The sequence below is a fragment of the Puntigrus tetrazona genome, chromosome 4 (genome assembly GCF_018831695.1).
Source record: "Puntigrus tetrazona isolate hp1 chromosome 4, ASM1883169v1, whole genome shotgun sequence".
NCBI lineage: Eukaryota > Metazoa > Chordata > Actinopteri > Cypriniformes > Cyprinidae > Puntigrus > Puntigrus tetrazona.
The window spans coordinates 12,249,600-12,382,610 of NC_056702.1; the positions used below are offsets into that span (position 1 = coordinate 12,249,600).

A 133,011-nucleotide genomic window follows, 5' to 3' on the forward strand; every position below is an offset into this window, starting at 1 on the left:
TTACCCCCATGTCGTACCAAACTCATAAAAGCTGTGCTTAAACTGAGAGGCTTGTGACTGTCCCAATAAAAACACTTGTCAAAATTATGAATCGTCTGAATCAGTGGTTCAACTTTATTTAACAATTCGTCACTGTAATTACATCACCGTCACCATTTTTTAAAATTATCTAGTCATTCTGATTTAGGACAAAATGGGCTTTAGACAAAATCAAAGATCATGAGTATTATTTCATTGTTTTTTTGGTGGGGTGTTAAACGATTAATGAACTTGATTCACAGTAACATCAAAACGTGATCCTTTTTTTCAGTATTTATTTATTTAATTTTTACAGTAAATTATAGTGTTAGCAGCAGTATGTGTTAAGTTTGAGATCTTAAGTTCAGTGAAAGCAATTAACAGTTGCCATTCACAGCTTGCTGTCATTACTGCGATCAACGGCTATTTGTCCTGACACACTTCGTTCTGAACTTCCATAAAAAACGCTGATCTGTTTCTGATGTTAGCATCGTCAGCAGGTTGTTGCCATAGAGGCAGAAAGTTTGTTTGTGGCGCTTGTAAAACATCACAACTCCTGTCAACAATTCTGTCGTTTCTCACACAACGGCGAGAAGGAATGGCGCATTTTCGACTTTTTCACATTCTTTTCCTTTGACACAATATTTTTTATGCGCATAGTGAGATCTCATTCGACTCGGAGTCTCGGTGATGGAGCTTCTTAATAAGCCCGTTTGAAATGCTCTGCTAAAGCTCTGACTAAATGAGCTACAATTACAGGCCAATTTAGAAAGTCAATGATTTATTTAGGAGACTGTTATGTTGCTCTTTATATACTCATGAATTAAAAATCCATTTGAATTTGAGAGTTTCTTTCGATTCTCCAATGGTCGCCGACGTTCGTGTTGCCAGGCGTCACTCGCCCTCGTTGCAAATGAATGATGTCAGGCAATTTTAAAGAGCCACACACTCTTATTTTCACCTGGCTGTTCTTCTAGAGTGCTATTATCAATGATAAATAGCCTTCATGTAATGCGACACGTGTTTCTCTGAGCTTGTGTGTGTGTACTGGCACGTTCCTGAAGCGCAAAAGTGATCAACTCATTCATTACTGTGCTCACTAACAGCAGGGAAACTTCAATGCTTCATGACAGTTTTATGGTAATGTTGCGTTTATATTTAATGAACATTTTTCCTCCGACCCTCTACAAGAAAGCTGAATAATTCAAAAATACAAGCAAGAAAGGAAAGTTTTATGAAAGGGAGGAACTAAATCTATCTATCTATCTATCTATCTATCTATCTATCTATCTATCTATCTATCTATCTATCTATCTATCTATCTATATATCTATCTATGTGTTACTGCGTCTTTAAATGCTGAAGAGTAACACAACATAATTAAAGCACAATGATTAAGCTATTGGCTCGGTGTGAAAACGGCATCCTTCATGTCTTGTGTACACATCAGTCAAGAGGATATACATTGAATATTTCCTTGTAATCAGTGTGAAGGAATGACAGCGCTTCGAGTGCATCATTACAGGCTGATTAATTGTTTATTTTAATACAGTTATTGCTCATCAGACCACAGTTTAACGCTTTATTCCGTCTGGCTGACACAATGGTTTTGATTTATTATCTGTAACTGCGCAGCTGTCGCTGTTGACCCGGTTTCTACACAAAGTGCGTAATAAATGCCGCATATAAGCGATTTACACATGCTTTAGTCAAAAAAACGCTAAAAACATTTGGCGATAAACACGCGTACATGCGGTAATCGCAGTAAACGTAGAATTATCGACTAAAAGCTGTTGAATTATTGAAAATTAATACATGCCCGAGGTGCAAAAGCCACTGCTTTGGGTTCGCATTAACTGCAAATAATTTAACAGTCTGGAGTCGATTGCTCCTAACATTCATAAATCTGTTAGACTGACATAAAGGATAGTGTCCGTCAAGCAAAGCATTTCTGAGTATTTTTAAATACAATTGAGCAATACTTTTCCATTAGCATGTATAATAGGAAAATTTGACTGCATATTAAAACTTTAAGGACCATTAATCCCTGAACTTCAGATATTAAAGGCAATTTGAAAACTCTCCATGCCTTTTCTAATATAATGACAGGCTGTTTAAAAGAAGAAGAACATGGCAACCTCTACATGCCTTGAGATAAAACTCTTCTTAGTTTACATGGCATATATTCACCTTTTTTGATGCTACGAGCACTTTTGGAATTTGAATGTTGAAACCGTTTTTAGCTCTTCCTTTTACATCCTCAAATGTCTCCTGCTAATGCGAATGCAAATCACTTTCTCCGGAAATGTTAAAAACCTCGTCGGTTAACAGTGGGTGTCTGTGAGTAACTGTGATTAATGTCCCAATTAAATGTGTGTTGGGTGAATCTGTCCTCCAGAATTTAATGAGTCCGTTTTCAAGTCTGATCACTTCCTTTTTCGCCTGACCTCAGATTCAGAGCGCTTATGTGTCCTGCATGAAATTGAGAAACTGAAACGGACAACCCGAGGCTCACTATACATACTGCGGTTCACTGCGGTTTTCAGCCGAAATGAACGATTAGTTAACAATTCACGCTATTAGCAAACCATTAAGTATAGCTTTTGTCTCAATAAACTCCTAATTTGCTGTTATTCATATTTAGTAAGCAGCAAATTAGTTTTTATATCAGTTTTGCATTTGTTAACACTGTTGGGTAGGTTTAAGATTGGATTTGATGTAGAGCATATTGCCATCTTGATAGAGCAAAGGTCCACGAATATTACCACTGCAATACAACAACGTAATAAAAGTGTGCCAGGGTTAACGTACTGAACCTGTGTTTTAGCGCCACTCAGTGGACATTTCTCTTTGAACGTCTGGCAAGGCACGTAAAAGCGGCGTTGCACAAAAAGTACTCATAGGTACATATTTTTATAAGATCAGGTTTCAGCGCTACCCAACTTTTACTGCTTTTCACACAGATTTCACTGGAAAGTGTCATGCGCGAGAAGCAAAATACTATTATTTTGCCTTATGATTGCATCAGTAATGTTTTTCCAAAGAGCCTGGGTTGGAACGCAACTGCGGCGCACAAATTAGGACTGCTCACGTGAAGTGCACTTAGACACAACTGACAAGCTAACAGCAAAGCACTCTAATAAGCATAAAATAACACGGCGCACACAAATTATATACTTGAAAACAATGTTAGCGACGATGCTGGCCTTGCTGCGGTGTTCTAAGTGGCTGCATAATGCAGTAGTGACACTGTGCTTGCTAGCAAACATTCTTTATGTTCAAAGACTTGTGGAAAGTCTCGTCTTTCTTGTTTTTGGACTAAGGATATTGGCCACCTCTCTGTTTTTCTGCTCTCATGAGAGCATTGTAGGCGTTTCTAAAAAGGCCGAGGGGAAAAGGGAGAAGACATTTGAAGCTTTTAGAAGAGATCTTATGTTTTATGGATTTATGCAAATTGTACACGACTGTAGCCGTACAGGAGAGGCTCTTTTTTTTTTTGTTTGTTTCTTACAGCACATTATGACTCCCCACGCAAGGCACAATGCCTGGCAGTTATTCTAAACGAATAATGATGAACAAAATGAACTGTTTGTAATCAAATGTTAACGATGTGTTTTCCGAAGGGGGAATATGTGTAAAAATGAGCTGCTAGTGTCTGATCCTTAAGCTTTCCTTCTTTTTTCTAGAGCGGGGTATTTGCCCCAAAACGTCCCCCTGCAGATGATCTCATATTTATCTCAGGAGACTGAGTTTCTGCCGTGGCACGCTGCTAGTCGAGCTCTTTACCAGCTGGATAAACTCCTGGACCGCACAGAAGACCACAGCCTGTTTAGCGTGAGTCTGATCTCTGTTGTATTTTAACCTTGACTAGTGCAATAAGAAAGACACGGCTGATATCTAGCAGCGTGTCTCAGGTGACTCGACTGAGCACCAGACAGATCGAACTCAAAAATTCCTCTGATCGTCATCCAAAACAGCAGTCCAAAATCTTTCCAGACACAGCGCCTGTTTGCTGCAGCAATTTATAAACTCTTACAAACTAAAAACAGAGTGAAAGCTCCACCATTGTAAATGTTCAAAATAGCATACTAGTATACTTTTGACGCTATTTATATATTTATAACATACATATACAGTATGTTATGTGAAATATGAAGTTTTTCTGCACGTGTGTTTAATTTTGGTGAAAATTGAATGCAAAACAGTACTATGTACATTTGTATGTTTTTAAATACACTAGGCAGTATTCAGTGTATACTATGCAGTGTGCCATTATTTTATTCTAAACACAACCTAATGTGACAGTGTCAGACACTTTATCTGTTCTCTCTGTGTTACCTGTCCACCTGCTTTCATATTCATTTATTGCTTTGTTATGCAAAATATCACTCAAACGCCTACCCACAATCCCTCATATGAGTCATTTCTGCCCCTCCTCTGTAATGGACGACCCTTTAGTGTCGGCAGCGAGAGTGAGATGAATTTAATAGCTTCTTCTTTCTATTTCTCTCCATCAATGTGTTTACTGTGAGACAGAGCAGATGTTTGGGATGTAATGCAAGACAGGAAACAGCTGGAGCAGATTAGTCAGAACCCTTTAGTCATGTGACCAGGTGTTTCAACCTGCCGGACCAAACCCCTCTGTGTGTGTGTGTGTGTGTGTGTGTGTGTGTGTGTGTGTGTGTGTGTGTGTGTGTGTGTGTGTGTGTTAGCCAGTGCATTCTAGCCAGTTCTCACACAAAGACAGCATCACTAATTATCAAACCGAGATCAATTTGCTGAGAGTATGGGAATACATCACTCAGTTTCTCTAGTAACAGCTTGACAAACGCACCCGATCAGCTGTAGGTCCACCACAGTATGGAAAACAATGTCCTCTACAAGCGTTTATGTGCTTTTATCCGTGTAAGGGTGTGTTAAGAATTGAATTGCGGCGTAGCGGGGTCTAATTGTGATCATTCACTCGTCTCAGTAAGAGGGCATGAAGGAGAGCAGTCATGCTAAATTAGCCATGACATTACCTGCTGCGACATTTCCCTCAACCGTATGGCGAAAAACACACACACACACACACACACACACACACACACACACACACTACATACTTGTACTATATACACAATACAAAACAAAACAATTTAAAAGCTGTAATAATTTTTGCAACCACACTGACTGTTTTGTTTTGTTCTGTTAGGACTATGTTCTAAGACAGGTGGAACCGAAGTATCACAAGCTGGGCTGGCCTGCCTCTTCCCCTGACGGCTCCTTCATGCAGGCGGCTTATCAGGCCGAGTGAGTCTTGAATTTCATATTTCCTGAATTATATATTACAGTTATAAACTTATATGTAGTCTAAGTAAAGACACTGAATTGCAAAGTGCGAGTCAGACATTTTCCACCTCAGAGATGGGAATGACCTCAGTATTTAATTTTTAATTTCCCCCTTCCTCCATCTTTAACTTCCTGCTGATGTACTTCCTTCTTTCCTCCTCAGAGAGCTACAGAGAGAGGTGATGATGCTGGCCTGCAGTTTTGGAAACAAACACTGTCACCGACAGGCTGTTTCTCTCATTTCAGACTGGATTTCCAGCAACAAGAACAGGTGAGGAAACCAAACACTGTACCAGATTGTATCAGCTTTATTATTTATTAACCATAGCTTTTACTCAATCGCAGTTTTTTTTCCCTCACTGGCTGGACACAAAAACAAACATATAGCAAAGTGCCGTGACGACGTTTGAGGTTTCAGTTAATTGCAGGCAGTTAAGGCAGTTCTTTTAATCGAATTGGTTAAACCCACAATTTAGTTTGTCTAAATCATGGATTAAATCAGACAGCTCTAAGTTAACACTTAACTCAGATTAGACTGCTATTAACACAATGTTTGTTTAGTGATGTGTAGTTTTTTGTTTAAACACACCGCTTTAATATGAAAACCTTGCAAAAATAGAACATTAACACATAGTTTGGCCTTTTGTGACTTTGTGCACTGCTGTATGAATACAGGTTTGCTCTTCAACATAAAACATCTGAAAAAAAAAAAAGAAAATATAGCAGTGACAGCCAGAGTTGTATTTTGAGGATAATATTGAGGCACGGCGCTGGACGGAGTGTGGAGCTTGTATGTGTTGACACTTTGAGGTCTGATCAATATGTTCTGCTCATCAACTCTGCCAAGATTCATACAGTAGGAGCTTTATTCCAAGTGTCCATGGCAACACACATTTATTCGTCTAATTCGTTTTCCCTGCTTCCCACAGCAATGTTCACATTCATGTATGCAGCATCACACTGTCAAACACACCATGCCACCGGCAAGAACTAATGACCATAATGGAGAATAAACAGGATCGTGGGTGTGTGTTTGTGCATCTGAAGAAATGGTTTTACCCTGCACAAGATATTGTGTTTGCCCACTTTTTAGGAAATAATTTTTTGTGCTTAAGCCAGATAGTTGGCTGCATGCCTACAAACACATGAAAGACTACACACACACTAAATTGCATATTGGCAACCTCAAATGCGCTGGAAATTTGCTTGGTGGCTTCTTTATTATCATGCCCTGAAATCGACAGATAAGACCTTAAATACACACACAGATGCTTTATTACGCATAAAATGTGCTACATATTGAACTTGGCTTCACATAATGTGCATGTAATGACTTTTGAGGCCTCTAACATGACTCTAATAAAAGCGGGCTGCTCAATTTCAAAGCTTTGTGGCCTAATAGTCCAGCTTTCGACATGTAAAATACACAGTCAGTTGGATCTGGCCAGTATTTGACCTTCGCAGCCAAAGATTTTCCACTCTTTTGCCCTGAAACTGCTCAATTGCTCTGGCAGTGGCTCTGTAATTATTACCCCGTGGAGTCCAGTGTGAGGTTTCTGTTCATGTCAGAACAGACAGGAAGTCTCTGTACTGAACACAATGTCTCCTGCTAGACATATCACCGTGTGAACATGTTAGTCTAATCCACTGGCAGAGAGTTGGAGCTCGTGAAGGCGCTCATATTTTAGATATTTTTTTACATTTAAGGAATGTAGCTGATACTTTTATCCAGAAGGACTGATTAAAACTGCTTTAGTTTCTCTTGTACGACTGAAAGTCAACAGATGGCAAGAAATTCTGAAATTCATCCTTTGGAAATTTCTGTTTTATATTATTATTATATTATCCTGTTGTTTCTCATTGTTGTGTATTAGGACATACCTGTTTGTAATCATGCCTCTTACCTGGCAGCAGAAGTCTGGATCCGCCAGATGTGTCCTTCACTGTCCTTTTCTTCAAAAATGACCTCCAGTCCTACCGGGACAATAAAAAGAATCTGTTCAGTTTGATATTCAGGGATGATCACACCATAAAAGAGGAATGTGTTTGACCTTTATGTCTTTTTATGGTTTAGGTGATGATAATGTCACAGGAATGACCCAGCAGCGTTTATGAGCTGCAAAGACAAGCTTCAGATCACTGTACAAAACGCTGATGAATCCATATCATGTCTTCCTCATTTATTAATTGAAAACAAGATACCACAGGCTAAAAAAAAAAAAATGAAACTGAAATCAGACACCTCTTTTAAAAAGAGTGCTGTTTAAAAAAAAAAAAAAGTAAACCGATGTAATATACACAAAGAACTTTGTACATAGTTTCGAAACAAAAATATCGAATTTTTACAAAATCTCATAACAGCCATTTATTATAAGTGTTGCCTCCACACAGCCAAATATTAGGGCAAATCAAGCGCTTAAAATCAGGTTAAAATATCAGAAATAAAACAATAGATTTATGGCTCATGTCATCTCCCATCTTCTTTCTGAAAATACCTGAAAGTAATATATTCCAGAATCATGGCAGCAAACGGAATGTCACAAATATTATTCTTTAACTATGTTTTGGAATCCACTTTTTTTTCCTGTCAGTGGCAGTCATAAACAAGACATCACTTTCACAGGTGTGGAAATTTCAGTCTATACGCTCCGATTGGTTGTGACATGATTTCATATCTTACTGGAGGTGCCGTTTTCTCTATTGCTACACTGAAAACTCCCCGAGGCTCCGACAGCTCATCCAGAATCAGCAGGTCTTTATTGCGCTTTGTTTGAGCAAATCAAAAGTTCAGTCACTGTATCGCCACTGCTCCTCCAGAGGTTTAATGTTATTTCTTCTTCCTGTACGAATATTACATGCATCGCCTCACAGACAGAGAGCGCTTCTCTCTGTGCAGCTCTACTGTTATTCTTGTCTGAGATTTATAACCAGAAGATATCAAGGGTCCTCAGAGGTCTCTTATGACCGATATATTGCTGGACTATATATACTGCACTGTAACTCACTTTGGGAGGCCTACAGTAATGATTTGGGTCAAATTTTCACCACTTATCATCGAATCTGATCTGCTGGAATTATTATGGACACTTTTCGCTGTGACAGAAGTCATGTGATTCTAAGTGATTGCCGACATCAGAAGACCACTTAAACCAAAGTGGTCCATTTTGAATGTAAGAGTGTCTTGTTATTTAAAAGGATATTTCGCACATAGACATTTTGAGTGAAAAGAAGAAACACAAATGTCATGCAGAAAAAGGCATTAATTTGTGCTTTATAAGTACTAGAAAAACAGCAGCATGCTAGTAATATGAATGCTAATAAGTAACCATTATCTAAAGCGTTACCAAAGAAAGATCAACTTCTTACAGAAGCATAAAAATAAAAAGACCTATAAATACACTGTTTTTCACTCGTTCTTCTGGAGGTGGAAGGTTGGCTTGTGATTTGCTATCTTTGAACTACCCTGAAGACTTAACAAATTTCTGCTGTGAAGCATTCTCTCTTCAGAAAAATACTCAGAAATCCAAACAAGAATTATGTGTGAACACAGTGTAATCTAACCACATGCGAATCTGATGTAACCATCAGCAAACATTATTTGGCCACAGAGAGGAATGCTAATCACCTGCTCTATTCAGTGCGCAGATATGCTAATCAGTGTATCGGCATTTTCACTATTTTCCCTGGACTCCAAGTCCATCTTTGCATTTAGGTAAAAAGAAATATAGTAAATAGCAAAAAAAAAAATGTCTCAGTCAAAACAGTTGTTAATGTTAAATGTGAGTAGCTGTGAGTACTTATCCTGCCTAATAACATTATCCCTGAATATTTATCTTGTGTCTTCACTCTATCCCACAGGATTCCACCCAACGTGAGGGACATTGTGTACTGCACGGGTGTTTCTCTGATGGATGAGGACGTGTGGGAGTTCATCTGGATGAAGTTTCACTCATCGACAGCCATCTCTGAGAAGAAGGTTCTTTTGGAGGCCTTGACCTGCAGTGACAACATCTTCCTGCTCAACAGGTCAGTCGATATTAATACCTCATTAACAACAACAACAAGACAAAGCAAAGAAATTCAAATAGCAAGCCACCGTAGCGTAACGCATCGATCAATCAGTCTTAGATGAAAGTTATAGCTTCTTTTTGGCTTGGAATCTCAGCACCATCCATTAACCATCACTCACTTTCTCCAGATTTTTAGGTGCTTTGAGCCATTTTTTGAGCTAGGCCTGACTATAACCCACTAGTTAGTTTGCAGTCTACTGTACCTCATGAATCCCATTCAATCCGTTCCTCCACATCACGTCACTCACTCCTCTGATGGGGCAATAAAGACAATGGCTGCCGTAGGAGCTTTTCCCACAAGTCTCCATGGTGTCTTAAATCCTCTCCCGACTCAATAGCAGGATGAGGACGGTGACGGATTACACCCCGTCCAGGATAGACGAGGATCTGAAAGCCCACACATACTCTAAAGCAGAATTACTGCGGGTTCGACATCTCCATTTATTCTGTTGCATTTGGTCGTTGTTTTATGGATGCAGTGAGAGAAAGAAACATTCCCATATAAAGAGACCCAGCGTGACCCCTCTCTGCAGCGAGTGTTCAGCACTCAACAGGCTGATTCCTGTGGGAAGGCTTCAGTGAGAGTCTGTTGAGAGGATGTGGTTCGCCTCACTAGAGGAAGAAGATAAATAGCACCGCACTTAGTAAGCACACGTCTCAGTGCTCTACATCCATGCATTTTCATCTTCTTGTTAAGCTACCATTCATCATATTACAGTCAACAAGAAAGTTATAAATTTTTTTCTAGAGTGGTAGTTGCCTTCTTTAAAGGTAAAATCAATGAGTCTTACATTCTCTTAGCGATCCATGGCAAACTAAGTACACCTAGATACAACATCTGATAGTCATGTGGCTGAACTTTGAAAACAAAATCCGTCATTCTCCTACAATAACATGTTTTGGAAGGCCATCTTGCTTATGGTATTGGATTGTCCAGTAATATTGTGTGTTTCTGAATCAGCATTCACTTCAACCAATCAGATTCTGTTTAGATGGGCTTAAAGGTGTCGTTGAAGCTTAAAATGTTATGAACCCTTGCTTTTTTAGCAGTAGTGATTGGCAGTGTTTAAGAGTTGTGACCAGCACCAAATTCCATTTGGAATCCAAATATGGTTTTGACAAACTCAAACTTGATTATCAAGATCAATAATATATGGTATTGGCCCATTGAGTCTTGAGTCCATTTTGTCATCTTGTCATTTGGATTAGATTAATTTGGTTTCTAAATTATTATTATTTATTACCATTAGTTTGTGCAAGCTTGTTTAGGTGCTTGATCCGCTGGACAAGAAGCTAGACCAGGGATTCTCCACTGTTCTTCCACTGTAAGGTCCATGTTCCTATATAATTTAGGTTCAGCCTTGATCTCACCTACCTCTCTATAGACCTTGATTAACTTTGTTCTGAGTGTCTGTGATTAGAATTGCAGCTAAACTCAAGAAAGGAAGGTAGACATCAAGGGTAAGAGCTGAAAACCTCTAGAGGTTGGAGAAAGTCAAACATATTGAAGTCTCAATCACGTCTCAAGTCACAGGACAAACAAATCAAGCAAGGTCAAGCCAAGTCAGTGACTCACCTCAAGCAATTCAAATCAAATCACAGTATCAAAATATTTTTGCCACATCACCTTATTTATTTTCCCTCAGAAATTAACTTTAAATGAACATTTTAAATAATATTTTAAATATAACATTGAATATAGGCAAATAATAATACTACTTTCTATACATATAAGTCTGTAACTGAGAAAATATTGATAAAATTACAGGATGAATAATAAATATGTATGTTATGGGGAGTTCATCCATTCTGGGAGATAATATTTAACAGATGTTTGAAAATTATTTTGCACTACTACTATTACAATACTGGGATTCATTCTGGATTTTCACGGTTTCTTCGCATGATTGCCTACAACTTAATTGAACAAATATTGTTAATGTTTGTGTATCTTTCCCTGTAACTTCTTCAAATTCTTTGATTTTTTACTAATAAGGACTAAATTGACACCTGTGCATTTAAGGTCTGTTTTTGTTTTCAGTTTTTTTTTCTGTTGGAACTTAATATTATATGGAATTATAAAGACTATAGAAATATTAAATTAAATGATAGGCCTACTTACGACATTAATGCCGCCAATAATGGTGGCAAATCATTACTTTATAACAAAAGTGTTAATTGAATGAATTAATTCAGAACTGATTCCTTCATAAACAAGCAAAACTCACTAATCAATGAAACACTTTCTGTGGTACAATTACTGATTTACAAAGAAGGATACTTGAAACTATAGTAATGCTTTGAGATGCAAATGCCAGCAAATTTAAAGTTTGGCGTCAAAGTTTCGCCTCACAAGTCCAAATCAAGTCATTTTCTTTATTCAAGTGAAGCCATGTCCCCCACCTCTGAAAACCCCTGTGAAGGATCATCAGGTAGTTAAGATCTGGCTAAAATGGACAACAATTTTCCAAAACATAAACTACCTTGAGCAAAGAAAAAAGCAAAGAATATACCTCCCCCCCACAAAACAAAACTGTTATTTCCGTAAATCTGAATTATAGGAAATGATGTGGTGTGCAGAAGTGATGAGGCGGTGTTGAAAGTGCCAGACATCATTGTTAGAAAAACACAGGAGTTAGCAACGCTCTCGTGATAATTAGAAACTGGCACTGCATGGCATTAGTGTAATGTGATAGCCACATCGATGTGTGAAAACCTGTAACTGAATTTTCATCAGCTCAAAAAAAAACTGTAGCTGTTGACTGTCCTGGGAGAGTTATTAATGCTATTAATATCTGGAGTTCTGCAGTTCTATATATTCCCTTTTATTAATTCCCTTCAAATAAAGGTATACGTCACTATTAAGTGTGCAGGTAGTGCCATATGGGTCACTGGAATTGGTGTTGCTTTATATCCCTGATATATCTTCATAACTGAGATTTGCTTTAGAGTCACAGAGGATATCTGAAATATCTGCAGCATTCAGGCGTCCACCTTTGCTCTAGTGTCAGACTTAAAAGAGCGGAGAAGACCTCGAGCAGCGGCTCATTGATTTCAGCCGCACTTGAATTTCACACAGCATGCGCAAGCAAAGCCCACCGTCCCAGATGCGTGAGCTGCGTGTGTGTGTAAGTGTGTGTGTTTGTGATATTTAATCTACCACAGAGAACACCGCTCTGTGTTTGGAGTGAGCCAGTAAATGCGCTTCAATCACCGAGTCTAAAGAATGAGGTGTATGGGGTCCGTGTTTAGTATTGATTTCTATGGCATGAAGTAAATTGTATCTCCCTCCTCTATGTTTGTACTTCTTTCGATGATGTATGTTGTGATCCGGCGGGCCGAAAATAATTTCTCTCCACTACTGGAATGTGTGTGCGTTTTAGCTGATTGAGCTTCCGCTCTGACTGCTTACCTACTGCTTACCTCAGAGACTGAAATCACCACTGTAGACACAAAAAAATCACCACTGTAATCACTTCCTGGTCATTCACCGCACTGGAAACTGTTCAGGTCGAGTGTACATTCTGTATACTTAAAACTGCAATATGCTAGTATGCTAATCTAAAGATGCTAATTTTTTATGTTCGCTTTATCGATCATGAAATAAAAGCCATGCCATATTAACAGTATCACAATTACACTCTTGCTAGAAATCAATTACATAAGTCTGAAATCTAAGTGTGAACTTTTAAAAAAAGGGATTCGAGAATAAGCACCCCCGTTGAAAAAATCAGCATGTGCTAGTTAGGTATGTTTCGATAATGCTGGTTTAAGTTGGTCCTTTGCTGGTCTTAAGCAAGTCGGACCAGTTTAAACCAGCATGTGACCAGCTAAGGACCGTCTTAAACGAGCAAAGGACCGGCATAAACCAGCAAAACATACGTAACTGGCATATGCAGATTTTTTCAACAGGGAAAGCAAAAGAACTCCTCTGAAAGATTGTTCGCACTTGTCCTCGGAGGAAGTACGAGATCTCACGTTTGCGAGCTGTGAAGCTGCCGTCCGCACACAGATGTGAGCTTTGTCACAGTGGCAATAATCTCCAGGGCGTTCGTCAGAAAAAAGTGCTACAAGTGACTCAGCGACGCATGAAGTCAAAAGCCCAGAAGAGCGGTTGAACTAAAATAAGAGACAGAAAAACAGCGAAGCAATTACCCCACATGTTTTTGCAAATTGAATCTTGTGTTCCGTGGCGGCGTCTTTACGCGAAACATCTCATTTCGTATTTCTTCCTTTTTCATCTACTTGACATTTCGCACCAATTTGAAGCGAATGGGTCTATCTGCATTTGATTTGGGCTTTTCAGGTTAATTACTTTTTGAAGATGCTGACTCACAGTCTTGAAAACGTTTGAATAATTGTGTTTGCCGGGACTGTCAGCGGCTGTCTTTGCTGAAAACGGCGAAGAATAATGTGTTTTGTGTTTCTGATTTACTGAAGCTTAAAACTAGCACAGAAAAAATTTATTAAAAAGGCTTAATTACAACAGACACAATCATGTTTATGATAATAGCCATATTAGTCAAATAGCCATTAATAAGCCAAGTTTTGTATTTATACCAAGTTCCTCCAAGCATGAGAGCCACTAAGAAGTATATCATTTATTTTCAGTTCTTTAAAGCTGTTTCAGCTAAGCTCCACCCGCTTTGTTTGCTTAACATTCCATAGGAATGAGTGTTCGTAAAGTGCTAAATATTTTATTATTTAGAATAAGATCTTAAAGAAAGACCACCACTTGGTTTTGAATAATTGACGGACCCCTTATGGTTTATTTCACATTTATATCTGTTGTCCACAGGCTCCTGAACCTGTCCCTCACCTCTGACCTGGTGCCCGATCAGGACGTGATCGATGTCATCATTCACGTGGGCCGCAATCCGCTCGGAAGACATTTAGCGTGGAGATATTTCCGCGAGAAGTGGGACATATTGAATTCCAGGTGAACGTGGCTTCATTCATCTCTGTTTATCAGTGATTTCAACCTTCCTCTCTCAGTCCCCGATACGAATTTCACGAGCGCACTTTCATAAGATATTTATTGGTGAATGTTATTTTCTGTCTTGTTTGCGTTTGGAGAACCAGAGAGCATTATGGGAAATATCTTTTTGTGTTTGTTTGCTTCTGGCCTCATTAGAGCGCTGCTCCAGTGTTTTTAATAACAGCGTCTCTCATTGGCAGGTACGGAGAGGCCTTATTTATGAACTCAAAATTAATCAGCGGCGTGACGGAGTTTCTCAACACCGAGGCCGAGTTGAATGAGGTGAGGCTGAACTTTTACCTCCGATCTAACTAAAACGGTAATGAATTATTGACCGATCTTCATGGAACATTAATACTTACAAGCAAACTTTGGCCAGCGAGTTATTGAGACGGACAAAATGAACGAAAGCAAACTCCGAAGACCGCGGGATTTAGCTCTGGACGGTTTTGTTGGGTTATTTCCTCATTGTAACTGCTTAACCTTATTACAGGAAATGGAACGTATATTCACTTATTCAAATTCATTCAGCTTCAGTCCCAGAGGACACAGACTGCTGATGCTTCTCACTGCAGCGCAGCACTTTCTCATCCAGCTGACTTCGCCTTCCACAATTTATCATTCATACAGAGATAATACGAACCCCCTCGGTGTTTTCTTAAACAGAGCATTAGCATACTGTCGTTGACAATCAGCTGCTGCCAGAGCACTTCATCCACAGATTCATGAACAATCAGTGCTATGTTTAACGCTTAAACGCATACCTCAAGTCTTTAGCAACCCAAGACGTAATTCACTACCTTATCCCTTCATCCTTTTTTTTTTTTACTCATTTACATTTTTTAAGTGTTCCTCAATCTATTAATCATGCAAAATGTAAACAAGACAAATAGACTTTGATAGTCCACTTTAGACATTACTACATAACTACATAGCAATATGTCAGCTAATTCTCATAAATTTGCAACTACCTCTCAGAGTAGACTGTTAGGGTATGTTTATGGTTAGTAGAAAAAAAGGTTCAAAAGGTAACGAAAATATGCCTTATTTTATTCTCCTGTAATTGTTCTTAAAATATTAAAAGAGAGTTTTGAGATTGCAGCGGTTAGAGATCCGTCTGCGCTGGATATATGGGTCTGGGTCACTAAAGACCCGGAGATGCAGCAATGATTGGCAAATCATTACGAAACGGAATGTTTTTTTCTATTTTCTTTTAAAATAGTCTATGAACGAACAGCAATTTTGAAATAGTTTAGGAGCAGCTTTAATCCCGAATCCCCGGGGGCACGTTCGTTCATGCAGTTCTTGTGACCTCAGGAACAGTGAATCGGTTTTATAACATGTTATTTAGCAAAGTGAGATTTCCATGCCCTTAAGCGATGTTGGAATTTGTTTCTGACAGACGTCCAAGTGGCCTTTTCTTCCAGTAAAACAACAACACCGATAACTCTGTTTACTTCGAATGCATTCCCGCACCTCATTATCATAAACATCACTGTTATCTGCTAAATTACACATCAGGAATTTGCATGTAAATGCATCGTACATTCTGACGCCCTTTAACTGTCAGAGATGAAGGTGCCACTTACACGCACGAGCTCTGATACATCGCCGCACAATGCAACGATAATGTTAATAAAAAAACTGTTTGTTTTCTTCTCAGCTGAAAGAGTTCATCCTGACCAGCGGGGGAGAGTCGGCGCCCGCGTTCGCCCGAGCCGTCGAGATCGTTCAAGCTAATGTAAAATGGCACGTCCTGTTCCAGCAACAGTTTTACCGATGGCTGCGGAAAGCTCCTGACGGTTAACGCAACATCAAGCATGGAGCGTTCTATTAGCATGGAAACTCATGGCCAGTGGCGTGGGGAGATACGAGTGAAATAAAAAAAAAAAAAGTGTAAAAAACTATTCTTGACTACGAGAATCAGCAAAATTGAGCTTTTATTTCCCTGCTGTTTTCGAAACGACCGGGCCCTCGCAGACCAGGACGAAACGAACGGTTGGAAACACCGAAGGAATCAACGTCGGAAATTGCATGATGGCAGTAGAGACAGACGATTTACATTCCATTTCCCCTCGTATTTTGCATGAAAGTCATTTCCTTCTTGCCATCATTCTGTTTGCTGGAGTTTGACCTTTTCTGAGCCCTGAGAAGAAGACCGGGTGACGGTACAAAGAGATCGCTTCTTGGGTATATATATATATATATATATATACACACAAACACAATTTAGATTAAGCACAAAGATGTGACAATCAGTGTTTTGATCGGAACGGTACGAGGACGACAAAGAGGAGGAGCATTCATGTAGCCTTTTCTCTCTCCAAAGCCATAAAGAAGAGCAGACTGAATTTCATCTCTCGTACGGATGACGTTTATTGTTTGACGGTCAACCGAAGAAGGCATCTTTTGGAGGTTTTTCTGCTGGCGATGGTTGAACCCGCAGGTGTCTTGGATCATTTGCATTCTCATAGTGTTACTCTTCGCTCTCCAGTTTTGGAGGGTTCGTCCTTGAATATGTTTGTTTGAGTGGAAAAATAATCAGTGTGTCGATATTTTCATGGATGATTTATTGATAAGCTGGAAGGAGGTCAATGCAGCGCTGAGATGTTATCTTGTTGTGGATAATGTGAGCTTTTGAAACGGATGGTTGTCATGGAGACCAATTATAAAGGTTTTCATAGTTTTATCGTTCTTCTTTTTTTTCCATTATTATTATTATTATTATTATTATTATTATTACTATATTTTTTTTTTTACATGGACATGAATGGTTAAAATGTGCAGTGTTGAAAGTGATGTAGTGGTTGACCAATATGCAGGTTTCTGTACGTCTGACTTGTTTTAAAGAATGTTAAAAAATATCAGTTAAGCAAGACAACTTTACGTTTGAAGCAAAATTGTGTAATATAGCGCTTTTCAGAGGATATATCTTGAATTGTATTTATTTTTCTTACTCAGATGGTTTCCTTAGTTTTTTAAGCATTTGTCTGTGCAGTTTTGCTTCTGAGGTAAACCGATCTTGATTTAATGACGCCTGATAAACATCAACGTAATGACGGCAAAAACAGATCGAAATTTGCTCAAATGTGACACAATATATACACAAGATATCTATCGGCAACCGTAATTTAATTGGCCGATCAAATCAGCGAATCTAATAATGATCATGATCAGCCGGTTGGTCATCCTGGTCCATATATTGGTCCATCACTACTATATATGACTCTCAGGCTTGGGCAAAATTCAGAATTGAAGCACTTGTAGAATTTCAAGACATTAGAGAAGTTTTATTAGTCCGACAACAGGTTAGCGACAAAATATGAATCATAACACAATCCATTTGAACTACTCATCCCTGCGCATTCCCTCATTTACTCAATTGATTAGCATGACTTATTTTTCTAAATTAAGCTCAGTGCTTTCGTAACAATTAGCACGGCTAACATCCAAACGTTAGCGTGTTCTTTTATTGTATATTAATCTAATTTCAAAAAACCTCCGGTTTGAATTGCGTTAAATCTGTGAATATTTTTTTTTTTCTGCACCGGAATATGCGAAATATATCATTAGCTACAGAATTTTAATATAGTATAATATAATTAGAGCTGTCGATCAATTAACCGCATCCAAGATTAAAGCTTTTGTTTGCATAATACATGTGTATGTATTGTATATATTTATTTTGTAGATAGAGATATACACACATAGACATATATTTAGAAATGAAAAAAGTTGAATTTATTACATGTATATATTTATATAATTTATATCATATTTGAATATATTTAATATATAAAGGTCCATTTGTTCTTTTATATATATATATATATATATATATATATATATATATATATATATATATATATATATATATATATATATACACAGTACATACATATTATGTCAACAAATTTGATGCAGTTAATTAAACAGTGCTAACTATAATATAATATAATATACGGGGAAGCCATACTTCTAATTTCTAACATTTTTCATCCTCCACAGTTACCGTTGTCTGGAAGTACCTCCTTATTTCGGTTACGACGTAAGAGCTCTCGTATTTGTAATTCTTCATCCTCTTTGCTACCTCAATTCAGACACTGCAGTTTGCAAGGCGTTCTCGATTCAGTTCTGAATGGTGCACAACCCTCTTGACTTCGGAGCCCGTTAACAGTTGGCGGCGTGGATCTCTCGAGGAATAAAACATGGGGAACATAGGCCACTTTTCAAACGACTGGCTGGGTGTTTAATGAAATCCCCAGGCAAGACCCTTTAGCCGGATACTATAAAGTTGTAAGTTGCCTGTGTAATATCAACATGATCCGATGTACGTTTCCAGCCTTTTTACTTTTCTCCCTTCATGTTGTGTTTGACGTAAAGCTCTCTTTTGTTTCTAAATTAGAGATAATATCCTCTGTGTTTTGAGCAGAGCTGCTTAGAGATTTTAATGCTTACAATAAACTCTTTTGTACAGTAACGCATCCTGGTCTAACCGTGCCTGTTATTGAGAGCCACCTCTATCCAGAGCTCATGCTGCTTCAGCGATGACGCTGTTAAAAAGACTTTTCTGTCTACGGGGGCCCCGAGCATCAAACGTATTTGTTCAGTTCGATTTCCACGCACTTATCTGCTTTCTACGGAAGCAGTTTCCGCCACTGAAAAAAAAACGCTTATTGCCAAAACGCTTTTTGAGTTATGAAACCAGAAAATTGCGCGATATAAACTCGTTATTGTGCGTTTATATATGTTTTGGATGTTTTTTTTGAGGAATCTGAATAAATAGATGGACATTACACAGCTTGTATAGAGCTTATTAGTGTGGTATAAATGTACAGCGTATTTAAAAGTAAACTAATAAATGCGCTTTTTTTTTAAAGAGACGAACAACTTGTGCGGTATACGCTGAATGTCAGGGCAATATGTCACATTACAATGCAAATGATGATACAATGCAAAGTATAATGATGTGTCACAGGGATTACTTTCAAGATACGTCTTTGCATATCTTGTAATCTCACAAACCTTTGTTTCCTGAAGAGAGTCTAACCCTTGCGAATCTGAAGGAAGCCAGTTTGCCTGTGTATCTGCCAATTCCCGCCAAGCAATCAGATTTTGATATTTTATTCATTCGTTTTTTTTGGCCTGAAACTAATGCTTGAGGGGGAAGGAGAAAGAAGAGATAGAAAAAAAGAAAGCATTTATTTAATTGTGTGTACCTACTCACCTTGGATATTCTATAGAAATCTGATATCCCTGTTAAACTGTTTGAAACTACCATTTTGATTATTAATATAACTGCAATACCCTGACTTTTCCTAAATATGTGTGTATTTTATTCTAATGTTGTAATTTTATGAAAATGCATAGTCTTTTTATAAGTCATGCACATTCGGGGGCGGTCTAATAGCTTATATATTACAAAAAGTATCATAAAATATTACGACAGACATTCAAAGCTTCGTTGTACAACCTGGATATTAAAGAGTTAAATGTAAATATAATATGACGAATATGGCATTCGGTTCAGTCTATGCTGTTAGTGCTAATGCACCCTTATTGCGTTCATATGAATGTGAGTATGCCCAAAAGGGAAAATACTACATGAGCGTCTTATGATGATTCTCCCTGTGGAAGCTCACGGCATATAATTCATCTCAGCTAAGTTGACATAACTTACCGCCGCAGACATGTTTTTGCTCCACAGCTGGATTCTCAGTCCACGGGCGTCACTTCATCCGCCGGCTCGTCCATCACCAAGAGGCCCTACATTTACATTTATTCATTCAGCGTGTATTTTCACGCAAAGCGACTTACAAATGAGGAACATCGCAAGTATCGCTGCCATTTGACCTCCCGCTCCGAGCGGCTGCTTGTTTTAATCTCAGGAGCTTCTCTATCAGTCTCTGTCTTTATCAGTTTTTGAGGGGGAAAACTATCAATCCGACTGTAAACGGTTGCAGAAGGAAGAATCCCCTGCCGGATTGCAACATCTTTTTAATAGACGAAGTGCGGCTGTTAATCCGTTGTAGTGCAAAAGCATGGCCCTTTAAAAAATCTTCACACAGCCCTGTTTGTAGGTACACATGTATATCCGTTTATCGTTCAATAAGAGCGTCGACTCGTTCGTCTATGTCTCACCTCTCAGAGACATAATAAAGCCTGTGATCCGTAAAACTTCAAAAAGCCTCAGAATATAAATAAATAATTATAACACACTCCCGAGAACGGCAAACTTTCCGATTGTGCTGACATTTCAGAACAAAGCGCTACAAGAGACCATAAATCCTTTTTGTGCCGCGAATGCAAATTAATATTTTGCCATTTCCACAATACCTACAATCAGAGCGCTTTTTACATTTAAATCAATGGGCGAAAAAGTCGGAATGGATTCCGTCTTATCAAGGGGCTTTGTTTCCTGTAGCGTTAGAGAAGAAGAGAAAAAGATGAGAGCGCGTGGAAAATAAACATCTTAGAGCCACTCCAGCTTCCTTACAGCAATACAAATCACAGAAAATCACAGCTTTCGTGGGTATCATCCAATTTGTCTTAAATATTCTTACAAAGACAACACCCTCAACGACGTCGGAGAACGCAAATAAATAAATAACTGGCATATCATTAAGCTTCTGAAAGAACAGCGAATGTTTTTTTGTTTTTTTTCGCTGTTGACTTTTCCATTGTTTTAAGCATTATGTTTTTTTATGTGAGAAAATAATTATTTTTAGAATATTTTAAAATATTTTTTTTTTTTACCTATATTTGGGTCAAAGATGATAAAGGGTATAACCATGAAAATAAAAGTGTAATGCTGCTTTAAATTGTAAAAAAATATATATATATATATATACATACATATGTGTATGTGTGTCATAAAATATGTGTTATTCCTTATTATTTTAAGAATAAACATGTTATTTTTATATTGTAACATAAATATTCTGTTACACTGAACACTGAACTTAACATTATTTCAACCAAATTGTGACATTTTATTCTCCAGTGACTTATTTGAACCCTTAAAAGTGTACACTTCACTCACGTGTCGTGATGAACCCCAATAAGAATGGTTTACGAACGATTGTGGGTTTTGCATTGTTTCCTAAATAAGGTCCAGAAACAGAGCAATTGCGGGCAAACAGAAAGACAGTGCTTGTACTGAATCGATATCTTTCAAACGGAAATGAATCTCTTAAGTCTCACAAGCGCGCACTCTCCAGTCGACTCTCTAGTGGTGACGCCACCAAAATGCAGCAAATGTTTTGCCTTGTTCAAAGAAATATACAGTGCGCTGGGGAAGCTTGTACAAGACTTGCAGACTCCACAGAGGACAAGACAGAGGCAAAGGCTGGCAAAGGAAGCGGTTGCGTTTGCTGCGGGGCAGGATGTGAGGGCATATGTTTGATCTTTAAAGGCCAAACCCCTTGTGGCGCGGGAATCAATAGCAATCTGCCAACGGTAACAGCAGCACCAGCGACCACCGTTTCCCTTTGTACAGTACATCTAATAGTGTCCCAGACCAGCTTGTTCGGTTCGTTTTGATGGTTTTTTCTGTCCAAAACTGCACCATCACACCACACCGCACATTCGCCCCTTTACCCTTCATTTTTGTTTGCTGTCAGATTATGTGTTCCCAATGTTTGTGTTCTGGTTTATGGAGTTCTTCTGTACCGTTAAGCCCTGTACTTGTCGCTAGAGTATTTACTGCTGATTCGTTGTGGATTTGCAGTGTTTACAGTCAGTCAAGGTCGTTTTTTACGTTTAATTAGTGTTTAAAGCAAGCATAGCATTCATAGCAAATGCTGTTCCACTGCGTTTACTTGACAGCTTCTGTCATTGAAGCCGAAGCACGAGAAGTAAAATGATGATGCAGTATGAACGCTCCCAGATCTGGTAAGCTGCCTTTGGTAAACTGTCTACATAGGACTCGTGGATTTTCGAAAATCCGTGAGTTTAGGAATGCATTGATTTATGATTCATTGTGTTGACGAACAGAATGTTGCTTGGCTTTTTTATCTGAGCTATTGAAAATAGGCAATGGACCTTTTTGCCACCAATAATAATTAACGCGAGAGCGCCTCAAAAGGGTAGTTCACCGAAAATGATGTTTATCTAAGCTTTGAGAGTAAAACCCCCCCCCAAAAACTGGCACATATATACATAGATCCTTATATACTATGGCCCTTAGAAACAGTAGCTAATGAGGCATCTATGCAGCGAGGGATACTTTTGGAAAAAAAAATTCTCTGATAAATTATGATAAATGACGAGATGATAAAAACATCTTAGGCAAGTAAGCGTCATGTCACTTGAAATGTTTTTAATACGGCAGCAAAATTGATCAAGTTGCGTCGCAAAAATGATTCGAAGCGCTCCAATCAGAGCACGTATTGTTCATCATTTCATTCAGAACAGGACTACAAAACGCGTTTCGAGAATCATTTGATTTAAAACGTGACTTCAAAATGCATTTAGCGGATTATTTGATTCATAGCACATTTCGGGAATCATTTTATCCCCACCGTGGGTAAAAATGCGACTAACCCAACCCCCCATAAATCGCAGCCTACCTCTTTGTATATATAATAATATATAATATATATACACAACAACATAAACTGCACAAGCATTGTTTTGTGGCACTAACTTAACTTCCGCTAGACATACCAAAAGAATCAATAACAGCAGCTAAGTAGATTTTTTTTGATAACAAGCAAAATACGTTTGCTGCGCAAATCAGACAGATTCATTACAAATACCAATTGATTCTGTGCCAGGAGGTGCCTTAAGAGCCAGAGACTGAGGTTTCCCCGGCAACGTCTGTAGACAAAGCAGCTCTGAGCTTACAAACGCTGCCTTACACGCAGGATGAAATGAAAATGTTCTAAAGATAATCTTCCTTCAGAAATACAGTCATGTAAAAACACCCACGTCTCGGTTTGATTTTTAAACGTGCGATACGTGTTCATATTCATTCAACAAAGCCTTTTGGAAAATCGATCAGTTTTAAAAGTATGGGAAACACATTCTACAACACAATACCCTGAGACCAACTTTATTACTCACCATTAGCTGAGTTTGTAGGAATAATCAGACAGGCGCCACTAAACCAGACCTATAAACAAACACAGACCAGAAGTTACCTTAGGGCCTGACAAGCGTGCCCGATAAATTTGATTGAAAATAATAAAACTTGAAATTGATTTATATGACTTTTCACAGTAAATAGTGGCCCAACGCAATCTTTAAAAAACGTATTGCCTACCGTACAGATTTGCTAAAACCATTTTCTGCATTAGATTCTCTAGCTCTGTTTCAGCCTAGCACCAGGCTTCGAACAGTCGCGCTCCGTGTTTTGTCTCTTGTTGTGGGTGCAGGGTTTGAGCGTTTATTGAGCGTCGTGTTCACATGCCTTGTGTGCTTTCGTGCCGTCTTGTTTTGTGTGAACATGCAGCTTGGCTAAGTTGGGCATATGCTCTTGTGTCATGTTTTGTGTGGGCACACGGCTTTGTTTGCGTTTCATGTGCCGTGTGCTTCCTACCTAAGCATTTTTAGCCAGCTGTAAATACCAGAATACCAATTCTCTTGAGTTAACATGCTTTTGTTATTGCTATTGTATGGAATATCAGCGGAAATACGCATTGTGAGAAAACAAACATTTCCGCATGCCTCTTATTACCTGTTTATTAGCGCCTACAGTGTAAAGCGCATATTCTGCACGACCATATTCTACATCCATAATCCTACCCAGTACCTAAATCAAATGCAGATCAACAAATTAGGCTAAATTATAGTTAATGCTTGGATAAATTGCGCTCTGAAGACGAACAAAGCTTTTACGGGTTTGAAACGACATGTTGGTAAGTGATGGAGCAACCTTTTAGATATAGTGTGGCTGGAAATGTTTCTCCGATCGTTACTTTTCATAGCAATATTAGTAGTCTGGGAATTCCATTGGGTATACTAGCAATAGCAATTTTTTTTATTGTTTGTTTGTTGTACAAATAGGGTGTGATGTTTGGCCTGTGTGGTATTAGTACTGCCCATCTTCCACTGTGATTGGCTATTAAGAAGTGTCATTGACACACAGCCTTTAATCCTGACATCGCCCTAATTGCAAATCTTACCAAATTATTGGTTCATCTTCTTCATCTGTCCTTCCTCATTACTCTGCTTGTTTGTTTTCTGCGCCGTGCCAGTTTGTTGTTGAATGTACCCCTTGCGTCCAGTCCTGCTAAGCCTCGTCCTGCATTGTTCTTTCATGTTCTGTCTCGCTAATCCTGTTGTCTTATCTTAAAACTGCATGCTTTGCTTTTTCTTTTTTTCTGATTCTCAACAAAACGCCACACGGGGCGTGAAATCTTGATGTCTGCTCTTTGGAGCAAACTTCACATCATTTCAACATCCATACTCCATCACCAACGACGTTCCTCTGGGACCTTGTTCTCATTTCTGTCCTTTCCCTCTGGAGCGATGCAGGTGATCAATGGCTGTCGGCTACGCTTTCCCTGCGAGGCATCTTCAGAAAGCAACAGATACTCTGTCTGAGAGTCGTCAGGCAGACCTCAGATCGGTCTCATTCATCTGTAAGGTGATTATGTGACTGTGGAGCTGAGATGGTATTGATCAGCGGTCGGAGAGCCGTAGGACGGAGATACACATTATCTAACCCTCTTCGAAACATCACCTTAATCCATCCGTATGGCTGAGTGTAACGACTTCTGCAGATGCTCTGTTTTACACCAAGATGGAGAAAGAGAAGGTGAGAGATGATTTATAGGAAAGACAAGATGAAATGAAGGGAAAGAAGAATTGAAAGAGGGTAGGGCTTGAGATAGATAGGACAAAGGTGCGGCTAACAATGGGCGAAGAGAAACTGGCTCAAGAGTGGAATTAGTTGCAAGAAAACAGAGAGCAGATGGCAGGGAAGAAGCCCTTTAACCAGAACAGAAGCCAAGTTCAACTCTCTTTCCCAGCTCTCTGTATTATACTTTCTTGCAGTCATGTTAGGTCAGCAAGTACTTTTTACACTGGTTGCAAGGACTATGTGGTATTAGAAGAAGCTGTGAGATAATTGCCTTGTTATAAAACCTGACCTGCCTATGTAGGCAGCTTTCTGAGGACAAAAATAAGTCTTACATCAACATAAGCTGGTATTAGTTGTGTCCTTAACTTGTTTGTTGACTGATCTTTAGAGAGATTTTGGCACTTTTGTATCTAAATGCATCTAATGTTTACTTCATAGATTTTTTAATTTATTTTTGCTTTATTTGAAATTACATTTTAAACCATCATTTCAATCTTTAAAATGTTGAAACTTTTTTTTTTATGCATAGACTAACATAAAGTGCATCTAAAGCACTTGTACCTTTTAATAAATTCAAACAATACGTAATTTTGTGGCTCTTTAATCTGTTGTACGCCCAAGTTCAAACATGAACCGATCAGAAAATAAATATGAATGCGCACCAAAAGGTGTCTCTTTTTAATCACATGAATATATGAATGCACACAAAATGTCAGATTGAGCATTTTGATTGGTCGGCTAGCCTATCAATCAGACTTCCAGAGAAAGGTCAATTAAGTGTCCGAAAATATTACATAATGTTCACACTTATGTGTAATCTTTAAAGCACACAATTTCCCTAATAAGCACTTTTTTGATAACCTAGATCAAACTTCTAACTGCCTGCCACTTTCTAGTAATCTCAAAGACCTTGATTGGCTTATTCAGGTGTTTCTGATTAGGGTTGAAGTAAACCGTGCAGGAAAGTAGACCTTGAGGGCCAGATCTGAGAAACCATGAGTTGAAGTGTACATTTCCCAAAGGTAAGCTGGAATTTACAATTGATCTATTTTAGCCAAGGTTCTAAATGTCCTGTAAGCAACTGAAACTCTTTCCACAAAATATATTTGATCTGAGTTTTGGAGTCATTTTATGGCTTTGTTAGACTATTAACCAACACTGTGCAGCCCTTTTTATTGATTTATCTAATGCTTTAGTGGATTATGCAGTATTGTAGCACTAAGTTGACTCATCAAAAAAGCCATACTTTTGCATGGCTTGGCAGTTAGATAGATATATACTGGAGACTATTGCATTGATGTAATCAATGGTGCACAACAGGGATCAGTCCTTGGTCCGATTTTATTCATTAATAGATATATCAAGGGATGGAAAAACCTGAAATGAGGTGATGTTGAGGTGTTCTGCTCGTAGATATTATGTAGAGTTACTGTCATTTAAGTGAAGATTCATTAAAGATGTTGGTTTAGATAGCAGCTACCCATTTAGACAGTAGGCAACAAGGGAGCTCACTAAGTGTGAAAACAGTGCTAATGAGAAGGAAGCAAGAACAGCAGGTGATGTTCTAACTGTTAAATGTTAAATAGTGTATCCTGCCCCCGCTGAACCAACTATTAAAACCCCAGGCCTTTTGATAAAGGTAATTAGATATTGATTACATTGCTAATCCAATATCCGCTCGCATCTTCAAAAGGAGGGCTGCTCTCACAGGAAATTCACACAGGAGCACTGGGTTGTTTATAACCAAGAGAAATGAGTGCGATCGCATCAAGTATTTTGTGTCTCACCTCACCACGGAAAACCCTTTACTCATCTTTTGAGTTGCTTTTGAGTTTTAAATATTTAGTAAAATATCTCTCTGTGAAAAATACTGGTGTGATTATCCAAACAAAACATTGAGAGACTCTATTCAGTGAGGCGTAATTAAATCCTTCTCTGCAAATATTTTAAAATCATAATGGGAAATGAAAACACTGAATGGAGCACTGATAAGAGTAATGGAGCTTTTAAAAGACAAAATCACAGTAAGGTCACTGTGTTGTTATGGAGATTAGATTTGTCTCCATTTCAGAGACGTTTTAAGGACAGAACCTCTGTGCGGCTAATATTTCAGCAAGCCGATATTCAAATGGAATCATTTAACTTTTGAATATGTTACAATGATTTATGGATACATATTCATGTCTCTAGTCTTTTTTTCTTTGAATAAACAACAAAAATCTAAACCTATTTGTTTAATAATGCGGCGCTCTTCTTTTTTCCTTAGGGCAGCATGAACTTTCTTCAAAATATCTCCTTTTGAGTTCCACAGAAGAAAGTAAGTGATTTGGGTTTAGGGTGAGGGGTGAGATTTTTTTAAATGATTATTATTATCGCTGAGTGAATTCTTATGAATATATCATTTTAATTAAGTATCGATTGTATTGATTGTAATTGCATACGAAAAAAGTTTACTTGCATTCATTTTAACTTTAGCCCAGCACACTCGCTCTAAGACTAATTGTTTCCGAAAAAAATAAACAACAGAAAAGTGGGTGGAAAGGAATATTCATGGCCTGTGAACGCGATCTCTGCTGAGATTTGTTCAGATGCGACGTCCTCTGTGGGTTTCAGCATGCAGTATCAGAGCTCGGGGTACATGATGACAGATTGAATGCTGTTTTTCCCCTAAGATGTTCAGTCAACCCACTGTTTCTTTATTTTCCCCTTTGATTCATTAAACTGAAACATCAAAGCCATTTCCTCTTCCAAACTTGTCAAATGCTTTGAATTCATTAAGATTTGATGTAAAAGGACTCTTTCCCCCCCAATACGTTGCAGCCCTCCTTTGTAATGAACACTGCGGTTGAGTGATGCACAATGGATTTAGTTTGATTGATCATTAGCAAAGCTATTGTTTGATATTGTGAAAAAGCAAGAGATCCGCACGCGTGCTAAGCATGAGTGGCTGTGTGAGCGAGAAGAAAAAATTATAAATGCATGCAAACCATTCCATCTCTTTGAAAAGGTTACCCTAAACATGAAACCGTCTTTCAGTAATCTCCCTGTTCTTTTGCAGCAGAAAAAATATACATTTGGTTTCGTATTTTTGAACGTGAGCTAGTCGCGATTAATAATGGTGGCCACATTGACCAAAAACACAGAGCATCAATAATTCACACTGAGGTGATAAAAAAAGGTTTTCTCGATTTTCCACCCCTCCCCTTTTTCTCTGCATCCCATCAGCATTTGGCACATGTTATTGTTTTGATCTGCCGTCGGTGTCTTGCAGCACTTTTCACAAACGGAAGATGGTAGGGACAATATTAGCGTACTTGGCAGTGGATGCTACATAGAGCCCAGAGCGGACCAAATGCCTGGTAAAACATCTTTGCTGATAAAAGAATGACTAATGTGTTTCCATTTTGTTGATTTTGCTTTCATATCCAGAAAAGAAAGAAAGAGAAAAATCAATAGCCTCCAGTCGCCTGTTAAATATAAAGCACAATTCAATTTAAGGGAAAGATGGAGGGAATGCGGCGCAATCAGATATGATAGCTTCAAGTACACAGTTATATAGTCTATGCAAAAGGCGAAGTGCCTTTCTTGTTAGTAGTGTAGGAAAGCGTTCGCATCGATAACTCGTCGTGTCGCGCAGCTCGCGTGCGTTTTGCGCTCTCTGCCAAGGAAGCACTCCAGGATCCCAGAAAGCGTAGTACTGACACCTGCTGAAGTATTCTGGTAATAGTGAGGGATGATCATATGTATTTTTGTGATTTCTCCAGTTCTGCCGCCCTGTTTCAATTTTTATCTTTGACCCGCCGCCAAACTTTAGTCATCCTCAAAAGAAATGCATCATTTCACAACCTTTTGAAAGCGTAAGGGTGAGGTTTATATGGTGTAAAAATTGCCTTGAAGGGATGTTCTGGAATTTTTGTCATGGTCCTTGATGTTGCCTTATGGATCAGAACAAATTCTCCAGTTGCTCTCCAGGGCTGCTCTTCTGGCTTCGGTGTTCATTTTAGTGCCTTTTTTTAGCATCTGTATATACTGTAGCTATAAGTCTACACGTACAAGTACAGTATTGTATTTATACAAGCTACCAAATCTATTGTCTCTCTATCTGGCTATCTATTCATTTATTATGTATCTATAAGTACACACCCGCGCATGCATATATGTTTATTTTATAATATATAATGTATGTTATGCTAGTCTCAGGTGCGTACTAGGACTGTTTTGAGAGGCGCTGGGAGTGTTAAAGCAAGAGTGGTGTTGGCTGCTGTTTATCAGTCCAGTAAAAGAGGTCATTCAGAACCGCGGACAGCAGCCACACGATCGTGAGCATGTGGCCTGGAGGCAAAGATGAATGAAGGAGGACAGACAGGACTTATCAGTACTTCAGCAGCATGATGGAAAGGTAGAAAGAGTATAAAGGTGCTCATGTTTTCAAGCAATTCCTGTCACTGTCTAGCTTTGCAGACACTGTGAAGGACTGACTCAATCAGCCAATGACTAGTTATTGGCTAGACAGAACAACTAACTTCTCTATATGCTCTAAAACTGACTGATAAAGTGAACTCCTCCATATTGAAAGAGAACAGACATTGCCGGATTATTTTGGCACCCACAGTGCACAATAGAGCCATTTTACTTGGTTGACTGCGTCAACCTTTTCTTCTGTCATTCGTTTGACTTTTTGTAGCGACTTTGGTAGTAACAGTCAGAGTCTGCATAACACTGAACACTTCATCTTACTGTGTCGACACATGTGGCTCCAGCTGCTTTTATGTAAGCTTGAAACATTTCAAACCTGCTACGTCTGACTTGTTTGAAAAATCAGACACCAAATCATGGGAATGTTTACGACAGGTTTATTTAAGGCACTGCCAGTCTTTCTAATTGGAAAAGGATAGTGAGGTAGAAAAGGCACTGATAACTGATATATATTTTTAAGATTTTCATTTTTACATTTTATGCCTGCGACGTATACAAAACAAATAAACAGACACAAATTAACATATCTACAAAATGTAAATGCTTCGTAATAAGTATGTACAGTGATGTGACAAAAGTTTTGGCCCCCTTCCTGATTTAGTTTCTTTTTTTTTTCTTTTTTTCTGCATGTTTGTCGCACTTTGATGTTTCAGATCATCAGACAAATTTAAATATAAATCAAAGATAACAGAAGTCAACACAACATGCAGTTTTTAAATGAAGTTTTTATCATAAAGGGAAAACTAAATCCGAACCCACATGGCCCTGTGTGAAAAGAGTTTGCACAAATGACGAAAATAGTGGTGAGCCTTCCCAAGAATGGACTGGGCTGACCAAAATGAACCCAAGAGCACAGCTAAGGCTCATGCAAAATGTCACAAAAGACTCCAACATAAGAAAGAGACTGGGCACTATAAGACGAAAACCACTGCTAAACAAAAAGAACATAAAGGCTTGTCTCAGTTTTGCCAGAAAACATCTTGCTGATCCCCAAGACTTTTGGGACAATACTCTGTGGACGAGACAAAAGTGTCCCATTACATTTGGCGTAAAAGTAACAGCATTTCAGAAAAGAACAGAATTTCAACAGTAAAACAGTGCTTCAGGACCTGGAAGACTTGCTGTGATTAAATGAAATCAGGAATTCTGCTGTGTACCAAAAATAAGGACAATGTCCGGCCATCTGTTTGTGACCTCAAGCTGAAACGAACTTGGGTTCTGCAGCAGGACAACGATCCGAAACACACCAGCAAGTCCACCTCTGAATGGCTGAAGAAAAACAAAATGAAGACTTTGGAGTGGCCTAGTCAAAGTCTTGACCTGAATCCCATTTAGATGCTGTGGCATGACCTTAAAAAGGCGGTTCATGCTCAAAAACCTTCCAGTGTGGCTGAATTATAACAATTCTACAAAGGTGAGTGAGCTAAAGTTCCTCCACAGCGCTGTAGCAGACTCATGATCGCAGTTGTTGCTGTTAAGGGGGGCCCGACCAGTTATTAGGTTTAGGGGCAAGTACTTTTCACACAGGGCCATGTGGGTTTGGATTTTGTTTCCCCTTCGTAATAAAAACCTTAACTTAAAAAACTGCATGTTGTGTTTATCTTTGATTTTAATAATTACATTTGTTTGATGATGTGAAACATCAAAGTGTGACATACAAAAAAAGAAATAAAAAATCAGGAGGGGGGCCAGCACTTTTTCACACCACTGCATCTGCACGAGTAGAAAAAAATATGGGTAGATTATAAGGGTGTATGTAAACATATATTTAATAAAAATGTCAAGTGGTGCAACCACTAGGTAATGAAAAATTATTATTATATAAATAAATGTTTTCAAAATATGTAAAAGAATGGAATATGGACATCATTAATTCCAAATATTTTCAGGTTATACGATTTTGAGATCTGACAATCTTTGCCACATAGTAAAAAGGTCAAATCGGACTCAAATGCTATATGCTGGTTATACCACAGTGATTTGGATTTTAACGTTTTTTTCAAATATCAATATGGCTTCAAAAATGTATGAATAAATAAAAATACAATTTTTAATTTGTAAGAAATAATTATACATAATCATGACAAGTATTTTAAAATAAATTAAGCTTTTCAATGGTTACACCACCCTGACATGTATTATTTTAACATTCACAAAAAAATATAAAAATTCATTTTAATTTAGAATTTGAACACCGTCATCACAGAAGTTCAACATTTTTAGGTTGTAGTCTGTATAAACTGCAACAATATACAGTACTTTTTAAATAACTTTGGATAGTTCATCAAAAAACAAAAATCAAGCACACAGTTGAGCTTCTGTGTTGAGTTTCTACCATACTATTGAGCTCTATTTGTGTTGATCAATGGTTAAATGGGAATATAAACTTAAATTAATCTGTTCATTATATAAAGCAATCGAGCCTCTTTAGAAGACAAAAACATAAGAAAATATTTTTAAAAATATATATTTTTTAATTCCAAAGATAAAAGGCACATGGGACGACATAAGGGTGAGTAAATGATGACAGAATTTACATTTTTGGATGAACTATCCATTTAATTAATAAAAAAAAAGCAATAAAAAAGCAAAAACAAAACTAAAATGCCACACCATTGACCCATATGTTATTTAACTTAGTATAAATATATACACATAAACCAGCATACATGTATATGCACATACTTCAAGTTAAATTATCATTTGTCAATTTTAAAGAATCTCCATCTGCATTCCACTACTGACCCAAGACAACAGACATAGGCACCTTTAAGAAATCCTTATATAGCATCGACCCATAATCAGACAAGCTTGCATGTGTTTGTCCATGATAACAGACAAATGAAAACGACCTGTTCTGGATCCTCTCTTGACCTACAGTTAGCTTTATTCAGCTGATTGATGAAGGTAGATATGGCCTCATTTGATATTGTACAAAAGATAAATCAATAAAATGGTGTGATTGTGCAAGGAAAGCAAAGAGGAGCTTTGAAACTTTGAAAAGCGTCCCTGTTCCGTACGAGAACAGCAGCAGTCTTCGGGGAGGGAATGCAGTGAGTGTAGACAAAGTCCTTTCATAGTCATTTTCTTTCTATTGGAGTTAATAAACATAAACGTACAGCTCATAAGATGGACTGAATTGGGGAAAGATGGAATTTTTCCAAAAGCTACTTGTCAAGATTACGCTTTAAAATATTCAAGTTATTAATAAAATTAGGATAAAAAGAGGATCGAATGACGTCAAAATGATGTTAAATCAAAAGTGCAAATTTCATTCCATCAGTTACTATTTTAAGTGGTGCAATTTTTTTTCAATTCATTTTCTACAACTTGTCCTTTTCCTCCACCTTTTATTGTCTATTGTGCAGTGGCTGTGCTGGCCAGCAGGGCGGCGCTGTGATCTGCGAAATTCGTCTTGGTCTGTCAGTGCCTGGTTGTTCCATAAACAGCAGAGAAACAGAAGTAAAATTTTGCTGTTTCTCTGAGTTCGTAAATGTTTTACTTTTAATTGAGTGTCCTCGCGTCTCTGGCCTGGAGATGTCTGATAGGGTTTCGATGCTAATAGAGGCTAACCGTCGAGAGCTTTTCGCAGCCATCGGTAAAGCTGTTGATGGAACAGGACGTGCCATTTTACATTAGCTTGAACGATCTCGACGGCTCGGGCGAACGCAGGTGCAGACTCTCCCCCGCTGGTCAGGATGAACTCTTTCAGCTGAGGAAAAGAAGATAAACAGAAATGATTAACGTTGTCATTTATTGTGACCGATGTATAGTGGAGAATTGCATGTAAGTGAGACTTTTTTCTATCAGTGAAAGAGCATCAGAATATACCATGCATTTACATGCAAATGCCTGATGTGTATTTTAGCAGATAACAGTGATGTTTATGATAATGAGGTGTGGGAATGCATTTGTAACAGAATTATCAGTGTTTTTTTTTTCCTAGCAGCAAATAAAAAAAAAAAACTAAACAAAAAAACCACAGCTGGATTCTAACATCAATTAAGGGAATACAAAAAACAAATCTAAAATCTAAACAACTAAACAACGTTATGAAGCTGATTCCCAGTTTCTGAGGTCATGAGGACTACATCAATAAACATGCCCAGGGATTCAGGATTAAAGCTGCTCTATTGCTCCTGAACTATTACAAAATTGCCGTTAGTTCATAGAAACTTAATGAAAGCCGACTGCATTAAACATAGCACTGATTGTTCATGAATCTGTGGATGAAGTGCTCTGGCAGCAGCTGATTGTCAACGACAGTATGCTAATGCTCTGTTTAAGAAAACACAGAGGGGGTTCGTATTATCTCTGTATGAATGATAAATTGTGGAAGGCGAAGTCAGCTGGATGAGAAAGTGCTGCGCTGCAGTGAGAAGCATCAGCAGTCTGTGTCCTCTGGGACTGAAGCTGAATGAATTTGAATAAGTGAATATACGTTCCATTTCCTGTAATAAGGTTAAGCAGTTACAATGAGGAAATAACCCAACAAAAGCGTCCAGAGCAAAATCCCGCGGTCTTCGGAGTTTGCTTTCGCTCATTTTGTCCGTCTCTATAACTCGCTGACCAAAGTTTGCTCGTAAGTATTAATGTTCCATGAAGATCGGTCAATAATTCATTACCGTTTTAGTTAGATCGGAGGTAAAAGTTCAGCCTCACCTCATTCAACTCGGCCTCGGTGTTGAGAAACTCCGTCACGCCGCTGATTAATTTTGAGTTCATAAATAAGGCCTCTCCGTACCTGCCAATGAGAGACGCTGTTATTAAAAACACCGGAGCAGCGCTCTAATGAGGCCAGAAGCAAACAAACACAAAAAGATATTTCCCATAATGCTCTCTGGTTCTCCAAACACAAACAAGACAGAAAATAACATTCACCAATAAATATCTTATGAAAGTGCGCTCGTGAAATTCGTATCGGGGACTGAGAGAGGAAGGTTGAAACCACTGATAAACAGAGATGAATGAAGCCACGTTCACCTGGAATTCAATATGTCCCACTTCTCGCGGAAATATCTCCACGCTAAATGTCTTCCGAGCGGATTGCGGCCCACGTGAATGATGACATCGATCACGTCCTGATCGGGCACCAGGTCAGAGGTGAGGGACAGGTTCAGGAGCCTGTGGACAAGACAAATAAGTGTCCTTAGTTTGTCATCGTTATGCTTTTCGTAATAAATTGTGCGCTTCTGTGCTAGTTTTAAACTTGAGTAAATCAGCAATACAAAACACATTATTCTTTGCCGTTTTCAGCAAAGACAGCCACTTACAGGCCTTGCGAAACAATTATTCAAATATGTCAGTGAGCATCTTCAAAGAGTAATTAACCTGAAAAGCCCAAATCAAATGCAGATAGACCCATTCGCTTCAAGTTGATGTGAAATGTCAAGTAGATGAAAAAGGGAAGAAATACGAAATGAGATGCTTCACATAAAGACGCCGCCACGGAACACAAGATTCAATTTGCAAAAACAAGTGGGGTAATTGCTTCGCTGTTTTTCTGTCTCTTATTTCGGTTCAGCCTCTCTTCTGGGCTTTCAACTTTGTGTGTTGCCAAGTCACTTGTAGCACTTTTTTTTTTTTTTGGACAAACGCCTTGGGAATTATTGCCACTGTGACAAAGCTTACGTCTGGGTGCGGACGGCATCTTCACAGCTCGCAAAAGTGAGATCTTTCTCCTAAAGACAAGTGCGAACAAGCTTTCAGGAGAGTTTATTTTACTGCGCTTATCCTCAAATCCCTTTTTTAACAAATCAACACTTAGAAATTCAGATTTCTGACATATGGAATTGATTTCTAACAGGTATGACTGACAGTGTGAAAACTTGCCACTTTGTTTTGTTCATGACTAATAATGCCACCATAAACTTGTTCATATTAGCATACTATTGTATTCAGTATGTACTCTCTGCACTGCATAACTACTATACTGACTGCAATATGGTATGCAACCAAAGGAATATTGTCAACTTCAATTTCCAGTGAAATTTCAAGTGAATATGGTGTTGAACTTTTCAAGATTTACTGAGATTTCAGTCTCTAAAGCTGCAGGAATCTGTAGGTAAGCAGTCAGAAGGGAAGTGGGATCATCTAAAACCAACCTGGTCTCATAGAAATATGTACCTCTGTGCACTTTTTGTGCAAAAGTTTTGTTTCGCCGCAGTTTCAACGAGAAATCTCCACTGAGTGGTTCTAAAACACAGGTTCAATATGTGAACCCTGGCACATTTTTATCATGTTGATATAGGTATGCATTCAGAAATATCCATGGCCTGTGGCTAAAAGTTAATTCTCTATCATGTTGGAAATATGCCCTACTCTAAATCCAACCGTAAAGCTACCCAATGTTGTTAACAAATGCAAAACTGATATAAAAACACATCTGTTGATACAACCTTGCCATTTCAAATTCATTTTACACAGACTTAAACTGCTTTATTGCACCGTAGTTACACAGGATTCAAACCAGAGCTCAACGCTAACATACAAAAGCATCAGTTTTTTTAAATATCCCAACATAATAATATTTTGAAATCACGATATTCTTGAAGTAATTGTGCGAAAACCGCCTCTAATGTTCATTTCTTTTGGAAACTGCAGTGATATGTATTTTTGGTACGTGTTTGCGTCACCCAGGGTTAAAAAAGGTAGGCTAAAACACACACAGATTCCAGCAGAAATTATTTTCGGCCCACTGGCTCGTAACATATATCATCGAAAGAAGTAAAAAAACATGGAGGAGGGGCATGCAATTCACTTCATGTCATAGAAATCAATAATAAACACAGACTCCATACACCTCATCCTTCACTCCAAACACAGAGCAGTTTTCTTTGTGGTAGATTAAATATCACAAACACACACAGCTCATCTGGGACGGTGGGCTTTGCTTGTGCATGCTGTGTGAAATTCAAGTGCTGCTGAAATCAATGAACTGCTTCTAGGGGTCTTCTCCGCTCTTTTAGGTCAGACACTAGAGCAAAGGTAGACACCTGAATGTTGCAGTCATTAAATATTTCAAATCTTCCCAGTCTTTGGGTTCCTGGGGGTCCTCATAGCGGAACCGACAGCAGCATCATTTCAAATACAGACAGATTGTGTAGTTGTATATTTAAATGTCTTTTCGAAGGAGAATGGTTATTAACTGTGTAATTTAGAATGGATTAGATTTAATCAGGGCTTAAAGAATCCCTCCTTTGAGACCTTACTGAAGCGAAGTACTCAGACATTTGCACCTTTGAATCACGACGGTGCTGTTGAAAGGTGCCTGATCTTTCTGAAGTCGCGCTGTTAATGTAGACAGGAATAAAAGCATGAATATGCCTATGTCAATACCGATTCAACTGGGCATAATAGGGCTGGTAAGGAGTGGTTTCCTGTTGAATTATACACGCATCAAGAGATAATTATAGGGTGTTACGGATAGGAGGTTGAAAAAGGAAGGTATTTGAAACTTCCTGATTAGACATCATTTGCTTCAGAAGCCAAATACATAATTAGATCTTCATTATCTGACACAAAAACAAATCTCAGTAATGAGAGATATTTGAAGCATATAACACAATGCCAATCTCCCCTAGGCAGCAATGATTCATAAGGTGCTACCTGCATGCCTAAAAACGTCATTTCATGGGAATTCATTCAACAGTGTTAAAAACTCTCAGAGGATAGTAAACAGCTGCAGTTTCTTTTTCTTCTTTGAACTAAATAAAGTAAGTTTCTTCACACTTCAATGTGGCTATCACATCACGCTAATACTATGCATTGTAGCACTAGGTGCCAGTTCATAATTAGCATGCAAGTATTGTTAGCGCCTGAAGTTCGTCTAACACCGATATCTGCACTTTCAGCACCAACACATCATTGCTGCACGCTACGTTATTTGTTGTTATTTGCTGTGGGGAGAACGATTTTTCAAAAATAAAAATTCAAGTTAATCAATAACTAGTTTTCCAAAACCCGTTAAAGTATCCCATCAGAAATGAATTACAAAAACAAATTCCCTCAAGTCGCAAAAAGGTTTTTATGCTCACTTGAGGTGCTTTTTGGATGGAAATGTTGCTCATTCAAACTTTGGATGGCCTTTCAAGATTTTGTAATGTGAGGAATTATGAGGGTTCCCGAAGATGATTTTGCATTCATGGTTCAGCTGCATGACTTTCAGATGTTGTGTCTAGGTGTATTGGGTATGACAGCCGAGTCATGGATCACTGAGAGTGAGAAAAACATCATTGATTTTACCTTCAAGGAAGGTAATTACCACTAGAAAAAATTAACATTTTCCTTGTTGACTGTAATATGATGAATGGTAGCTTAACACGAAGATGAAAATGCATGGATGTAGAGCACTGAGACGTGTGCTTACTAAGTGCGGTGCTATTTATCTTCTTCCTCTAGTGAGGCGAACCACATCCTCTCAACAGACTCTCACTGAAGCCTTCCCACAGGAATCAGCCTGTTGAGTGCTGAACACTCGCTGCAGAGAGGGGTCACGCTGGGTCTCTTTATATGGGAATGTTTCTTTCTCTCACTGCATCCATAAAACAACGACCAAATGCAACAGAATAAATGGAGATGTCGAACCCGCAATAATTCTGCTTTAGAGTATGTGTGGGCTTTCAGATCCTCGTCTATCCTGGACGGGGTGTAATCCGTCACCGTCCTCATCCTGCTATTGAGTCGGGAGAGGATTTAAGACACCATGGAGACTTGTGGGAAAAGCTCCTACGGCAGCCATTGTCTTTATTGCCCCATCAGAGGAGTGAGTGACGTGATGTGGAGGAACGGATTGAATGGGATTCATGAGGTACAGTAGACTGCAAACTAACTAGTGGGTTATAGTCAGGCCTAGCTCAAAAAATGGCTCAAAGCACCTCAAAATCTGGAGAAAGTGAATGATGGTTGATGGATGGTGCTGAGATTCCAAGCCAAAAAGAAGCTATAACTTTCATCTAAGACTGATTGATCGATGCGTTACGCTACGGTGGCTTGCTATTTGAATTTCTTTGCTTTGTCTTGTTGTTGTTGTTAATGAGGTATTAATATCGACTGACCTGTTGAGCAGGAAGATGTTGTCACTGCAGGTCAAGGCCTCCAAAAGAACCTTCTTCTCAGAGATGGCTGTCGATGAGTGAAACTTCATCCAGATGAACTCCCACACGTCCTCATCCATCAGAGAAACACCCGTGCAGTACACAATGTCCCTCACGTTGGGTGGAATCCTGTGGGATAGGAGAGCAAAACATTAACTACAAATGATAATAAACGCTAATAAATCACACATACTAATTTTAGCATTTGAATTCTTATTATTTACAATTACAAATGTACTGATGGAGCCCCTTTTTTTCCTTTCACATGCATACAGGAGAAATAATTAATAATGTCAATATTTTATCAAATACGCAGATTGTATGCTACATGTGATTAGCATTCCTCTAATAAGTCTGTTCATTAAACATTTACTAAAGGCTATTAGATCACATTAGATCACATTGTGTTCGTTTAGTTTTAATTCTACAGCATGACATTTTCCTAAGAGAATGTTTTAAAGCTGTAGCATAGTCGGGGTTGTTGAAAAATAGCAAATCAAGTCAAAGACGGCGTGCATTTGTATTTTTAACAATTGTATGCTTCTGGTGAGAAGTTGGATCTTTCTTTTGCGGTTTCTTCTATTCATTCAAAATGTTGAAAAAGCACAAGATTCAAAATGTATCATTTTAAATAACAAGACACTCTTAGATACAAAGGGCTCCAGGTTTGGTTTAAGTGTTCTCCTGCTGTCTGCAATCACTTCTGTCACAGGGAAAAATGTCCATAATAACACCTGCTGATCTGATTCGATCATCTTTAGTGATCTTTTAAGTGCTGAAAATTTGACCCACATCATTACTGTAGACCTCCCAAAGTGAGTCACACTATATATATGTATATATATATATTTAGTCCAGCAATATATCGGTCATAAGAGACCTCTGAGGACCCTTGATATCTTCTGGTTATAAATCTCAGACAAGAATAACAGTAGAGCTGCCTCTCTGTCTGTGAGGCGATGCATGTAATATTCGTACAGGAAGAAGAAATAACATTAAACCTCTGGAGGAGCAGTGGCGATACAGTGACTGAACTTTTGATTTGCTCAAACAAAGCGCAATAAAGACCTGCTGATTCTGGATGAGCTGTCGGAGCCTCGGGGAGTTTTCAGTGTAGCAATAGAGAAAACGGCACCTCCAGTAAGATATGAAATCATGTCACAACCAATCGGAGCGTATAGACTGAAATTTCCACACCTGTGAAAGTGATGTCTTGTTTATGACTGCCACTGACAGGAAAAAAAAGTGGATTCCAAAACATAGTTAAAGAATAATATTTGTGACATTCCGTTTGCTGCCATGATTCTGGAATATATTACTTTCAGGTATTTTCAGAAAGAAGATGGGAGATGACATGAGCTATAAATCTATTGTTTTATTTCTGATATTTTAACCTGATTTTAAGAAGCGCTTGATTTGCCCTAATATTTGGCTGTGTGGAGGCAACACTTATAATAAAATGGCTGTTATGATTTTTTTTTGTAAAAATTCAGATATTTTTATTTTGAAACTATGTACAAAGTTCTTTGTGTATATTACATGGTTTACGTTGTTTTTTTTTTTAAACAGCACTCTTTTAAAAAAGAGGTGTCTGATTTCAGTTTCACTAATTTTTTTTTTTAGCCTGTGGTATCTTGTTTTCAATTAATAAATGAGGAAGACATGATATGGATTCATCAGCGTTTTGTACAGTGATCTGAAGCTTGTCTTTGCAGCTCATAAACGCTGCTGGGTCATTCCTGTGACATTATCATCACCTAAACCATAAAAAGACATAAAGGTCAAACACATTCCTCTTTTATGGTGTGATCATCCCTGAATATCAAACTGAACAGATTCTTTTTATTGTCCCGGTAGGACTGGAGGTCATTTTTGAAGAAAAGGACAGTGAAGGACACATCTGGCGGATCCAGACTTCTGCTGCCAGGTAAGAGGAAAATGGCACAATCCATAAAATGAAAGATGTAGTTATTGTAATGTAAAACTGTGCGCAGTATTAAGTATTGAAAGGATGGTATAACTAATAATATAAAAACGATGTAGAAGAAAGCCAGGTTAATCTTCTAGCAAATGAGTTTCAGAACTAATTTCTTGCCATCTGTTGACTTTCAGTCGTACAAGAGAAACTAAAGCAGTTTTAATCAGTCCTTCTGGATAAAAGTATCAGCTACATTCCTTAAATGTAAAAAAATATCTCAGGCCAACTCTCTGCCAGTGGATTAGACTAACATGTTCACACGGTGATATGTCTAGCAGGAGACATTGTGTTCAGTACAGAGACTTCCTGTCTGTTCTGACATGAACAGAAACCTCACACTGGACTCCACGGGGTAATAATTACAGAGCCACTGCCAGAGCAATTGAGCAGTTTCAGGGCAAAAGAGTGGAAAATCTTTGGCTGCGCAGGTCAAAAACTGGCCGAATCCGACTGAGTGTGTATTTTACATGTCGAAAGCTGGACTATTAGGCCACAAAGCTTTGAAATTGAGCAGCCCGCTTTTATGTTAGAGGCCTCAGAAGGCATTAAATGCACAGTATGTCAAGCCAAGGTCAATATGTAACACATTTTGTGTAATAAACCATCTGTGTGTGTATTAAAGGCATAATTTTGAATAGCCAGCAAGCAAATTTGTAATGCAACTGAGGCATGGGTAAGGCTGGGAAAGACTAGCTTTCCCCTGGCCGCATGTCAGAAATGAATAACGGTTTGGGGCAAAAACGCCACGGCGTGATTAATTAAATCTGTTATGCCTGTAGCAAATAAATTGAAAATGAATAGAAAAGTGTCTATTTAGATCTGCTCGTTTTGCATCGTATTTCTATTTACACATTTTTACAGTGTTGCACAGTATAACCTATAAAGTATAACCTATAACATGGTTCTGTTTAGCTTCTGAATGCACTGGCCAAACAGAGGCGCTCGGATTAGTCATTGCTTACCATTAGGTTATGTACTTTTAGCCTTATCGTGGATTCGGTTCATCCTCACCCTTATTTTACCGAGGTTGCCAATGTGCACTATATGTGTGGTGTTTTGTGTGTTTGTAGGCATGCCGCCAACTGTTTGGCTCAAGCACAAAAAATTATTTCCTAAAAGCTGGGCAAACACAATATCTTGGGCAGAGTAAGAACACACACACCCACGATCCTGTTTATTCTCCATTATGGTCATTAGTTCTTGCCGGTGGCATGGTGTGTTTGACAGTGTGATGCTGCATGCATGAATGTGAACATTGCTGTGGGAAGCAGGGAAAACAAATTAGACGAATAAACGCGTGTTGCCATGGACACTTGGAATAAAGCTCCTACTGTATGAATCTTGGCAGAGTCGAACATAGAACAAAAATGTCATATTTTAAAATATATTTGTATGAGTTTGGCAATTAAATCTGTTGTGAATACGCTTCAGATTCATTTTTGTACACCGGGTCACACCTGTGTGTAGGTGTCATTCTGTAAATTCTGCACATTTGCTCACCTGTTCTTGTTGCTGGAAATCCAGTCTGAAATGAGAGAAACAGCCTGTCGGTGACAGTGTTTGTTTCCAAAACTGCAGGCCAGCATCATTACCTCTCTCTGTAGCTCTCTAGGGACAAAAAAATGGGAAGGATACCAGAAGCAAAGTACATCGGCAGGAAGTTAAAGATGGAGGAAGGGGGAAATTAAAAATTAAATACTGAGGTCATTCCCATCTCTGAGGTGGAAAATGTCTGACTCGCACTTTGCAATTCAGTGTCTTTACTTAGACTACATATAAGTTTATAACTGTAATATATAATTCAGGAAATATGAAATTCAAGACTCACTCGGCCTGATAAGCCGCCTGCATGAAGGAGCCGTCAGGGGAAGAGGCAGGCCAGCCCAGCTTGTGATACTTCGGTTCCACCTGTCTTAGAACATAGTCCTAACAGAACAAAACAAAACAGTTAGTGTGGTTGCAAAAATTATTACAGCTTTTAAATTGTTTTGTTTTGTATTGTGTATATAGTACAAAGTAGTGTGTGTAGTGTGTGTGTGTGTGTGTGTGTGTGTGTGTGTGTGTGTGTGTTTTTCGCCATACGGTTGAGGGAAATGTCGCAGCAGGTAATGTCATGGCTAATTTAGCATGACTGCTCTCCTTCATGCCCTCTTACTGAGACGCAGTGAATGATCACAATTAGACCCGCTACGCCGCAATTCAATTCTTAACACACCCTTACACGGATAAAAGCACATAAACGCTTGTAGAGGACATTGTTTTCCATACTGTGGTGGACCTACAGCTGATCGGGTGCGTTTGTCAAGCTGTTACTAGAGAAACTGAGTGATGTATTCCCATACTCTCAGCAAATTGATCTCGGTTTGATAATTAGTGATGCTGTCTTTGTGTGAGAACTGGCTAGAATGCACTGGCTAACACACACACACACACACACACACACACACACACACACACACACACACACAAACACACACACACAGAGGGGTTTGGTCCGGCAGGTTGAAACACCTGGTCACATGACTAAAGGGTTCTGACTAATCTGCTCCAGCTGTTTCCTGTCTTGCATTACATCCCAAACATCTGCTCTGTCTCACAGTAAACACAGTGATGGAGAGAAATAGAAAGAAGAAGCTATTAAATTCATCTCACTCTCGCTGCCGACACTAAAGGGTCGTCCATTACAGAGGAGGGGCAGAAATGACTCATATGAGGGATTGTGGGTAGGCGTTTGAGTGATATTTTGCATAACAAAGCAATAAATGAATATGAAAGCAGGTGGACAGGTAACACAGAGAGAACAGATAAAGTGTCTGACACTGTCACATTAGGTTGTGTTTAGAATAAAATAATGGCACACTGCATAGTATACACTGAATACTGCATAGTGTATTTAAAAACATACAAATGTACATAGTACTGTTTTGCATTAAATTTTCACCAAAATTAAACACACGTGCAGAAAAACTTCATATTTCACATAACATACTGTATATGTATGTTATAAATATATAAATAGCGTCAAAAGTATACTAGTATGCTATTTTGAACATTTACAATGGTGGAGCTTTCACTCTGTTTTTAGTTTGTAAGAGTTTATAAATTGCTGCAGCAAACAGGCGCTGTGTCTGGAAAGATTTTGGACTGCTGTTTTGGATGACGATCAGAGGAATTTTTGAGTTCGATCTGTCTGGTGCTCAGTCGAGTCACCTGAGACACGCTGCTAGATATCAGCCGTGTCTTTCTTATTGCACTAGTCAAGGTTAAAATACAACAGAGATCAGACTCACGCTAAACAGGCTGTGGTCTTCTGTGCGGTCCAGGAGTTTATCCAGCTGGTAAAGAGCTCGACTAGCAGCGTGCCACGGCAGAAACTCAGTCTCCTGAGATAAATATGAGATCATCTGCAGGGGGACGTTTTGGGGCAAATACCCCGCTCTAGAAAAAAGAAAGAAAGCTTAAGGATCAGACACTAGCAGCTCATTTTTACACATATTCCCCCTTCGGAAAACACATCGTTAACATTTGATTACAAACAGTTCATTTTGTTCATCATTATTCGTTTAGAATAACTGCCAGGCATTGTGCCTTGCATTTTGAGTCATAATGTGCTGTAAGAAACAAAAAAAAAAAACAACTTCTCCTGTACGGCTACGGTCGTGTTCAATTTGCATAAATCCATAAAACATAAGATCTCTTCCAAAACACAGACATGAACATTAACAGCACATATTCACTGTCATTTGGAGCAGCACATCAAATCCCAGATGTACTTCAGCAGGACCTTGGGCTCTAGTCAAATGAGACAGTGTTTCTAGGCCACACATCGGTACCTCCTCCATTTATTTTAATTTCATGTTTCCTGCTGACTTTCCCTACAGTCTTTTAGAAACTCCCACAAGTCTCTCATGAGAGTGTAAAAAAAAAAGAAAGCGGCCGACATCCTTAGAGCAAAAACACAAGAGAGACAAGAATTTCCAAGAGTTTTGGATCCAGTGAATGCTTTGTTTTACCTTTGGCCACCCAAAATGCCTTGGCACCGTTCTTGAAACCCAAGCATCATGAGAATGATTTTTGCATACCCAAGCAGCACAAAAAAAATCTACTTGAGATCATATTTATGTTCCACCTGCGCTGTTAAAGGCCTTTCTCTGACTCATAATGCAGGAAATTAATCTTAATTTCTCACAATTTCATGCAGGACACATAAGCGCTCCCAATCAGAGGTCAGGCGAAAAAGGAAGTGATCAGACTTGAAAACGGACTCATTAAATTCCCGAGGACAGATTCACCCAACACACATTTAATTGGGACATTAATCACAGTAACTCACAGACACCCACTGTTACCCAAGGAGGTTTTAACATTTTCTGGGAAACTGATTTGCATTCGCATTAGTAGGAGACAACTGAGGCTGTAAAGAATTAAAAACTATTTCAACATTTCCGTGGTGAAGCAGCAAAGGCATTTAGGATATCAAGGAAAGATGAATGAATACCATTTAACTGAAAAGAGTTTTATCTCAAGGTGTTTAAAGAGGTTTGTGTCTAATTGAGATCAGGAACCGTGTTCTTCTTCCTTTGAACAACCTGGTAATATATTACAGAAGGAATGAGTTTTCAAATTGGATGTAAGCATAACATCTTTGCTCAGTGATATTAAAAAATCCTAAATATTCAACAGCAAAATCAAAAAATTTAAATCAGGAATACCTGACATTTGTTATCGATCTGAGAGGCTATCTCACCAGCCAACCACCATCCAGCACCTCCGTCAGCCAACCACAATGTTCCCAGTCACCTGAGTATTAATTGGTCACACCTGCACCTAATGATCACCTCATCAACTTCAGCACAAAAGCACAAGAAGCTTACTTTTTGTATTCCCCTCCAGTTCCCAGTCTCTGGCTGTGGTGTGTGGTCCAGTTTCTCTGTGTTCAGATCTAAACCTCCAAGCTTGACACAAGCTTGTGGACTTCCATGATTTTAGTTCCATGATCATTCACATCCATGATTTTCCATGATACCACTGGATTCACCGGTCAGCCATTTCCCAGCACTGAACACTTATTTGTCTGCCTATAATTACTAGATTGTGTGTGTTTTTTTTCATCTGCTTCCCCCTTGTCCCTGCTGCCCTAGAACAATTGAGAGGGGCAAAGATATTCACAGTTGGACCTCTGCCGCGCCAAATCTAGTCAACACCCCCTCGATATGCCTAGACTTAATGCAAGAGGTCCTCTGGGAGTTTCTCCTCCAGTTCTTTCTGGTATACGTCTATGAAATCTTGATATACTCTCGGAGTGAGGCAGAACACTAGAGAAACTATCAAGGCTGAGAAGTGTACCTTCCACAACATACCGCACCATTCCTCTGGTACAACATCAACCACATAAGCAATCCCTTCCTGGCCAGAACCCCAATCAGTTAAAGTGCTCCAAAGATTTATTGGATTTTCCAGCTTCTACCATCGTTTCATCCAGCTGTCATGAATTAGCTGTCATCAGTTCACTCGCAAACCTCAAGAACAAGCCCAAGTCTCTGTCCCGGTCCCCAGAAGCCACTGACACCACCTTTGCCACCCTCAAGAGCCTTTACTAGCACTCCTCTTACAGTCCATCTAGATCCGGGATTACCCTTCATTGTCAGTTGTATTCTTCCAGCAGCAAGGGAGCCCACCGTGCTTACTACTCCTGGAAGCTCAGCCTGGGGGAGAAAAATGTATAACCTTTTAGCAACAGAGCTGCTCGCCCTGGAGGGATGGAGACACTGGTTTGAGGGAGCTTCACAGCTATTCCAGGTACTTGCTAACCATAAGTGAGGTTAAATCTAAGCCAGGCCCGCTGGGCTCTTTTCTTCCAGGCTTGATTTCAATCTTCCTATAGACCCGGGTCTAAGAATGTCAAAGATAATGCCTTGTCTGTTCGCCTCAAGTTCTTAAACCAGTGTTCTGGTCATAGTGGATAGATTCTCAAAGTTGTCCACTGCTCTTTCTCCACCCGACCCCTGCCTTTTTGTGTGTGGGGTGTTTTTTTTTTTTTTTTTTTTTTTTTTTTTTTTTTTTTTAATAAATTCTAAACCTATTGATATTTACCTTGAAACTTATCTCTTGTATTCTCCTCCCGTTCCTATTCCCAGTGTCTGCCTGTTGTGCGCTTTCCAGTTTCTCTTAGCTGCCAGCAATCACTTCATTTATTCTGCCTCTCATCTGTCACGTTTACTTGGTTCCACAAAGAACCTGTTATATCTGAAGAACCACTATTGTACAAAAGGTTCTGCAGATTCTAAAAAGGTAAAATATTTATTCTGAGAGTTTCTCTAAATGTTTCTTTGGAACAAAATATGGTCCCATGGCTTTACTGTTTATATTAAAAAAAAAAAAAAAAAAAAAAACCTGGTTGAGCGTGTATTACATAAAACCAATTTCCGGATTGTGTCTAAACCTTGAGTAGACTGTCTTGTGTACACCTTTTGTATGAAAGCTGAATAAAACCTTAATGTTGTATGAGACTCGTATAACAAACAACTAATCAGTTTCTAATGATGCCAAGGTACTTGGGGAAAACTCATTGACTATCATTCACACTCATGTAAATATTTGATATTTTCCTGATGTGTGCACAAAACAAAGGATGCGGTCTTGAGACTGAGAAGAGCTTAGTGTGTTTCTCCTTGCACTTCAAGACACAGTAGCATATAAATTACTGCAACCTCTGCACACACAATGTTTTCACATAGACTTTAATAGTTTCTATTAAAGTTTGTATCAAATATTAAAGTATGCTTCTTTGGAGGAAAAATAAAGCGTATGACATAATGGTTGTCATTTATATTTAGAGACACTTCCATTATTACCACATGTTGGAATAAGGCCATTTAGTTTATCCTTTCCATAAAAACTTCCCTTTTTTTCCTTTTGCATTATTCAGAGGAAATATTCATTAAAAATAAAAGAAAACAACATGACCATAAAACTATGATGTGGCACTGATGTTTTCCCTGCTGTTAGTGGGCACAGTAATGAATGAGTTGATCACTTTTGGGACATGAAAACACGCACATATACAGGTCAGTGAGTTGAAAATAACAGAACGTGGCTCTTGAACACAGAGGGAATTGTTTTACTATGATTTACACATTGAATTTTTTAAATCTAAATGAAAAAGCTATTTCATTTTTAAACAAGGCAAATGTCACTGACGTTGAAATAACTCATGAGAAACATATCAGTCTCCTAAATAAATCATTCTTCTAAATTGGCCTGTAATTGTAGCTCATTTATTCAGAGCTTTAGCAGAGCATTTCAAACAGGCCTATTAAGAAGCTTCATCACTGAGACTCATGTCAAATGAGATCTCACTATGTGCATAAAAAATATTGTCAGAGGAAAAGAATATTAAAAAACGCACTAAGCACTGCTCTTTAGAATCACAGAAGTGTCGACAGGAGTTGTGATGTTTTACATATCAAACCTTCCGTCTCTATGGCAACAATCTGCTGATGATGCTAATATCGGGTTAGAAACAGATGAGCGTTTCTATGGAAGTTCAAACTGCTGTGTAAAGACAAGTATAGCTAGTGTATATTAACTGCATAAACTGCTGATTTAACACTATAATGTGTTGATGGAATAAATTAATAATAAATGAATGGATAGAGTCACATATTGGACAAGAAACGTTTTTGAAATCTCCTGTTTCTTGTTAGTTTTATTACCAATCTATATAAGACTTTGTGTGTTCATTTGTTACTTCTTGTGTTTGTGCTGTTCTGTTTTCTACATTTCCTAGCTCCAAATCTTTCTGTCTTTCGGTTATCTGGATTTTAGTAGCCTACATACATAACTGTATTAGCCCAGGTACACTCAGTTTAATTTATTTTCAATGTCAGTTAAATATTACTTTTTAAATTAACCCAAAATATTTGTAGAGCTGGGAATATAAAAGTAAACTTGTGCTTTAAAGATGCAAAGCTACACCATTAACCCTATTAAATTCACCAATTAATAATGTACTTAAAGTATGATCTTTATTCTTAAACTAGGCTTCATTGACACCAGCTTTCTTTTCCTCAATTGATCCTGTGATTCATATTCACAATAAAGGCTGACTGAGCTTTGTGAGGCAGTATTGATCTGTGAGTGACTCCCATGAGCATCAGGGGCATTTAATTATGCAACATAACTGAAGGCAGAAGCACCCGTTAGGTTTCCTCAGTCATATGAACCCTCTTCATCATCCTTGTAATTTACAGAGAAAAGAGTCACACATTGCACATTGTGATTAATGATGATGCCGTGTTTTTAATATGCAGGTTGGCATATTCGCTTCTCAAGTACGTAAGAGCCAACAACCGCTTCTACAAATCTGAGCCCCGAGGTTGAACAAGACATCCTGTTAGCATCCGCTCTTATTTATTAGGATTAGCTGTAAACAACAGCAGAGAGAAACAATATGTACAAACCTGACTGAAATCAAAACTCAGGAACTAAAGGATTTGCCTTCAGCCCTGTTAAGTTTCAATTATCCAGCTCTTCAGTAAACGAGTCCGAGCCGAATAAACAGGCTAAATGAACATGACGAGAAACAGGTTTCCATTCTCAGCTCAACGTGATGGTAATAAACACAAGTTTCCCTGCAGGTTTGTCGCCGGTTGACTGAATCGTCATGCTTAGGAAACATCTGTGGCCAAAAACACAATTCTCCACATGCCTGTTAAACCCCTGTCTAGCTCGACGAGAGCCGCACAGCGCCGGCAGATGAGCCTGTCGTTTCAGTTTGATGAACAGCGGTGCTAATGCTAGCAGAGCATCTGGCAGCGTCCTCACTTAGTTTGGTGGAAGAATAAAAATGAATTGATTTCACAAACTGTACAAAGCGGCACCTGAATACACAACATTCAATGTTTCAGAAAGTCGACCAGCGATAACAAAAGCACCGTTTTGGCTGCCGACTGATTTTAGCTGCCAGCGATCGAAATTTCCTTCATTAAGCAGAATGAGTAAGAGTTTTTGTATAAAGCAGAGAGGACCTTAGGGAGAGCAGTCGCTCCTGAAGGGACTAATGGCAGCTTGGCAGCCTGTGGCACTATAAACTCTCAGAGGATGCTCTGTATCTCTCTACCTTTATCGTTCTGTCTCTTCCTCCTCTCACATTAATAGACGTTCATGATTTTCCAGCTACCGATGAAACTCTGAAGGATAGACACAATGAGTAGAAAGGCGGGAAGACTGAGGTTTTCCCTCGCTTTCTTATTATCCGCTATCTCAGTAACGGCTCAATAGTCTCAGCACAGGTCTCATCTTAATGAGCTAATGAGCTATGAGGGGTTTTCTTCAGTAATGCCTTCAGGCCAAAGGAAAAAGGAGAATTATAGTAAGAGAACTGCATCTGTCAGTAATGAAACGTCTCACTGAAGTTGACAGGATCACACAGTTTTTTACAGTTTGTGATTGACAGCTATTTTCAAGATCCCTTTAGGCTGACCAAAAGAAAATCTTAGTTACGTTTGAGATTCAGGCACATTTATATCATTCCCGATTGGCTAATTCTCTCAGATTGATTTCCTGGATCCACTTCAGAGTAGTATCATATGGAGATTTCAAATAAGGACTAGGATTTGAGTGATTCGTCTAGTATCAGCAGATCAAACAGTATCTGAACACTACTAGTGTTGACATGTTAATTTGCTTGGAGAGCACTATGGAAGAATGCAGCTTCAGAAGATGTGAAACAAACACTTTGTGTAGAAAACTAATGAGACACTTTTGGAATCTCATCCAAAATAATGTCTGACATGTGATCAGACCTGAGATGAATGTTAATACCAAGACTGAACAAGTGTTCTACTCTTGCAACACTTAGACTTCCATACAAATCTGTCAGTCATGATGAAATCTTCTGAAATCCCAAGAAGATGAAGATCCATTTTCACTGCTCTGTGCTGCAACTTTAGGTATAAGCGCCCTGTCTGTTCTTTGACATTTATGAAAAAAAAATCTTCTGTTGGTATAAAGTTCTTCTGGAAGAAATTTGGTTTTAGAAATTCAAGATTCACCAACTCAGCGTCATTTAGAAATGCAATGAATTACTAATAAAACAGACATTTGGAGGCACTTTTACATGCATTTAAATAATTGGAAATAATTTAAATGGAAAAATTAAAGCTTTCAAAGCCATAATAATTAAAGATTAACTTGCTTAATTTTGACAATAGTGAAGTACTGAGACATGACATGTTTCATTTTGAAATCTGTTTGATGTGTTTTGTTCTGAAAATCCAGACTTGGTCTCAACAGGCATTTATACTACAAGAGTTTTTCCTCACTGTTAGGTGAACAGGCCTCTGAAATAATGTGACAGTTACTGTAACAACAAAAAGCAGTGCACAAATAACGCTGAATTAGACTGAATAGTCTCTGTGGGGGTGTTAAGGAAGTTAAATGCATCTGTAGAGCAGGTTCCAGGCTCTGAATGACTCTGCGTGTAACAAACAGAACCCACCTCGCTAGGTTAAAGACGTCATCAATCAGACCGGCCCTGTTGCCCACAGAGATGATCTGCCGGTGGAGAACAAGCAGAGACATTTATAATACAGCAGGAACTATGCAGGAGAGAAAGGAGTGATGAGGAGAGTGAGGAAAAGGAAGGATCATGACAGAGAAGTGCAAAGGAAAAACCCAAAAAGAAAGATGACTGACAGAGGTAGAAGAGAGTTTACCGTTGGGTTGGTCATCAGCTGTTGAATGAGAAGTCTCCAGTTGTGAAGGTCGTAGTTCACTCTGAAGTAGCCCGTTTGATTGATGTTGCCCAGCAACCACGTCTCGCCGTCCACGTGACCCACTCTGTGCCTCTCTATAAATACACAGGAATAAAAAAAGAGCATGAAACCAATGTTTAATGACAGCTCACGTCAGCTCGACTCACCAGCGTATGAGCAGAAACACAGCACCAAATGACTTCTAAACACTCACAGACAGACGTGAACACCATTAGATAACAGGAAGTACAGAAACAAAATACAGTTCTAATGAAATGAAACAAACCTTCACTGTGGTTCATATGAACTGATATATTCTGCCTGTCAGTGCACTCAAAAAGCTTTTTATTCATATCAATGTTTAAAAATTTTAGTGCATTTATCATTTTGGAATGAACTTATAAAAGCGGTCCTGCATGAAAATATACAATGTATTCGGCATTTCATAATGCACTACATCTGTAATCTAATGTGTTGCCACTTTCTCATCTTGTAATATTCCAGCCAGACCTTGTGCCTTTTCATGGATAACAAATGCACTGGTTAAGTGCTTTGGAGCACTCATGGACTCAATGCGTTTGAAGTGTATCGTGATCCTGGGAGCATCCGGCGTCAGCGGCCAGATTGCTAGAGTCAGGCGCTGAGTTAATGCATATAAATGGGGTCTCTATGTTACAGTCTCTGTTTCTTTGTCTGATCTGCATTGTAGCCCTGATGAGGGCCGTTTTTAAAAGAAGGTGAGCTGAAAATAGAGGCTGTTCAACGGTCCCGCAATCAGAGGAACTCTGAGCTCTGAGTCACATGGATCACTCGCAGACCAAATTCAATTCCGGCTCTTGGAATTTGACTCGCTGTGGCTCCATCTGAAGAAAATCCACCTCGTTCTCCCAGTGGAGGGGAAAGGAATGGAACAGAATTGAATTTAATGATGGTGGATGTGGAGCTGCTGCATGGACGTGTGACTCAGAGATGAATAGCATTTTGAACGTGTTGTAAAACGACATTTACATAAAAGCACTCTTGAGAGCTGAATTTGTCAAAATTTAATGAGAAAATCCAATTAAATTTGTACTTTTATCTGTATTTTTATACATCGCTGGTTGACAGCAGTTGTTGACTTTATATGTAAGAAACTTGACACTCAGATATAACAATTAATTAAAAAAATGCAATTAATGAATGCATACAGTGGCTTCTATACCTATTCTGTGATGAGCATGTTTTACATTTCTTATTAAAATAATTCTGATATTTAGAGATTATCAATATAACGAAGGAAAGGCCTTGGTGAGTCATATTCTTGATGCAGTTAAAACAGTTTGGCATCACAAGTTATTACTTTTGTAACATTTGTAATATTTTTCGATTGTCAAGTTTGACAATTGCCTATGAAGTGCAACAGACATGCTAAAAATATCATGAGGATTCTCATGATTATTTGAAGTTTCTTAAAATATGGTATCAGATCATTTGACTTACCAAAATGTGGTGTGTCATTAAGTATTGATTCACAATATTTATGAATTAATACTTAACGACATTTGTAAAAATAATTATTAAGATGTATACATATGTGTTTTCATGATGTATTTTTGTGTATCTGGTGATTACACCACATGACACATTTAGAGTCAATTTATGGTACCTGTTTTATTGGAGACCCAGATGATGGTCTCTGTTGATATGTGACTGGAGTTTCCCACCGCGAGCGTCAGCGGTATTTGCCACTGGAAGCTGAAACGAGACAAAGAGAGAAATAGCAGCTTCTATTTGATCTCAGGGTTTAAACGTCACTGCAGCAGATACATACTGTATGACGCGCATAATCTCACACATATGGACTCCCACGACTTAATGGGATTGTGGGATATATTTGTGCGAGTTCCTCTCTGTCTCGGCACCGGCAGTGACAAAATCAGAAATATCAGATGATTGTGAAGCTGAAAGAAAGCCCAGCAGTGTCAAAGCTCAAAGAAATCAGCTTTCATTCTTTCCCAGAGTGCTTTGCCATCTCTCTATCACACACACACACACAGCTGTGTATCGCTCGTCACCGGATTGCTGTCATGTTCTGTGTCGCCACCTCATTTTGATGTCGATTCATCTGTGAGTGTGTGCTTTCATGTGTTAGCGTGTGTATGAACATCCCTAGGTATGAGTACGCATCCAGTAAAAGCCTGTCTGACAGCTGCCACAATGGATGGCCGCCTCTCTTTCAGCTGTCAAAATGGCTGACACACAGGTGGACGTGGTCTGCTGTCTGCCAGCGTAAATTACTGCAGATGACAAGAGCGCAGCAGAGCCGACCAACAGCAATAAATACTGTAACATTAACAGATCTAATACAAGACCGGCTCCAGACAACATATCATAACTTTAACAATTTTGCCTAAAAGCTATTTCACTGACTGAGAAAAGTTTTTATAGGAAGAGAACAACAGGGAAAAAAGCACAGCAGGGTAAGAATATGTACATAAATGAACACATTAGTGTAGTTGAATTGTAAATAATAGTAACAAAATAAACACAATATGGTAATAATATGGCTAATTTGTTGAAGTGATTGTAATGAATAATGATTGTAATGATTGTTATGCAAAAGATACTACTTTAGTTAAAGTATTTGTATCAGTACTTTTGTCCCACGCTGATAAGCCTTTTACCCCAAACAAAACAAACTACTTCATGATTTCTTTTCCCATGAAATGTATCATTAAATAAAAAGCTGCAATCAATCACTATAGCAGCAGTGAACAGCACTTTTCCCTCAAGGTGTGCATTAGCCTCGTTTTACTCTCTTCAGTGCCTTAAAAGAAATGATAAAATAACACATAATGGTGTTTTCATTCTTAATCATGAAAATATGTTAATGAATGTCTTTTAAATTGCATATCATGCATTAACAAGGCTAAAATGTTTTAAAACGATACATCTTTTTTATGTTTTCAGTTTGCCTTTGGTTAGCAAGTTAGCAGATTAGCTTACACTCTTACCACTGAATGCCTTTGGTTTAGCATCCTTGCTTAATTAGCATACTGCTAACTGCTTAAGAAAGCTTTGTACATCAGCTAAAACAAGACATTGTGATAAACAATGTTTTATCTCAAGGCAAGATGCTTACTCCGAACACCTTAGATAACACATAGCAGCGCCCTGTCAGCCATCACAGCAGCCTAGCATCGTAGCAGTGAACTTTACACAGACACGCACCACATTTTCTTCATAAAATGTCAAACTTTAGTCATCTAATATGAGAAGAGCAGGCTGGATTATTTGGTGACATCAGTCTCGGCTGTGGGGAACGGGTTGGATCATTAGGGATTTCTGTCCGCTGGAAAACTGACAGGAACGGACAAAATCCTTTCAGGCTGCTGGTGACTCACTTCAAATCATTCATAAGATAATTAGCATTATTTCATGTGCCTTAATTATGTCTGAAAAAGCCAAAATAAGGATTTAGCGGGGAGAGTGACTAAAACTGTGGTTTCAGTGACTGATAGACAATAATTTTGTTAAACTATAAAAATACATCAGCAATTCCTTATCATTTACGTAACATACAAAACACATGAATGGTTAAATTTTAATTGCTATAATTTAGTTGCGGTTTACTAAATGTTTGACCAATTTAAAAATTTTAGCTTAAATGACTGCAATTAGTTCAGTGAAGGTGAAGCCAACTACTTGTGTTACACTTTAAAGACAGAAATAGTGTGCATGAAATCTGTGGAACTAGTTACTAAATAATAATTAGCTCAAACTGCTTTTTTACAGTGTAGTTAATAAAATGATGGCAATGTTTAATTTCAGCAGAAACAGCTGTAAACGGCAGCCTGAAAGTTCACAGTATATCACAGAGGAAACTATAGCACAGTCAGGAAGACATTACGCATGAAACAACACGATCCTGCTGGGAAACAGTATTTAAACGCGTATGTTTCTAAGGGCACTATAGAGAGAGATTCTGTGCGAGACGAGGGCTGATAACAATACTTATGAATTCCAGTGATAATAGAAGCATCTGTGTGTGTTCAGATGAAACCACACACTGATACATTTACATAAAACTCTGTTCATCAGTGGGATTGAACAAGAGAAGATAGCAAAAGAAAATTAAAGTTCTCCACAGGCTGGTAATTTGGTGGCTCATGTTTATGTTCATTTATGGAAGCGTCTGTTATCATCATCGTTATTTACATCCCTCAGGAACTCTGTTATGACCCAGAGCTTTAGCTGAAGCACCAGTCAAACATTTCAGTCTCTGCAGCAGACTGGTATGTTCATGGTAAGACGCAAAGTTTGTTAGCTGAGGTTCAGTTGGCTCTTGATGGACAAGAATATATGGTAACACTTTCAGAACACTAATAACTACCTTACTGACTAACAATAAGCAACAAATCAGGAGTTTAAAACACTTTGAAACAGAGCATTGGCCCACAGGACATGTTCACATATGGCTTATTTTTTTAAGATAGAGCTTTAGTTGTCATCTGCAGATGGTGCGGTAGATTGTGTTTAGCAACAGTGGTTCCTGGAAGTATTGCTGGGCCCATTTAGTAATGTCAATGAAAAAATCACACAGATGAGTGATGCAGTGTCATCTAAGGGCCCGAAGATCACGGGCATCCAACAAAGATCTTCAGCCTTGCCCCTTATGCAAAGATTTCTCCAGCTTTTCTGAATTGTTTTATGATGTTACGCACTACGGATGATTTGCAATTTGACATTGAGGAATGTAAAGTATTACGCAATTGTTTTACGCACTCTTTCACAGATTGGAGTATGTCTGCCCATCTTTACTTCTGAGAGACCGTGCCTCTCTAAGATCATGTTAATTTGAATTAGTTGCTAGATGTTCTCCCAGCTGAAAAAAAAAAAACTTAATTAAAAAAATTATTGCTTTTTCGGCCCTTTGTTGCCCCCTGGCCAACTTTTTAAAAACATATAGCAGGCATCAAATTTAAAATGAGCTCATGTAGAGGACAAAAGGATAAAGTTTCAAAGTTTAAGTATTTATGTTCTCTATGTTCTATTGTGAATAAAATATTGGCTCAAAGTGTTTTAGTTTTCATATTATTTTATAAGTTTAAAAAATGTCCCAACATTTCCGGAATTTGGGTTGTACGTTTAAGAAGTGTTCCCTAATCCAAAGAAAATAAAAAACAATAACAAGAGGAAGTGTTGCAGTGATTTTAACATGGAACAGAAACCCTTATAAGCTGGCGGAAACAGAATTATAAAAGTTACCAATTTTCAATAAATAAATCGGTAAAAGACAATGTAAGGAAGAAAGAAATATGGGTGTTCCTTGTATGTTCTAGGCAGTTGAAAGTATTTATTTAAAATCCCAAAAAAAAAGAGAGATCAAAAAATTGCACAACACTTTGTTATCATTGTAAAAGTGTAACAGCTGTGTTCTGGGTGTGTCTACATTTAAAATTCACTGTAAATAAGCAGCATCCTCTCTTTTTCTCTCTTTTCTCATTGGTTGTGAGGTCTCTCTATGCGGGTGTGATAATATCACAGGCTCTCTTTTGGGACGGCTGGCTTTTGCAGTCTATAATGAGTCACTGGGGGCTTTTGTGGCTCAACATGTGCGATGGATGCTCACAACACTTTTATCCGACACCAGCTGCACAGAAGAGAAGGAAAAACACAAGTGTCTTCTTTTTTAAAGCCTTCCATGGATTCACACATGCCGGAGTTTGTTTTGAACTTGAGCCGTTGTATTTATTTACAATATGTTGTGTAGACTTGCTTTAGACCTTCAGTCAATCATCCAGCAGCAGTATGAAGCCACTGAGACCGCGAAGAACGGACAAAGGAGGATGGAGATGTTCTGCCGGATGGGCTAGAGAAGAAATACTGAACAGCTGCTAAATAAAGAGGTTGGTGGTCGATCTCTGGAAAAGTCTGGAACAAAATTTTTTGAAAGAACAGCTTCTTGCTGAACACAGTGCCAAATCAAGGCTTTTAAATGTTAAAAAAAAAGCCTGTATTATACATGGCCAAGACTTCATAAAAGATTTTTTCCATTACCGTTATGAATCTGAGACTTGTGAAAATCATTTCTTACTTAATTATTACTGCTGCACTTATGTTGAAGTGTTTATTCTTAATATGAAAGACAGTCTTGATCTAAAGTCTTTCCAATTTATTGATGTGCCCAGTGGGGTTCCAACTAGTGCAGTTTAGTTAATGTTTCATTGTATTTCAGACGCGTATGTGTGTTTTGCACTGTTAACTGTCTAGACACATTTCAACTCTACGATTTAGCGATTTATACTATATATGTGATATATATATATATATATATATATATATATATATATATATATATATATATATATATAGTACTATATATCTGTTTTGTGTGATCTGTATTAATGCAGATCATTGAAATATCTGCTTTTAGCAATAAGGAGATACTCTTCACTGTAACAATGGTGTTTGATCATGTTCTTGATGATGTTCTTTCACTGTGCGTATCCTGAACCTCCAGTCACAAGCTAGTCTGACAATGAAACACCAGCTTCATAAGACCTATACATACCGGCAAAATAAGACTCTCGTATTTACCTGTATAATAATTCACAGGAGTAACTGCACTTCCCTATTACAGTCAAGCAGCCTTCGATGTGAAAATTAATTTGTGCCTTCAGGCGCTAATAAGTTGTTTATATTCTCTATAACATCACCTCAGCATAAAATCTGTGCTGTGAAAATCCAAATAGTAAGGTAGTATATGAGTGCAAAGGTGTTAATGAAGAAAAGTTCATTTATTTAACTCAAATGATGAAACTTGTGTATTAAATAAATTCAGTGCACACAGACTGAAGTAGCTTAAGTCTTTGGGTCTTTTAATTGGGATGATCTCGACAAATTAGAATAAGATGACATGCCAATCAGCTAATCAACTCAAAACACCTGCAAAGGTTTCCTGAGCCTTTAAAATGAACCATAGATGACGTCAGAGTCGTCTTACCTGGGCTAAGGAGAAAAAGAACTGGACTGTTGCCCAGTGGCAACAGATGAGAGCAAGTTTTGTATTTCATTTGGAAGCCAAGGTCCTAGAGTCTAGAAGAAGGGTGGAAGAGCTTATAGCCCAAGTTGCTTGATCTCCAGTGTTAAGTTTTTCACAGTCTGCGATGATTTGGGGTCCAGTGTCATCTGCTGGTGTTGGTCCATTTTGTTTTTTGAAAACGCACCAAAAGGTGGTTAAAAGACCATGGTGTTGGTGTGTTTCATTGGCCAACAAACTCACCAGACCTGAACCCCATAGAGAATCTATAGGCAACTGTCAAGAGGAAATGAGAAATAAGAGACCAAAAAATGCAGATGAGCTGAAGACCACAGTCAAAGAAACCTGGGCTTCCATACCACCTCAGCAGTGCCAAGGCAAATTTAGGCAGCAATCAAAGCCCTTACCAAGTATTTTTTTTAATTTTCTAGTTTTTATCGGTCTTATAAATTATTCTGTGTTTGAATTGGTGAGTTTTTGTTAAATGTGATCCAAAGTCCTCCCAATTAAAAGAACCAAAGACTTACACTACTTCAGTCTGTGTGCCTTGAATTTATTTTATACACCATTTGTGTTGAATTACTGAAATAAATGAACTTTTCCACTACGTTCTAATTTATTGAGATGCACCTTTATCTGTTCAAAACATCAAAAGAAAAAACAGAGTATCTGCTTGTAAACAAAAACATTCCTTAACAAAAAGCTTAAAGCTTAAAGATTAATTGGATTACATTTGGCTTCATATTAATTGGATTCAGAATGATAATCAAAGCGTAAATGGAGTCAATCAACACTCCAAAGCCTGACAACCATTATTATCTCGTCATCAGCTGACATTTTATTTCATAATATTTCCATAATACACAGTTTTGATGCTGTTTTATGTCTGATGATCATGTTAAGTTACATGTGGAAGCATGTTTTGTTCCATTTTCTTCTTTAGTTGTGTATTTTTATGTAAAGATGTATACCAGTGCCCCCTATACCATATAACACTACATAGCATAGCCTGTGTGTGACTCTGTGCTAGCTGGATTATGAATCTGCTTTAAAAGAATATCAAAGTGCACCAAAAAGCTATCATGTGCTTTTGGTGTGAAATAAATGTCCTTTTCTGTGGTTTTCTGTGGAGTTTGGACCTCAGTCGGACTGTGGACCCTCTATGAACTGTAATGAGATGGCAGTGGACATGAAACACACTGAAGGGGTGTGAAATACATTAAACTGACCTTCTCTGTTTTCCTTTTGTTGCTGCCAATGTTTCTGTCAGCACATTTTGCTAGACTGGCTTAAAGCCTCGAGTGAGGTGCTACACTGCATTTACAAAGGTGCCAAATCCCCCTGCTTTCTGGCAGGTTGTCTGGTACTCAGCTGAAAACCCGCCTGAGGGGCAAAGCAGGAAAGAGACGCCCCCTACTCTCAACGAGGCTTTGCTATTGATTCTTGGAGCGGTTCTGCTTCTGAACGCCTCTGCAGAAGACCGGCGCACTCGGAAAACACGTTCACGTAGGAGGAGACGTTCAAAGCAAGGTGGCTGTGTCTGCCCCGAACAAATGAACTCCGGAAAGAAGTGAAAGTACAGATTTCTACCTGTGTGTTTCGTGTTTATGACACCAGATTGCTTGATTTGGAGAGCTAGCCTAAAGCCAAGAAAAAGCCTTTGCTTATCTGCAGATTTTATGATTTCATGATGACAGAAATTATACTTTAATGTCACTAGTATTAATATTATGCTCTCAATAGTTTGAATTTTAACCACATTTCATCAAAAAGCCTCAATAAAAATATTACAAATAAGACTATATGCCACAAGCTCAGGAACTCCTGTTCTCTGAATGCAGGTGTTCGACACTGATATTGTTCTCCACTTAAGAAACTTTGTCAGCATATAAATGGCATCGCTGGCTAACAACACACTCCACACATTCAAACCGACAGTACAGCATTAAAATTCAATTCTTGACTCAGTTCTTGTGCTGCTAACAGTGTCTGATCCAAAACAAAAGGAGGATTTCTAAAACGGATCAGAGGCAGTATTGAATTATTCATCTCACTCTAACGAAGAATTAAACTAATCTATCTGCCAGTGACACACGCAGCTTTCTGTGACGACGCAGACGGGTGCCAAACAGCATGTGGCGGTGACGGGTTAGCATGGGTCGCTAATAATAAATGAAACGCTCAGTTAATAGCAGCTTGATAGCTTGTGTGTGAGAACACGTTGGAAGATGTGATTCGTAGAAACAGAAGTGTGTTATTCCTTACTGTCCTGCTAAAAACATCTAAGATAGACTAAGATAGTTCGCTGGCTTTGGACACTGAAGTCATTTTAAACTGGTTACAACTATTTATTTTTTTCTTAGCAGGAGAGGCAAAGGAAGACATCTAAAGGTATGCTAAGCAGTAAACTGTTCAAATACCTCAGATAAGTGAAGAAATCCTTTGGGTCTTCATTCTGTTGTGGGGCACTAGGCTAGTCTTTATCTGTCTAGCTGTGCTTAAAATCTCCAGATGGTCTATTCTTCGGTATTTCTTCCAATATAACTTAACATTTAATCTAATTTTGGATTAAAATGGTTTCTTCTCTTCAGCTCCAGAACTACTAGGATCTTTTTTTCTGTGTGAGCTTGAACGGATCAGAGGAAACTATCAGTGACTTCTGGGAGGAGAATCACTGACTGTGGGCTTTTTACATTATTCAGCATTGCAGCGTTTGGCAAACGTACAGGCCTCAGCTCCATATATTACTGTGGATTTTCTGCAGCTGCAGAATCAATGTCAAGAGGTCAGTTGACTGATGGCGATTCGTTTTCACGTAACAACCTGTCATGATTGACATATGGCAGACTACCTTTTGTTGAACAGCTCAGGATTCTGGATCTTGGCGTCGGTGTCATAGACGAAGTGCTCTTGTGAGATGGTGACACTGTTGTCAAGACTGTCGTTCTTGCTGATGGTGACGACGGGGTAACCCATCTGGAGCGTCCAGCGGTCCATGACCTGCGTGATGTTGATGTCCTTTCCCTCCCGCTGCATGGCCTGTGACACAATATATATATATATATGACTCAAAATACATCATACATATAAAGATCACCATGTTTGGTTGTCTAACAACTCAACTTTTCTTTGTCTTTCAAAACTATAATGAATGTAAATAAAACTCCTCCAGGTCTTTTAATTAGAAAGGTGATTAAACTTCACCGTTCTCTTAAACCGCATACACAGAAACATCCCAAGGCAGTTTCCAGTTATCTAATCTCTCTATACAAGAGCAACGCTTGTAAAAAGGCAGAGCTAGATTTATAAGTCTGATTTCTTCAGAGGAAGCTGCTCCTCCTATTTTAAAGAAGTAAAACATAAAATTGGATCTCACGGCTCATTAATGAGGAAAGCTCGTAATGTGACTGAGTTTTGTCCCTGAAGGAAATATACTGCCTACACACTTCCTCCTTATTCTTTGAAAATGCTATATATATATATATATATATATATATGTATATGGCTCAGCACGGTGGACAACTGCCAGTTTTCTGTATGAATTGTTTTCAAAAGCTATCAGTATGTATGAGGAATATTTTAAAGCTTTATGGAGTTTCATCTTCTTTTCACCTTGAACTGCTGTAACCATTTAAAAAGAAAGGTACAGTAGGTGACTACAAAACATTGGAAATGCCTCTTTGCTTATTCAAGACTTACCAATGCAAAGTCAGTATTTTGAGGTTTCATTTCAAATGCAGCTGTCTGTGGCTGCAGTAGACAATGAGGCAGCTCACTAGCTTTTGGATCAGAGCGAATGTCAGTGGCTCCACAGTTATTGTCCATCATTTCCATACATTGAATCCTAAAGACCTGCAGAGGCCACTCGATGGTTTTGTATGAAATTGGTTGTAAACCGGTGGAGATTTACAATGTTTCTGCCGCAGCACAGAGTCAGTGTGTGGTGGAGACCCGTGGGATTGGAAGGGGAATGTGGTGGCAGAAACAAAAGTGCTCTGTCAGGATCTCTTGCAATCTGCAAACATCAACCTGACTAGATCAGTCGAGCATCTCCAGTGTAACAGATGATTCTGACCATTACGAGTATTCAAACCTGAGACTAACCAAGCTTGCGTGCAGAGATTCGGTTATTATAAAAAAGGCCAAACGAGACCGGATGACTTCTCACAGCTGTCAATGACTCACAGTTTGTTGTGAAGAGGCTCTGCAGAGGCTGATGACGGCAGCTCATGTTCCTACATTATGAATCATTTTCTATAGGACAGTATTCAGGAAGCTACTGTACCTTTGCCCTGGCGGATATAATTAAAGGAAGTGAAGGCCGGTCCGGCGATGGGCCGTGAGCTTGACAAAGGGCTTTGTGGGCGCTAAGCACTGCCAGATTATTGCAGCAAATTGGATTTCATGAATAGCTAATGAACACGGCGCATATCAGTATTCATTAGATGATGGGCTGTCATGGACTGTTAATGTAGCTAAATTCGTCACCGCCTGACAAACACGGCCACTGAGAGGATACAGAGGTCCAGGTTTGGCCCTTTCACATAAATTCACCTTTAAATCAGTTCTGTTTTGAAAGAGAAAATGAAGTATCAGCCTCCTATCAGCCGGCATTTAAGAGAGTGATGTGAATGACAAAACGCTTCTTACGACGCTGATAGCTGCTAAATGTCCTGCTGTTCCATTACAAACTATAATAACTTTGAGATTACGCTTGAAAGTAATCTCATTAAAGTCATGACACTTTGTGAGATGAGCGAGAGGGGACTTGCTGAGAGTCCTCTGGTTTTAAAAGCGCATCTCTGTGCTTTGAACTGATGACTTGAATCCAGTGCTTAACTTCACTGAGATTACTTCACAGGTGCTAGCAGTTCCTCTCGCTCTTACTTTTAGTATCTTAAAGCTGCAGTCTGTAACTTTTGTGTTCAAGAATCTTTTGTGTACACCAAGAATCCATTTTCCGAACCATGCTTTTAGCTTTGCTCAATCACTACAGTACGCCAATAAGAAATTTTTACATTCATTGGTTTGGGTAGGTACTGCTGCAGAGTAGCCCAAATACCTGCATGATTCGTCATAAACATGAAGAGAGAGAAGTAGCTACGGCTATAATGTTCTATCAACCAGAGCACCAGTCTAAATTCATATCATCATCTGAACCATTTATTCTTAAGCTGCATTTCATCAGTTGGATATACACTTGCTTGATACCTCCACCTATCAAGGGTGTTCGTTTAATGCTGAGAAAATGGCTTATAGCAGAACAACATTTGTTTTGCATATGTATGCAATTATATAAAAAATGTATTGTTTTAATAAGTAGGTTTTATTATTATTAATTAATGTAGGAACTTTGTATTAAAATGTAAACATGTTTTGGTCCAGCCCTTCTGAAAAACCAGCATAGAAGCTGGTTTAAGGTCATCTAAGATGATACTAGTTGCTTATGGCCAGCACCTTACCAGCTTATAACCAGTTTAGGACCATCTTAAACCGGATCATGACCAACTATGCTGTGGACCAGCAAAAGCCTAAAATGCTTTAAAACATACCTTACCAGCCAATTGTCACATAGTTGGCCACTTTGTTGTTTGTTTTTTTTCTACTTTCTGTTGATTGTCTTATTGTCTTGAGGTGTGTCTAGTTAATTTAGTCATTTCCTGTGTGTGTATATAAGTTCCAGTTTGCTTCTGTTTAATCGTCTGTTCTTTATTATGTGTGGTTTAGTTTATTTGCCTGCCTATTTGCCTGTAGTAGTGTTAATTTCTTGTATGTGAATGATTATAAACTGTTAAAGTGCTATATACTCGTTGAGTGCTCCTTTCCTAAACCACACTGTGACACCTATGCTGAGTTACTGAATTTGAAGTTTAAGGAATTGTGGTATATGAAGTCTTGCACAAACAATACGGTTGCTAAACCCTCTAGGGTACTACAAAAGACAGAGAAACTGAATCAGCAGATCACAGGAAAAAATACCTGAGGATTTCTGTCAGGAGGGGGCTCATGCCAAACCTAATAAGAACTGTATTTTTGAGGCCCAAGTGAAGCATCTAAATAGGTCAACTTTCCTTCAGCAGAAGATTTGTAGACATTTCTTGGGTTATTCTTGGCTACACCTGAGCTGAAGGGCAGATGTTCATGTTTAATCTGAGAGACTCATCAGGCTTGTCAGCAATTATGTGACACTTCACTAATCGGGTCTGATAAGATTCAACTAATTTATAAGTTAATTAAAATCGCCAGAATCAGCAGCGGCAAGCCTTCTTTATCAGTATCTGTGAATATTTGCATTTAGCAGGTTTCAGTAATCAGATTTCGTGATCAATATTGACCTGCTTCTGTAGAAAACGTTTCTGTTCGAAGTGATAGCTCAAGTGTAAAAGCGAGACTATCAGACAGAACCCAGCCTCCGTATCAAACTCTTTCCCATGTGGCATTTCCATAAAACCCTTATGTGTTGATGTGAGTAGGTGGTGTATTGGCATAAATTTGATGATGTGCAGTTATATAATGGCCTCTGACCTATATGCAGCGCGTGAATCTCTGAACACCTGCCTGCAGGAGATGCACTGGGTGAATTAAAGTAGGTTGAACACACAATTTCACTCGCCGCTCAACGCCTCGACTGACCCCAGCGCTGATTCTGCTCGTGGATGGAGATATCACACCCAGAAGATGCGTAAAATCTCACCTCGGAGAATTTGTTCCACAAGTCATCTCTCGCCGCGTTTCCGTACATGTGCGTCATCAAGTAATCCTGCAAACAGAAAGAGACCGAGATCAATATTGGACGAGAAATAAATTGGACTTGGATGGGAACGGTGAACTTGGGAAACCAGATAAGCCCAAACAATAACATTACTAATCCTCTCAATTCAAGCCGAACGTATGCAAATTAGCAGCAGATGTTTGGGTGTGATTGGCTGTCAGTTCAAGGAGGACCATAAGGAGGCCAATTAGAGGCTGATTATGTTGTTTGAGTAGATGCTGCATCAGCATGTCACTGAATGAGAAACATACAAATAAGCAAGACATAAAAGATGGTTAAATTGTTTACATTAAAATAAACAGAGGAGAAAACATTATCCCATTATAATCATATTCATACACCATGCATGTCACTCCAAGGTACATGCCTTGTACAAGTACGATTTACCTGTTATTACTATAGTACATGTCAAAAAAGCCTTGTAAATGTCATTTTTAAGTAAATATTTATTTATAAGTAATAAGTATTTATAGTCATTTTAAGTATAAGTGAGGAAGCACCTTACACTCAGGGAGGTGCATAATAAAAGCGCCTCAACATCAAACACAGAAAAATCTGCATAGAAAAGTGGATGTAATATCTGTATTGTGTATTATTGAAGACAATGGTGGGTGTTCATTTGACTGCTAACAGACTTTAATCTATTAAACGGCAAGCGCTACATTATCAGTGTGTCTGTTCTGGCCCGCAGTCTCAGCGATGCAGGTGGGGGGCGACATGAAGAAGGAGTCTGATCCTGGAGAGCACATTTACATGGATCTGATAAGAACATCTGGTGGGAAGCCTTTTGACTGCTGTGTATGAGATTTCTCGATAACTCTTGAGTGACCGTGAGCGATAAACCCGTCAACTGTAATCCGCTTCCTGTTGCTGGAGTCAAGAGAACATGCTGGCAAGAAACGCATGTCTTCTGCTAATCCTGGAGCATGTGACATAGCTTTTTATGCTGTGTTTAATATGGGTAATTATCTAAAAATGTTTGGGGTCACTTTATATTAAGTGTACTCAATACCTGTAGTAACTATATGTATATGTAGTATGTGACCACAATGTACGTAAACATTGATACATATAGTACTGTAACTGTAATACATATGTAACAACCCTCGGGATGGCATGTGTGAGTAAAAATGTGTAACAGGTCTTTGGTAACAAGACTCATGTAACATGAATAATTTAGCTAAATTTTGTAACAACAATACATATAAGAGTAATTGGAATAGGGGGTGATCCGGGGGGTAAAGATGGGTAGGTTTAGGGTGGAAATGGCATCCAGGGGGTGGAAACCGGTAGGTTTAGGGATATGTACAGTGGGAGGAGTTTGATCTCAAGTTGGTGCCCCACTGTAATACCAGTGTACTACATGGTAACTCCTCAGGAATATAAAGTGTGACATTCTGTACACCAACTACAATTTATATTTAAAGTCTAACTTACTGGCTGCTTCTGTGTAGCCTCAAAGTAATTACAGGAATTGTTTATTCAATATGAAGTGTAACAGTCACTTTACCAAAAAGTGCTGTTGGTCCTATTACACATTTGTCCTTTCATTACCAAAATTGTTGTTACCAATGTTACCTAAACATACCATTCAGTGGCTTGTTACATATATGTAGTTACACAAATGTTAGCTGTAGATACCAGTGTGTAATTACTTATCTAATTACTATTTAAGTACACAAGTATTGGGGAGAATAATAGAATAGAAAGTGGGACCAATTTTTCTTTCCTGTCTGTTTGGCCACACATTATATTAGGTGGCCCTAACTACTATGTACCTACATCAAACAATTGTCATCATATTGCATTACGAAACAGTTTATCTGCTATTAAGGTTAAATACAGGTAAGGTTAGGGACAGGTTTGGTGGTATGGGTAGGTTTTAGGTTGGGTTAAGGTGTAAGGCATGGGTCAACCGTGTAATTATTAATGTAATTATACAGAAATTAATTACAGATGTAATTACATCTAGGTATTTTGTAAAAAAATAAATAAAAGTACAATGTAAAAACATCTATGTACACAATAAGCGCATTGTACCATATTATGACCATTTTGTTTAGAAATATTTTGCAGAATGTCTAGTTTGCTCTTTTCCATTTGCCAAAAGCACTTAGTGGCTGTCAACTTCATAAAGACAAAAAAAGCACCATAACATACCATAAAATGAGTCTATATCGAAACCATCGGCTATCTTTATGTGATTAAAAGGCCAAAAAGATTAGTTTTTCATAGCTGAGATACCAGACAACAAATATGGATTTGCAATGACATGAGTGTGAGCAGATGATGGCAAGGTTTGCAATTTTGGGATTCTTTTAATGAGACAATTATTTCAGCCTTTGCTTCATGAATCGAATCAAAAGGGGCACTTGTTGAAACGTGAACAGGCATCATGCTGAGAGGTCTGAGCAAATTGCATTGGGATCCTGAAAGCGTGACCCAGTCCAGCTGGCCTTCATCTTTCTACATGCTCTGCTGAGCTCTCTGAGAGTCTGGGATTTGAGTCTGGAGCACAACCAGAATCATGTTACCATCCTGATGAATCTGTTTTCAACCAGAGCAATTCCTCTTCCTCTCTTTTCTCCTCCATCAGTAGAGCCATGGCCCTGAGGCGAAGTGACCATGTGGTCCAATCTCACCTCTGATGTGTGTTGTCATTATTTTGACACTGATGTGTTCTGCTGACTGCCACAGCAAAAGAATTTCATATATATATATATATATGTATGTATGTATGCATATACATAGTCAGTATCTGTTCTATAACGTCTGATAAATTATATGTTTAACCATTATCTAGTCTCTTTTTTCAATAGATCTAAATGCTGAAAGAATTTGAATGTTGCAGTAACAAATACCCCTTCTGCTCATTTGCATACATTTGCATAGCAGCATGGGACCACCCAGAGCCATTTTATGTTGGTGTTGACATTTTCCAGTTTGCTTGGTATAAAATTGTGTATTTTAATGACTGTGTTGCTACCCACCACTGTTTAGTGACCAAAAGCTCTTTCAGGGAGACATGTGGATAGAAAAATATCTGCACACTGAAAACAAGATATGGTATAAATCAGCATTCTAACCTAAAGTGAACCTCATTTGACTGATGTTTTGGATAATGTCTGTATAGTGTTTCTGTAATTGCATGCAGTGTTAGTCAGGTACAATAGAGACTGGTGTGCTTTTATGTAATGGGAAAAATAACATATAGCACATACAATATATTACATGGAGGTCATATTTACTTAAAATTGCACAGCATGTTTAATCTTGTATGACTCATTTCAATGTTTTAATGCATCCTTGGGCTATTTTTAGTCAAAATAACTACTTTTGTGTTAGCATTGATATCAAGAGTGTACTTGTAATTCTGAGAAGTCTGTCTAGACAACAGACCTAAAGATTCACTGCATCACTCAACAGATTCCAGTGGGACGGTTGTGTGTGTAATTAATTTGTGTGTGTGTAATTAATAGCTAACTCTAATTAGCTATGGCTAGTTACTCCTCTGACACTCTCCAGAACAGAATAATATCCTGAACCTTCCTTCATCAGATACATCCACAATCGATTTTGGTTTCTGCTTCTGCAAAGCCAAATTATATACAAAGGCAGACAAAAGATTGATCGCTTTCGATATGTAAATCCCCTGGAGCTAAAACACAAGTTTTCAGCGAGAGCCTTCACCACAACAGTCAAAGCAGATCATAAATAATTCATTATTCATCCAACTAAATGAGTTCCCTCAAAAGTAATACGCGAAGAAATATGTCTACAATTTTCTTGCATATGAAAGTAATTTTGAGGCAATGGAGGAAGATTGTTTGGTGAGGTGCTGTGTTTACCTCTTCTTCCCATCAATCACACAGAGACAGACAGAGATGCTGAAAGTTCTCAGAAGAGACAGAAGAGACAGAAACAGTAATAATGAGGCGTAACAGAGGGGCTGCTGGGAGAAGAAGAGGAAACTGGGAAAAATGGATCTTCTCCATGTACCAGAACGTTGTGGAATTGAATCGAGGAGTATCTGTGTTCACGACAAATTATTAGCCCACAACATCCGCTGGGAATATCCCAGACTGCCATTCTCCAATTCAGGAACCAGCTGAGAGCTGACAAACAGGACTACGAAGCACCGAATCCAGCTTCCTGTGGTTCAAAATCACATCCAGAGGATGAAGACGGACTGTAACAGGCTGAAGTTTATTTCTCCAGGGCAGGAGCGTACTTGTCCTCTGCTTTTCGTAGGTCAAGCATTTCACATTTCCAGCCGGAATGAATATTTCCTACATCCCATAATATGATCCATCTGAAAGTGGTTTTAAAAGCGATGGGCAGTGTGTGTAAATGAGACGCGAGCGCTTCATCACTCCAGTCAGCTGTATGAGCCCCAGAAGCCATTCAGACCTCATTTATGACTCCCTCTATTCTTTTATAAGAGGCATTCATCCACCTGCATCAGCAGCCCATCCACCGTTTACCAGAGAAGAAGACACCCTCGTCCTCACAGAGAGAGAGAGAGAGAGAGAGAGAGAGAGAGAGACAGAGAGAGAGAGAGAGAGAGAGAGAGAGAGAGAGAGAGAGAGAGGGAGAGAGAGAGAGAGAGAGAGAGAGAGAGAGAGAGAGAGAGAGAGAGAGAGAGAGAGAGAGAGAGAGAGAGAGAGAGAGAGAGAGAGAGAGAGAGAGAGAGAGAGAGAGAGAGAGAGAGAGAGAGAGAGAGAGACAGAGAGAGAGAGAGAGAGAGAGAGAGAGAGAGACAGAGAGACAGAGAGAGAGACAGAGACAGAGACAGAGAGAGACAGAGAGAGAGAGAGAGAGAGAGAGAGAGAGAGAGAGAGAGAGAGAGAGAGAGAGAGAGAGAGAGAGAGAGACAGAGACAGAGACAGAGAGAGAGAGAGAGAGAGAGAGAGAGAGAGAGAGAGAGAGAGAGAGAGAGACAGAGGAGAGAGAGAGAGAGAGAGAGAGAGAGAGAGAGAGAGAGAGAGAGAGAGAGAGAGAGAGAGAGAGAGAGAGAGAGAGAGAGAGAGAGAGGGAGAGAGAGAGAGAGAGAGAGAGAGAGAGAGAGGAGAGAGAGGGAGAGAGAGGGAGAGAGAGAGAGAGAGAGAGAGAGAGAGAGAGAGAGAGAGAGAGAGAGAGAGAGAGAGAGAGAGAGAGAGAGAGAGACAGAGACAGAGACAGAGACAGAGACAGAGACAGAGACAGAGAGAGAGAGAGAGAGAGAGAGAGAGAGAGAGAGAGAGAGAGAGAGAGAGAGAGAGAGAGAGAGAGAGAGAGAGAGAGAGAGAGAGAGAGAGAGAGAGAGAGAGAGAGAGAGAGAGAGAGAGAGAGAGAGAGAGAGAGAGAGAGAGAGAGACAGAGGAGAGAGAGAGAGAGAGAGAGAGAGAGAGAGAGAGAGAGAGGAAGAGAGAGAGGGATGGTTAGACTAAAACTGGTCTGCTGCTTCTGAACTGTTCAGCATTCACAACAGTCTGCTGCTTCAATTATGCAGAGACACGAGGAGGAGAAGAGATGCCACACAGAGCAAAAGACAGACATTGAGAGAATGAAATGAGTCTCGGTGAACAGATAAAGACAGACAGCAGACGAGAGAAGAGAGCTGGATCACTGGCAGATGTGTGAGCTTGTGTCTCTCCTCTTAAATACTCAAGATCTAGAGAAACTGAGGACTTCACGAGCCTCTACATCGAGAAGAAAGGAGAAACTAGGATTAATATAAAGTAACAAAAATAAGAGAGAGACAGAGAAAATAAGACAAATGAAAAATTTATTAATATATATAAAAAAATTTCAATCATTAATATAAAACAAAAAGTTTAAATAGTTTCATAATTTGATGTTTCTTTCTGCTCTTTTAAATAAAAAGAGTGGTCATTTAGACATTTAACTGCACAAAATAAAGCACACTAATTGTCACGAAGGAACGGTCTGAGGCGTGCGGATCCATGTGCAGGCTTTTATTAAACGAAGGCATGGTCATAACAGGCAGGCGTCGAACAGGGCTAACAGATATATAGGAGGCGAGGCAATAACAAAATCCAGAGACAGGCGGAGGTCAGGTCAGGCGGCAAACGATCAGAGAAACAGTAAACAGACAGGGTCAAAACCAGGAAAACAAAGACTAAGGAAAACTCGAGAACCAACAATAGAACAGGCGAAACAATGCAACCTGCAGGTGAGTGGCTTGCTACAGTTTTTATAGTCCTGGAACAGGAAGTAGCAGCAGAGGAAGTGATCGCAGATCACCCAGGGGTAAGAGCTCCCTCTGCTGGCTTGGTGACATAGCCCCCCTCCTAGGAGCGACTCCTGGCGCTCCATAAAACAAACAAAAAACACTGTGAGCTTGGGAGGGGGTTCCGGGAGGGGGTCAGCAAACGGAGTCCAGGGAGGAAGAGACGGAGAGGAGGAGCCAGGAGAAGACAGGAGTCCGGAGCGGAGGAGGTGATCCAGAGCCCAGCTATGGTGGTCAACAGTGGAGCCGACGGAGGGAGGAGCCATGGAAGAGGAACAGCCATCGACTCCATGGCGCCGACCGATGGCGGCGGAGCAGGTGGCGGAGGAGACTGAAGCGGAGGTGGAGAGCCGAAGAGCCAAGGTGACGTTGAGGCGCTGGAGGTCCTAGGCGACGCCACAGGCTTCGGCAACTGATGCGGAGACGGGGGACGAGAAGGACGCTGCGGAGCCAGAGCGACAGAGGACTGAGGTGGAGCCGGGGGAAGGGAGGAGCCTGACAGAGCCGGAGGGATGGAGGGATGAGGCGAAGCTGGAGGAGTGGAATCCTGAGGCGACAGATGGTCGACGACCGACCAAGGCGTAGCCGGAGAGACGATGGAGCCTGGTGGAGCTGGTGGATTGACGGAGCACGGTGGAGCGGAGGGAGCTAGGAGCCTAAGGGAAGCCGACGGGTCTACAAGCCGAGGTGGAGTCCGGGGCTCGGAGGCGGGACGATGAAGTGAGGGATCCTTCACCCACGGCGGCGATGGAGACTGGCAGACCCGTGGCGAGCTCCAGGTGGAGGACAGAGGATGAGTGCAGGGGCTGCTGGGATCCATCGTCGACGTGTGGCAAGGGTGGGAGGGTGGGATAACTTGAGCGGCGCGGCGACGAGGCGCGCGGCAGTGGACGGCGCACGAGGCGCTGGCAGTGGGACGGGCGCACGAGGCGCGAGCGCGGCAGTGGACGGGCGCACGAGGCGCGGGCAGTGGGAGCAGGCACGAGGCGCGGGCAGTGGACGGCGCGGGCGGCGCGGCGCGGGCAGTGGGCAGACGCGCGCACGAGGCGCGGGCAGTGGGACGGCGCTGGCGCGGGCAGTGGGCAGCGCGGGCAGGACGGGCACGAGGCGGGCAGTGGGCACGGCGGGCGAGGCGCGGGCAGTGGGCGGGCGCACGAGGCGCCGGGCAGTGGGACGCGACGAGGCGCGGAGCAGTGGGCGGGCGCACGAGGCGCGGGCAGTGGGCAGGCGGCGGCGCGGCGCCGAGCGCCGCGGGCAGCAGTGGGACGAGCGCGACGAGGCGCGGGCAGTGGGCGCACGAGGCGCGAGGCGCGGGCAGTGGGACGGGCGACGAGGCGCGGGCAGTGGGACGGGCGCACGCGCGCAGTGGGCAGGCGCGGGCAGTGGGCGGGCGCACGAGGCGCTGGCAGTGGACGGCGACGAGGCGCGGGCAGTGGACGGCGCACGAGGCGCGGGCAGTGGACGGGCGCACGAGGCGCGGGCAGTGGACGGGAGGCGCACGAGGCGCGGGCAGTGGGCGGGCGCGACGCAGGCGCGGGCAGTGGGCGGAGCACGCAGGCGCGGGCAGTGGACCAGGCACGAGGCGCGGGCAGTGGGACGGGGCGCACGAGGCGCGGGCAGTGAGGACGGGCGCACGAGGCGCGGCACTGGAGGCTTTGCAGGCGCGGGCACTGGAGGCTTTGCACGCAGGCGCGGCACTGGAGGCTTTACTGGCAGGCGCGGGCACTGGAGGCTTTGCACGAGGCGCGGGCACTGGAGGCTTTGCACGAGGCGCGGGCACTGGAGGCGCGGCACTGGAGGCTTTGCAGGCGCGGGCACTGGAGGCTTTGCACGCAGGCGCGGGCACTGGAGGCTTTGCACGCAGCGCGGGCACTGGAGGCTTTGCACAGGCGCGGGCACTGGAGGCTTTGCTGGGCAGGCGGCAGCCATCTTGGGAAGCGGCGCTGGGCAGGCGGCAGCCATCTTGGGAAGCGGCTCTGGGCAGGCGGCATCCATCTTGGGAAGCGGCTCTGGGCAGGCGGCATCCATCTTGGGAAGCGGCTCTGGGCAGGCGGCATCCATCTTGGGAAGCGGCTCTGGGCAGGCGGCATCCATCTTGGGAAGCGGCTCTGGGCAGGCGGCATCCATCTTGGGAAGCGGCTCTGGGCAGGCGGCATCCATCTTGGGAAGCGGCTCTGGGCAGGCGGCATCCATCTTGGGAAGCGGCTCTGGGCAGGCGGCATCCATCTTGGGAAGCGGCTCTGGGCAGGCGGCATCCATCTTGGGAAGCGGCTCTGGGCAGGCGGCATCCATCTTGGGAAGCGGCTCTGGGCAGGCGGCATCCATCTTGGGAAGCGGCGCTGGGCAGGCGGCATCCATCTTGGGAAGCGGCGCTGGGCAGGCGGCATCCATCTTGGGAAGCGGCTCTGGGCAGGCGGCATCCATCTTGGGAAGCGGCTCTGGGCAGGCGGCATCCATCTTGGGAAGCGGCTCTGGGCAGGCGGCATCCATCTTGGGAAGCGGCTCTGGGCAGGCGGCATCCATCTTGGGAAGCGGCTCTGGGCAGGCGGCATCCATCTTGGGAAGCGGCTCTGGGCAGGCGGCATCCATCTTGGGAAGCGGCTCTGGGCAGGCGGCATCCATCTTGGGAAGCGGCTCTGGGCAGGCGGCATCCATCTTGGGAAGCGGCTCTGGGCAGGCGGCATCCATCTTGGGAAGCGGCTCTGGGCAGGCGGCATCCATCTTGGGAAGCGGCTCTGGGCAGGCGGCATCCATCTTGGGAAGCGGCTCTGGGCAGGCAGCCATCTTGGGAAGCGGCGCTGGGCAGGCGGCGACCATCTTGGGAAGCGGCTCTGGGCAGGCGGCGACCATCTTGGGAAGCGGCTCTGGGTAGGCGGCGACCATCTTGGGAAGCGGCTCGGGAAGGCGGCGACCATCTTGGGCAGCGGCTCGGGAAGGCGGCCATCTTGGGCAGCGGCTCGGGAAGGCGGCCATCTTGGGCAGCGGCTCGGGAAGGCGGCCATCTTGGGCAGCGGCTCGGGAAGGCGGCCATCTTGGGCAGCGGCTCGGGAAGGCGGCCATCTTGGGCAGCGGCTCGGGAAGGCGGCCATCTTGGGCAGCGGCTCGGGAAGGCGGCCATCTTGGCAGCGGCTCGGGAAGGCGGCCATCTTGGGCAGCGGCTCGGGAAGGCGGCCATCTTGGGCAGCGGCTCGGGAAGGCGGCCATCTTGGGCAGCGGCTCGGGAAGGCGGCCATCTTGGGCAGCGGCTCGGGAAGGCGCCATCTTGGGCAGCGGCTCGGGGAGAAAGCGGCCATCTTGGGCAGCGGCTCAGGAAGGCGGCCATCTTGGGCAGCGGCTCGGGAAAGCGGCCATCTTGGGCAGCGGCTCGGGAAGGCGGCCATCTTGGGAATAAATGCAGTGTCTTCTTCCTCCATAATACCCAACGTGTGAGCTGACCCCACAGTCACTAAACCAAACTCAATAAAGTGTGCAAGTGATTCACGTGGACCCTCTTGAACAAGTTGTGTTTTGAGTGGCTGATTTATTCCTCGTGAAAAATTCAATTAGCAAACAGTCCGGTAAATCAGAGAAGTAAGCCAGGTCCAGAAATTCCTGAGTATAATCCTCAAGTGATCGGGTGCCCTGCTTGAGGGTTAGCAAAGACATTGCAAGGTGCATACCTGGCCATGGTTCGGGTGAAAAGCCGCTGGATCCTGGTGTGAGGTTGCATTCTGTCACGAGGAACGGTCTGAGGCGTGCGGATCCATGTGCAGGCTTTTATTAAACGAAGGCATGGTCATAACAGGCAGGCGTCGAACAGGGCTAACAGATATATAGGAGGCGAGGCAATAACAAAATCCAGAGACAGGCGGAGGTCAGGTCAGGCGGCAAGCGATCAGAGAAACAGTAAACAGACAGGGTCAAAACCAGGAAAACAAAGACTAAGGAAAACTCGAGAACCAACAATAGAACAGGCGAAACAATGCAACCTGCAGGTGAGTGGCTTGCTACAGTTTTTATAGTCCTGGAACAGGAAGTAGCAGCAGAGGAAGTGATCGCAGATCACCCAGGGTAAGAGCTCCTCTGCTGGCTTGGTGACACTAATGAAGTTTTGTGATATAAAGCACTAAATGTGTTGCTCTGACCTGATTGTGCTTCCAAACACTAACAGCAATATTAAACCACAATAACAAAAATAACCCAGAAAACAACTCTGAAACTGTCAGATTTTTTTCCCAGCTTCTCAGGCATAAAGAAATAAAGGAGAACTTTCGAGAAGTGATTTATGCGAAGGTGAGGTATGTGAGTCCATCACCTCTGAATCCGTGTGAACTCACACCTTGTACCTTTAACTCATCTGCATTTATTCATTTACAGATTGACTCTCACTGGATTCAGACACGCTTTGCTCACGGCCCAGATCCTTTACCCACATTTCAGGAAGTAGTTTTATGTAGCAGCCATATGGTGTCCACAAAACTATTAATCCTCTCTAATAATACATGAAGAGTTCTGCTGTTCAGTCCAGAGGAAGTCTGACTGCGAGACGAACACAGAAAGAGCTTCAGAGAACTTAAAAACACTTCAGCCGGAGCCAAAAAAACCCGTGGCTATCAGATACAGTATAACTGTTTTAACGGAGCGCTTGTGTTTCACCGTTACCGTAAAGAGAATGATTCTGATTGTAAAAGTTTCTGATATGAAATTAATTTCTGACACGAACACGTTTAATCACCGATTCTGCCGCTTTCACCTCAAGCGTGATGCAACAAGCTGTTTTAGCTCTAAAGATAAGAAAGACGCGTTAAAGCGACACGGCTGCGTGATCTCCCGAACATACGAGACTCTCAGAAAACCTTCACGGAGACGTTCAAGTGTTAAATGGAGAGATTCATTTGTAACACATTCAGCTCACATTCACAGGATTTAACAAGGATTGAGTTTTTGGAAAAAAAAAAAATAAAAGTATTTAGGTATTATGCCACAATCCTCTTAAAGCTGCATTTATGCAGAATGTATTATTCATAAAGAGAGCCTTACACACAATATTCATAAGGCATTAGGAGTAAAACAAACATACATGTTAAATCATCTGTGACCACAAAGAGAGGAGATGAAAGAAAAGCGTTGACTTACATTGAGGCCTCTCTGGAATAGCGGCTGTCCCATGACGTTAGCCAGCATTCGGATCAGAGCGGCTCCCTGAAGACACGAAAACAAACACACATTCAGAGAAAGCTTCTCATTCGCTCCTGATCACTAAATACACCTAGTGTGAAAGTACAGTAATCCACCTCCAATGGGAGTCAATGGAGCATGAAATTAAGTAGAGTTTGTATTTTGATATCACTGTACTTTTATATTTATAATTATCTATTCTATTTTTCTATTTAGCGTAGTCCACTTCCTCGTATTTTTTATTTAAATCAAATGTAATTTATTCAGTGTTATTTTAGCAGTATGTAAATTAATGCGTTTTTACAGTTTACATATTTTTAGCTTTCATTTTTAATTTTGTAAAATGTAAAAGAAAAAATTGTCATTTAAAATTAAAAATTTTTCATACTTTAAGTTAGCAATTACTGATTTAATTTAATATTTAATTCAATTAAAATTGCATTTATGTAGTTTAATTTAATTTAAATGTCATGTTAAAATGCTTGTACATCACAGAGTATGATTAATGTTTTAGAAAATGTGAAGAAAGTATAAATTCATCTAAAGAAGAACCCCATGACACTCGTCCCGTTGTCTCTTTTTGACTTTGAGTGACTTTGACATGCTCATCTGACAGCATCTAATTCCTATCTCTCCACATCCCTTCCTCACAGCCTGCGTGATGAGTGTCACTTCCTGTTAGCGCTGAGGACTCGTGGGATGTGTTTTGGGATATCAGAGTCCTTAGAGTGTGAGGAGGAAGTGATGAGGGACGGCTGGGTGTCAGAATAACAACACAGAGCCTGTAGAGAAAGAGTGGGAGGGGCTTGAACAGCCAGAGCCAATCGGTATCCAATCACAGAAGCCCCTCCCTGCAGAACGAAAGATCCAGAGGGTGGAGACGGGTGGGTTTAGGCATAAGGGGGTGAAGACCGGTGGGTTTAGGTATAAAGGGGTGAAGACCGGTGGGTTTAGGTATAAAGGGGTGAAGACCGGTGGGTTTAGGTATAAAGGGGTGAAGACCGGTGGGTTTAGGCATAAGGGGGTGAAGACCGGTGGGTTTAGGTATAAAGGGGTGGAGACCGGTGGGTTTAGGTATAAAGGGGTGGAGACCGGTGGGTTTAGGTATAAAGGGGTGGAGACCGGTGGGTTTAGGTATAAAGGGGTGGAGACCGGTGGGTTTAGGTATAAAGGGGTGGAGACCGGTGGGTTTAGGTATAAAGGTGTGGAGACCGTGGGTTTAGGTATAAAGGGGTGGAGACCGTGGGTTTAGGTATAAAGGGGTGGAGACCGGTGGGTTTAGGTATAAAGGTGTGGAGACCGGTGGGTTTAGGTATAAAGGGGTGGAGACCGGTGGGTTTAGGTATAAAGGGGTGGAGACCGGTGGGTTTAGGTATAAAGGGGTGGAGACCGGTGGGTTTAAGCATAAGGGGTGAAGACCGGTGGGTTTAGGTATAAAGGGGTGGAGACCGGTGGGTTTAGGTATAAAGGGGTGGAGACCGGTGGGTTTAGGTATAAGAAAGGTGGATCATCCCTGGATCTCGTGTTCAGAGCTGAAGCAGAAACTCAGATCTTCGTTGGGTGGATGATCTTATCTGTGTTTGAACTCTAAAAGAAGGCGATTATTTTTCTTTACTGCTCTTTTTTTCCTTTAATGGCTTTCAGACGTTCAGGATGAGAGGATATATTTGGGGCGCTGGAGTTATTTAAAGTGTGTTCCAGTAAGAAAGAGGTAATTAGACGTCGTCTGGTCTGAGATGAAATGTTTATTGTGCAGCTGAAGTCCCCAGAGGACACAAAACCTCCCGATCTCTCAGTGTAACAGTTTCTGTCCTCGACTTACTAAAAAAACAAGCTTTTAATTAAACTGTTTTTCTTGCGTATGTGACGAGGCTTATAGGAATGTGACTCCATTTACAATTCACAAAGATATACTGAGAAGTCTTTAGCTGGGAGAAAAATAACGAGCAAACCAGAGGTGTTTACCGGACTTAATAAAAGCTTTCGTTTAACAGTGAAGTCCTGACATAAATAACTGACTGATTTACAGCGACCAAACAAAGTCGTTGTTTCTCTTCTGCTGGCTATTTGTAGAAAACAGAACTAAAAGTAGAATCACACGAAACCGTATTTATGTTCAGTCTTGAGTATAAACCAGCTCATCAGCTCAGCTCAATATTGAATGTTTATATAATCATTCCCATCATGCAGAGATCGTCTTGCCTTCTTATACGCGATCCAGTCAAACACTCTGTCGATGTCTGTGGCTTCAAACACTTCCTGAGAGATGGGATGAGAACTGGCCAAACCGTCCAGTAACATGACTTCATGAAGAACGTCAGTCAGGAACCTCTGCTTCTCCTGTGGATGACACACAGACAGAGACTTCATTCGGCATCAAACACATGAAAGCTTCTGTTTGATTTTCATAAGTAGAATCACACGGGCCGCTCTATAAATGAAATTAGAAAGTGGTTATGGGAAAATCCAGCTCATATCTCTCACGACCGAAACCTTTACACCTGCAGCAGCTTCCCACAATCCTCTGATATGATGAACATTCACTTCCAACACATGAGAGCCGACACGACTCACTCATGAGAGAAACACTGCTCTGTGTGTGTGTGTGTGTGTCTGTTTGATTTGCTCTGATCAAATGTCTCTCTGTAGGATTCTCTATAAAGACAGGTAGAAGTTCTGGGTCAGATGACAAAGACCCTCATCATTCACTGTGTCTGTGGATCAGTAAAGAGTCACGATCTCAAACGCAGTCGTTCTGGGGCCCATGAGAAAGATCTTACTCCGATATCAGATTATTCCCTATTTTTAGGGAGTCTGTGCTGAAGTGAACCACGAGGAGGCAGTTAGATCATTACCGTGGGGCTCTTTTTCTTTGAATAACCTTTGTGTATAACGTAAATGTACAAACATTATTACACTGAATAATCACAGATATGTAATGTTCACTAAATATTTAAATACATTAATGAATTCTGCTCCAGTTTTATTAAACAACTTTTATTTTCAGTCGTTCAAAGATAATATAAACACATCGTGAATGTAATAAAGCAAACTGTAAATTGTGCTTCTGCAGTGATTTTTTTCCTGCTACTCATTTGAAAGTGGCGCTTCGCCAGATAGCTTACATGAAAACGGATGAAATATGAATCACATGAATTATATATGAAAGCATTACACTGCAGGTTCATATCGAGAACATCTTCATAATGGCTTCTCTGCCCAAATCTCTGCACTGACTTATCAAATTCAAAACGACACTAAATGAATATTTGATTGTTTTATTATTTTCGCATCTATGTATTTATTAGAAGTGCGTGACTAAGAGAAAGCCTGCACGCTATCAGCTGCTATGAACACATCTGGCTTTGATACTCTTAATGTTTTATTACACCTTTATTCTCCATCATTATGAATAATTCTTGCCCATTAAAGCTTCTGGCAGCTTGATTAAGAATCCCATTGAAGACATTAATCCAAGAGAGCAGGATATTTTAATCAAAGGATTTGAGCTCAAACAAACAAAATGTACGAAAATTAATCAAAAAACAAATGTACATGAAATCATTCATTGTTTTATGTCAATTTAATAAGGTATCTTCTATTAACCCAGTAAATCCTACTTACTGGTAATGTGATAAAAGCTCAACCATAATCCTCATATTCTGACGTTCTGCTAAAAGCAGATTGAAATAACATAAGACAAAAACAGACTTACATAAAAGCGAACAAACAAGCCAACAAATCAATACAGATGAGTCAAAACTAAGGTTTACATGTGGTTGTTTTTTGGATTTTTGCCATATTTGTAAATAACATTGTCAGATTTCACGTTTAAAGGCGGCAGCAAATGAAGGATAACATGTCCTACAGCAAAGTTACATTTACCTTATAGATATTTAAGTCACCTTAAAAAAAGAAAAGAGAAGAGAAAAGAATGCATTGCTTAATGAACTGCATAAATAATTTATCCCTCATATTTAACTTCAGAAAGAAGATCTTGGAGAAAGTAGAGAGAAATCAATGCCCTAATTTCTCAGGCTATTTATATCGTCGCTTAAATGGACTTGTAGAAGAAAACACTTTCACGACGTATTAATATTTTCTGATGGGCAGTTCATTTATCATTCAGGCTAATATGAGCGTCAAAGATGAATGCACATACACAACCGTTCAAACTTTGCGATCAGTAAGATTTTTAATGATGAAGTCTCTTTTGCTCTTATTATGCATATTCATGGAATCAATAGAAAATGAGGCCATCATGTAAATGTGCAACATTATGGGGAATGTGAATACAGAAAAACAGCCAGAGAGAGAAAGAGAACAGCTGGTGATTTTATGCAAGTCATGTAATGCGCTATAAAATGAGAAGAGCTTCCATCTGGCCCATATGTGCTCTGAACAAGGTGTTTACATCCAATGATACTTCATTTAGATCCTGCTTATTATCATCTCAACATCATCACGTGCTGCAGATGCACCTGAAGATTCACGCCGATCATTCATAGGCTAGAGACAGCAGGGATGCCTGCCTTCAGAGCAATGCCTTATGGGTAAATAAACCTCTGGAAGCATCTCTAGCATGATGGATAAAAATGGAGAAAGTGGAGGAAAACCAATGGTCCAGTCGTTATGAGCAGGTGAAGGAACCTATAGGCTGAACTATTACTGATCCATGTCGGATCCATTCCCAACATTTATCCGTGCACTTATGAGTTTTCAGTTCTGGTTTCAATTCCTTCCTCTTGAAACATGCAATTTTATCCATATTTTGGTAGCGAAATGCTTAGAGTCGTCCTCTCGGCGTACCGAAGGGTTTCCATCAAAACCCAATTGCTCCCTGAAATGACGTTCCCTAAATGGTCTCTCTGCTTGGCTGACGCCCCGCAACCAAGGTGGCTTGGAGCAGAGAAGTATGAAATACTGGGACAGACGGATGGGAAGGTCATTGTGTGAAAGTGAATGAGAATGGGAAGGCATGAGCTGAATGCACACATATTAATATGTAAGAACAAAAATGAAACAGTTTAAGACTTAACCCTGCGTCAGGTCTGAATCAACAACCCACAACAATCTTCCAACTAGCTCGTGTTAAAATTGCACACAGTCAGTGACTCACACTGACCAGAAGATCCAAGCAGATATAATCAGCACAACTGCTGATCCAAATTCTCATAAACAGAAAAACTAGGCTGTGTTTTGTTGTGCCGATGACGTGTGTATTTAATTAATTTAGAGTGAAGCTTCAAATGCAACACGATAGCTGCATTACTGGCCACTAAAACTGGACTGGAATAGCATTATGCTAATTGCTAACACCATTATGTTCAAACAATAGCGAGAGGGAGAGGGAGAACTGTTTGTCCTTGCATTATTTCATCTGGTTGTTTTTGGTTTGACAACCCTGAAAGTAGATTTCATTTGGAAATGTAAGAGATGGGTAGACACTGACGATTAGGAACAATTAAAAAAATGTCTCGTGTGTAGCATCATAATGTATGTTATACGCCGTTGACAGTCATCAATACACTTAATATATCACAACATCCTGATCTTAACGTAGAAAAATGCCTTCAGAAGAACTGCAGGAAGGTTACTGGGGGATATGTGAGAAGCGTTGGAGCTTTTTATAGAGGAAGAAGTCCTGTTCTCTTCGTGACTCTGTCCATGAAAGATTAATAATGTTCAGATATAGTGACTGCATGGAGAAGCCATGAGAAGTGTTTGACTTTCTCCTGGTGTTCTCATACACTCCTGGTTTGTTTATCATCCTATAATACAGGACTATCACGAGATGATGGTTTGGACGCACCTGGTCTGGTAAAATAACCTCATAAATCTTGGCGGTTAAACAAACATTCAGAGAATCACTGAACCTGTGACTCCTGTGAGACGGATGGGTATTGTGAATCGAAGCCATGCTTTGTCTTTCTTCAAACATGAACCCATCTGGATGTAGAAAATGGATGACTCAATAGACCATGCAACGTCTACATTGCGCTTTATTGAGATTTTAGACTTTATTTAGGTTCAGATTTTGTTGTTTATGTGTCTGTGTGCTGGTCTTGTTTTTTTTTAACGGCTGCTTGGCACAAATTCCAGCTCCGCAGTAAATTAATGTTTTAATTCGGCGTGGCGCTACTAATAAAGTTTGTCCTTTCTCAATGAATACGTTTTTAAAATTCAACTCACTCAAACATGTTGTTCAGAATGCGTCATGAGTTTATCTGTGGCACTATTACTTCTCATCTCTACTTCACATCTGATAATGGATTAAACATCTGGAGACGACTACTAAAAGACAAAAGATTCATTACAACACAATAAAATGTAATGGCATGTCTGAAATAAAGGAATGCGTTAACAGCTCAATGGAAAATGGATATGATTGCATCTGCACATGAAGTCTAACTGACATCTACAATAACTGCTTCTATAATCACCTTTTGAAAATAGCAACTGCAGACTCTTATGGAAGCAGGAACAAGCGATATTAGTTTTTTTGTGATGATACAGGTCATGCTGACTGAGTGACAATGAAAAGGCAGGGGCAACTGGAACACTGTGATACAATTACATTTTGACAGTTGTCTGACCCAACACTGAACAAAAAAAAATCACTGAACAGAGCAGTTCAACCCACAGAAAAATGAGAGCGTATACCCGGTAAGAAACAACTAAAATTGCATCCTGTTATTTTAGTTACCATTAAACAAGAAGTAAATGTCCATAAAATGTGGCCTTTCTTGGTTTTTTGAAACTGTTTTCAACATTTTACAGGTAATATTGAGCAATCAGAGTATCTGTATCTCTCAAACGAACTCTGAAAGGATTTTTGTTTTCTGCTTAGTTGAATCTTGGCACAAAAAGAACTGCTCAACATCATTGATTTTCATTGTGTGAAAATCATTGAAGAATTGATCTCGTTTTAAGGCATTCACACATCTGAATACCAATAAAACATTAAAAAACCCTCTCTATATAGTGTGTGGGTATGTGTTTATGAGACAAATTGTTTGAGCCGCATCAAATCAGTTCAAAGGGATGGATGAATTATTGAATGAAGTTGACTGAATACTATAGTGCTTGCTTCTGCGCAACGGCTCACCATGTTCCACTTTGGAAAGAGGAAATCGGCCCCGATGTACTCAAAATAATGAGCGAATCCCTCCTTCAGCCAAACGTCTTCCCACCAAACCGGTGTGACCAGATCCCCAAACCACTAGAAGAGAAGAAATTAATAATCAATCATCCAAAGAGAAAAAAACAAAGTGACCAGTAAAGATATAAAGAATAACAACAGATTTTTGTTGTTTTGTACAAGATAAGTGTTTATGGATATACTGAAAATGAACTTTATTTGGACAAGGCTTCAAGAATATATCCACGCATATTTCATCTAGTGGCAAACACATTTTATTAGAAAGGACAATACAGAGTAATCTTCTACTTCTTTGGAAGTAGAAGTCCAAATAAACACTTTTAATAAAAACTCTGCTTCAACAGAAAAGTTGTTTGGCTTCACAAAACATTAAGAAACCCAGCAGACCTTCTGAACTATGATTAATTGTGGCTTAAATAATCAATTACTTACAGTTACTCAATTAAAGCACATTTTTCTGTTTCACAGCATTCATACCTGGGCGCTTCGCCAAGGACATCGCAAATGAACAGAACAGAGAAAAATAAGGATTCGATTATGAAACATCCCATCTGGAAGGTAGAAAGAATCCAAATGACCCCTGCCATTGTGTGCAGATGACAGTGTGCAAAACAGGGCTATTGAAAGGAAAAGATGCAACACTGCAGTTCTAAATGGGCTGAATATTTTCCAGACTCTGAAGCCGTCAAGCAGATGTGCTACTGAACGCCGGATCCCATTGTGGCGGCACACACACACACACACACACACACCTCTGTAGGAGTCAGACCTCTTTCATCTGAACACGACATCATTACAGCAGCTCAAAGCGCCTGACGGGACGTTCATCTGTGACTCAGACACATGGACTGATAGCGTGGAGAGAGACAGCTGGTATTCTGCTCTCAGAGGAACCTTCTGCTAGTCACACATCAAGTGGCTTCCCATAGGTTTACTGACTTTCTCTGCCCTCTTCTGATTTATCAGATGTTCTGACGCTAATGACAGTGAACCAGGAAAGTGAGTCACATCACATTTATTGTGCTGTGACTGAGCTCTGCAGAACAAATGGATTGGTATAGTGAAATCTTGAAGAACGACACAGATAGGTCGACGACACTTGAATACCAATGAACGGTAGGAACCATGAAACCCTCGATCAATTAAGTCTAAACCGAGAGATTCTGCAGACAACCTGCTTCAATAACAGATACTCTGGGGGAAGTAATTCAAGGTGGAGTTCATGCAATGTGGAGAGAAAATCTTCAACGCCATCAAGCCAATAATATATAATACATTTTAATTTGTAATGAAGTCAACTCAAAGTCTTGTACTTATAGTAAATGCCGGAGTAATTGAGTATAAATGTCTTTCACTGACATTCTCAACTGGAAAACTCCAGTTTTAATTTAAAAAAGTATAATTTCTTAGTTTTATTATAAACATATTTGATTTAAAATGGCAAAGTATGTATAAAAATAAATATTCCCCACACTATTAAGTCTTTCTCGTGCTTCATTTTCATTTTCATTTTCATTTTCAATTTCATTTTTGGCATAGCAACAACATCCAACTCTATTAACAACTGGTCATGTGCTGTACATGAGTTAATAATGCCTATACCGCCTATCAAATCAATCACTTAAGAGTCTCAATTTCATTGAAGTCTCTTTCTTAGAAGGCAGCTGCCTTTGTAGACAGCAGACATCTCAGTAAACCTAAACTGAATGAACTAAAATTGGAAACTGCTCAAAATCACAATAAGCAAATTTTTAAAACCTCAGTTTTGAGTGACAAACTTTATTTAAATGTCAGTATTCAGAGTGAGAGTGTGAAATCCCCAATTTACAGAAGAGAATAAAACACCAGCCAACAGACGTGAGTCATTTAGTTAAGACTCAGTTCCACTGACAGACTCAGACATTTCTCGTCATAATTAATGTGTAACTTCTATCTCATGTCTAATGTTTTGAGATGCACGTGACGTATGAGAACTAAAGCCTCGTTTTCCTATCATTTTCAAACCCAGAAGGCAGAATGTCATCTCTCCGATCGGTGGAAAATAAGAAAACTCAACCTCAGCTGCATCAGCCTCTAATAAGCTTGTGTTATTGGCTGAATAACTGCATATGAAGGGCTGTGGCAGCATCATTTAATCTGCGGGGCCGAAATGAGATGAGAATTTAACTGTGATTGAGCGTCTGTGACATATAAACCTCATCGCTGGCGGGGGCAGATCTACTAACAATCCACTGCTACAGTATCTGACATTAAAATGAGCCAGTATAGAGAGAGAGAGAGAGAGAGAGAGAGAGAGAGGTGGTCCTGAGCCCCAGAGAGCCAAAGGATAAACTTATACAATAAAAAAACAGAGCCTGCCGTCCACTAATCAATTCTCTGCAGGCAGAGATACAAATGTGATTTATCAGACGCCGGCTCTTTGCCACCAGCTCGACTTATTACAGCACAGACAGACCTTTTAATATATGACAGAATAAGCGCCGGATGAGGACTGATCTAATGCATTCACAATGAATGCGTCAATCAATACGTCAGGTGAGCATTAGCCCCGCCCACTCAGAGCTCAGAGTTAATCCACACTGGAAAACAATTAGCCGTGTGCTATTTAACTCTGTATGACAAAAATTCGCGTGAGACTGAAGCAGAGAAACAGTTTGAATAGAAAAAAAATGCCGTCTTAATTAAAAACGTAAAGATAAAGCAGCAGCTCCCGAGAGCTGCGACACAAAAGACTGAAACAGCCTGCGGTGGAATTCAAAGCGTGTGACCGCTAATCTCTGTCTTTTAAGCCTTGTCCCAAATGAAGCACAATGTACTATGCACTTATGCACTATGCACTCAATCGTATTTAGTATTGTCCCGAATGGAATGCGTTTTTTTACTAACCCTAAATTCGAAATATTTCCCAGTCAATGGCATATGACGCAAACAAACGCTGCTTTGCATGCACTTGCAGTGTGTTAGAATAAAAGATTCATTGCAACACGTTAAATGCGTTTAACTACTCAACTGTCTATTTATTCTTTGGTGTGCATGTAGAAGTGTATTCTATGGTATGCATTTTTAAAGCAAAAACACTAGATTTCAGCTTTACAGTGTGCTGTAGACGTACACAAGTATGAATACAGTGTATTCATAATCTAATGCAGGACATATTTCAGTTTTTTGTCTGTGCACAGCATCACTAGTCAATATTATAGTTCCAGCCTCCACCGCTGCTTCTTTTCGATTATTCCTGATCATAAAACAAGGGTTTATACGCAGAGAACAGTCTGATCTGGGATACCCTCATGAATTTCAGCTCTAAAAATATCAAATATGCACATTATTTCTGTTTCTGAAATAATATCGTGATTTCACGCTCCCCGTGAGAGTGTTTTACTGTATAAGGTTCAGAGTGAGTTCAGACAGAGCTGTATTATCTGAGCAGAAATGAGAGATGAGGGGATTGTCTTCCTTTATTTCCTTCTCCCTAAAAATAAACCCAAAAGAGAAAACAAATGAGAAAGGAAAAAGGAAAGAACTGCAGACATGCTGTTTCGTCCCGCTCATTGAGCTTTTATCAAAGCGGCAGCATCTAGAACACAATGCGGAGCTGTGATTCAGGAAGACTGTTCAAGAGACGAATCCAGAACAATACTGGAGAGCGCAGAACATCTCCAACACGCTCATAAATAATCCACCGTAACAAAAGACACTACAATCCAAGGTTCTCAGCGATATAAGAGCTGCAAACAAAAGCTGCTATAAAATGTGTATATGCAATGAATAATTCTACCGTTTCCCTTACAATTCATGACGATGATGCATCTGTGGGCATAAAGTCCTTTACTGAACATCATTTCATTGCCAAAAAAAAAAAAAAAAGCTTGTTTGATATGCGTCTAGTAGTCTGCAATGATGCAAAGATACAAAACATAGGTTATTTAGCACAAGGAAGTCAAGCCACTGCAGAGAGAGAGAGAGCAAAACGGTGTGGAAAAGTCCCAATGGATGTGATGTGTGAAGTTTTGTGTGTATTTTTTTTTTTATATGAGCTGTGTATGAAATTCTCGAGATGCTGCTGTTCTGCCCTTTAATTTAACACTTGACCATCTTCACAATATTTTTTCTCTTTCTGCTTTTCCCCGTTTTCTGGAAATTAAAAGATGAAAATAGATTCAAAAGTTGATGCACTTAACATAATGCAATTAAAGTTCCTCAGAGGACACCAGTAAGCACTACGATTAGCATAATCGTTAATATTCCTAAACATTAGTGCATAACGGAATAATTATTTTAGCGTCTGCTTTTTTTATTATTATTTTCATGAAAGGGAATAAAATCTGAGACGGACATCAATGCCTATTAAATCACATGTTCATCATTTTATGGTTACTACATTCATAAAAACACAATTTATTGCCTTACACGTAGCATTAAACCCAAAGTTGACGAATTTATTTATTTGTTTATTTAGTTTGCGCCGGTCTCACTGACGCGCATGCGCGCCGAAGCTCGTTTAGTCGGTGAAGTGTGTAAAGTGTGGCTGAGATTCAGCGACTCTCGGGAGCCTTTGTGCCGATTCAAACTCCTCGTGTGAATTTCTAACAATTACGAAGAAGAATATAAAAGTTAAATGTAAGTTATGCGTTCACCGCGCTGCAGAAAGCACGTTTCACGCATTAAACACCAGATAATGCACGCTGACTTTGTTTACTTTGTTTAACAATTTTCCCGCAGCAGGTCATTTTAAGTCTTCCGCTATTCCTCAAGTGTGTTTACTTCATAGAAATGTGATATTGACAACAGAGCTGGTGTTTACTGTGCGTAGCGCGCAGACCCGATAAATCAAATGCAATCATTTGATCGATAATCGATTGCTATCGTCGCATTTTTTACTGCTTAATCAGTTTTGGGTATGTTATTGATGTTCCCTTGCAAAAATAGGGAATGCTTGTGGAGGGTTACTGAAACTTGCAGGCCTGTTCATTATTATTATTATCATCATTATTATCATTATTATTAATAATAAGCCTTTACTAAAAGTCTTAAAAGAACACAAACACATTAAATGCAAGCAGCTTACACTTAAATAAATGCATACGGCACATGCTTATAACAATAATTTTTTGTTGTTGTAGATTTAAGTATTGGGGGAAAATGTAACAAAATGAAACCTCTTTGAGACCTAATTTATGTTGTACATCTCAAATGGAAATGCAGAACAGATGTCAGAAAAGTGACCGAACCATATAAATGATTGGACTATGTGTATTATTGCATCCCCACCTGTATACAACTACAGTATAAATGAGCAAGATGAAGCTTTACTTTGACTGTTGGTTGATCTGAAACTATTCAGTGGCTCACATGCTTCTGTTACTCCGTTTTACCTGATGACAGATCTCGTGCACCACCACCATGGTGAGCTCCATCTGATAGGAGAAGGAGGAGACGTCACGATCCAACAAGATCTTCTGCTCCACAAACACACTCAGGCCCCAGTTCTCCATGGCTGCGTACGGATGCTTCGGCACCGCCAGCAGATCTGCACACAGTGAGGAAGATCAAAGCTCAATGACGGGAAACCAACAAATACAACAAACAGCAGCTCGATCGAACCAAACGGTATTGTGACAGCTCTGTATATGAATCATCCTGCTCATTTATAAATGATGCTTTAAAACAGACAAATGTTCTTCTGTGCTACATGACTGCGCATCACAAAACGAGAGCTCTAATCCAGATATCAAGTGACGTGGATTAGCCTTTAATCAAACGCATTTATCGTCTAATTGCTATAATCAAAGATCATTGAGTTTTAAACCCAAAACCAAACGCGGCAAAACAAGAAGGCACGCCGCTCCGTAATCATATTTCCCTCCAAACATATTTAAAATAGCTTCTTCGCTCAAGTCAGTGTATCAGTGACACAGCAGACGGCGAATCAGCTGTTTAAACGCCTCCACCTCCATCAACCCGACTCAGGAACCATTCATATGCCAATGAGAACAGAAGCAGTTAAACCTCTGGCGCTGTTAAATCCACATCTTATAATCAGCCACAGAGGAAGAGGAAAGCTGTAACATGATTATCCGCCGGGCTGGAGTGTGTGTGTGTGTGTGTGTGTGTGTGTTATTTGCATGTTTCATGAAATGGGCTGAAAGCAGCTGCAGAGTTTTGGAAGGAAGCTGTAATCGTCACTCTTTAAAAGTGAGCAGCAGTCAGACTCTTCAGTGGTAATGACGAGTCTCCATTAGGAATCTGCATTCACACACGATTAACGCTTTTCCTTTACACAGACGCGTCTGATGGTGGAGTGACGAGCTCATTCAAGAGGCAAAGAACAATGAAAACAGCAACGCAAAGGTGAACGACTGAAAGAGCTGCTCTGGTAAATGACTTCAGTAAGTAAATCAGATCAGACAGCGCTAGTTTAATTGCCCATTGTTAATGTTCTTTATGGACGAGAGACTTGATGATCTTTTAATTGGGCTTTTATACAGACTCATACTGCAATTACACGACCGATGCTCGTAAAGAGAGAGACAAAAGCACCGAGCTAATCAGAGATGTACTTCAACTCAACCACCTTCCATCATTACCTCCAAGATCCAAACCCAGAACATTACCAGAATACCCACACCTCAAAGACAGGAACCAGACGTAGTAGTAAGTAATAAAAATGATCCTTCAGTATATATCAAAGTCTAATTGTGCCACAGTACTGCAGCAATGCTTTTTGTTTGAGATAAATAGACTAAACATATTATTTAGTACAGTTTTAACCTGCAAGTTGTAATTTTGAACAGGTATATAATAGTAAATATAAATATCACACGACCAAGTGTGTTGTTCATAGAATATCTAATGATATTTGGAAAAAATATTTATTTATTTTTTTTCCTTAAGCTGGTTGATTGAACATTTCAATTATTATATATGTAAAGGCATTTTTTCATTACTAAACGAACTGCGTTTTTTAAAATAAATTGGTCGAGTGACTAATTCAATGACTGTAACTCACTCAATGCAGTTACTGCCACCTGCCGAGGTAACAAAGTGTGTACATTGCAGAAATCATGATGATGCAAAGTTGGAGAAATTCCCTCGTTGTTCCATCTCTTTTTGTCACGCACTCTTTCACATCTGTTGCTAAAAGAGTCTGGTGGAATCCATAAGGGAGATGAAGGGACAAAACAGAGGGGGTGTGTAGAGCGGGGCACAGTGAATGGCAGGAGACGCAGTACCAAGAACGTCTGGAAAAACTGTAAGATCAAATTAAACAAACGGCTTGTGTTTTCAGAGAGCAGAACCTCCACTAGCTCCACCAAAGCAATTATTCATCACGTTTCTCACACCTCAGTCAGTTTTACACAAACACACGCACACAGCTTGAGGTCTAGTTCTGAGCATTCAGGTCTGTCTGGGGGTCTGCGTTACCTGTGCTGCTCTTTGAGGCTGTTTTAGGGCAAGCGGTCCTGAGGCGACACAGGAAATATGGTAGAAGAAGGCGGGAGGAAGTGAACGTGAAGCTTTTCTCACAGCAGGGTTCAGTCTGCCAGCGCGCATCTGTTCTCTGGTAATGGTCACTTTACAAAAATCAGTTAGACACTTGTCTGTATTTAGAGCGGCAGAAGAGAAAAGAGTATCTTTTTATATTGCTCAGTTTCCCTCAATTTTAGCTGTCTATCTGTCTGTTTGTTCCAACCTTGTCTCATAAAAACATGCACCTTTTGTTCACTTTTTGTACAAAACTGTTTTTGCGCGCCTTACTGCACGCCGCCGTTTCAAAGAGAAAAGTCCACTGAGTGGCACAAAAACACAGGTTCAATACATGAACCCTGGCACATTTTATTCGGTTATTGCTGCATGGTGTTGCTGTTTTTATTACCTTGAATATTCGTGAAAATATTCGTTTTGCCGCAAAAGTAATTACCATCAATGTGTCTTGTTTAATAGCGGGCTTCCGCTCTCTGCACAAACTTGGATGTACCATCATGTACTTTCGCAGATTTAACGTTTAAACATTGTCATATGCGTGAACTGCTTTAGTATATCTATACATTTTATTTTAGGCAAGTCGTGATGATTTGAGAAGGCTAAATCAAACAAATATAGTTTATGATCAGCTAGGGCATGGGCATAATTCGTTAATTCGATATAATTTTCCTTGATAAAACGATATGAAGAGTTCGATAAATGTTCGATATAATGTTTATGCGGCAAAAGCAGAACACACATGACTCTGTGATTTAAATTAGTTTAAAGCGTCTCAAACGCTCAAACCACTGAAAAGACTTAATGAAGTTTCTTCATTAGATTACTGCTCTTAATGACCATCAAGGCATCTGTGTTTGAAGTACTGTAGTCGTCCGTGAGCCTGCGCGGCGCTAGTTCTTTTGATGCTAGTTCTGTGTGTGAGCGGGTCATTAGCAAACTACTTGTTCGCCCTTAATGGACTGAAAATACACCGTAAGTAACAGCTTAGCGAGGAATCATAAAATATACGATTGGTAGTTGACTTCACCATATACATACGAATTTAATTTTCTATGGTTTGAATCCCTGAGACTCAACATTACACTTTTGTTTAGGGACAAGCCCAAACAGTCATGGCTGGCAGAACAGCATCACTCCCATTAAAGCAGCTAAAAAGTTCTCAACAGCCCAGAAACAACGGTAGTAACCATTCAATAAAGCATTAGCGAGCTCAGCGCTTTAGGCGTTACACGCTTCAGCTGTTAATGCTATAAGCTCTTGTTGTTTCTTCTGTTTGATAGCTCAGATAACAGTTAAACCAGCCTACCTTCTGTGCTCCACTCTTAAAGCGTGAGTCTGCTTAGCATGTTGATGCGATGAAGGTTCACTTTCACACACGTCGCACACATCTAATTTCACCTTCAACAGTCTTACAGAATTACAGTATCGACAGAACGATCAACGATGGATTAAACCAGTTAATTAGGAAATAGATGCACAGTGTGTGAAGCGCGTTTGTCTTGTTATTTGACATTTAAACGTTTCATTTCTGTCTTGTAGTCCAATTCCCACAGATCCATCCTTTGATTTTCCATAACATTTTTTTTTTGTTCTTAAGTTTTAATGCACTAATCAGAGACATACGTAACAAAATTATAACCCTAACTGATATTTTTGGTTTATACTTAATGTTTTAAATCTTCAAATTAAGTTTTACTACATGTATGGTAGGAAATTTCTAAAATATTTTAATTATGATCTTGACCTAATATCCTAATCTTTTTTGCCATATAAGAAAAATCTGTAATTTTGACCCATAAAGTTTATTTTTGGCTATTGCTATAAATATAGCAACATCTCATTAATTACATTTTCACATTTACATTTCAGCGTGAAATAGTTTCCTTTGCTAAATTCATTTTAAGTACAGTTCAAGAATATTGTATATTATATTATTGAAATTATACTACTATCCTTGCATTAGCAGTATACTTAAATGTTGATATTTTTACTAGAGAATATACTTATATACTACATATAAGTTTACTGTTTCAGTACTTCTTGTATAGCATGCCGATTAGTTGATAAGAGCATACTTTTAAGTGTAACAGTTTGAATACAACACTAGATTAGATCACATACAAACATATCCAATAGCATAAGTCAACAGCATTGACAGACAAGCATTTTTTATTCAGAGTCTGAATTATAAATTCATTAGCAGTGAGTTTGTTGACCATAGACAAAAAAATGCATGCAGTTGAAATTTGTATAATAATAGTTACCGCTTTATATTAGGCGGCCTTAACTGCTATGTACTTCAAATGAAATTATTAATGGGTACAATGCACTTATTGTGTACATACATTTTTATGTTGTACTTGCATTGAAATACCTATATGTAATTACATCTGTAATTAATTTCTGTCATTACTCTTATAATTATACTGTTGACCTATTTCTTACACCTTAACCCAGCCTTAAACCTATCTTGTCCCTAACCTTACCTGTAGTGTTTGCAATACAATATGAGCACAATAAGTACATTGTACATATTTTTTTATGTACTTAGTACTTAAGTCCTCCTAATATAAAGCGTGAACTAATAATAACAATAATTATAGTACAGTGTGTGGACAGGAGACTGGCGGGCATTATGTTTCATCACTACTATGTCTAACTTTGTTCGTGTGTCAATGACATTTTACTGAACTGTCAATGAATTTATAATCCACAGACTGGATAACAAGCGTGCAGCACTGTCACCTCGTAGCAAGAAGGTCTCCAGTTCAAGTCCCGACTTGTGCCTTTCACAACAAACACGGCATGATACGCAGCGGAGCAGATTAAACAGCACGTTTGTTTTGATCGGCTGTGACTGTGTTGTCAAAAAATGCTGTAAATTGCTATCGCACTTTGTTAGGACGCGGTATTGGGCTCCGTTCGTCAGTGAATCCGGTCTGCATTTAGAGCAGGTTCGGAGTGTTTCATCAGCAGCTGATCAAACAGACTTTCATGTTGAGATGTTCTGTTTCCAGTGGTTTCTACTGAGCTGGTTCGTGAAGTCCTGATGCGAAATGTTTCCAGACCTTAAAGTCTCTCACCTGGATATCAGTTATCAGAATTATCTTTCCAATTAGCGTTGGTTTGTCTCTGCGTGCGGAGACTCGGTTTGCAGTTTGTCGTAATTGGCGCGGTTTTGTTTCCGAATTAGGCCACAAATTTCACCTCGGTATGAGGCTGTTTGACTGAATCATGCTGTTGAATAAATTGCATCACACCTATAATTACTGTTTTTATTTCAAACAAATGAAGCATGTGCCTTTATGGCTGCGTCTTGTACTAATGACCCACTGTGACTTCCTGATGAGCTTTCGATGTGTTGATCTAGGTTCGTGCCTTAAACATTCACCCGAACTCCACATTTTCTCATTAGTCATATTTTCATTAGTCATATTACACTTATATCCCAATGCAGCATAGAGAAGTTAATACAGGGTCTTGCTTGTCAGTTCCTTATGGTCTGGAATAAAGAAGAGCTGAATGTCGGCCCTCATTTAACACTGACCTTTATTAAGCTCGGGCCGAATGCACTTAAAGCACATGAGGCCGAATATGAGAAAAGAGGGGTAATTTTGAGTCTCTTGTGTTCATGGTAAAGTGGAGAGACTCGTTCTCGGTCCACATCACCCCTGACGCCCTGCGGTCTGCTCTCACATCTGAGCGCTTAACGCAGGCAGCGGGGCAGAAGAGAGCGGCCCTTCGTGGAGCTGCAGCGGTGCCTGAGGAGAAAAGCCTCCAGAGAGGGTCAAACAGATGCTCTCAGCTCGTCTCATTATCACACAGTTCACTCCACCTCTCCATGACGCTCTGTGCTCGTCTCACACATTCACTAACGATATCTCCAACTATCCTTCCCCCCTTCAACAAGACGGCTGCGTTACTGGAAACTGTTCATTAATACTAACCTCCAATAAACCATTTGACAGCTTTAATGCTCAGGATTAGATTTCTGAAAATGGTTTGGGAGATCGGTTTAAAGCAATAGTATAATAAAATTTTATGGTTCAGAGTTGCTCGTTCATAGCTTGAATCTTAATGAAGTAGTTAGCTTTGTTTTAATTAGGCTGGTCTCAGGAAATCCATTAGGAGACCTAAAAGTAGATGCGAAAGAGACTATGCTGATGTGAAATAAGCTGTGAAATGAATGTGTTTTTGTGGGTTTTGATGCTAGATTTTTGTAATAATTGATAACTAATTTTATACATTGAAACTTAGTCAAATGGTTCGTTACAATGTTAGTAGACGCTTCTTAAAATCACTGTAAGTTGTTAGATGTTCTTCTCACAGTCATCTAACGTAACGTCCTGAGCATTTCATAACCCTTTTTCATTTACGGGCGTATCATTCCCAGACTCGACACCTATGAATGTTCTTCAAACACATTCCCGGTCTCTCTCTCCTCACAGCCTCCATCAAACCCACAGTGTTCCCGTTCTTAACCTGATAACACAATCAATCGCAATTTCAGCCAGTGTGAGCTACTATAAGCGCTATTACATCTCCAGCTGGAGCGTCCCGCTAGTATCAGCTCTCTCTAATGATGTCTGCGGCCCGTTCTGCTCATCCACAAATCACAGCCGCTGAAATGGAGAGAAGTCTTTAGAGGCGAGAGGCAATAACAGTGAGAAGTGGTCAAATTCAGGTGCTCGCTACAAATCAGAGCCGCAGCGGAGCAGAACGCAGGGACACAAACAGTTTCTTCTTCTTCTGGGCTCCCGCGAGAGAGCACTCCGGACCGGGTGGAATTATTATGACACAGATCAGTGAGCCACAGACACTGTCCTGAAACACTCCAGCGCTTTTCTGCTCTCCATTTGCTATTCGTCTTTATCAGTAATTGGAAGGAGGGGGAAAGGCGAAGCTGCTTGTTATTTGACTTTTTGTCTGTCTGCTGACACCGGGAGCCGCGCTGATGTAGGGATGGAAAGTGTACGAAAGGCAGAAATAGAAAAATATTCAAAGCCGTGAACTTGCACTTTAATGTGTGTGACTGTGAAATTATCAGCAGAGACTGCTGGGAAGACACAGCATATTTACTAAAGCGCCGAGGGACGGCTGAACAGAAAGAGAAAGAGCTCGAAAATTCCCTCAGTTCTAGTAAACTATTAAACTGCATCGTAAGACTCTTTCACAGCAGCGCACAACAACGTGTTGTACAGCCAAGGGATAATAGGGATAATTAATAGATGCTTTTCTTTCGGTACTTCCTGAAAATGTCCATGAAAAACAATGCGTGGCTTTGTCAAAACCTGAAACGGAAAGGAAACCGTGTTAGTTTAAAACACAGTCGATGCCACATATTGTTTGTTTGGCTGCTTAATTTTCTCTTCCTCGTGGAACAGCAGGTTCCTTTCTTCTTTATTCCTGCCAAACTTGGTCTTGAGCCTAATTGAGCCTAAAACATTCATAAACCAAAAGCACTCCCTCAACAAAATAAACGTAGAGGAGAACAGATGAGCTTTTTTATTTTGTTATTCTGCTCTAAGCGTTCATTTCAGAAGTGTTCTGACCGCCGTGAGACATGACACAACTAGATTTTTACATGTTCAATAAAAATGAGTGACGTTTGCTTGAGTAAAATGCGATGCTATGATTTTAATGTGCTCTGAATGGAGCTTTACTGCAAGCCTTCGCCGAGGTGTTTTGATTGGATGCAGGCTGTTGCTAGTATTTGTTTGCTGAAGAGTTTGTTAGCATATTGCTACTGTATGTAGTAGCTTAGCAAACAGCACTATTAAACTCTCATGCTTGTTTTGAGGGGGAGAGGAGATTTCTGGGGATTTCAACACCCTAAATTCTGGCACTCTGTCAAATAAACACACACCTCATTAGCACTCGGTGGGTAACTAGTGGCTCCCTTCACAGTTTCCATACTAACCTCAACTGTTGACCTTTGTCTAAATGTCAGGGCTGATATTAGAGGAAACAACACACAGCAGCTACAGCAGCATATAATGCAGCTTATTAATTCAGGAGAAACCAGGTCAGACTTGTTTCTGAGAATTATTGCTGATTCAACTTCACATTTAATCCTGCTGAAAGTCAAGTGAGATGTTGGCCGTGTAACCTACACAGCGCGAGCGTCAACAGCCATTGAGTCTAATGTCTGCTGGTGCTTCTCCAGTCGAGAGCAGGTCTGAGATCAGATCCGTCATTATAGAGACTCTCAAACCCAAAACACTTCAGTACCAATGAATACTCGACTGTGAGAGCTGAGCTGCAGAGATTAAAGCGTCATTAAGTGAGCTCTATTTCAAATACATAAATCAGAAATCCTGATATTTTTAATGTCGAAGGTAAAAATTTTCAGCACTTAGAACTTAGCTTTGAGACAATTTTGCATCTTCTGTCTGACCCACACAAATAAATACGGAAGTTGCCAGCTTAACAGTTAAGCCTAAGTCTCTGTTACTAATTAGAAAACATCACTTTAGAACTAGTAATGAAGCAATGTTGAGTTGCTTATTAAAAGTTTATTGTATTACTGTATTAAAGCTCAATGCATTATGTAGTGTATTACGAGAGAGAGATGGACTGAGCGAGTGGGATTACTAGCATCTGATGCAGCAATCGTTCTTCAGCTCAATCTTATATTCACAATAAAACATTTGTTTGAACGTCCGCTGAGAAAAATCTTTTCATCTGTTGATGCCGATTTCTGAGCGCTGCTCAGTGCATTTGTTGAAGCAAAAACAAAAGTAAAAATAACTTTAATTAAACAGGATTAAATTTATATAAAGTGTAATGTTATGAGACGTTGCCCTCAGCCAGAACTTTTTGCTCTGGAACAAATAATAGATTAATGAGACTAAAGACTCCCTGTTGGATTTACCCAAAACAAAGTATATATCATGTTTGACCACGATATAAAAATCAGAGCCTGCAGCAAATTCAGGGAGATCTGGCGAGGTGAGACTGCTCCCCATAGCTTCACGAGCTCTGAACGGCCTCACATATTTAAAAACATAAAGCAAATTTGCAAATAGTCATTATCTATATTAATAAATGGGATATTTTAAGCCTGAACAGCTACTTTTTTTGCATTAAACGGTGTGTGCTGTGACAGTTAGAGTTCAGTTATCACTAGAATATCAGTCCTGGAAAATGCTATTGTAGGTGTCTTTTCAACGCCGCTGTAGACGTCTTTGAGGTTTAGAAACATCAGAAGTGTCTTTTTTCTGTAGAAGTTCAGTTGTCAAATGTGTAGAATGTCTAAATCCACCAATGGAGATTCTCACTGTATTTGAAGTGTCTCAAAGACACAGAAATCTTTACTTTGTTTTGATTTTGTACATGCGGAAGCAGAATTGATACATTCCGCCATGGGGAAAAAAAACACTACCGACCGCGAAGCAAAAGCTTTAGTACTGTCCTCACACACACACACACACACACACACAGACAGTGTCATGTTGAGTGTGTGTGTAGTGTTGACATTATGAGTGCAGAGAACCTCCTCTCTCCTCCGCAAACTTTTCCTCCCTTTTCCGAGCCTTTTGATCGTGAACTTAAACTGTCACTTTCTCACTATTTCATGTCAAAAATAAAAACAAGCGAGAAATATTTTCCTCTTGCTTTTAACTCTTCCCTGCTCATTCTAAAATTGTAAATAAGGAAGTTCGGGGCATTCCCAGTAGGCCGGCGTGTTTTGGTCGTACACGAGCTGTTGATTTTTGATTTTTCTTCCTTAAATTCTGTCACTCTCTCAACTGAACTAGCCAGCGTTGGTCTGTTTTCTTCTACAGATCTTCAGGACAATCTGAGGGGAAATTGTGACGTGACCTCTGCCGCTCAAGAGCTGTCATTTTTCAGTGTTTTTCAGAGCGGTCAGTCATTGGGCTCTGGTTTCCGTGCTTTGTCACGTCTTTGAGAAATGTCAAAATGTTAAAAATAGAATGAAAAGAAAAATACAACACAGAGACGCCTTTCCTGACAGATGCTGTCAAACTGACATATGCAGTGCTGCAGTGAGAAAACTTCACTTCACTAAACTGTATTTGAATGAGAATACAGCAGCATCCTGATTTAATCTCAACTGAAATCTCAGTAGGTTTGGGAAATGCCAGCTGGCAGAAATCCTATAAATTGTGTTCCTCAGTTTCCCAGACTTCTTGAATAAATTTCAACAGATGAGGACAAAATGGTCCTACAGTGAACGTACTGTTGTGTCGTCCAATTATCTGCCTGTCCAGATACAGTAAAGCTTGACGATGAGTTCAGTCAGCATTTTTACTGTAAATCTAAAATGTCACGTCCACTTGGGGATACAAGTTTGGATATAAAAGAATAAATAAGTAAAAAGGTCTGAAACTGAACATGTTGGTAAATGTGAGCATGTTTGATATTAATTTACTTTTTCGAAAATTGAGCAATATGTTTGGAAAACTGAAGCAATATATTACAGTTTATGTTGACAGTCGCCCAGTCATCGTCAAGAGACTTTAATGGCTTAAACTCAAGAACTCATTCAACTGCTTTTCATTTTATTTACAAACCTTGTTATATTGTAAATTGATTTTGATAATCTCATTTCAAAGAGTTTTCATGTAACATCTGATGAAGCAAAATTGGACTTGATGTTCTAACAGAGAGCCAGCAGCATAATACTGCTTGAAAAAGACCCTTGTTAAAGGGTCTGTATTCACACAAGAAGCTGAAAAGAGCCAGTAAACACACAGTTCTTGTGTTCATCTTTTTTTTAATGCAGTTGGTTTTGTATCTCAGATGGATAGGACTGAAATCCCAGAAATCTCAGCCCATGGTCAAGTATGAGAGCCTTGAGTGTATGAGGTGCATTTGACACTCAGTTTAAATTATTTATAAAGGAGATGGATTTTTTCTTGTATGCTGCAAAATTCACATTTACACCACAAAATGTGAACCCAAAATAGATATTTTTATGGCAAATAGGAAAATAAATAATATACCAAAAATAACCTTACAAGTAAAATCTAGAATTCAGAAGATGACAAATAAACTGGATTTTTACAAAGTCGGTGCAGAAAAAAATGTCCATTAGAGGCTAATTTAAAGAGAGATACAAAGAAAAAGGTCTCGAGCTGTTTTCGTGAAGCTCTTTCATTAATGCTTCTTGGCAAATTTCTAATGGCGAGATTCAGACTTTGGTGCCTTTGTTCTGTTTCGTTGGGCGACGTTCAAAAGCACATGAAAAGAAACAGCCAGCATTAGATAAAGGCTGAAGCGCAAACACACTCACATTATCAGGGTGCATAAAGGCTCCGGCCAATCAGGGACTTCTGAGTTTCACTGGGTTTGAAGAACAGAAAGTTTGGAGAAAAATTCAGAGGTGAACGCCAGTGCAGAAATGTGATGGGCATTTTCTCTTGGAGCAGTTCTTAAAGCTTTTAGGACTTTCAAAGCGCGAAAACACCAAGGCTTCTCAAAAACACCCTATACTATCAAATCTAGACACATAAATACACACACAGTGAGAAACATCTGATCTTCACTCTCAGACTGTCCTGCAGCAGAACAAATGCGTGATAAACAAACCAACCAATCAATATCCTCCATTTATGACACATTCTTTTTCTTTTCCTCGTATCCTAGCGCTCAATAAGGCAATTGGTCTTTTGTTTACAGCGTTCATACGGCAGATGCTCCAAGACGGTCGATGGTATCGGCAGACGCTGTAATTTGTTCACGCGGGTCGAGCGACAGGCTTTTCAGACGTGAATAAACACCTTATTGTTGAATTCTTGAACCTGATGAGTGTCATTAGGATAAAGATGCATTCAAACGGACTCAATGAGTTTATTTGGTGTTACACTGTTTGATTTTGTGTAAAAATTTAGAGTGGTTTTAACAGAAAAAAACTGAAAATGTGAAGCAAGAACCTGTTAAATGGTTAACGGTAAATTCCTGTAAAATTTACAGGGAAAAATTGCAAATTGACATTCCCAGAATTCACTGCATTGCATTTAATTTTTTTTTAAATTTATTTACATTTTTTCTTTAAAGTCACTGTTTCTACTTCGTTTTTAGTTCATTAGGCTTGTATTTTACATTTTTACACTTAATAGGTTGGTAGAGTAACATTATATCAGTTAAAGAAATTACGGTATAATCGTAAAACCAAAAACGTTGTTAATATAATTTTTTACGCTACAATTATGACAATCACAGCTGCCAGTTTCACCATACATTTTACAGGGTTTATTCACTTAAGTGTGACGCGTTTCTTTTAATGCGTCATTGGATCCGAATGTACTAACCATTGCAGGGTAATTCATAGCAGGCCCAAAGCTTCTCCGTGGCCTAAAACACAAACATGTTGATTTGGATGAAGACACACAGTCAGCAGAGGATCTGCAGCACAATGAGAGTGAAGTGAATACTGATCAGCCGCCATCTTCATCAGATCAGCTAGCTTTTGCTTGCTTTGGCTGGAAAGGATAGAAATGGGAAACTGGGGGTTGCTCACAGCTTGAATTGTGTATCTGTGAGTCCTGGATGATAGTTGAATTGAATCTGATTCGTATGGCTGTCTCTCATTGGCTGTTTCTCTCTGAACACTGTGGAAACCCGATGACTCTTTGATCTGGACAGATCTTGGCTAATTGACCGGGATGTGAGCAGGATTTGATGCCGCTGGTCTCCCACTGTGCACGTAGCTCGTGTGCTAACAGTTTTCATGTTTTTTTGCAGTCTTTATACTTTATTCTCAGGTTGTAACCAGCGCTTTAATAGCTGCATACAGAATTGTGATTTTTCATATATTTAATCATTTATTTTCCGGATTTATTGTTTATGCATTATGCTGATTCTCGATGAGTGACATCGCACCATATATCAACCAATATCTGGCATGGATTTATTTATGTTTTATTTACATACTTATTTGTCTGGCAAGTGAGGAGTGGATTACATGATCAAGAAGTTTATTAATTTTTCATATTAATATATATCAATTAAGTAAGTTGCATTTTCTGTTTTAAAGTGCTCCTATTATAAAAGGTTAATATTTTGGTTTTGGGAGCCGCAAAAAACAGGATGACATGCATGCAAGGTTTTATTTAGTACTTTTACTTTTTACCTTATTTGTTCCGCGACTCGCAAATGATTTACATTTTTCAACGATACATTTTTCAAAACCAAAGATTGGTCGATTTCGTTTAAAGCGGTGTTTCTGAGCTTTTAACACTTCCAGAGCTGCAACCAGTGGCAAAAAATTAATATATTCAAGATATATTCATTTATAAGCATAAGCTTAATTTACCTAAATCTTCAGCACTTTTCTTTTGTTGCTGTGCAGACTCAGAAATGCAAATGTTGTCGAATACATTGCTGCTTGTCTCTGCAGAAATTGCCTTTGGCCAGCGGCTCACATTCTTCACATCCCTTGAACCTCCGTGGGAGGCTGATGCAATTGTCATTCTGAGCGTGTTACGTTTCAGTAGTAAAACAAGAAGGACAAAATAATGAGAAGAAAAAGAAGTGCCATGCTTTCCATTTTTAACATCGGTAACATTTTATTCTAAGTTGTCCTTGTTAAACATATTACATGCACTCACTGTTATAATAACAATTATTTATGCATAATTACATGTAAGTAACCCTAAGCCTAACCATATAGTAAGTACAAGTAGTTAATTAATATTACGGCGTACTTAAATATATAATTACACTGTAACAAAGACACCTTAAAATAAAGTGTGACCATAGCATCTTTTCCTCTCGAGTTGCTCCTGAGCTACAGTGCTAAACGGCTAAAGCTAGCGCTCACTGAAACATTTCTATTGATGACGCAAACATACTGCAGTTCACACCAAGCAATATTTAACGTGAAAAGAGATAAAAGAAATCAAAACAAGTGTGAGAACCGCCTTCTATAAGTGCTACACATATACATGCATGACTGAGACTGTGACAGAACGAACAAACTCCGTCTCTGCCTGTCCCAAGCCGTGGGTTTGAAACTCTTTTCTTTCTCTTGTTTGGATGTGTCATTCTGTCTTCGGGAGAAATCTGTTTGCTTTTAGCAGCACATTGCAACAGCTCCTCACTGACTTCACATTGACAGGAGAGGGATCAATCTACAGCGCTGCGACAAACCCACCGACGCCTTGACAAAGACAGACTATCAGCATGTGTTTGTGCAGAATCTGAGGAAAAAATGAAAATTATCTGCCTCAAGGGTCTTCGACTCGATTGCGCTAAAAACGCATCAACCGTGTGTCGAGCAACGAGAAACGCGCGCTTCAAACTGAAACGCTAAAAAAGAGAATTTGCTCTTTGTGAACATTTACACGAGTTCAAACGCTTCAGCAATGTGAACAGATTGATGCCATCTGACTAAATAAAACAGGGGCGAAAAAAAGGGGTTTTTAAGATTCAAAATGGAAAGATATATATATATATATATATATATATATATATATATATATATATATATATATATATATATACTGTATATATTACTGTATATATTACTGTATATATGAAGAGAGAGAGGATGAATGGATAGATAGATGGATGGATGGCTGCATCGCAGAGCACCTGTGCACCCATCATGCTTGAGCACTTTCAGGCCGAGAGGGATTGTGGGTCCAGAAGGCTGCTGACAGAGCGAGCGGAGAAACTAGCGTGAAATGGAGCAAGAGTGTGGAAGAATAAGCAAGAAAAAGAAGGAAGGAGAGGACAAAAACTAACAGTTTAGTGTAAAGTGAAGCTGGTGTAGTTCAGGATCTTTGTTAAATTTATATTAGCAATTTATGGGAAAGAAGCTGTTTTAGCTGTTTGACTTCTATCTAGAGCGACTTCAGTGTCACCATTCCCACTGAATGACTTTGACATCGACCTGCTGTTAGTCTGAAACAGTATATCCAGCACATAAAATACTGTGGAATCAAGCATAAGATTCAATTTAACTTTATTAATAAAAATAATGTTTTTAATTAGCATGTTATTGTGTTTTGCTGGATTTTCACTGGTATCGGTACCGTGACAACACTGTCCATCACTATCTGGTATAACCAAGATAGCTGACCAGGACAAAACCATCATAACCAGCCTGAACTTATAGAAGGCCATAAATCATCAGCTTGGACCATTTAAGCTAGCTTCAGCTGCATCTTTCCACAAAAATGTCTGCTAATGTTGGCACTATGTCCTGAAAAAACTGTGCGAAATCGTGTCTTGTTAGTTTAGTAAACGTGAGAACTCATAAAAACTGAAATTAAACCACTCTGGAGTTGGAGGATAAATATTTGCTGAAGCTCTTGAGAGAAATATTGAGTGAGGAGGGGAGTGAGGGACACAGATAGCCATTGCCAGGTTTAAACAGAAGCCTGTTTTCAACGCACGTATTCGACAAACCCCTGGAGTGAAGAGCGATCTGGAGAGGTGTTATAGTTGAGGAGCAACGGGAAAACACTGAAAGATGTCAGGAGACGCACACACATATGCAGAACCAAGAGTTTGAATATGTGTCTTTGACTTAAAGCGAGGACAAGACACAAGCCTAGACACGCTGAACCAGAGCGTTTATGTGTGCTAACCGCAATAGAGCTGTCAAAAGCCACAGGAGCGAGACGGAGCGCTGACCCCAGAGACCCCCGGAGACCCTCAGTGACCCCCGAGCCTGGAAACTGACAGACTGAGAAATCCACAGTGAAGTCCACAAAACTTTCTGACCTGTAACTCAACAGCCGCCCTCCTCGGAGAACAGAGGCCGGGTCACATCGCTCGAGAAGACAAGAGGACTTGACAAAGAGGATAGAAAACACACCAAAAAGCTGATTCAGAAAGAGAAGAGAGCACTCGAGAGAGAGAAAGACAAGAGCACTTGAGAGGAACATGCAAATGTAGAGATGGGACAAGGAGAAGGAAGAGTGAGACGGAGAAACATATGGACGAGTCTCACAGATGGTGGAGACATGCGGTCAGACACAGAGAGACAGCGATAAAGAAAGAAGCGGGTTTGATCTGCTCGCGTGTGTTTCAGTAATAATCGGGCTCCTGGGAGACACGGGCCACACACTTTAATAAAATACTAATGCAACACTAATGAAATGCTTCTTGAAGATGGCTATGGAACGTTTCTTCAACTGGCACGTTTCCCAGTTCTTGTTTTCTTTCTCTGTAAAATTAAAACCGTCTAGAAATCTCTATCTTCCAAATAACTCTTCATTGTTTATTTTAGCTACTTTTCAAATATATCCTAAAACATTTTCGAATGCTTTGTGATTGTGGCTTGAGATGACAAAGGGATGACAAAATGTATTTAATCTGCTCTGAAATTAGCCTTAGCTAACACACAGGTGTGCCCAGTCCTTCTCCTTGAAGGCCACTGTCCTGCAGGCTCTAAAATAGCATTAAACAACTCTGGTTCTTGTATATATAATAAGAGCTGGAGCCAAACTCTGCAGGACAGTGGTCACCCAGGAACAAGTTTGGGTAAATGTTCTGACAGGTACCTCTAGATGGCCTTAAATTAATCCGCTAGTTATTTTACAGCTAATTACTGCTGCGTCAACAGTATTCAAATACTTAATCAGTGTTCACAGTACTATCAGAGCTCCGCCTGTATACTGTAGATCTGCTATGGGGTGAATATCATGCATGTTATATATGGGGATTATTTCATATGTTGTACGTGCAACAGTAGTATTTCTCACATCTGGATTCCTGTGGATGTACTGGCAATAGCAAGCGTCGATATTGCTCTGCCACAGCAAATTAGATCTATTTCACCAATACCAAACACATTACCATTGCCTTGTATATTACCCATGACGATCTTTTAAAGAGTTGTCTTTCTAGAGCGCTGTTCTTACTGCGTTATGACTGACAGAAGGACGTTTCAATTTGACTGCTGCTAATTGACCCGTCACGAATTACTTTTAAGGGAAAAGGTCAGCGAGAACACAGACAGAGAGTTCTATGAAACAAACTTAAGACGAAATTAGCTTGCAATTAGCTCGAGAATAATGTCACAAAGCTCTGAGCCTTACATCGTGTCAATTTTTGCGTGAGAGAGAGACAGACAGAGAAAAAGAGGTGAGATGGATATATAGCCCTGTTAGAGAGAATTACAAAGCTCTGCAGACACTTAATCTGATCTCAGATAGGATGATGATAATATTTCTAGCCCAAGGCTACAGTCAAGCTAAGCGAGTATGAAATTGTTAATTACGGTCACAACAGAAAACCCTGGGGGAGAAACGACCCACCACAAAAACAAATGCGAATTCATTGGTTGAGACAAGAACTGCAGAGGTCAAGTGTTATTTGAGCTAATCTAGGAGGAAAAAAATCCATTCATATCTTAATGATGATCTTTATATGAAATGAACACAGGCTTACTGGAAACTCCGGCTACATTACTGCGAAACTGCAAAAACTAACCTGTGCATACATTTGGCTGTAGTTTCCAATTCAAATGAATTCTAGATAACTATGATTACGACTAAGGGGAGCATATTATCGACTAAAACAAGACTTTTCATGCTGTTGTTTTTCCAAACGCTGTTATGCTGTGAACTCAAAACACTTTTTCCATAGTGCTTAATTTGCAACTTAATGTTTACACATGTAGCTAATATGTATGTTATTATGTAGTAAACTTGCTCGATAGCTCACCCGGTACAGCATGGCACTTTTGTTGCAGAAAAAAAACAATCAAAAAGATATATTTAATAGAGTAGTTAAAACAGAGCGGTTGCTTCAGCAAATAAATTCTTTCACATAAGTGACCCTGGACCACAAGAACCAGTAGTACATGTATATTTGTAGCAATAGTCAAAAATGCATTTTTTTTTTTAAATGTGCATTGCTAAGGACTTAATTTGGATAACTTGAAAGGTGATTTTCTCAATATTTAGATTGTGTTTCATCCCCAGATTTCAGATATTCAAATAGTTGTATCTCTGGAAAAAAATGATCTCATTCTAACAAATCATACATCAAAGCAAACTTATTTATTCAGCTTCTAGATGTTGTGCAAAATAATGTATAAAAAATGATTTACCTTTAATGGTCCTTGGTCACATATTTGCTTTAATGAACGCTATTTCTTAAGATTAGGGTTTAATGTTGTGGTATGTTATTTTTAACGTGGTAGAGCATTAACATTTTCATGCCACCTACTGGACATTTCAGTTGCAAGTGAAACGTACAACATCGTAAAATGCTTCCAGATTCACGTTCATCTATTTCAGATAACACTCAATGCGCCTTTAGCACCACTCACTGGACATTTCACTTTGAAAGTGCAATATGTGCAAGAAGCAACGGAATAATATCATTTAACAAAAACGCACCCACAGACTTTTTGATAGTAGGCTGTTTAATACACCTGCACGCAAAACTAAATGACATGTGATCGCCTGACAGAACTCTACTGAGGCTGCTTATGCAGTCAAAACCAGTTTGTAGTTAATCATTACTTATAATAACTTCAGTTTCTGATTTAAAAATGTCTGAGTTTTCATAGAACTGAAGCCAATAATAAAGTGATTTATACTCCATTTCTGATTCATTAGACTGAATAATTATTATTGTACAGTGACACATTTAGAAGAAAAAAAGAATTAAAAGTGACTAATGAAGAAAAATTCAACCACGGTGTATTTCAAACTGTTTTCAGCTTCTTGCAAAGTTATAAAGTCACAACTGTATATTTTGGTGCTGCGGTGCACCAGTTTATTTTGATTTCCAGCAGAAATGTTGATCTAATAACATACGACACGTGCAATTATTAATATAATTACTCCAGAATCTAACCAGCCTCATTATTTTCTTCGACTTCCTGAGCGATTCAATTATTTAACAAATAAACTTCGCCCCTTAAGGTCATTTTTTTAGCTAAACAAGTCTAAGCTCAACAAATTTCAAATGCAGATCTCATCTTGTACTGGTAATGATATTGTGACGGGATCGTATAATAATTGACTTCATGTTGAGAGAGTTTTGGCTTGAGTTCTGTCCATTATTAACCTCATATTCTTAATTTTACGCTCAGACTGCCCCTGATTGTTTCTTGATGGGTAAAATCAATGAGCTGTTTGGTGTATAAATCAAAAACACAAGCTAAAAGCCTAATTATTCATAGGCTGTTAAGAGTTTAATGTGCTGAGCTGGAGTCGTCGTGACATGGATTTTTATGAATCGTATATAACATGCTCATAGTCTCTACCGTAGATGCTTTTTGAATATGATGAAGTGCGGTCAGCAGGAGGAGTGACCGTGTGCTCTCTCATTGTTTTGTCAGGGTTCAGTGTGTGTGATGTGCTTTTTATAGCCGTGTGTTATAGATTTAGCCGCTGTAGCCTCTGGCCGCAGCCACTGGCTGATAGAGCGCTGTGATTGGTCAAGGCCTTCCAGCCCAGCCGGCCGCTCGCCCTCTCGGGGTCGAGACAATTAAAACATAAAGACAGTCTTCCTTGCTCGCCGGACCGGAGCCCTTTCACCTCATCCACCCTTCCGTTCCTGACTAGATCTAAACATTGGCGCTCTTTAGCCCTCCATCATTTATCATCTTTCACCATTGTCTCTCTCTTTCTCCCGATGGCGGTCCTCAGCTCCCTGAACGCTGTTACATCACCACACAGCAACAGATGAGTCCGGACTGACTGACGCTGCTGTGGGATTTACCACACCGATTCTGCTCATATGCGCACACACACACACACACACACACACACATTCACACACGCACCATGCCAAAACACATGCATACACATTTACACATACAAGACAAATGCTTTTAATTACACATGCATGCATGAGGCACTTTGTGTCCAAGTGTTTCTGCAAACACACACACACACACACACATGCACAGGGGTGATGGCAAGGACACAACCTCAGGCCATGTCTATTTTTGTTTGTTTATGTTCATACTTCTGTGTCTTTCATTTAATGTAACTACATTTCTCACAGTGAACTGCAGCAGCTCCGTGAATAAATTTGTTTGATATTTAAGGGTCATAATGTACATTTCTTGCTCTGAAATCCTTGCAACCCAGATCTAAAGAAGCACAAAAGCATCAATCACGATGCCCTTTACAGCCTGAATGAAATAACACGTTCGGCATAAACCAACATCTAATCAAGCGTTCTGTCGCACTAAACCAGATTCAAAGTTCAGCTGGGAGTTCAGTCTGAAAATACAGGATATTTGAGTAAGGCAGATGAAAACACTCATAAACCCTACTAAAGCAGAAAATGTAAGATCAATAAAACTGCAGGTGACTCACACACACTGTTCAGAGAGAGTCTGTAGTAAGAAACGTGTAATGCTAAATTATTTTTTAATCATCTTAGAAAATAATCGACCTAGGACACCTTGAGGAACAAAGCCAGAGGAACAAACTCTAGAAACCTTGTAGAAACCAAAAAACGGTAGAAACCTTGTTTAAACAGTAAAAAGTGCTTTGCACAGAAAAACCTTCGCTAAACGCTCTCCTCGATTGAAACGTCCACCTAAATGCTGCTTGTTTGAAGAATCTAAGCTTTCGTGAAGTTTTAATCAGTGGGCAAATAAAACCAGGCCAGACGAAACAGAAGAGCTGATTATGATATTGCTCAAACTCTCATTTCATGGCATATTTGCAGTAAATCAGATGCGATTTGAAATTAGTAACTTCACTCCAGACTCCAACCCACCTCAGATTTCAAGGAAAAACTTCAGACAATGAGCAGAGATTGAGAAGACGGCGATAATTACCCTCGAACGCAGACTAATTAAAAGCTTCTGCCGATCCGGTTCATCTCCAAAGCGCCACGCATTACAGCCGCATCAACCCGTCACATCAACACGTCTGAAACTAGAGCTCAGAAGCAGAGCATGTGTTCTTACTATTGAAATCATTAGTTATTTTTTGTCTTGCAAAGTGGTTTTTATGTTTAGAACTAAGTTTTGGCTAAATCACAAGGAACTGGGGTTGCTTCTCCAAAGCATCACCTGAAAAGTAGAGAATGCAGCTTTGATTTACTGACCAACTCATTATTATAAGAGGAAAGAGTTATCTTTTCTGGTACCGTTTCAGAAGAAGCTTTTGATTATTGGTCATTTTTTTTCCTTTCCCTTCAGACCTAAGGTCTTCACAGGTGGTTTGGTGATTCCACTGTTGTATATCTAAACATTTTGAAGATGCTTTTATCAGGGGTGACGGCCTTGTGTCCTCTTTCCTAAATCTGGCAGTTGAAGAGCTGCTTTTGCATTTAAAATTGAGGAACCAAAGCTAACCAAACACAGTCTTGCCTTAACAAGGATGCATTTCTACATAAAGTAATGAAAAGGCTGTTCTTTGTCAATTATCTGCAGTTTGAAGTAATAATAACTTTTTAGGCATGTATCAGTCTGGTTATAGACAAGCAGCACAGTAGAGTCCACATTGCTCATAGTATTGAAAGATCTTTTGTTAGTTAGGATTCATTTATAGTCCTCCTGCGGTACTGCCTTTGACATACTATTGCCAATGATCATAGTATTTTGCTTGATTGGTTAAACGGGTGGGAACTCAAGGCACCGCATTGAATTGGTTTTGAACTTGTTTAATATCACTTGGATAGAAAGTTTTTAGCGGAGGTTGGTAAGTTTTCTTCCTCTGTGGTACCGTTAACTAGGGGTGTACCTCAGGGATCTATCTTGGGCCCTCTTTTGTTTTCACTGTGCTCCCTTCAGGTTAGATTTTTTATTTAATTTTTTTACGAATGGTAATATTCTGTATAATTTTTACACAAATGATACCCCTCGGAACATTCTTTGTTGTATTGTCTTACAGAATTAATGTGCTGTTTGGCAGCTAAATATCTTCCGCTGAATAAATCTAATACAGAAACAGCAGTCTTTGATCCTAGCATTTATAATATAGATAAACAACAATGCGGGTCCGTTATCTGTGAATTATCATGCTCGAGTTAGAAATATGGGAATATTTTTTTGATAAGGGCCTACAATTCCAAAAACAAATTCATTCAGTTCTGAAGGGTGCTTTTTGTAAAAGATCCACTGTAAAATTGAAAGCGTTTTTATCAGTAAGGTAATAAATGCTTTTGTTACCCCAAGGCGGTACCTAGGCGTTGCCTAATCCTCTTTGGCCCGTCTTGATACAAAATGCTCCTGCGAGGCGTCTTACTGGAGTAATAAAAAGGGAATACATCCCTCCAGTTCTGGCTTCCCTGCAATGGTTACCAGTTGAATATAATGTTAAATTTGAAGGTTTTATTATGTGCACAAGAAGTTAAAAAGCCAGGCACCACAATATATTACAGATCTCATTCTCCAGCGGAAATGCCCTTAAGGTCTTCAAACAAGTTGATGCGGCCAAGGTCCGGTTTGCAGTTAAGGTGATGATGTCGAATTTGTCTAATGCTAAAGAATTTAAAACCCCATTAACGACTAAAGCTGCTAAAGTGACTTCGTCACATTATGCATTTAGCGGTGGAAAAAAGTATTGTTATTGCCTTCCTTTTGATCATAACATTATAGAAAAAGAAGATGATCTTTAATAGTTCCAGATCTGGTTAGTACTTGATTGCTTAATTTGACTGTGGATTTGTTTCTAAAGAAGACACAATTCAGAGAGACTGAAACTAAAAGTCGATCCCGTGCCGACTATACTGGATCTGACTAACAATGTTTTTTTATCATGTGTCACCATCGCTTTGTGTTACAGACAGTTTGATATTTACGTTTTTTTTATGATTTATACATCACTCCAGCATCTATATATTAAGGATGTAGATATATATTAAGCAGACATACAGAATTTAGCTTTTTTTTTTTTTTTTTTTTTTACATGAAATTATTTCTTTTATCCTTTGACAACTATCAGTGTTGTAACATCAAGTATCTACAGTAAACTTTATTTAAAATACCCCTGACATTTAAAAAGTGTAATATGTATAAATATTAACAACATAACCTAATCATTGGTTAAACTTCGGCTGTATGTGTGTTTAAACTTTTCTTCAAAATAGTATAAAGGTTTTTCAAAATCAGCCAATGGAAGAAAGAAACCAACATGGAATTCAATATGCATATTTAAAAAAAAAAAAAAAAAAAAAAAAAATATATATATATATATATATATATATATATATATATATATATATATATATATATATATATATATATATATTTTTTTTTTTTTATTATTTCACCTCTGCATTTCTTTTCTGTGATTAATGTACAGAAGAATGCTGGTCAGTTTCAACAGACTGATTATTAGGTTCGTCTGCATTTAGTTTGGTGTCGTTTTGAGAGCAGCGTTTGTGTGTGTTTTGTGCTTGCGTGCTCCTGCAGTGTGACGGCCGGCCTGACATATCGCCTGGCGGCCTGACGGCCCGTCTCCTCTCTGTCATAATCAATCCAATTATAGGATTACATCACACTTTATTGAACAGTCCTCTGGGAGCCAGTTTGTCCAGATCTAATCCGCATTATAAAATCAGACGCTTCTGCTATTTGTGAGGGATTCTGGAGTTTTTCACTTTGCTCTTCTCACTGAGCCCCTTCAAATCCCTCTTGAGCAGCACCGCCGTCCGTCTCAGGGGCTTTATCTTTGAAACCATTTAAAGAGGCCATAAATACTTAAATATCATCATCTTCCATCTTTTCCATAGAGCTTCATAAATCAGCATAAACAGACAGATGGCCATTAAACTACAGCTTCCTCCTATGATGGGTAGATGTGAGTCTGATGGAGAAACGAAGCATTTATAAAGGGCACAGCTCTTTGTATTTTATATATTTCTTTTTCTCTCTCTCTGATCCTAAACGTCCAATCAGCACGAGCCGCCAGCCGTCTCACAGGTGATGAATGAGGCTCCAGTGCAGCTCTGACTAAACCAGTGACAGCGTTACTTTCTCAGACAAATGACTCTGATCTACGGCACAAACTGAGGCTGAATTAAAGACTGTAATAGGACTGAAGACGGCTCTCTGCAATCAAACACAAAAGTGGGTGAAACTAAACTTCAAACACTTTGAGCACCACACACACACACACACACACACACACACAAAGTAAAATTGCTTACAACAGCAGAAGTCTGGAGTGACGGCAAAACCACGAGCCCTGACAGCGTGAGACTCTTTGTGTTTAGCGCTGAGGTCAATATCATTAACACACACTCAGCATCGCGTTTTCTCTTTGGTGTGCGGTCAATATATCAGTTTTTTTTCACCACTTCTTTTACTTATAAATATTCTGTACCTACAGTGATTCAATAAATAACACGGTACCTAGTATTTCTATGCCTATATATATATATATATATATATATATATATATATATATAATGCAAATCAAATCAATCAATCAAATTTTCTAAGTGAGAATGATATTATATTATTGTTTTATTCTGTTACATGTCAGTTTTAGAAAAAAAACAACTGAATATAGTTTTGTTTTCAAATGTACCAACAAATCCTAGAAATGTTTGTACATTAATTTCCAAATGTAATTTTTTTTTCCTAAATACTGTTTAATTTAAAGGCAATTACAGTTCATCGTACTTATTTATTTAAATATTACATTTGAATTTAACGGAGTGCCTCTATTATGTGTTATGAAATGTTCATATTTAGGATTTAGGACTCCATGCATGCAAGGCCAGAAAAAAACACTTTAATTTTCTTATAACATGCATTTATTTTAACCTTATATTTTTTTCTAACCCCTCCGGTCATTGGTTGATTTCAAGCAGTGTTTGTAAGCTTTTGCCACTCCTAAAGCGGAGTGAATTTCCTTTTTCGTTCAGACCAGCGCCTAAAAAAGACCAACAAGTGGGCAGACAATATGCTAATGTCTTTTGACCTCAACATGAAGCGGCTTGGGACTCGTTTCAATGATTTATCGCCAACTCTTTCTTTTAAGAGACAAAAAACTTTCAGATTTGATTTTTTTAATTCATTTTTTTACACACAAAAATCCATAATAGGGGCACTTTAATTTATTGCATTTGTAATGTATTACAGTTAATTTGGCTACAAACAAAAAAATGTTTTTGAATATTATGCATGCAAAATATAAATAGAGTTCGGCAAATAAATTTTGAGCCATTAAAAAGATTAAAATACCATCATATTTAGATGGCACAGCAAAGAATACCAAATGTAAATTTATTATATTTTTTTTAATAATTGTAAACAAGATAATACCATAGTAAAGAACAGCAAAAGGTCACCAGTTGTATCTTGGTTGTAACTCTGTCGAATGCTAGACATGTTACTTGTTTTACCCTGCAAAAATGTTCAGGAGGCGAAGAACTTGATCTTGATCTCGCCTTCAAGGTGTTACAGATACAGACAAGTCAGACAAGAACTGATTAGCAGCTTCAGCACACCTGCAGTACAGCCAGAATATATCAGTCCTAGCCGTAGCTGAGGATTATGGGGGAAAAGAAACGCCGCTCACACTGGGGAAAAGATTACACGGGACACCAAACTCAGCTGACATCACAAGCTGCCAGAAACATCACAGCCGTGTTCCCCTGCTGTATTTTTTCAGTATAATCTGATGTCTGCATCCCTCAACCATCAGCAAACTTCCCTTTTAATCTCCTGAAAGGAAACAGCAGAGTTCCTCCTCGCTGTTCTGAATCTCCATCTCTGCCCCAGCTTCAGGTTCGAGTCTCAGCAGGAGGCGAGCAGAAATGATGGGCAGAATCAATGGAGACCAGAGGGCTGTAGGTTTCAGAAAGAGGCTGATAGATGAAGAGACGCAGGGTCTGTGACATCGCCTTCGGCCTGCAAACAAAGCAAGACCTCGACTCAGCAGAAAGAGTGAAACAAGGCTCCGGCTTTCATCATTTCTCAAGCGGACCGAAAACACACACAGCTGTGATTAAACACACTAAAGGTCATTGTGTTTCCTTCAATGCAGCCGCACCGCCGCTGCCAGAGCTCTGAAAGCAAGAAGAACTCAACGCAAGAAATGACAAGTGTGACAAATGAAAACATATTGCAACACTGTGGAAATGTCGCTCTTTATACTGTACTATACTCACAAAATCACACGAGAACCCATTCGTTCCAGCAGTGTTTGACATTAGCATCCCGCTGAAGACATGGCACACTAACAAGCTTAGAAAATACACAAGTATTGACAAAAAAAAACGCTTTCGCTAAAAATAAAACATCCTCTGGTCTATGCATCCCTGCCTCTGCTGAATTATTTTTTTATCCACGGCGGGGATAAAATAATTCGTGAAAAGTGCCATGAAGTCCCGTTTTGAATCAGATGATTTGCGAAACGTGCTTTGAAATCTTGTTCTGAATCAAATGATTCACGAAACGTGATTCGCTTTGAGCTCTTCGAAACATTTTGTGGCACAATGGTTGAGCTGAGTTTCAAATATATAGCTATGTTGATACATTTTTCCTCATATTTAAAACATTTCATGACATGATCACACTAACATTAGGTTAGGCTATAAATAACCTTACTTTTGAGAGATTTTCTTTTTTTGTTCAAAAGTATCTCCCCTTACTTTTTTCTGAAATTGAACCTGACAACATCTATATGCATATATTTCAACACAGACTTTTCATGCACTCAAAGGTAATTGGATAAATAAATATAATCATAAATATCAAAAATAGCCGGAGTTTTACTCAAATTAACTAAAATAAATGACAATAAAAATAAAAAACAATTCAAAATAATAATCGATACTTTAATTGCTTCTCAGTGATAGTAAAATAGCACTAACTGAGCTTAAAAAAATTTGTATTAAATTGTCTGTAAACAAAAGAACATAAATATTCTTCTATAAATCATAAAATAAGTAATTTATAGTCAACCTTCCTCAGGCTACAGAAATGTTTCTATTGTGCCTTAAAAATTAGCAGGTTTCTCACCAGACTTTTAATGACATTCTGTCACACTTGTGTTTCTCACTTTTCTAGATGATGAAGGCTTCCAACTCTAACTCGTATTGAAATGCAAAGCAAAGCTCATGTATTATTGATAGAGAAGCTGCAGACACCTGTATGTTTATTAGCATCTTCTAAAAATGAATGCGACAGCTCATGTGATTCATGACACCTGAGAAGCAGCGGTGTCAAGCGTCTGGTTTGATCATGTGACCTTGTGTATCTAATAGCTTACACACACACACACACACACACACACACACACACACACACACACACATTCGCATTAATTCATTGTGAATGAGTTCTCCTAATGGAAAGCAATATAAAGGTCTCAGTCAGCGCTGGGAAGTTATTCAATAAAATGCGAGGAAAAGGAAGGTAATAATAGTTGGATTTATCTTTTTCTACAAGAAAAATTGAGAAACCTGATTCCTGATGCTTGTGATGAGGATTTTGGTTTCGTGCTCCAATAAGGAGCGATCTATAACCAAGATGAACTCATCAATCATACTGGCACATATTACAATAACGGATGCTGCTGGAATTAATGAATCTGAACCTCCTTCTTTTGAAAAGTCAGTTCAGATTAGCACACTACCATACACTCATACTACTGGAGCAGTGTGCACTACATGTATTGTACATGGATTTTCAGTATCTGTGGGATATATTTGGTTGATCGAACGTTTACTGTTGAATAATCTGTTTTAAATAGGAGCTAGTATTCAGTCTGTACTGCACAGTATGTAGTAACGGTATGCTATTATTCATTTTTGAACACAGACCTCCTTAAAAGAACTTCAAGGTCAAAGGTCAGGTTCGAGAGGCACTCGGAAAACACTCTGTGACTCGTTCCTCAGTGAAATAAGAGAGATGGAGAGAGTCTGTTAACATTCATCAGACACACAGCAGTTTTGTGATTCTTTTATAATGTTCCTCATTTTTCATCTCTAGCGAGATACCCTTCAGTTTTATGGCCGTCACTTTCACACTGATGGTGAGTCGCCAAAACGCCCCTCGTACGACCTTGATGATTAGCTTTAATGAATTCTAGAAGAGATTACCATTATCCTTGGGATTTTTTGTATTAAGGGCCCGACCCAGAACATTCACACAGAGAGAGACGGACAGAGACAGTCATCGAGACTCAAAATGAGGTATTTAAAGCGCGGCTTATGCTTCATTTTTTTAAAAGTAGTGAGGGATGATGGGTAGATTTTGTGAGCCAGGTTTGGGGGAGTAAGGACACTGAAAGAATGAGACAAAGGAAACTATAGAGAAATGACATTGTCACAGATGTTGATAATAAATAAAAATGATGACATGTAGAATAAAGCACAGTGAAGGGTGACCTTGCAAAGGACATGAACTGCAAAAACGAGCGAAGAAATGAATTCATTCAAAACAGGAAAATAAAAAACGGTCCCATTCACCTCGAAACCAATCCCTCATCTCAGAAAATATTGTAGATGTTGCATATAAACGTGTTTCTGCTGTCAGTCTTTAATATCTCAATCTCTCAGATTAATACTCGTAGTTTGATCTCCAGCTCCAGCGCTCTGTCACTGATCTCTCAAGACTGAGAAAATTACCCAGAATGCTCTGTTCTCGCTGTAATCTCATAAAGTAGGGGTGTCCCAAAGGTGGCCGTGATAAATGTCATCATTCCCATAATGCAGTGGGGTTGAAATAAATCTGAAGGTCACAAATGTGTGATCTGATCTCTAGGTACATGAGCTTCACATGATTCAGCCAGAAGGACTTGTTCCTGGATCAACATGCAAGAAGTTCAAAAAGAGAAACAGCCAATGAATGGCGCTGGGATTTGATTGGACTGATTAGTTGATGATGGGCTGGATCTCTTCCCAGTGTCTTCCCGGACACACACACACACACACACACACACACACACACACACACACTACTGATTCTTTCAGCACTTTTAACAGCAAAAGGCAGATTAACCCATCCACATTTGTCACGCATTCGATTTCCATTTACTTTTGTCCGTATCTGTCACTCACATGCTGCTGTCAAGACTTAGAAGAGTCCGAAACGACTCGGCCTCTTTTTGAAAGGTCATTGATCTCTCTCTGAGAAGCACTTACTGTAGATCAATATCTAAGTAAGATCACGTCTCTCAAAGGATGTGCTAAATGCTACTTCAAACGCTCACAGACACTTTTCTTGACGAACAGATGATGTGCTGCATTACAGTCCTCATAGAAGCAGATTATATTGACAGCAGACACAAAACAACCAGCTGGCAAGTCAAAATTGAAATAACAATAAATAGATTTGACAGTGAAACATGTTGTTGTTTTTTAGAAAATTATATTTATTACCAACAATATAAATGGTATTTTATTTTCACACAAAATATATACTTTTTTTTAACACACTGGATGGCTCATGTAACATATTACCATTTAAAACATTATCATTGCACGTGTTTTTAAAATGTAAGCTATATATTTTAGAAATCTATACAGGCTAGTCTACATAGGCTAGTATTTTCGATGAATTTCTTCAGTTGGCTATAGTTGACTGCTCGCTCAAACTGAAGAGTCCGTCTTATCATCCCGCTCTGAGCAGCATCTTATTTGATAAACAAATTGACTCAGTGTTTGAGCACTAGACGGTGAAAAAGGCTCTTGTTTTCAACTTAGTCAGAGAATTAGCCGTCGAGTGTTTTTGCGGCAGACACATTTGTGGAGGTGAAATGTCTAAAAGAAAGCGTGTGCGAACGCTAAACCGATAACCGATGCATTTATTTATCATTCAGTGGGAGCTGAAGAGCGTCCTCACAACTCCCAAAAGCATCAGACGGTTTGATTGTTGCGTCTGAAGACACTTGTTGATGTAATGAAAGCTAAATGGATGAAGGGTGTTGTGGAGGCTCTGATTCTTCATGGACTTTCATTCGTCTTATTATTATTCTGCATGTGACTCTTTTGCGTCAAAGGCATGAAACCGATTACTGATCATCATACGACGGTATTAACTGCTACCCGACAACAAAGTCCATTTTCTCCTCCGGTTTACATCATCCCTTCTCTTTCCTGTCATTTCCTTTTCACCCTTTCTGAGAGCGAATGAGAGAGAAGAGAACGAGTGAAGTGTTTGGTGTCTCTTTGTCTCTCATTTTCCAGTCACAGTAGATGGCTTCTCTGATTAAGTTGCTCTAATTGGACTCTGTTTTAGATTCGGCAGGTGAACAATGGCTCGCTTTGATGAATGAGTCGTGTTGCGCTTTGGGCCGTCGCTTCTCCATCTGAGAGAAATCGTTATGCCATTAGCGACGAATCACACGCCAAGAGCCACAGATAATAAGAGCCGAGTCTTAAAAAGTCAAAAGAAGCAACAAAGCAAATGACTTAAAATCTCCACGTCGAATAAACCTCAAGAAGTGTGAGGAAATGCTGTAACAAGCTTTTAAAAGACGTCTGTGCGAGACCCTTGGAGGACTTGAGAGGCGATCCGTCCTTAACCCGTACGCTCTGATTTCATTTCTCTTTTGCATGAGCGGAGTGACAGAATGTCCCTGTTTTGAGACCAGAGGGGCTGCAACTGCTCCAACACTCAACACACAGATGGTGCCTTTATGTAACGCAAGCATTCATTACATCCACATCGTTTCTCATATGAAGCTGCACATCACGCTGAAATAATTTCACCCTTAAGTCTAGAGGTGACATGCGACATCACGACGAATGTGTCAATAAGGTCACCAACTCGGTCTGAAAACAAACAGTTTCTTTGCACAGGCGGCATCCTTGACGTGACATTTGAACAGCCAGACGCGAGCATCTTTTTAGCGGGTGACGAAAGGAAGGTTGTGAAATCTCCAGCCTCATTAAAGTGTTCGGCGTGTTTGAAAAGACTCAGTGAAAGCACCCAAAAAGACGTCAATCAATAGAGCAGCAGTCATGAAAAAGACTCATTAGCAGAGAGGTCAGGGTTTAAAAGATGCCGCTCCTGACCTGATGCTGTAGGTCACATGATTTAAAACAGTCTGTAAACAACTTATTGATTATTACGGATATGTCTAGCTGTATGATGAAGCATAAGATTCAGAGACTATTAAACCAGTATGTCTAACACAATCTGTTGACAATTCGTAAATTTTTTGCATTTTATATTTTATATTCATTCTACAATCTACATTTTACTCATTACCATTAGGATTTAAATGATAGATTTAGATTGTATATTTATAGGCTATTTATAGGTGTATAGATTTAAAATGCCCCAATTTTGGATTTTTAAAAAGTCCTTTCTTGCAGTGTTTAATACAGTTCTAAGTGAATGAAAATATCCTGCAAAGTTTTACATCTGGAAGTGCTTTGATGCATGTCGAGCTTTTTTTGGGAGCTCCGAAACCAATATATGAACCTTTCATAACCATAATAATGATACTTTAAATTCCTAGAAAAACATGCTGGCTTAAGATGGTCTCCGTGTTTTGGAAGATGCTAGGTGATCATTAGCAGCGGCAAACTAGTAGACCGACTGTAATTCAGAACACAGTTAACAGCTTAAGCTGGATTTACCAGGATGAAAACAGAATGAAAGAAATTCAGAAAGAAAATCGCTGAAATGTACTTTGAATATTGAGAGGGCCTTAACCCGATTAGCAAACATGGCAAATGCTTCCCAGAGAGCGTTTAAGAGAGTAAGGAAACATGATTAATATTACATGCACACTCAAATACACTTACTTGCTTAAACACACACACACACACACACACACAGTCACAGAGGAAGTGAGCAGGCGGGAGGAGAAAGACATACGGACAGAAGCCCCAAAAGAGATTGATGACTGTATTCAAATGAATACAGAGAACTGACAGGAACCCAATGGAGCGAAACACTGGCACAGAGAGTCTGATGCGAGGCAGTCCAGCGCACTTCGCACAACAACATACAGTAACACACACATCAATACAGCGACAGACGCACACTTCCCAAGACCAAACACAATCACAAACGACCTAAAATGCTTTCAGGATCAATAAAGCGCAAGAACCGAGTTGCCACTGACACTCCTTCACCTCTTTAAATGAGCAAAAAAAAAAAAAAAGGAAGTGCCACCGATCGATGCGAGCACAAGCGGAACAATGAAAAATCACCCGCTTTCCCATGAGAAGGACATTTATCGCCCGTTTCAAAAAGCATCACTGAAGCCAGACAAAGCCGAAGACATTTCACGCCGTCTTACCTAATTTAGGGAGGGAATATTTGACTTTGAAGTAATCCTGGTAAAACTGAAGGAGTCTCTTGGTGATGTGCAGAGCGTAGTCCCCCGATCCGCTCTGGATGGCGTCAGGCCTGGCGTACAGCGAATCTACAACAACGCAACAAAAGAGGAGAGAGAGAACAAAGTTAAAGTGTCTCAGTGAATGGCTCTCATAAGACTTTGGGCGTATTCTAACCTGAATTCCATCAGGGATAATGGTTTATAGACTTGAAAGAGTAAGTTCCCAGGATAATCCATGGTGAACGTATCTGCCAAGTGCTTTCATCTGCAGGGCCGGTGATGGCCAAAAAGAGTGCCTAAGCAGAATAGTATTGTGCCCCCTTTCTTTAAAAATAAAATAAAATGCACTTTTAAACAAATACAATTGTAGCTCTAAACAATGCATTATAATAATACTGTGTGGTTCTACAATAAAAGTTAGCATCTCTATTACAAAAAGGTGGCCAAAACTTTGGTGCCCTTTGCAAGCGTCTGTAATGATGTAAATGATTTATTTTGCACTACATTATGTATTTTAACAGTGTTATTCGATTAAACCATATACAGTATCTCGTTGTTTTTTTTAGTCATGGAAACTGGAATATTAGGTCAGATGTGTTGTTGGTGAAATTATTACAGACAATAAATCCAAATGTTTCAATCAATCAATCATTTTTATTTATATAGCGCTTTTAACAACACAGGTTGCATCAAAGCACTGTACAGTATAATGACAGGGATGTATAAGTGACGAGAGTGACCAATTTCTTATTAAATGCAGAGAGGCGGTCTCTGTAGTCAATTCAACGATAGTTTCACAGGATTATGAACGTATTAGGGTATCTGAAATTGGTGCACTGGCTTCAATTTGAGGCTTTTTTTATTTTCCATTTCTATGTTCTGCTGCTTTACAGTCCTAGCTGTAAAACCAGTTCTGGCAGAATTTAGCATTTGCCTTTCAAGTGTACTTTTCTTTACCCTTCGCACACAGTCTCGTTCCTTCCAGTGCAGTTGCTTTCCAAACAAAGTTTGTCATTTTTGTACTTTTTCGATTCACCTCAGAGTTGGCTGGATCGTTACTGCAGTTTAATCTTTTATTAAACAGCTCATTTAAAATCCTTATCGACTGGAAAAAAAATATATATATACTTCAGAACCAAGGCCATGGAAAAGTAGGCAGCGCGTTCTGCTGGAGTTATGCTGCACTTTCATAAACCATGATGTTATTGGCCTGTAGCTGCTGAAAACTTCTTCATACATTTATGTTTAAAATTTGATTATTTCCATCAATTGCAAGCCAGCTGTTAAATAAAGCAGCGTTCTAGACATTTGTCTTGAAGCGAATTAGATTTCCATGAAAAAGCCGAGACAAAGCGTTTGCGTTTTTTCTGAACCATCGCATGCGTGCGAGAGAGAAAGTGAGTGAGGTGTGACTCTGTGGGAAATGTATTCCACACTAAAAATGATGGTGGACTCTTTTAGCCGAGAAGGCTGATGCACGGCACGGCTTTCTGAACGGGCATCCATCTAGTCAGAATGAATGTCCTCTCTACACTAACAGAGTTACAGTGCAAAACAAGCAGGAGGAAAGGCTTTGTTTCAGAGCCTGGCAGCAATGCACATTGAATTATGTGTTGTTTACCTCACATGTTGCTGGTGTATCGATCAGCTCTATGTCTGGTCTGATATAAAGATGAATGGGCGCACTTGGGCCGTGGAAAGCGATTGGAAACTCAATCAAATCTATGCGATTTTAAAACAACCTGTAATTAGACAAAGAGCTCAGGTTGACGATCAAGAGACGCTTCATTAATCTGCCGGTGTGGAGATTGTTCGGTGCTGACTGCTTCATTTGTTTGTTTGTTTGGTTTTGTTGAAGGCAGCGTGACAGAGACTTAAATGGGGTTAATTGAACTTTAATAGAGAGTCTCTCCATGTACGGCTGCTCGACATTGATTCACTAACAAGCTCTTTCTGATGAAAAAATGAAGCTTTAGTCAACACATTCAGCACTTGACCTGATATTAACAACCCGTTGAGTTATTATTCTGCATCCGTATGACTGTATGTCAGATACTTCAGGCGCTTTACAATTAATTTCTCAAAATGATCTTCTAGTTTTACACCATTTGATTCCTAGCTTGTGTTATGTGGATGAGTTAGACTAGTTTAAAACGGCTCAATCAGAACTCAATCATGGATTATATTGCTAGTTTAAACTGCTATTGTATCTTTGAAACCTACACAGTCGTTTCAAGGCATTTGTATTCTACAGCTAAAAGCACAATTTTGTCCATTAAATGTACTGAACATGCATTTTGATCAGGCTGAGTAATTTCATGAATATGTAATCATGGCGTATTAGTGGTGCTGAATTTTGATTAGATATTAAAAGAACATTTGTCATCTTAATGATAAGACAAATAAAAACTGACTGACAAAACCATTGGATTTAATAATGGCTGCTACAATGTTAATTAATTAACCACTTTCTATTATTTTAGCACTTTAGAAAATACAAGACAGGCGCAGTGAAGAGGAGATAGAGAAAGTAGAAAGTCCACATTTTGTTAGCTGTTTTAAAGAAACCACGTTTTTCATCGCCTCTCAAATTTGAGATTTAGGGCTTTTGGTTTTTCCATAAATATTTTTTTGTTTGTATAAATATATTTCCATTACAATACATAGTTTAGATTTTTGTTCTGTAAATGTAAATCAAATAATAATATATAAATTAAATATTTAGATCATTTGCATATTTAAACGTAATCTTTTAGAAAACTTGCAATATAAAAAATGTTTGTAATCAATCGACTAGGTAAGTATGGTGATCAGTATCAGTTTATTTTTACCCTATTCACTCGCAGTGACTTTTTCCACATAACTCTACACACGATTCACCATGATGACAAAGCAGAAGCCAAATTTGTGACAATTTCTCGCAGATGTATTCAAATGCAACACTGAAAAAATGACACCGCACAAGTCTTCATACCCTTGACGCAAAACGTAGTTGAACCACTTTGGCAACAATTACTTCCATTCTTCTCTTTACATCATCTCAAGCTCTGTCGGGTTGGCTGGGGGCCATCGGTGGACCGTTTAAAGGTTTCTCCAAAGATGTTCGATAGGTTCCAAGTTCGCAAGCTGCGGCTGTGTCACTCAACGAAATTCACAGAGCCATCCTTAAGCCACTCCTGCATGGTCTTGAGTCGTGTACGGAAGGGGAACTTTCAGCCCAGTCTGAGGTTCTGAGTGGATGTCTCTGTATTTAGCTGAATTCAGCTTTCCATCATCTCGATCGCTTCCCCAGTCCCTGCCGCTGTCACCACCGTGATTCACCACTGGGATGGTTTTATGCAGGTGATAAGCTGTGCTTGGTTTCCCTCAAACCAGAGAATATTTTTTTATTTGGATGTATTTTTGCAAAATTCAATCATGGTTTATTCGTCTTTACAGGAGAAGCTCTGCTGTGAATAACAGCGTGATTTTAATGGTTAAAAATGTGAAAATGCTTTGGTAAAACCTATTAGATGGTGAATGGTAAATTCCTGTAAAATGTACAGAGAAAAAGCGTAAATTGAATTTCCCAGAATATCCTTTATTGTTTGAATTTGATGTTTTTCTTAACAGTTATGTTTATTAGGGTTGTATGTTACATGTAAAGTTGTTAAATTAATGTTTCTAGCATATTTCAGTTTGAGTCTCACCATGATGGTGTTTAGTGTTTGTGTGAATGACACTCTTCTATATATGTTACTATTTAAAAGCTTCTTGTGATGGGCTTTGGTTCATCTTGTGACATTCTCTTCATCACCTGCTTTTAGTTATCAGTGTATTTCAAAGATACAAAACAGATTTCAGTACTTTCATAGGTTGGTATATTAACATTATATCAGTTATGAAATTACGGTAAAACTCGTAAAACCTAAAATGTTTGTCACAGCTGCAGGTTTTTTACCGTTAATTTTACAGATTTTTTTTTTCAGTGTTGAGTTGAATCTCTTTGCCATCAAGCCCAGATTGGTGGAGTGTCACAGTGATGTTTGTCCTTCTCTGTATAAGATAATGGAGCTCAAACAGAGTGACCATCGATGTCTTGATCACCTCTCAAACCAAGACCCTTCTCCTTGATCGCTCAGTTTGGTGGGAGATTAGATCTTAGAAGAGTCCTGGTTGTTTCAAACTTCATCCATTAAGGATTACGGAGGCCAAATGCTCCTGTGAACCTTCAAACACAGCAGAATTTTTTTTGTAGTCTTCCCCAAAACCGTCTCAACACAACACTACAGCTCTGCAGGCCATTCCTTTGACCTCATGGCTTTGTTTTTGGTCTGGCATGCATTTGAGCTGTCGGCTTTATATAGACACACTTTATAGAAGTGTGTGTGCCTTTCGAATCATTCCTAATCAACTAAATTTGCCACAGGTTAACTCCAGTTGGAGTATAGATGCATCTCAAAGACAATCCAGTGAAACTGGATTTTTAGATTTCAAAGCAAAGGGTTTGAAGACTTGTGTAATGTCAATTTATCAGTGTTTCCTTTTTAATACATTTGCAAAGTTCTGATGAAAAAAAAAAAAAGCAACAACAAAAGCAGTTTAACATAATGACTCAACATAATAAAATGTGAAAAGAAGTATGAGGACTAATGGCGCTCAAAACTTTTGCATCAAAGAAAAAATACATTTTAAAATATAAAATGTAATTAATATCAATTACATTGATTTTACTGTTATTACTATATTCTTCATCAAACATACGCAGCGTTGGTGGGCATGACAAGGATAGCAGTTTCTATCTTAAGCATCATTACTCCTTTAAACATGCAGATCAGTATAATGCATCAATAACTGAACATGCTTCATGAACTCATAGTTAAAATTCATGGTTGCATCTTTCCACTACTATCTAGAGCCATAATAAATGTATTACATGATGCCTAAACCAACTGCTGCAGAGTCTGATGTGATTTCTACCTGCGTGTGTGGTAGATCAGTGTTTTCCCCATAAAACCCATAGTAATAACTCCACTCTACTCTCCAACGTTCCTCTCCCACGATCTTTCCTCTCGCTCCGCTTTGGCCAGAATCTTTATGATGAATGGTGCGAGGACTGCACCCTGCCGCTTTAATGTGATTGATGGGGGCGCGCTAGCGTGTAGACTAACACGCTAAGCTTGCAGTGTGGGTGCATCAGTGCCCCAGATAGAAAGCACGCTCTACAGTCAGCAGTGATATAAAGGAGGAAGCGCGGTCATGCTGAAGGAGATCAGATTAATTACTCCTAATATGAGGAGGAGGCCGACCAGAGGCACGCAGCAGGAACCACTGAAGAAAGCCGTCAGGAAGTGTCTAATATGACAACAGGGCTTTGACTGGCGTGATATCAGTAACACGGAGCATAAACCATGTCTCTCTGTTGGCAGACAGATGATGCGCTTGAACTGCGAGGTCCAGTGCCAAAAAATAACATTTAAGTGCATGCGATGAAAGCGATACAGCCAATATTATCTTAATGGCTGAACTTCCCGTAAAACACGCTCATGTATGATATATAAAAGCTAGAAGGAGCTTGTCACGAACACAATCCTGGACGCGAGCAAAAGTGAATGCTTGTTGCAGAACATTATTACCATCCTTTTAAAAGCAATTATATGACCTTGTAGACACTGGACTACGTGTTAGTGGAAGAGACAAGTCTTTCCATTACAGCACATCCACCCGTGTAACCATTATACGACTATATAAACTTACAGTAAACTTCATATAAACATCCACGTGGCGAGATAAAAGCTCTGTTCTGACTCTGGCGCTCCACACACCAGACTCAACGCACAACTGTTAACACATTTAAATACAGCAATGAGCATAAAAATACACAGCTCAATACTTTTCAGTCTTTAAATAAATATACGTTTTTACTCATTCACTATCAAAGGTGTGTAGGGTCAGTAGATTTTGTAATGTTTAGCTTACTGAAACCAAACTTTCCTTAAGTATATATTGCTTAAAGTATATATTGATTTCTCTCAGCTTATTTGGCATTTTGGATTGATTTATTACTGTGCTCTGTGCAGTGCATTCTGGATCGTTTTCACTCTGAAGCATGCATGAGGGCTAGCCTTAGGAATTTGGCAAATGAGAAATCTTAAAGGCATCTGTGATCTTAAAGGTTTCAGAGAAGAGTCATCATAGAAATTTGAGTTTTAGGCGCTTTAAATGTGACTCACCACAACTCCACTGTCTGTAACTCTTCTCTGTGAGGTGAAGTTGCTGCACAATTGAGCCAGGTAATGCGTGTGGACATCTGCGGGCGTCCTGGAGAAGTGGCTGGTCACCCATCCGTCCTCGTCAGGCGTCGAGGCCTCCACCGGCATGTTAGAAAGCGACTGATACGAGCTCTCGTGTTTCAGACTCACTCTGAGCGTGGCTTTGTAGATGGGCTCGTCGAGAAACACGGAAAGCCTTTCTGGCGTGGAGTCGGGAGAACTAGTCACCGCCAGAAACCTGCAGAAATAACACCAGCGACGAGAAGCGTGAGAGAGCGGGTAAGGCGAAGACATCTCTGGAACAATATGTTGCTATTTGCAGCCCTGAAGTCTACAGTGAGAAACTCATTTCACCTGAACTTCATTAAATTGGTTGTCACTTGACTTTGCTGAATTCAAATTAGCTCCGACTACCATCTCTGAACTCATCGCTGTGCGTTTTATCACACTAATGAGCTTCCGGTGTGAAGATGGACAAAACCGATCCGGTTTTTGAGACCACCAACAACTAAATCACATCTAATGTCAACATATAATAAATCACAGCAGAAGTGCTACACAGAAATAATGATATATCTGTCTCAGCTGTAAACCTATAACCCATCTGTGACAGCATTAGAATCAACAAATTGGCAACGAACCGAACCATTTAGATGACGAAATAATACCAGCTGTCAAATTCATCCTACATGTTGGTGGGTTAAGTGCGTTTTATCTGAATAATTATTAATCTACAATTTGGACACTTTTACCAGTCAGAGCTGAGTCTGGACTATAAACAACCTTGGAGATATTCTAGCATATGTAAGTGTAAGAGAGAAGGAACAGCGGTGAGCTGAATTACAGCTGCATTAATGGACATTAAAGCTGACTTTAGTCCGGCAGAGTTGGATTTAACAAACCAGCCACAGCATGACCAGCAGACGGAGGAGGACTTTTCTGCCATTACTTTTATCTCATTAGCCACTACGTTCATGCGGTAACAATGTATAATGAGTCTATAATGTCCCATCTGTTTACACTCCTCCCACCTTCGCTTTATAGATGTTAGTAAGCGTTTAAACATCTTTACACTATTTAAGACAACAGTTGAGACACAGAACCTTGGAGGTGATGAGAAATCAGGCAACTAACTAACACACACACACACACACACACACACACACAGACAGGACGGGATTCTTCAGGGATGTCAGAGTGAAAAATCCCTGCAACGATACACACACGGAGGTGTTTGAGTTTTTGATTGTCTGATGTGACACGACTGTACCTGAAAATGTGTGTGAGATGAAGGAAGCGCTTGTTCAATCTCCGGATGATCAGATGGCGGTTTTTGAAGTGTGAACTAACTGTACGGTTTCAAGTAGCCACGTCTAACTATAAACACGGATATTTTCTCGATCCTGTGAGATCCCGTGGTTCCAAATAATATGAGACTGAGCAGCCAGCGGGCGCTGATTACACCGCACCAATGATCTTCACAGCCTGTGAGCTCAGATCTGCTGAACATCAGCAGTGTGCTAATTTATCTCCAAAGTGCTCTTCAAAAGAACCTTCACGATGTCAACACCTCGCTTTGTGCTGAATCAGAAATGGGTTTGTTAAAAAAAAATGTTAAAACATTGGAGCGTTGACAAGCTGTTTTTGCAGCTGAAAGCCGGAAGAAGTCTCGGCGTGTTATTGTGCCAAAAAACAGAGAGGCAACTGGAGGATGGACAAAGGTTTATGAAGTGTGTCTCTATGGCTTGATCCCTTCAGGGTAAAACAAGGTTTAAACATGTCTCAAATGCTGCACAGGAAAAACACTGGGCAAAGGTGAGATGAGCCATTTTTCCCCTCAGAGGACAGAGAGTCAGAAAACAAAGAAATAGATGGTAAGTGCTTTTATTATGAAATCACTCTGAATATCAAAGATGCAGATAGCTGTCCAGATGCCACATTCCAATACCCATATGAGCTTCTCATAAACAAAGACTAATCATGAGCAGAATGATATTATATTGGGTGATCTGTTGGTTTTCAAAAATGAAAATGGATTGCAACTGAACACCTAAAGCCCAATCGTTTAATCTGCGCTTTTTATATAGTGATGCATTATAGGTAATACTGTAACTGCACATAAATAAGATAGTGTGTGCTGTACAAGAGGCAGTAGTTAATATAAATCTAACTCGTATGTATGTTTGGCATCCTGCTGGAAAAACTTCCCACCGGTTAGGGTGCAGAAGTAGTATCCAGTGTCTGACAGTAAATGTATTTAGATCGCATGGCTGGCTACCAGTACCCAGAGGTTTGCATCCTTTCAGATCTGTGCGAGACTCTGCTGCTGATTGCTGTCTGAGACAGGCACGTAAAAATGAGCGCAGTGAAGCGGTAGTGTTAGACTAAAGGAAGGTGGGCGCCTCAGCTCAACCATAACCTGGATGTTAATATTATGGAGCGAAAGGACCCGGAGATTATATCTTGCTTGTTTTAACACAAGCTGTAATATTATTAAGCGGCGATTTTGCCTTAGGAGTTGTGTTTATGGAAAATGGTAGCAGCTTTAGTACCAATTCTCACTATTAATTAGTTGCCCATTAGCTTACCTTATATCACATGTTTATTAAGTAGAAAATATTATATTGGCATGACAGTGTTTGCATCCCTAAACTTAACAACCACCTTACATATACACCATGTATGTCAACTCACTGCATATGTGCATAGTACTACAAATAAGTTATTACACAGTGAAAAGTCGTAGTTAATGGTTTGTCAGTGAATTACAATTTAGTCATGTCCATGCTGTCAAAACCATTTTTATATATAATGCCACAGTTAATGCACAGTTCCTATTGGAAAACTGCGGCTTAGTGACGGTATTATGAATTTTTACAACTTCTAGGTTGCTATGAGATCCCAATTTGTTCATTATAGGCCTATAAGTTGTATCCTACTAAATGTGGTGTTTTGGTAATCACGGTAAACTTCTGTATGAAAGCAATTAATTAGCTAAAAAATGCCCAGTTTGTGATGATCAAAGGCAGCATCAACAACCAGTTCCCAAAGGTGTAGCCGTGACTTTAACAACACGAGAGAAGTTTGACTCGTTCCTACCTTCGTTCTCCCGTTCAGCACATAGGAGCTGCGGAAGAAGCCGAGCTCGTGCTCGATGTGCGCGTGGAAAGTGATGTTGATCTTGTGTATGTTCTAGAGGGCTTCGTCTCTCTGTGCAGCGCGATCACGCTAGTACCTGCTTGGGCGCGACATTCAGAGCGGCGCTGGATCCTCGCGGCGCCCGCTTTCTTGCTGTCGAAGTACCTGACACCTTGTCACCTCCAGCCGGTCCGCGTGCCTTTGATCGGCTTCAAGTGGACTGAACGCACTCAAACTCGACGCGCACCTCCCGGAGAAGGTGAAGTTCTCCGCTGGACGCCCAGCGGTCGGGCGGAGGTCGTAGTGGCACGGGCGCCAGGGTGGCCGACCAAGCGCAGGTGTCTCAGGGCTGCTGGCCGTCCTCCGAGTCTCTGTGACTGCTGATGTTAGCGTCCCGGGACTGTTTCCACTTGCTGTTGCTGAGCCGTTCGCCTGGCCAGAGCCACTGCTCTCCGCGGCGCATCTCTCAGAAGCGACAGCTCAGCCGTTATGGCGATGGCCGTGACGACGATGAGGGGTGAGAGATGGAATGGCGAAGCCCAGCACGAGCTCCTCTTGTTCACCGTGATGTGCTGCTCGGTCGTCCGAGGCCGGACCACCACTGTCGGCCCACTGATCCGGACGAGGCCCGTCCGTTCCTCCATGCTCGCGTCCTCGATGCCCAGTATACGACGAGACCTGATGTGTTTTCCCATTCATGATCGCTTCAACCTCGCTTCCGCGGTGCAGCTTCAAACTGCGGCGAATGAGCCGGAGGATCCGATCCAAAAGTGCGACCAGTTCGGCGGAATCCCGCGAGAAACGCGCCAAAGCTTCGAAGAACGAAAGAAAAACCGACGATCGGCTGACGTCGAGAGACCGGACTGGCACGAATCAAGTTCGTTTCGGTCAGATGCTGGAGCTTGTCGGGTCCCACTGCGCGTCACAACACCTGCTCCTGATCCAATCCGCAGGAAGTGTTGAGCATCTCTCTTCGCTCTGTTCATTTCCCACCTCCATCCTCTCATGGCTCTCACTACTTTCTCTCTCTCTCTCTCTCTCTCTCTCTCTCTTTCTTCTCATCAATGCTCCTCTCCAGCTCTCTGTCCAACGGTCTCTCTCCTCTCTCCCCAGTCTAAATCTCTTTACGTTCGGGTTAAATCACAATGTTCAGACAGGCGGTTGTTGACTCTTCTCTTCCTTCACACGCATCGCTTTCCATGAACGTTGAGTTGCACGGAGCATACAATGTAAACGCAGACAAATGAAACGGTGCACGTGTCAAGGCCATTTACAGCAGCGCCGTGACCGTATTTTCGGCACAATCACTACAAACGCATTAGAACACGACTGTGCGCACTTTGAACAACATAACGGCGTGAAAGGCTGAGGTCTGCTAATGATCAATTCAATAAAAGCATGCGCAGGTTATTGTGGGGGCGAACAAGGAGACGCGCTTTACTGCTCCCTGTAGTAAACCACTCAAATATGAGCCTGCAACTATACAAAACCAGCAGCCGCTGTCCGTGAATTACTGAATCAATCAGTCTTTATTTCAGCACCACTAGTCCAACTGATTGGAAAAAGATTCAAACAGAGTCACATACTTTACTTCCCCATCTGCGGTTGATGAAAACACAGATAGAAAAGGCCAAGCTGCGTCGGCGTTCAGTTGGTTGATTTTTGAACACTTTTAGGAAAATTACAAATCACGTTATATATGGCGGTTTATGCGTTTTTGATGTATTTATAAGACCCATATGGTATTTCAGTATTATATTATTTTAAATGACAGCTTTAGCTTACTGAGTTAGACCAGTTTTTACTGATTAACTACTCTGATGTCTTCTTATCACTAGGCTTAAAGATTTTACTCAGGCAAAAGATTATATATAGATTAATAAGCTCCCATCGTTCCATTAATTATTCAGAAAGGAATGATTCTTCAAGAGGAATGAATGATAACTTGAAGTCCCATAGATCCTAAAACCTTTACAGATTTTGGAATTCTAACAATAAACTATAGATACACCAAAGTATAAAAATAATAAACTTGTCGTTATCCAGAGTTTATTTCTTTCATAATCTATTATGTTGTTGGTTCTGTGAGAGTGGGATTTGATGGGAAATATTTTCAGATGATTGAAAA

General features: G+C 39.8%; 2 protein-coding genes and 1 long non-coding RNA gene across 3 annotated transcripts in view; 2 read left to right on the forward strand and 1 right to left on the reverse strand.

Annotated features, from left to right (window-relative positions):
• LOC122342787 (thyrotropin-releasing hormone-degrading ectoenzyme-like) overlaps positions 1-18,157 on the forward strand; it is a 97,630-nt gene extending 79,473 nt beyond the window's left edge. Inside the window, 7 exon segments of the mRNA XM_043236899.1 lie at positions 3,705-3,852; positions 5,213-5,310; positions 5,513-5,620; positions 9,208-9,375; positions 14,218-14,358; positions 14,598-14,679; positions 16,061-18,157. Of these exon segments, the coding sequence (XP_043092834.1) occupies positions 3,705-3,852; positions 5,213-5,310; positions 5,513-5,620; positions 9,208-9,375; positions 14,218-14,358; positions 14,598-14,679; positions 16,061-16,204 (889 nt within the window). The 3' untranslated portion in view covers positions 16,205-18,157.
• An 11,884-nt stretch (positions 18,158-30,041) lies between these two features.
• On the reverse strand, positions 30,042-121,571 carry LOC122343504 (thyrotropin-releasing hormone-degrading ectoenzyme-like). The gene is made up of 17 exons (XM_043238010.1): positions 121,456-121,571; positions 89,230-89,384; positions 83,801-83,914; positions 78,895-79,032; positions 76,650-76,716; positions 65,226-65,290; positions 61,383-61,570; positions 53,156-53,244; positions 51,472-51,605; positions 51,255-51,310; positions 44,044-44,191; positions 42,582-42,679; positions 42,254-42,361; positions 38,737-38,904; positions 34,664-34,804; positions 34,343-34,424; positions 30,042-33,392 (listed from the first exon to the last, which is right to left on the reverse strand). The coding sequence occupies exons 2-17, from the start codon at positions 89,347-89,349 to the stop codon at positions 33,249-33,251; spliced, it is 1,860 nt and encodes a 619-aa protein (XP_043093945.1). The 5' UTR covers positions 89,350-89,384; positions 121,456-121,571; the 3' UTR covers positions 30,042-33,248.
• On the forward strand, positions 88,346-90,502 carry LOC122343506. The gene is made up of 3 exons (XR_006250793.1): positions 88,346-88,474; positions 90,139-90,243; positions 90,343-90,502. It is a non-coding gene; the product is annotated as an uncharacterized LOC122343506 (long non-coding RNA).
• Positions 121,572-133,011: the final 11,440 nt, after the last annotated feature.

What these genes read in the sequence shown, in the direction of transcription:
- LOC122343504 (XM_043238010.1), bottom strand. Translation starts at nt 89,349, where the DNA reads ATGGAGAACTGGGGCCTGAGTGTGTTTGTGGAGCAGAAGATCTTGTTG. An exon ending in AGCTGATGACCAACCCAACG is followed by an intron (nt 51,311 to 51,471) that starts GTAAACTCTCTT and finishes CTCCACCGGCAG; the next exon opens with ATCATCTCTGTGGGCAACAG. An exon ending in CCGAGGCCGAGTTGAATGAG is followed by an intron (nt 33,393 to 34,342) that starts GTGAGGCTGAAC and finishes TCTTTTCCTCAG; the next exon opens with CTGAAAGAGTTCATCCTGAC.